This window comes from Aquila chrysaetos, chromosome 21, assembly GCF_900496995.4.
Source record: "Aquila chrysaetos chrysaetos chromosome 21, bAquChr1.4, whole genome shotgun sequence".
Classification (NCBI taxonomy): domain Eukaryota; kingdom Metazoa; phylum Chordata; class Aves; order Accipitriformes; family Accipitridae; genus Aquila; species Aquila chrysaetos.
The window spans coordinates 1,626,240-1,748,118 of NC_044024.1; the positions used below are offsets into that span (position 1 = coordinate 1,626,240).

General features: G+C 49.8%; 3 protein-coding genes across 9 annotated transcripts; all 3 read left to right on the plus strand.

Moving 5' to 3' along the window:
• Positions 1–10,445: 10,445 nt before the first annotated feature.
• EDA (ectodysplasin A) lies at positions 10,446–94,472 on the plus strand. 2 transcript variants are annotated; one of them, XM_029997279.1, is made up of 8 exons: positions 10,446–10,865; positions 61,448–61,553; positions 79,619–79,648; positions 83,375–83,554; positions 84,933–84,967; positions 85,375–85,426; positions 88,320–88,450; positions 90,484–94,472. In XM_029997279.1, the coding sequence occupies exons 1-8, from the start codon at positions 10,563–10,565 to the stop codon at positions 90,733–90,735; spliced, it is 1,089 nt and encodes a 362-aa protein (XP_029853139.1). In that variant the 5' UTR covers positions 10,446–10,562; the 3' UTR covers positions 90,736–94,472. The 2 variants fall into 2 exon arrangements, with proteins under 2 accessions (XP_029853139.1, XP_029853138.1); XM_029997278.1 differs by having other exon boundaries at positions 10,455–10,865; positions 88,320–88,444.
• A 1,610-nt stretch (positions 94,473–96,082) lies between these two features.
• On the plus strand, positions 96,083–103,388 carry LOC115333932 (transforming growth factor beta activator LRRC32-like). The gene is made up of 2 exons (XM_029997534.2): positions 96,083–97,118; positions 97,998–103,388. The coding sequence occupies exons 1-2, from the start codon at positions 96,999–97,001 to the stop codon at positions 99,984–99,986; spliced, it is 2,109 nt and encodes a 702-aa protein (XP_029853394.1). The 5' UTR covers positions 96,083–96,998; the 3' UTR covers positions 99,987–103,388.
• Positions 103,389–104,014: 626 nt separating this feature from the next.
• LOC115333836 (protein Wnt-11b-like) lies at positions 104,015–118,856 on the plus strand. Of its 6 annotated transcripts, XM_041118958.1 has the most exons (9): positions 104,015–104,053; positions 104,817–105,324; positions 105,828–108,403; positions 108,679–108,804; positions 111,950–112,185; positions 112,649–112,926; positions 113,564–113,856; positions 114,630–115,960; positions 116,064–118,856. In XM_041118958.1, exons 4-8 carry the CDS (start codon positions 108,713–108,715, stop codon positions 114,802–114,804), a joined length of 1,074 nt encoding a protein of 357 aa, XP_040974892.1. In that variant the 5' UTR covers positions 104,015–104,053; positions 104,817–105,324; positions 105,828–108,403; positions 108,679–108,712; the 3' UTR covers positions 114,805–115,960; positions 116,064–118,856. The 6 variants fall into 6 exon arrangements, with proteins under 6 accessions (XP_040974892.1, XP_040974891.1, XP_040974895.1 ...); XM_041118957.1 differs by lacking the exon at positions 104,015–104,053 and having other exon boundaries at positions 104,066–105,324; XM_041118961.1 differs by lacking the exons at positions 104,015–104,053; positions 104,817–105,324; positions 105,828–108,403 and adding an exon at positions 111,264–111,505 and having other exon boundaries at positions 108,695–108,804.
• Positions 118,857–121,879: the final 3,023 nt, after the last annotated feature.

Sequence of the window (121,879 nt, forward strand, 5' to 3'; positions counted from 1 at the left end):
AAGATCACAGACACGATAAATCCAAGGGATGTCAAATTACATCAAACTTCCTCATCTTAATGTGGAGATATTAAGACAAGTGCCTTGAACTGAGTAACAGAAATGGCTGTATGCAATGCCACATTAGAGAGAGGTTATCTTTGTATTATCCCTGGCACATCACCTCATTTACACCCTGCTTTCCTTTTCCCTACCAGTCCCTTTCATGTTTTTAGTACAAAATGTGTGTGTGATAATTAGGATTATAGCTTCTGTCTCTCTCTTGGGCTTCCTAGCTACCCTTCACATTTGATCTGTCACCTTTCCCGAGGTTTGCTCTAGCTCTTCTTCCTCCGGTCTTTCTCGGCTTCTTCCCACCACCCTCTTCTCTGTCACTCAGCCTTCTTGCCTGTGACTTGATCTTTGCTCCAAAACTAATCGGTGTTGCCCCACACCTTCTCTATGCAGGGATCATTTGGTCATTTCTACCCCAGCATTTCTCTGTTCCTTGCAAAATCAGTTAGTGCTCTGTCTTCCCCAAAGCTGTTTCTCCCATCACTCGGTGCTAAGCCCAGGTTAGCACCCAGCCTACAGTAAAGCTGCAGGTAAGCCTGAGACCAGCTCAGAGGAAAGTCTTGCCATCAGAAGATCTCCTGACATGTTTGTATTCACAAGCTTGTCAACATTTGGCTTTTTTTTTTTTTTTTTCCTCTTGGCGAAAACTGCTACTATTTCTAACATCATTTCAGATCCTCCGAGTCTAGTTGTGAACAAGTCTAGCATGACTGCTAAAACGCCAGATGCCGTGGAGACCTGTTCCGGGTGAGTCTACGCTAGAAACTGTCCCTACATTGGCATTGAGGATGGTGGAGTTAGGAAGCCAAAGAGAGAACCTCTTTTATATAAACTGTAAGTTTTTCATAAAAGCCTTTCTAATTTGTACCAAAGAGACTCTAGCACACCCTTGGGACTGGTAAAAATAATAATAGCTTAAGTGGTAGAAGACTGTGAATTTGAAACAGAAGGTTATGAGATTTAGAAGTATTACAAAAATGTCAACATTGTATATCAATAAATGTAATTTAGATATACAAAGGAGATAGCAAAGATTTCAACAAAGAACTGTCAAGTCTTACCTCTTCAGATCTCTTTGAAATAAAGCAGATGTCTTCATCCAATTGATCCAGAGAAACTGGCCTTCACATCCAAAAGTATGTTATTTCGAATCACAAATGAATTACTCCTTTCAAAAATTACATGGTTTGCTATTTTTCAATCACTTCTTTTATTCTGAGATGAAACACACATGTTTATATTGGCTGGTTTAGCCTAGAAATGCAGCGTTCCCCAAAGCTAGCAATCCAGAGCTCGTGGAGCCACGACTGCCGGACCTGTAATAAAAGAGATGAAGGCAAATGGCACTCATTAGAGCTGTATCTGTTCGGTGCTTGAAATATGCCTTTGTAATAAGCAATTTAATTTTTACTATTTAATTTTTACTATTCCATACCATAACAAATGGCTACTGCCCCTCTCCAAATCCTCTAACCAATGCTCAAATGGCAAGTTTTATCAAGCCTTGATCTGACGTGGGCTCCACGGAGGAAATTGCTGGTTTAAGGCTGTGTTACTATAGGATATTATGTCTGAGCCTTGTGATCTTTCTCCTCGCTTAAATCTGCAACGGCTGGGATGCATCTAAGAACAAACACTTGGGTTTTCCTTCCCCTGGTTATTGCTGTCATATAATATTAACAGTCTCGAGGTTGCAAATCCCTGAAATCCCAGGTCACCTGGAAACTAAGCCCCTCGTGTGGAGGTCCCGTAGCTGGAGCAGGGCCTTGGGTGTGCTGTTTCCAAAAACTTAAGAAGTGAACAGAAAAGGACGGTTCCATATGTCCTCCTTATGACCGCTCCTGCTTTGATATAAATTCCTCACATTTACCCTTTTCAAAGGCTTCAGTTCTTTACCTGGACTCGCCCTACCTTACCCGAGATGCTTAAAAGTTCAGGTTAAGCCCAAAACTATGTGGGAAGACTCTGGTCCCTGGCTCCCGACAGCTACTGACCTCCCTTCCCCACTGGCACCTTTGCAGGCAGAGCTTTGGGCGGCGGAGAGAAACACTTGCCCTTCAGGAACGCTGGAGCCGGGGGGGTGCGAGGGGGCTTCGCTCCTCCGTCTCCCACCCTGCACCTTTATTTGCTGGGTGGGCTCGGAGGGCAGACCGAGGCTGCACGATGGCTGGGGGCGAGGGCTCAGCTGGGACCCTCCGCATCTGGCACCGCGTTTTGCGCTGGCCGTCGAAACGCTGCCGGGAGGTCGCGTATTCGCGTGGACGCCTGCGTGCATCAGGCACAAGGACACGCTGGTCGTCACCGGGCTACCAAAACCTGCTGCGATCTGGCTGATTTTTCATTCTTTCTTCATTTTTCTTCATTAATGTTTCTTTTTTTTTTTTTCTTTTCTTTTTTTTTTTTTTTTTTTCTGCTTAGCCCAGAAGAGCTGCTTATGGCAGCCTAAATCGTCTGTGACCAGGGAGACGTGGCATGTTACTGTACCACAACTAAAGCCGCCTGAGGAAGGAGGGCAGTGCTGAGCCCTCCTCGAGACCCTGGCCTTTTTAATGCTAATAATGACGCACCCTTATTCTATATACATAGTGCATCAGAGGTGTGGAAGCTGCAGGCCAGATATGCCCGAGGAAGGGCAGGATGAGTGCTCCTTGCAGGGACCTGGGGTTCTGGAGGGCCAACGGGCTCGTGTGACAATCCCACCGGGTGACAAAGGAGAGACCCCCACGGCCCACAACGCTCCCCTCCAGACAAGTGATGGCACTTCACGTGCTGACCGCGTGCGAGCCATCGGTCCTGCCGGTCCCTGCTCTGTGAGAAGGGATCAGCGAGGGGGACATGGGACGTCGGGTCAGTCCCACCCCAGAGCAAAGCTCGGTAAGAGCCATGCCACAACTGCTGTCCTGGTGGACATCTAGGAATACCATGAGGAACGGCGCAGGAGAAGTCTGCGGCTTCCCTTTGAGGTGCAGAAAGCACGTAGGTTTAGTCCGGTGAGTACCAAACATTGGGGTATGCCGAGCTATAGGACGGGGCTGTCAGGCCAGGACAATGCCGTACGGCTGGGCTGGGAAGAGCTTTGCACAGACTGGGTCGTATCAGTGGAAAGAGACGTGAGCACGGGGTAGTGCTCGAGCTCACGTGCTTCACAGAAGTTGAGCTTGTATCATTTAGACTTAACTCTGCTGACACTGTACCGTATTTTGTGCATAGGCTTACCCCTGCAGAGCAGGTTGTAACCGTGGTTTCGTGACTGTCGTCTCTCCTCCAGCCACAGGGAGATCTGACAGGACGTGTCCTGGAACCCCCCCGCCCTAGGTTTGTGGCGTGTGTGTGCATTTCAGCCTCTTTGGCTTCTGCTTCTCTTGCTTTAGAGATTTAAATTCTGTGGATAATAATTTAATCAGGATTGCTTCTCCAAAGAGGTAATTTGTGCCGTGCATTAACGGAGACCAATATAAAGTGACCGAAATCATTTGCAGATGGAGCGGGGCCACAGCTTGAGCCCCGGTACGGGCAAAGCGTGCTGCAAGACCCATCTGCTTCTGCTTTGAGGGCGGTCACCGTGTTTGGTTTAGGTGGGAAGGGACGTGCTTCGGAGGTCTCCCACCCGGATAGAGGGAGCGCGGCTCTGCGGGACGGTTTTCTTCCCCCCCTCAGCCCCGAGGAGCACCAAATCCAGATCCGGGCTCCCTGGCAGACAGGTCGGGCAAATGCCTGCGCCAGAAATGCTGGAACCTGGGGAAAGCCCTGCCGTCCCCTGGCAAGGGGCAGAGGAGAGGAGCACCCTCCTCTCGGTCCTCGGGTCCAGCTAAGCGTTAGCTGCATGGTGCAGCTCCCTTCTCCTCCTCCGTGTTTTCGCACGGGCTGTTGGTGAGCGAGCGTTACTGATACAAGCAAGGGGCAAAGCAGGCTGTGGGCTTTCTGAAAGGGTGTCTTTCATATAAGACATATATTCCTTGAGGCAAAGACCATATCCTCTTTCATTGGCAGCAGCGAGTCCTGAAACCGGCACTCCGGGACAATAACTTGGAAGATTCCCCCGCTGCCCGCTCGCCCGAGTGACCTGGGATGTGGGGAGCCGAAGGGTCGGGGGTGACGAGGCAGCGAGTACCGGGGAGGTTGTATAACGTGGTGTGGAATATCATTGTTCCAGCCAGGATGAGTAAGAGCACAGCTGACGCTGGTCACCGACTGCACTTCCATGTGTCTGAGGGAGGGGGAGGCTGAGAGACGGTTGCACAGTTGAAAATAAAGACAATAAGTCTATAAAAGTTTAAGAACTGAATAGATTCCTAACATTTGTTTTTCATTATCACCAAATAACATATAAATAAACATACAACAGAACCAAGAGCAACATCCTAGTTACCCTTTCTAGAAGAAGCTGTGTTTAGGCTTAACTTCGCCTTCTTTGGCCAAACCTCCTCCTTGTATACTCTGTAATGAAATGAAATAGCAAAGCTGGCTAAGCAATTAGGCCTCCATCTTCCTGTAAAACAGAAAGCAAAGCAAGGACTTGTCTATACAGGAAAGCTAGATGTCAACGTGCTGCTAGTTCTTAGAAGTCAGTAGTACAGGGGGAAGAACGTGTGAAAATAGGCACAGTAAGAGCCCATAGACTTTTTTTTTCCCCTCTCTGTAAAAAGGACACAAGCATACATAATTTTTTTTTGCTATTATTATTGCTTGTTGATAATTATTAGTGCATCTCAGAAAATACGTCTGTCAATACACAGTGGTAGGTTTTGCTTTTCCTTTTTTCATGTTTACTGACGTAAAATGGACTCTGGAGTGATGCTGTGTGCACTGCACTCTGTAAACACTGCCTAGTGCTTATGAGAAAAAAGAGAATTCAGGCTTAAAATGCAGTGGCTGTTTAGCTGACACCGGGATATCGAGGATTTTCTAATCATCCTCTCTGTCTTGCATATCTCTTTGAAGCCTGTTACACTGACTGCCAGTCAAGTGGGGGGAATGGGATGATCCTGGTGCAGGAGAGTTTGAGGAGAGGGATGAGAAGCTCGGTAGGTGTCATTTTAAATGACAGTTATAAGAATTCATGGAGTGAGATGGGAGGGACAGATGAATGATCAGAGAAAGATAGTGATGGCCTGAGAGAGGGAAAATCTCAGAAGGGTTGTAGACGGAGCCAGGGAAGAGGCATCCCATGAATGCAATTGCTTAGTACATGTTGCTCTCATAATGTGAACATATTATTCAATCCATGTCCCTATGGAAGCAGTCCTTTACTGCACAGGCAGAGCTCATAGTTACTGAAAAGACAGTCTTAAGTAAACCAGATTGTATGAAACATCTCGTCTCTCACCGAGGAAAAATAATTGTAATTGCAGTGATGTAGGGAGGCTTTATAAAAGTCAGGATCCTTTGTCCTAAGGGCTTATAAATGTACCTGAGGACACACTGTCGGTATGCTATGACTTCAGCTTTCAGGAGACTTTATTGTACTAACGTTGTTGCTAACATCACGGAGAGAGTAAAAGAGATGGCTTTCCTGAAATTTAGCGGAGCTTTCCTCAAAGGAAAGTCATGAATTCCAAAGCTTTTAGGTCATACATGTTAAAATCTACTCTATTGCTGCTGCAAATATTACAGCTGTTGCCAAAACGTAAATGGGAAATGGGCTATAATCTTCTTTACAACATCCTTCTAAGAGATTCCCTGATCTGTTAAATATGCATAGCAACTAGCACTTGGACCTGCCATAAAGTGCCCTGTGTTATGCTGAGAGAGTGTTACCCATGCCAAAAGAAAGGGAGATCTTCTAAACTGACAAGGCTGCTATCACAGGTCCTCCTCTCACCTTTGGTTAAATCCTGCTGGGATGGGAAGGCTCCGCTGTGCTGTGATGCTGGAAAAATCAGCAAGTTTAGGAAGCAAGAGAAAAAGTCCCGTGGCATTAGAGATCTTGCCTCTGTGTGTTCTTCTCCTCTTTGGCCTCTGCCCACCCTCCAGAGGACTCTGTCGGACTACATGGGCTGGAGGGAACAATGCCTTTATTTTTGGAAAGTTTCCTTTTTTCCTAGATTTCTCTCCATTGTTCACAGGGGAAAAAAAGCAGGGGCAGCTGGACCCAATAAACTCTAGCAGATATAAAGAGGCAAAATTTGGGTGGGGGGACCTCTTCCTTGTGAAAGAAGTAATATTATTTTCTGATTAAAAAGAACTGTTCTTTATTTTCCTATTGTGGCCCCTGCCTTTGATCAGCCCATCCAAAGCATTACAAAGCTGTGTCATTTCTGCAGCCGTTAGCTTTTCTGTCCTCTGGCTCCGGCCTGTCCTGGACCAGGACTCCTTGGAGCGATGAGGCTGGGCTACAGAAGAAAACTGAAACCTTTGAGGTTCTTCATCCGTATACTGAAGTTTATCAGGGATGGCACAGTAAAAAGGGACAAAACTTGGAAAACAAAGGGCACTGGTTGCATTCAGCTGAGAAAGAGGACCCGTGGTTCAGAAAGAAAACGTCTGTGGCAGGGGAGGGCTCCCCACCACGCGCTCTCACCAAAGCCTGAAGCTGGCAGCGATGCTTTAGAGCAAGAGGAATTAAAATAAAATACTGGAGAAACAGTGCAATGCCTCCGTTTGTGGGGCTTGACCAGTGCCACGCGGTCAATGCACGAGGACCTCTCTCAGGTCTGGGATGACACGTATTAATTATATCATCAGCTGGGATTTCTTTTTAATTGGTGGGACGCTGCACGGTGATCTGCTCTAGGAGGCAGAAGTACCTCAATTTGAGGATTTGGCAAATGCCCCAAATGAGATCCGAGCAGAAACGGTGAACTCGTTTCTTACGAACAGTTAATATTAATACCTGCTTGACCCAGCTACGCAGCTTGGACTTAAGACATTTGCAATACGGACCTGTCTTTAAGACCCTATGAACATACATGGCACAAAGTATTTCAGGGAATGCTGGGCTACTTGACCTCTAAAATACATCTTAAAAGTAACATAAATTACTCTTGAAAATGGAACTAGGCTATGGCAAGTCTGAGTAGGTCAATGTATGATAGTTTTTAAATAATTTGGATCTTGATCTTGAAAAACAGTAACAACCCTAAGCATTCAAATAATTATAAACTGTCCGAAAATAATCACAGAGTTTTGTACAGAGAGTTCATTTGCTTTTATTTGCTTTTTGCTCTGGAGTTGTTAGGGTTGGCAGTGGTTAATGCTTCCAATTTTTTCTTCACAAATATTAGGGAAACATTTCTTTCTTAAATGAAAACAGAGACTCTCATATAATTTCATGAGGATTACACAGAACTTAAAGCAAAAAAAACCCTATTGCAGAAAAATAAGGCTCTAGGAAGGACTACAAAGAGGTCATCTAGTTCATCCTCCTCCCCAAAGGCAGGATAAACAGCAACTATAGTATTCTTTATAGCTGTAATCTATGAAATACTGAGCGATGAAGACCCCACAAATTCCCAGGCAATCTGTTGCAGGACTTGGAATGCTTTCTCCTGGAAAGGACAGCCTCGTGTAAAACTCGCCCTACCCAGGGGATGACGGAGCACGGGAACACAGACCTGCAAGGGACCACCCGACTCTCCGAGTCCAGCCCTGAGCGCCCTGCAGCAGAAGGTGGGCTCGCAGGTCCCGTCCCTGGGCATCAGCAGAAGGTGGGCTCGCAGGTCCCGTCCCTGGGCATCAGCAGAAGGTGGGCTCGCAGGTCCCATCCCTGGGCATCACCAGGCACGCGAGACCTCCCCGCAGCACGTCCAGCACGGGGCCAAGAGCCACAGCTCTAACGTCCCGGGGGAGCTTCGCCGGCATCGGTCACCCACAACTCCTGAGCCCAAGGGATTTCCTAGGTGATAGTCCTCGGTGTGGCTACCCTTCCTATAGATCTGATGGTCATTATAATGTTCCCCCTCAGTGCTTGCTTCCCCAGCACTGATGATGTGCTCTGCATTATCTGATCCTCTAAAACCAGCTGGAAGTGCTCCTCAGCAGTGCCACCTAGCCACTCCTGCCTCACCCTCTGCTTCTTCCTTCCATTAAGACCTTTGCACTATTTTTTCTTTTTTCCTTTTTTTTTTTCTTTTAGTCTTTCAAATCGTATCCTATTATCTTCAGGCCACCTCTCCAATTTGTTAAGATAATTTCTAATGCTGTATTCGAACTTCCTTGCAGCCTGTGGCACATAGGCATTGTACAGAATCTTACTAATCTCGTTCTCTATTTCATTATCCAGTAAAAACACTGATTGGTAGTAGAACCAGCAAAGACTTCTGCAGAGCTCCTTTTGAAACGTTGCTTCCTTGACTGTAAACTGTCGATAAACTGCTCCCTGCTGTGCAAATGCTCATTTAAGGGGTGTCCCCTGCTCGGCCAGGGGTTTCTGCCTTCCTCCTGCATCGGCTCTTGCAAGCCCCAGGGGCTGGTGAGCCTTACAGTGACCCAGGCGAGGGAACCGGTCAGCAGCAGGAATGTCAAAGCATCCTGGAAATGAAGATAAAGCAGTTGCCAGCTTTGCTCTACCTGGTCACCAGGGAGGTCAGATTGGCCTGACAAGGTCCCCCTCAACACCCGCCCCCCCGTTAGCTGCCCTCCTTTCCCTCTCACCATCCAGGTGCTAACAAACACCTTGATTATTTGCAATGTTTGGGGGATATTTAGCCAAGCCGTGTGGCCTCTATAGTAATTTCCCAATATTTTATTCATCCGCACCCTGTCTTTTAAGCTCCCCCTGACCTCACAAATTCCCAGTGATAACCCCTAATGAGTTGGCTAAACCTTCATCTTCGTTAGGCCCAGCTATTTGCAAAAATCCTCAAGGTTCCCTCCCTGCTCCACCTCCCCTTCCCTCGTCTTACCTGTTGCCGGTGTTAGCAGTTGCCTGACTGAAACTTGAATGCTTTTTTTTCAATATAATTTCTCACTAAAATAGTCCCAACCCTTCTGTTCGCTTCCATTTCAGCAGTACGTGTTCCTCCTTGCTGAGAAGAACCACCTGGTTTTTCTCTCCTTGTTTACTGACATACTTGTTGATGTTTCCTTATCTCCCACGCCACTCGCTGTCTGTCCTCGCACTCCCCCGCGATCGGAGCCTTCCTCCTTCCAGCTCTGTCCCCACGTGTTTGCGCTATTCTTCTACACTCGGTATTAGGGATTGGTCTGATTTATACTTTCTGTGCGTGTTCCTTATTGTGTTGGAGATGACCAAGCTGATCTCATGCTATTCTTTCTATCTCGCTTCTGCATCGGGATGGTCTGCAGATGTGCCATTACTCTAATTCCAATAAGGAACTGGCAACTCCCTGGACGTCTTCCCCCACCCCTTGTCTTCTGAGGGACAGATACCCAAACTCATGGTTTATTCAAGCCTGCTTTCTTGAAGTTCACAGCCTTCCCTCTCAAAACCCACACTTCCTCCCAGTTAACTTTTGCCCAAGCTGCTTTCCACCTTCGCTGCATTTCTAGCAGTCACAATCAACCTCCAAAAAGCTGGAGAAGGCGTTGATAGTTGCCCCCAAAACATTCAAAAACCTGCTGGGCTCCCAGCGCTCAGCTGCATTCGCCTTCCAAGCGGTGCCTACAGAATTAAAGTCTGCCTGCTGAGCCCTGAGCTTTGGATCTCTTTGGTATCTGCTCTCAGAAACCCTCCTCCGATTTCTCACCGCAGAGGATCCTCCGCACGTGCAACCGCCCGGCGATGAAACCCCCTTGGAGAGACTCTTTGCCTAACGTGACCCCGCTCTCGGGTGTTTTCCGTCCCGAGGGGGCTGCAGCAAACTCCCCTTCGGACCAGATGAGCTCTCGGTTTCCACCCTTGTCCAGCTCGCTCCCAACGTGAGCGACGCATGCCCCGGCGCTGAGCAACCACCCGCCCTCTTATTTTCAGCATCGGCCTGTAACTCTCCGCTCTGTTTGTAAAGAAAAGAACGAAGACGACGCTGGAAGACGTGGGCGCGTGCCGCAGGCTGGCAGCGGGTGCCCGTGGGTGGGAGCCCCGGCGTGCGGGCGTGCGATACCCCTCGGCGGACCCTGCTCCCGCGCTCGCGTGTGTGTGTGCGCGTCCCGTCCCATCCCCTCTGCGAGCTCCCACCACCCGCAACACCTTGTGCCCAAAAAAACCGCATCATCCCCCGCCAGCGGCCACAAAATAAAGGCTGCCGGGAGGAGCGGCGGCGGACGTGACATCTTTCTACCGACGTCCATCCGTCCATCCTTGAATCCATCCATCCATCCGTCCATCCATCCTTGAATCCATCCATCCATCCTTGAATCCATCCATCCATCCGCCCTGCCCCGCTCCCTCCCGCCGGCCGCGCACCGGAGCGGGGCGGGGCGTGGCGGGGCGTGGCTCCGGCGGCCTCTCGTCCCCGCCCTCCCTCCCGGCCCCGCCCCGCTCGGAGCCCCGCCCCCGTGGCGGGGCGCTGGGGCGGCCCCGGCCGCGCAGCCCCGCGGCGGCACGGCGCGCCCCGGCCGAGCATGGAGCAGTAGCGGCTCGGCGCCTCGCCGCTCCGTTACCGCCGGCCATGGGGACGGAGCGCAGGGGGGAGGCGGCGGCCGAGCCCCGCGGCGGCTGCGCCTGCGGCGGCGGCGGCGGTGGCGGCGGCGGCGGCAGCTGGCGGCTTTTCCTCGGTTTCTTCGCGCTGTCGCTGGCGCTGCACGTCCTGACGCTGGGCTGTTACCTGGAGCTGCGCTCCGAGCTCCGCCGGGACCGCGGCCCGCAGCCCGCCGCTCCTCCGCGGCGGGACGGAACGGCGGCAGCGCCACCGGGCTCCCCGGCCGCCGGCCGGCCGCAGAGACCCGCCGAGGGAGCGGAGAGGCGCCAGCAGGTGGGTGCCGGGCCGGGGGGGTGGTGGTGGGGGGGGGGGGGGGGGGGACACCGCACTTGGAAAAAGGGGGGGAGGGGTGGAAAAAGCCCCAAAGCGGCGCCGGCGGGAGTTAAATTTGGGGAGAACTTGGTTTGCTTTGCCTTGGCTGGAAAGCGTGAAGGGGCAGCCGGTGCTCCGGGGGTCTCCGAGGGGCTGCCGAGGGCCGGCCGCGCTCCACCTGCTGCTGCCCGCCGTTGTCCTATCGCTCCGTCGTGACAGCCCCGCCGTATCGGCTCCGCTCCCGACAGCCCGGCCTTTGCCGGGGGGGAAGAGCGCGGTGTTTGTGGCCGGGACAGCCCCGGGCGCTCCTCAGCCATCGGCGGAGGTCTCCTCCTCCTCCTCCTCATCCTCCTCCTCCTCTTCCTCCCCGGGCGGGCGACCCTGCGGCTGGAGAGCTCTGCACAGCTCAGCTTTAAATCTGCTCCTCCGGCCCACCGCCTTTTACGGTGCAAATCCTGTTCCCTGCGCACCACTGCTCCCCTCCTGGGGTGGTTTTGATTATTTGATTTTTTTTTTTAATTTTTTTTTTTTTAACCCCCCCCCGCCCTTGCCCTGCAACCAAGATGCATCAGCCTTTTTTTGGGGGGGGGGTCGTCCCCCCCCCCGTCCCTTGCCCCCCGAACTGTGCAGGACAGGTTGGCTTCTGCCTCCAATTTTCCTCGCTGGCGTACGGAGCCCCTGGGAGCCGTGGTGCCCGGGGGGGCTCGCCTGTCCCGAGAGCCTCTGGGAGAGCAAGAGCGGAGCTGGGGCCTCCGCTCGCAAACTTAGCTCATTTTTTCCAGGCACGAAACCTCGCTGCAAGCAGGATAAGCTGGAGGAAGGAGTTTCCTCCCCTTTGAGCCTCGCGAGCGGATGGCCCGCTCCCCAAAGGTGCTGGGTGGCTTTGCTGGGGGGGGGATCCCGGGGGTCAGGGGGGGAGCGGAGACCCAAAGCCCTGCCTCAGCACCCCGGCAGCCCTTGCCTTGCTGGTTATCAATGCATGGCGGGGAGAAGGAGTGGGGGGGGGCAGGACAAAAATAGCTTTGATAAAGCTGCGAGTTTGGAAACTCTTCCTCCTACTTGGCAGCGGGCAGCCGTTCCGCTGCGCCGGCCTCGGCTGCTCCCGGGAAAGCCGGGCTCGCGCCTTCCAGTGGGTATTTGGATTCTGCAGTTTCCCATAATAAAATCTAAGTAAGTGTTGAACCGGAGAGAACCCGCACTATCTGGTCATTGCTTCCCCCCCCCCCCCCCCTTCAGTCCTTAAGCGGTGTCAGCATAAAGTGAGTCGGAGCAGCTTGATGTCGTGTTGGAATTCTTAGGTTGTCTTGTAATAGCATGCGGCTGAAGTTCCTTTCGTGTTATCGTGCTGGATCTGTTTAGTCTTTAGAGCTCTTCTTTCCAGCGAATGTATAATGAAATACCAGGATAAATAGTTGAGGCATTCATAAATTACAGCGTTAGATAATTTGTCTCTGGATGTGTACGAAGATCCAAGCGTCGCTTGCTACAGCTGACATACTCCAGATAAGGTAATGCTAATTATTTATTTCTTTATTTTACATCTGGCCTGTCAGGCGTAAGATGAAAAATTCTTTTGGACATATTGAAGCAGTTGGTTGTGAGAGAAAGTTTCCTTGTAGTAAGGGCACGTGAAACGCGAAGTTTAATGGGCAGCGTACAGCTTGCAGCCTAACTGCTGGCACCGAAAACGCTCTGTTTGGAAACTGGTGCTGTGACAACGTGTAATTAATGTTATTTGTAGTAGTGCTGCTCTCCTGTTTCTCACTGACTTTTCTGCCTTACTGCTCGCTTGAGTCTGTGTGCAGCTAAAAAAACCCACCTTCTGTGTCTTAGGATGCTGTGAATATATCCCTTCTGCGATTAAAGCAAGGAAATGAGGTATTTGCAAACAGCCTTATTTAAGAAGTTACTGTCAACAGTGTGAAAAGCTTTGGGGTATGTATGGGGTTCCCAGCTGCTTTCCAGCCGGTAGCAGCCAAGCTGCGCTGCTGCTAAATCCAAAGTGGGGTCCCGTGCACGTGTGTCGGGAGGCAGATGCTTACATAAATTAAGCAGAAATTACTAAATAATTATTTCAAGAGATCCGATCAATGACATCTCTCTCCCAGGGACCGGTCAGGGTCGGGGTGCATTGGGGGGATCCAGTGTCCTGATAAAGACGGTGCTGTGAGCCCTCAAACGGTCCTTTCGCTGTGTTTAGTTATGCGAAGTATTTTCAGTAAAGAGGCCGAGTAATGACTGCATGCATTGCGATTGTACAAACTGATTTTAAAAAACAAAAATATTCCTCTCCATGACCATTTCCCCCCCCGCCCCGCTTCCTGACCCGAGGCGGGAGGGAGAGGAGCGGGGGGAAGGACGGGGAGCGATGGTCAGCACCGAGATTTTGGCAGAAATCTCGCCTGGCCACGTGCCAGAAATGACCTCATGACAGGAGTGAGATTTGGCAGCTCGATAACGCCCCGCTTCCCTATCTTACAGGGTAGTCAAATATGTAACTCATTTAAGATACAAGGGCAATTTTTCATGGCAGAGGTTGAGGCATTGTAGTTCACATCTTTGTCCCAGAAGCTGCGGGGCGTTGCATCACCAGTTTGGCTTCAAGATGAAAAGTCTGTTAGTGCCGCTTTAATTCATCGACTCTTCGATTGCTGTCCCTCTGAGATGCGATAGCAGATTTGGGGATCAGTGGTACATGCAGCCTTGACTGACGTTATAAAATCTAAATAATCCCTTCAGACGGACACGCTGTGGAACACAAAAGTGATTCTGTCGGCGCGTTCGTTAGCGTTCGGCAGGCACTTCGCTAATGGCTCCGCTCGCAGACGAGAGGCAGCAGGGTACTATGTACCGCTCATTAAAATACTTTATGCCTAAACTAGATCGTGTTTTGTTGTCAAAAAAATCATCCCTGTAATAGTTGAGCCTCGCGGAGCATCATTTATGTGCTGCTTCTCCGAGCAAGTCCGTGTCGTGCCACGTTTCTGCAAAAACTTGTTTTTCGCAAATGCCAAGCGAAGCGCGTGCCCTTGTGAATGTCCCGAGACGGGCTTAAAAGTTGCCAAAGTCTGCCTCTTGGAATAAGATCAAATACCCATCAGATCCGACCGATCAAACTCCTTGTGGAGGCCGGGGAGGGCTGTCTGATTGTCGTGGCCGGGGGCGGCTGCCGAGTCATCCAAAAAAATGTGCTGAGCAGGAATTGGGTTACCAGCGTTTACCTTCACCAGCACCGATGGTGTCCGTTCCCAGGTCTCCACCTCTCGCCTTTTTAATGAGGGACGTACCCGCTTTCGAGAAGCGCTTACATCAGCATTCTTGCCAATAGCATTGCTTTCCTGCCAGTATTTTTAATTCCACCAAAGCAACAGGTATAAACCCCCTAAATGTTCGTTTCCTTGGTTTTCTTCCCTCTCCCACCTGTATCCCTCCATCTCCTGAACTAGCAGTCAGGGTCCTCCTGTTCCAGTAGTTGTTAGGCAGTACACGGCCCCGTTAATTTATATCTGCCTTCTAAAAGCCTGCTTGCTCATTTGATAAGGAAATTACAGGAATAAAGCTTTAGAGGCGAAGTAGTGTTCTGCCTGTAGTCGTGGATAAAGAAATATAGTGAGGGTGAGGGTGTGCAACTTAGTCTATGCACACTGCTTTTCTTTTTTTTTAATATTTAGTAAAAATGAATAACTGGCTTTACTTGAGGGGAAGGTAGGAAAAGATTTAGGGAGTAATATATAGGTTTTTCTCTGTTTCTGGTCAGGATGCTGTGGCAGAGTAATTCTTGGTGAATTATTTGGGCGGTTTCACCTGGAGAAGGGCTGTGGCATGTTGGCCTCTAACCAGCTGTGGGAAAGGGCCGTTGGTTGTAGAGGACAGACGGACATCGCATTGTCTTTCACACTCAGTCTGTTGTTCACCCTCTGCCACCCAAGGGTCGTAACGGAAAATAGGGAATTGTGGCCAGGTACTTGCTGCTGTCTGTTCTCAGAATGGTTGTACGGTAGCTTCTCAAACTGATGTTGTCAGTCCAGTGTAAGTAGCTCTATACTGAAAATGGAGTATTGGAGGTTGGTCAGAACACCTTGGCAAGACTTACATAGTGTAAAAGCAGAAGGGTGTTAGTGCTCAGCCATGAGGGCACCTTGGTGTCTTTTGCCTCACTAATGTGAAATCGCAATTATTTTGCCCTTTCTTCTCAATTCCAGCTCCAGAATAAAAGGCAGCATTCAGGAGCGATTTGCACAACATGCTCTCAATGGGTCTAAAAGGCATTAAAGCTGCTCCAGAGACTTCTCCCTCCCCGAGCATACCTCGAGCTCATCCATGCACGTTCATCCCCGCGTCTGGTTCCTGCATCCCGAGCCGGGAGGCTGCGCCGGCGCGTGATGGATTGGGATCGAGCCGAAACCCGACAGCACGCTGAAAGCTTTGAGCAGAGGGTCTTGTTGGAAACGCTTCTCCAGCCTTAGCCCCCTCCGAAAGCAGCCTCTGCGCGGTGCCCTGCGGGGCACTAACCTTGAAAGACCTGTTCAGGGCTCCTGCTTTGGTGTTTCATGACTTCTGATCCCGGCTTAGTGGAAACCCCGGGTCTCTGCAGGCAGAGGGAAGATGGTGTTTAGGGATGCGCTTCATGGTGGGTTTTCCCTCGAATTAGACTTGGCGGTCTTGGTTGTAGCTGGAGGATGCTCTTACAGGGCAATAAAGGGAGACCGCAGCGCGCTATCTGGCTAATAACTCGTCGGGGCTCTGGTAACCTTCATTCACGTTTGAACGGTGCCCGTCCCTCGACAGAGAGGATAACATTCCTGAGGCTGCGTGAGGTTTGGGGTCTATGCCGGGAAGAGGGGCTGCAGCGGGGTTGCCTGATACCAAATAGAAAACATATTTCTGCTACTATGCCTATGAATATTCTGTGCAAAATCTGGCATGAGTATATCAACTCCTCCCTCAAAAAAGAAAACGGTACAGAATGGCAGTGGCTGCTGGGGACGCTGCATGAATTGGAAAATTTGAAGTACAGCATGAGCTTCACCCCGAGTCTTTGAGGTGCATCCCTGCGTGTGCCGTAGGTTTAACTCCCGGCGTGCGGAGGAACCGTCTCCTTCGGCTGCGTGGGGACTGCCCGGCTGGTGTGCTGCCGGGCTCCCGCCGCCTTGGGCACCTTCCTGCCCTGCCGACTTCGGGGTTTATGATGCCGCATGGGTGCGTTTCGTTCTGCCTCCCGACATCGAGCAGGCGAGACGGACGCCGTGTCGCATGCGGTGGGATGTCACCGCTCGCGAGCTGTTTGGCTGCGAAGGCTGGAGCTTAGGAATTCCCCTTTGGAAAGGGGGGAAACCGTCAGCGAGAAAATAGATAGCTGTGGATCTGGGGTCCCTGAGCGCAGGTCGGCTGCAGGCGCGTCTCGCCGGGGACACCCTCAAAGTGCTGGGGATGCTGGCGAGAATAGTGAGGAGGTGTTAAAAAAAAAAAAAAAACCAAAAACAACAACAACAAAAAAATGTCCCATCTAGGAGAGAAGAAGCAGTAGGAAAATATGAAATATATTTTGCAACTGCTGTCTCAAAGCTTGTGTCAACATCAGGCGGATTATCTACCCCGGGGAGAGCGCAGGCAGCCTCGCTCTGTGGCCAGTGGGGGACAAGTATGAAGTTAATTCAGCGATGCACAGGAAGGAGGACAGGCTTCAGCTCACGGAGGAACGCGGGGATGCCGATATCTCGTTGGAAACAGAAAAACACAGGAATAACGCATCCCGACGGGGTCGGCCCCGGCATCCCGCCCGCGCCGAGGGGAGCAGGTGCCGAGGGCAGGGCGCAGCGGTCGGCGCGCGCCCAGCGTGCGTGCGCTATAGAAATAACGGAGCGAGCGGCCAAGCGCGCAGCCGAAGCGAGCAGCCGTCGCTTGAGCCGCTGTCCCGAGGAGGCTGGCCGGTGGGACGGCGTGCGCCCGGAGCGCGGTCCTTCCTTCCTTTCCAGGCTCTTGCGAGCTCTGCCCCGTCTTCCCCTTCCGGAGCTGAGCTTGCCGGTGTATTTTCTTTATTTTTATTTTCTGCTCGTTCCGTTAAGGGTAAATGGTGCAACTTCGTGCAAGGGCTAGGAGTTTTTATCAGCGTTTATTGAATTCCTTGATGGAGAACGTTGTTGTTGCCAAAGTAAGTGTTTGACCGACACGTGACCAAAGTTGCAGGGTTTTTCCACAATTTTTAGATGAGTTAACTGGCAAACACTCAAACCTGTGTTTTTAAGAACGCTCGGTGGCATTCCAAAGTTATCTTTCACTTAACCTCAGAGTACGTAGTGCTTTATATCAAACCGATATTATTCTAACCTTTTAACGTTATTTTTCTTACCGCATAATACTATAAATCTTCTCTGCTCTTCCATACACATGTAGTATCTTGTAATGCTAATTAAACTGCACATTATCCTAATTTTGCTCTCATACTAATCCAATATATTTTTCTTGACTGGAAGCCAAACCCTGAGAGCTTCGGAGCATGCAAAGCTCCCATTCCAGTCTTATTATATGTTAATGACTTTATATTTTAATATCTTTCAACACTTTAAGAGGATGTTATTTTTAGAGGTGTCTGGCTGCGAAAGGTAACCCGCGTGCGAGAGGCTGAGGGTTTTTTGTGAATGTGAAGCACTAAGTAAGCTCTGTGCAGTGAGTAAGTGGTAAGCGTGTCTCTGAAGATGTGTAATCTGTCAGAATTCATTGTGCACAAGTACAAAATTACAGTGAGATTTGGATGCAATTTTAAAATAGTTAACTGTCTTTATAGGAGAGGAAAATAAAACCCTTGCCTAGACTTTTACATGTTGCAGTTGTAAGTGCTCTCTTGTTAAACTCTTGGGGAAACACACTGTTTTTGTATGCTAATGGTGCTGATGCCAGTTGGGCCTGAATGCTACTATAACAGAAATAATTACTCGCAGATGGGTGGATATTAAAATGAGCTCTTTCCATAAGCCCAAATAAAATTCTGTTGTAAGTGCAAAGTACTAAATATGCAAGATTGTATTGATGAAATGCCAGTGCTATAATGTTTTCCAAATGGCAAGTGCCAGCATCCTCCTGCTGAAGCTCCACCTCGGCTGCAGCTTGTCGTTCTCCAGTCTATCTGCACTTCCTCAGAAATGGCTCTCGCAGCAGGAGAAACAGAACAGCAACTTGAAATGATATGTAAATCTGCAAGCGATTTAGCTCTGCGCGCTGTGCCTCCTGTCTGCGCATGGAAAGGAGGAATACCGTGCAAAGCTGAACCCCTGCCTCCGGCGCTTTCTTCTTGGTCACATTCATTCAGGAGGCCTAAATGCATCGAGAAAAGTGGGGGATGCTGGCAGCGGGCATCGCGGTGCGTGGCTTTGCAGCGGCGGGCATTGCACAGCATGTTGTGTTGCAGGGCTTTGCAGTGATGAGTGTTAAGCAGTGTGGCATGGCATAGCATGGCTTTGCAACGGCCGGTGTTGCAGGGCATGGCATGGCGTTGCATGGCATGGCATTTGCATGGCTTTGCAACAGCTGACGTTGCGTGGCATGGCGTTGCGTGGCTTTGCAACAGCCGGCGTTGCAGGGCATGGTGTTGCATTGCATGGCATTTGCATGGCTTTGCAACAGTCGATGTTGCGTGGCATGGCATTGCATGGCTTTGCAACAGCTGCCGTTGCAGGGCATGGCGTTGCATGACTTTGCAACGGCCAGCGTTGCAGGGCATGGCATGGCGTTGCATGACTTTGCAACGGCCGGCGTTGCAGGGCATGGCATGGCGTTGCATGACTTTGCAACGGCCGGCGTTGCAGGGCATGGCATGGCGTTGCATGACTTTGCAACGGCCGGCGTTGCAGGGCATGGCATGGCGTTGCATGACTTTGCAACGGCCGGCGTTGCAGGGCATGGCATGGCGTTGCAGGGCATGGCTTTGCAACGGCCGGCGTTGCAGGGCATGGCATGGCGTTGCATGGCTTTGCAACGGCCGGCGTTGCGTGGCATGGCATGGCGTTGCATGGCTTTGCAACGGCCGGCGTTGCAGGGCATGGCATGGCGTTGCATGGCTTTGCAACGGCCGGCGTTGCAGGGCATGGCATGGCGTTGCATGGCTTTGCAACGGCCGGCGTTGCAGGGCATGGCATGGCGTTGCAGGGCATGGCTTTGCAACGGCCGGCGTTGCATGGCATGGCATGGCGTTGCATGGCTTTGCAACGGCCGGCGTTGCAGGGCATGGCATGGCGTTGCATGGCTTTGCAACGGCCGGCGTTGCAGGGCATGGCGTTGCGTGGCATGGCGTTGCATGGCTTTGCAGCGGCCAGCGTTGCGTGGCGTGGTGGTGTGTCGCTTGGCTTTTCAGCGGTGAGCGTTAATCAGCGTGGGGTTGCAGGGCTTTGCAGCAGCGGGTGCCGCATGGCACGGTGTGGCTTCGCGGCGGCACGGCGTTGCGTGGCAAGGTGTTGTGTTGCATGGGGTCGCGGTCACTGCGTGTTGTTGGATTTGCGTGGCTTTGCAGCAGGACTTTGACGCGGTGGCTGGGAGGAGGAGAGGCGTGGGGAAGGCTCACCCCCCCTGCCCCTCCTGGCAGAGCTGCCTCTAGTTCGATGGGCTAAATTTGGGCGAGCACAGAGCTGCCAGCCAGCCACGGAAAGGATGGCAAACGTGGCTTTGCAAGAGGAGGCCCTCCTTGTCTCTGCTGTTTTTACCTCCTTTACAAGAGGCCCGGTGTGCCAGGAGCAGCCCCTTGGTGACAAAGCAGGGTAAATACCCGATCCCCTGGGGCAATGGGCTGGCTGCCTTTAATCCCTCTTTGCAATTCATTTTACCTCTGTGTTTTAAATCCCTCTTGAGGCACATAACAAGGTGGAAGGGGGAAGACGGTGAGAAAGTTTCTTAAGCCAGCGCTTGCAGCAAAATCCACCTCTGAGCGTGTAACAGCTCTGTAATTGTAAATTATATAGGGGTGGAAGAGTTGGGGAGCTGCTCTGTCGGGGTCGTGGGGCCAAGGCTGAGCCACGTCCCTGGTGGCTCCGGCTCCAGGCTCGGACCAGCACCGATGCTCCTGGCCGTGCTCCGGGATGTCCTGTGGCTCTTCTGGTCGCCCCATGATAATTAAGCTGGGTGCTGCCGCTCCTGCACGCTGCTCCCTCGGATAAACCTCCTCAAACCTCCTTAACCGGCTGCTCCGTTGTCCTGTCCCGTCTCCGTTTTCCGTTTCGTATCTTAAGGAGTGCGATGGTGGCGTTGCTCCTCGGAGAGCATCTCCTCCGTCCTTCGCTCCCTGGCAGCCCCTTGCTGCCCTGCTGGGGAGCGGGAGGTGGCCGGTGCTCCCTCGGCCGGGACCCTCTGTCAAAAGTGCTGCCCCCAGGAGTCAGGCTTGCGTGTCTCAAGGGAATGCTATCCCTCCGCTTTTGGTTTTTCAGTTGTTCTATTCCACGTTCTCCATCGCCCTTACAGTCAGCGTTTCTCTATAGGTCCGCGCGTGTGGGGGTTTTGTTTTTCTGTGTGGGAAAAAACCCAACCAACGCTAAGCGCTTGCAACAGGAGAAAAGATGAGACCAGTGCTCCTGATGGTAGGTCCCGTGCTGGAGCAAGAAAATGGGTATTTAGGCTATGTTGACTGCAGATGCTCATCTGGTCCTGCTCCCTCTGGGGGCAGCCCTGGTGAGGAAGGGGCTGCTTAGGGAAGAGAAAATAATGTCATGCATCTAGATACACAGCAAACACCTCCTTTGCTTTAGTGGCGAGAAGACATAAATACAGTGTACCTTGTCCAGCAGGAAAAAAAAAAATCTTTGGCTTCTTGCTTTCATTTTCTCATCCGTGAAGCGGCAGCGGCTTTTCCCAGGTTTCCCAGGGAAGCGTGGGACTGTGGGCACTGCGTGGGGCAGGCACTAACGGCCTGAACAGACTTCACGCGATCCTTCCAGTCTTCTCCATGTGCTGGGCTCAGTGAAATGAATCCAGGAAATAACTTTGGAGCAATGATTTCCTTCGACCTTGCAAATAAGTTGCTGAGCTACTGCTAACCTTAACCAGCACTTTTTAAAAATTATCCTCTGGGATAGGAAAATAGGATAAATCATTTAAAGCTGATAGCTGGAATGGTTGCTGCCCTGCTGTGACACTGAGAGGACTAAACAGTTCAGACTGAGAAATGAGAGTTTTATTTTTCTTCTTTACTGCAGTTGTGGGGTGCTGCCATTCTGCCTGTCGGTGCATTTTACCTGGGTTCTCATCAGACGATGAGAAACCTGGGGCTGCAGGAGTTAGGAGGGGTGGCGTTTCTGCCTGGAAAGCTTTAATTCTCATGCTCTCCCATAAAACATACCCTATGGCAGAAAAATCAGATCAAAATAGGAATTGCTGGACGTGCAGCTGATGAGGTGTATGTAGAGAGCAGGATGAAAACGTGTAAAGAAAATAGTTGGTTTTTAACTGCAGCTGTTACTATCTTTTTAGTGATAATGAACTAAATTAGTACGTTGGCTGCCTTTGAGCTATGGCTAGGCTTGTTGGCGCTTGCTGGGTTTGTGGTGTTAACTCTTGCTGGGAAGCTGGGTGATCCTGGGTGAGGGGAGGCCTTGCTCACCCGCTCCCACCGGGACCTGACTTACCTCTGTGCCGTTGGAGTAAATTGTGGGAGATTTTATCTTTTGAACATCTAAAGGAGACCTTTTGGGGGGGGGGGGTAAAGCTTAAAGATGGTAATTGTCATTTTTAAAGGATTATTGTATCTTCTTTTTAGCAACACCTTTTTTGCTGGCTTGGGGTTTTCTTCTATTTCCTCTGTTGTTGAAAGGAGTTGTTTTGACTCAGAATATGGCTCGTGCACAGATTCCGGGACTGCGCAGAACTTGGTATTATCCGACAGAATGAGCTTACCTGGAAAGTGCAGCTGTGTTACTGGTGATGCTGTGCTTTAATTCCAGCTCCTCGGGCAGCACAGCAGGATTGTTGTGCTGCTCTCCTCTTCGGTGGCTGCTGACCCATCTGCATCCCTGCCCAAAGCCCCTTTTGTTTTGCAGGTCCTGGAACTTAATTTTGAAAGCCCAAATGTACGAGTAAACTGCACGTGAAAGATTTGAGCTCAGATCTAGGGATCAGTTACTTTTGCAGCATCGCTGCAGTTTTCCGGCCTCTGGTGGTGGAACAGGTAAATGGGGGAAAAAGGGGTTTTCCATGCCAAGGCTCACATGCCAGAGCTTCCAAGGCACTTCAGCAGAAAAATGTTTCTGATATGGCAGTGATGGGCTTTAAGGTGCAGGGTCCTGCTGCACCGAAACGGGCTGGATGTGCAGAATCACCCCAGTGACGTTAAATCCTTCTCCTACGATAACTGCTAGGAAAAAATTGAGACACTTCAAACTTTTTTAAAGCGAGGGGCCGGTGTCCTGGGGCATTCCTGGGCAGGGGCTGTTGGTGAACCATCTGCTTGAGGAGAACATCCCAGAGGCTCGCTGTCCTGGGGCTCGCTGCTGAGCAGCCCTTAGCCCAGGCTTTCCCAGACGTGGTTAGAAGCAGGTTCGGAGACTTACATTAACTCTATGTGAGAGCTCTTGGCTACTTAGTCCCCAGCACCATGTAGCCAGAAGCTGCGTATCTGCTGGTTGCTGCTTTAGGGGTTTTTTTGTTTTTTCTTTTTTGAAGGAGAAGTAAAACCCAGTCGGTTTGCTGCATGAGACCGAGTAACCCCAAATCGCTTTGTTCTGGTGCTGCTTCTGTTGGTGTTGCAGTATTCTTCTGGGGAAAACTTGTATTGCCTGAGCACTGTCCTAGGATCGCTTGGGGTTTTGGAAGGTTTGGTGTGGTTTTTTGTTTTGTTTTTGTTTATATCTTCTTTACTGTCAGTGTGGGAAATCCCAGGAATGCTGCTAACAAACAAGGTATTCAGGTAGCAAAGCTCATGGGAGGATGTTGAAAGAAAACACACGCAAACCTCTTTCCTACTGCATGCTTCCCTTCTGGGCTATATACGTTTTCACGAGTGAGTTTTCTCTCGTTTTTCTTAAGCAAAAGATTCAGTAAGCCACAGCTGGACTTTGCAGCAGGTCTTTGCTTTTGCTGATGCGGTGATAGGATTCGAGCTCATTCTTCAGTAGCAGCGATGCTGAGGCCTTGTTCAAAGTAGAAGGGAATGTGCGCGGGAAAAGTCCTTTGACTAAAGCCTTTAGCTGAGCCTGTGGAGGCTCAGCACTAATCTTGCTCAGCTGCACTTGGCCTCCGTGTCTGGCGAGACAGATGGATGAGAAACACCAAACCTTTTGCTCGTAGGGTGGATTTTCCTTAGGAGATGTTGGGAGCCTCCGTGCTCAGTACTCGTACGGATGCTGGTGTTTTTAATCCCTGGAGACCTCGGAGCTCCGTCCCGCGCATCGCCCGTGCGTGCTGGCGCGGTGCACGGGGGCTGTTTCTCGTTTCGGTCTCGACACCGGCGGCAGGCGATGGGCGAGAGCCTTGTACCGCCGTGCCGTGCCGTTCGGTGCCGGGAGCCGGACTGGTCTCCGCGGCTGCACGCTGCTACCTTGGCATCGTCCCTGGCTGCAAAGGTCCCGGCCGGCGGCGAAGTCACGTAGCGGGGAGCAGCAGCCGGTGCACGGCTCTGAAGAGGAAAGCAGCACGCCCCTCATAAAAGCAGGATCTGACTTCAAACAAATGTGTACGGCACAGTTGTTGTTAGCACTCTTATGTGCGGCTGCGAGGCTTGGACAATTTATAGGCGCTGCGTCGAGCGCCTTAGTCGGTTCCATATGTGCCGTCTTCGTGCGCTGGCTGGTATGAAATGGTAGGATGAGCTCTCGGAAGTTGAGGTCTTCAAGTGTTAAATACAAAGCGCTGCTCCTGCAGGCTCAGCTCTGCCGATCCAGGCGTCTGGCGCACATTTCTAACAACAGGCTGGATTTGCCAAAGAAAATTACGCTGGATACAGCAGAATAGCTGTCAACTCTTTCCTCCCTAGTCTGCCAGTCTGCTTTTCTCTTGCTTTTCAGAATAACCGGGCTGTCTGGAAGTGACAGGGAAGTTAGCGTGTCTCGGTGCCTAGTGATGCTTCCCCTTGCCCAGCAAAGCCCCGTCCCCTTCCCTCCGTCCTCGCAGCCCCCCCAAGCCAGCAGCCCCCCAGCAGCACCCCACGCGAGTGCCACGGGTCCCTCTGCAAACCCATTGCGGAGGCGAGGGCTGAGGGTCACGTCAGACTGAGAATAACTTGAGTTCTTCTCCTCTGGTAGCCAAATAGGGGAGCAAAGTATTCAAGGCGGGGGAGATTTTGGCTGAAATATTAACTAGCTCGTTTGCATTTAATGAAGACTTTTGGGCTTCTGAGCCCAGTTGCGTGCGGGTGGCTGCAGTTGGGCTCAGAAGAAACCCTCCAGAGAACCCCGGGCTGGTGTCCCCCCACCTCGTGGACCATGAGCTTCTCTGCTGTTGGTTCCTCCTGGCTCAAAACCATTTCTTCTCCCCACGTCTGAAGATGCTGGAAAACCAATCTTTAAATGATAATTCTGATAATGATAGTCGATGGGGGCGGTTGGGGCAGTTAAACTTTTGGTCAGGTCCCAGTGAAGGTCCTGTGTGGCTTCAAGCTACTTGTCTGGATCAGGTACTCAAGCAGTTAAATATTCCTGCTGCTGGTGTACAAAAGCAATGCCAGGTATCTTCCCGGGGATCCAAGTTTGCTATCTGAAATCTGGCAAATAGCAAAAATTTTTATGTCGTGAACAGAAATCACACCCCAAGGCTATGGCTGACAGGGAAGGTCTCACTGACATATTTACCTAGCTATTTTGTTATCATTAAGTACGCTTTCTGAGAAAGACCAAACCTTGAGAACAATAGCAACAAAAAACCACTGTAGGTTTTGTGAGCAGATGCAGCTTCAAGATAACAAATGATTTTTGCTCTTTGTTTGACTACTTGGCATCTAGTGGTTAATTAGTGAGGCCAAGTATAGTTAGATAGTTCATAAAACAAAGTTTTAGAAGCACTGGAATTGAAAGGTTTTGCATTGTGCTTTCTAACTTCAGTCCGTGAGGCTGTTAGAGGCAGGCAATGCAGCAGTTTAGAAACAACTAAAAGTAAACATTTGTTTTGGACAGTACAAGACTGAGTTTGGAAAGGGTGGGAGGGCGGAGGGGAATAGCTTGTGCAGCCCGTCCTGCGGGGATGTGTGTTGAGGGTGCTGTAGAAATGGCACCCGAAAAGCCGGCTTTCCACCAGCCCCGCCTGGGCTTCGGCTTTGCCTTGGGCTGGGACTGGAATCGGTCTTGAATGTTGCTGGGAGGAGGTGGGCTGCCGTGCCGCGCGTTCGTCTGCCGCCCCGTCTGTCCTGGTCCTTTTGCTTGTTTGGAGAATGAAGCAAAACTGCATTTGTAAGAAATAGGGGCAGTCTGCCGTGAAAAATCAATAATAATAGTTCAGGTTATAAAGCAGTGACTTTAGTTCTGATCCAGCTGGTTCCCTTTCTTTCAGTTTTAATTTGCACGATACAGAAAGGCCCTGACATTGAAGTTGGTCCAAACGATGTCTAGGATGCTCTGTTAACGTTGGCATGTATAATACCGAGTAATAAAACATTGTCTGTAAGCATGGACTTAGAGGGTTATTGTACAAAGAAGGGCATAAGAAACACGACACTCAAATTGTGATTCCTGGCAGAAATGCTTTGCAATGGGGAAATTTCAGTTTAGTTAGGGTTGCTTACATGCCTTTCTTCTAGCTGAAGGGCAAATGACACTGTTAGCATTAAATGTTAGTAAATGACATCTTAGCATGAAATATGCCTTACGTCTCCAAAACTGAGTTGGAGTTATTGCTGTTCCAGAAATTCTTCCCTAGTCTTTATTTTGGGTCTTGCCCCAAAATGGACCCAAATTAAATGTTCATGCTAGTAAAGAGCTTGGTAGTGAAGGAAAAACACAGATTAATTGTGCTTCGGGGAAAGGTCTGACAAAGAGCAAGCGAATACATGGGGTGAGCTGGACAGCCCTGTGGTTCGTTTCGTCGGTTCGCCTGTGGGCTCTCGTGTCCGTACGTGTCAGGCTGATGGGTGCCTGCAATGTAACAACAGTAACAAAACCCAGGGCAATTTCGTGGTTTTCTTTTTCTGGCTTTTAGTTTTTTTAAGGCCAGTACTCTGGGTTTGAGTATCTTGGACTTTTGTGGGGAAATTTTATGGTGGTTACCAGCGGTTTAGAGATTGAAGAGATTGTCTGTGTTGTAAGCAATGCCCTGTTGGTCCTGCGTCCCAGGCAGCTGCTGTTGTGGTGGCTCTTAGGTTGGTTGATATAGCTGGGCTTGGTGTACTAATGGCTTTCACACCTTAAGACGAGTGATTTAGGAAGAGCTCATGTAGGAGGCTGTAGCGATGTAGGTTGACTGAAAGCTGGTGAAGATGTGTTTGACAGCTGGAGTTGCAGGGAGGATGAAGCGTCTTGCATAGTGCTCAATTTTAGCTTTAAGTACAATGAATCGTGCTGCTCGTTTGAGATATAATGAATCGGTGGTTAGTTTGGGCTCTTCGTCTACAAAAGGTTTTTTCCAACATGATCTGCCAGGGTTGTTGTCTACAGGGAAGAGAGAGGTGTCAACCTGTTTCGGAAGTGCCAATTGCTACATCTGCAGAAGATCGGCAGAGTTGGGCTTTGTTGGTAAGGAGGCTTCAGTGACACGTTGGACATCACTGCATCTTCCAGCATCTTGTTGAAGAAAGTCAAGCAGCGATGGATTGAGTATTGGGTGGGAATGACGGTGGCGTTGCAGGTTGGGTCATCAGCTCCACGTCCAAGGCTGGAGAAAGGTCCAGCAGTGTCATCGGGGGCGGGGGGTTCACACTCTGTGGATTAGGAGCCCCTAATTCTGAGGGGGGCTACAGTAGCCCGTGCTGAGCCTTGATGCAAACTATGGTTTTGAGACCCCTAAGCTGGTGGCTCTTATCCCTTTGAGTGAACCTCTGAGCAAAACAAACACTTAAAAGAGGAAAGGAAGACAAGTTGGCTTCTTGTGGACATTGCCCACTTTTTCAAGCCTTGCCTACTTTTGTGGGTGCGTTTCTCTTTTTATCACCAGTATGGTGTTACCTGCTGCTCTTCTGGCCAGCCTGGATCTGTTTTGCAGCAAGAAACTAGTATTTCAAAAGTTTTCGAACTTTGGCACGCTTCAAAACTTTTTTTGTTCAGTTGGAGGCAGCGGAGCATGTAATCTGGCGGGGTGGATGTTTTTTCCAGGCAGCTCTATACATTTTCAGTTGATTATATCAGTGAAGTATGTTGACAGCTCTGTGTACCATTCGGCGTTCAGGGCTCGTGTCTGGACTGCGCGGGCTGTGTCGCGCTGTTGATTCCCTACACAAAATAGCTTTCAGGCCTGTAAAGCTGTCACTCAATTGGTAATGGCTACGCTGAGCGGCGGCTGGGGAGAAACGTCTCCTGCTTTAATTGTTGGATAAAAGCAAGTGAGTGCATGTGCAAATTGTATGTCTGTGGCAGAATTTCCCTTTTGCTATTCTTCTCCTGTTGCCCGTGTTCTCCGAGACCCCGATGAAATATAGTAAGTTGGTATTTACCACAGTCAGCTTTTGGTTCACCCTCAGGCTACATCCACCCCCTGAAAAATCAGACTTTTTCTGTTAGTGCCGCAGGGCTTTGTAGAAATTTTTCCTTTTTTTGGCAGAAAATCCAAACCAATTTTGCTCTGGACCAAAGGACCTGTCCCTGAGATGAGGTGCAGCCTCAGGCGATGCCATGCTGGGTCCGACCATGTCCCAGTGCCACCGAAGGAGAGCAGGCAGCCGAGGTTTGCAGGACCTTCACTTTAGCTTTTGGAGCACTTGTCTGTGTTTGTAAATAGCTGCAAGGGGAATGAAACTTTTTGTTTGCATATTTATTTAAGGGGAGGTTGGGTCATGGGTCTTTGAGGAGCACAGAGGCAAGCCTTGGTTTGATCTCACGCCTCTCAAGTATTACTTTGATAATAGCAAGCCTCAGATAGTCTTAAAAAATTGCTTTAGGTTAAAATTGGATTAAGTTTTAAATTTTCATGCTACCCAGTTGGAAACATGTCACTATGTATGTTTTCCACTTTGAAGATCCCTTTGGTGAATAAAAATATTTTGCTTTTTCCTAGTCTGATGCTAAGAATGAAGAAGATTATTCTCAGGTTTCTGCTATCATTGCACAATGCCAACGTTTTCAGATTGAAAGGACTTGGGTTATTTCTTACAGGAACCTAGTTTTCTTTTTTTCCCCCGTGATATCTCCATAACGTAACTGTTTGCACATAAATTAAGCAGAATTCTTTGGCCGACTCTTGTGCACACCTGTGCACTCACATGTTCTGCCAATAAATCGCTGCAGTTAAATGTTGCTTCTAAAATATTTGCTGACAAATGATTTTGGAAATCTAAAAATTATTCTTCTAAGACTTGGACTTCTTGTATGGTCATTTGTGAATTAAGGCTACACGAAAATAGGTTACTGTTTACGTAAATGAACTGTTATTAAAAGTAGCCCGTTGGGTCTTTTGGAGCAGCAGCCGAGTCCTGTTTCTTCAATTCAAGGGTAAATTTGGCAGTGCCCTGGTGTCCTCGGCACCCTGCCTCCCTTCTGCTTCTGCCAGGGTGGACTCCCTCCTTCTGGAGCTTCAGCCATCAGGGGGGACTCTTCGTTCCTTGACGGTGGCTTAAAACCACCCTGATGTTGGTGAGCACCTTCTCCTGAAGACTCCCCCAAAGACGCTTCCCACCAGTGCCGCCGGTAAGACATCGTGCCGCTTCTGACCCCGGGCCAGGGCGGTGGGTGCTCGGTACGGGTTTCATCCTGGGTGCTCGGTACGAGTTTTGTCCCAGGTGCTCGTTTTCAGGTGACCTGTTCCCCCATAGCATGGCCGGTGCAGGAGAAGACCTGCTAGCAGGTCTTCTCTCAGCCAGTCGTTGCTGGCATCATTACTTTCCCAAGGACCCACCAGCAGACCTGCAGGCAAGGTGTTAACCAACAGGCCTGGGGGGAAAAATATAATAAGGCAAGTGGGGAGAACCTCAACCAAGTTTGGAATGCTCAGTGAAGAAGCTTGGGGTGATGTGCTGGAGATGTGGGGCTGGTGTGATGGAGCTGGGACCGGCAAGTCTGGGGAGAGCTGCAAAGAGAATTGGCCAGTTATGAAACAATTTGGCTTTTGGTAAACGTGCTTCTTCCCATTCACAGCTAGGATGTCTCTTGGATGTCGAAGAATGAGTGCTTCTATCGCTTTCTAATTTTGTGCCATCTTTTGTTACTTTGTGCGTTCGTGTAACCCAAATGGGTGAGTTTTTCCTGTAATTATTTGAGGGTCTTGACTGTAGTGACACCTGATAGCAAAGAATTCCCTAGATTCAATTTTTAACATAAATAAAATCCCAAGATAATTAATCTCACGGTTAATGATTATCAGGATGGGCTTTTGGTGAAAGGCTGAGTGCATTGGATTTTCCTGTCATTCCCTGCTTTTATTTCAAGCTATTTCAGAATTGGCGATTGTCTGGGCTGGCCATAGAGGTTTGAGAACGCCAATTATCGTCCCAGTTACGAGGAGTTACCATAAGGGTGATTTCTGGCTGGTAAGGTGACCATACCTCTGCTGTTCTTAATATTAACCCATAAAGTTCCTTGGTGAGCTGGGTATGCAAGAAAGCTGCTTGTCATTATGTTAATGAAATATCGCAGCACCAAGCTTTTCTTTCAAGTCTCAGGGTCACAGCCCTGCACCTTGGAATAAAAAGGGGGGGGGGGGGGTGTTTATGGCTCCGTATCCATCACCTCCAGACTGAGAGGTCTCCCGTACACCGTTGTCTGACCCGCGCTGGTGTGATAAAGCAATGAAAAACCCCGGGCTCGAGGGACTCTGAATATGTATAGGATTATTTCTTTTTTTTTTTTTTTTTTTTTTTTTTTTTTAATTTAAGCTCTCTATTTGTAATCGATGGCTAAGGTTAGCCGAGGTAACGGGAGGAAGATGCTGAGGATAATGCAGCGAGCCCCTGTGTGCTGCAGAGGTAGGATTTACAGTAGGAGAATGCCCTCCGAAGAGCGTGTGTTTGTGCCCACAGCCATTAAGCTTAATAATCTTGCTGTCTGTATCAACTTACAAATGAAAGCTTGCAGTAATTTGGAGCAGCATTTGAATTGTGAGTGGTAGTGATGATGCTGAGCTTGTCTTTTAATGCTGAGTTTAGAGTCTTTGAGGTTTGGATTAAAAAAAACTTCAATGAAACCACAAAAAAGACATTGGAAGCATAACTGAACAGGTGGAACAAATTTGTTAAATCTGTTATTGGGAAAACAGCAACTTGCTTTTAAGAAATAAATCAATCTGCAGCTCAGTGTTTCATAATGAGGAGTGGGATAGGAAAATCTAAAAATATCTACAAATGAGAGCTAATGCTCTGAAGGAACAGATCCAAACTAGAATATAATATTGCCCATTGTGGTGACAATAAGTATTTTAAAGTTCATTGAGATCCTTGCTGTGATGCAGATGGGACTTTAAGAGCCAGCATATTTCACTTGGCTGAGTCCAGTTTTTATTTGCATAATAACTTATTATATGTATTGCCAGTAGCTCGCAGAGCCCCTGGTCAGGATTGGGAAACCACGATGAGTTCATACTCCTCTGCCTGGTGAGACAATATATTCGGCAAAGAACTGGGAGGGAGGCATCTCTAGCAACTAATGCAAGTGATTATGTCCTTGAAATGGCAGGAAAAAACACAGCTTTTAACCCCTGCTTTGGGATGGGGCTGACCTTTGTGTAGCTCGGCTCTTCTCACCGAGTGCCGTTTCAAGGGTCCTTGTCCTTTGGCCGTGGCCCCAGCCCGTAGCATGAGCTCTAGCAGCTTATTTTAATAAAGTAAAGGAGTTTATCCAGGTGGAAAACGTGTCCGTCAGCATCTGGGTTGTCAGGAGAACGGGTATCACCGCTGTGGTCTGCCTTCTGCTCCTTTTCTTAATTTCCCCTTCACTGTTTGGGCAGCAGAGCCAACCCTGCTTCCATTTTTCTTGGAAAGCTATTCCATAGCCTCATCCCTCTCAGCAGGGTCTTCCTAGCGTTATTCCAGAGTTTTCCTTGCTCGGCTGAGCCCAAGAGCTCGGTCACACCGGCTAGGCAAGTCTTGGGCATCGCCATCGCCTTTCGTGATCCGTCGTATCTTTCTTCGCTCTTTGATATTTGCCGAGGGCTCTGCGCAGGGGGGGTTTCTCGCGAGCGCCGTTTCGGAGTAGCTGCTCCGAAATAACTGAATCCACATGGACAGCTGTTGCTCAGAGGGGAGTAGGTAAGTGCATCCACAAAGTTTCGGTTTTCTGCCGGAGGGAGCGCGGTGCAGCTGGTGCACGGCCATCGCCCTTCGGCGGAGCCCTGTGCGCTTGTCTTACGGCACTTAAAATGAGGGCGGGGGGGAAACCCAAAACCTTCCCCAACTTCCAGATTTTGGTTGGCGGGGAGAATCGGGGAGTTTCGGAGTTGTAAACGAGCCAGGCCGTTTCGCACAGCCGGGTATCGCCGCGCGCTGGGGCAGCGACGATTGCTTCAGGGACGGAGACCCTTGCACGTGCCGCGAGCTGACTTGGGGGTACGGCAGCGTCCCGGCTTTCGCAGCGTGGCTTCTCGGTTTGGGGGTCGGAGAAGGTTTAGCTGGAACTAATTTTGGTGCAACCGGGGCAGGCGGCAGTGGCAGTGGATCATCTGGGTGGCAAATGCCACTGTTGTCTTCTGCAGCAGGTGGAGATGCCCGCGGGGTGTTGGAGCATGGGACCATCGCTGCCTGCACGCTTGGTGTGCTCCACGTTAAGTGTTTGGCCGAGTGTGCTGGTCCAGGCTGCCCAGAGAGGTGGTCGATGCCCCATCCCTGGAAACATTCAAGGTCAGGTTGGACGGGGCTCTGAGCAGCCTGATCGAGCTGAAGACGTCCCTGCTGATTGCAGGGGGGGTGGACTAGATGACCTTTAAAGGTCCCTTCCAACCCAAACCATTCTGCGATGCTACAAAACCGGCCAGGGCCACCATTGTGCTTTGCAAGAGGTGCTGAGGGCTGTCGCCGAGCCCGGGAGCGCAGGGGATGCTTTTGCATGGCTGGGATTCCCTAAGCGTATTGCAACACGGCTTTCTGCCCCAAACCTCAACCTCATCGCAAGCTTAAAGGACTCTTTTTCTCAACTAGCCGGGCTTTGGAAAGCCAGCTCGTAACCGTCATCAACCTGATTATTAATGCGCTGGGCTCTGGAAGGATCCGTGGTTTTTAGAAACTCCGCCTGTTGCTTTAATGAAGAGTGGGGCTCTGCTTTCGGGGCTCGTGTGGCAATTGTGCTGACTCCTCCTTATGCTGCTGGAAGCCCTGCTCGCCTTCTGTTTCCGTGGTTTGCGAGCGCTTTTATGTGATGCTTGGGCCATGAGAGAGCATCTCCGCTCCAGCCATGAGGAGCCGCACAATGGTGATGGGCTGTGCCTGGCAGCCTGGGGCAGGGGTTGGGGGGGGACACACGCGGGGGGGGACCCGCTGGCCGGGAGCCGCCGCCGGTTTAGAGCCGCCGGTAGCGGCCGAGAGGCAGGGAGCCGGCACCCATGGGTGCCGATGGAGGTGCGGAGGCTTTGGGGAGGTACCGGGGAGTCTCTCCGGCCACGCCGTCAGCAATTTTTCGAGGCCAAGGGGTTCATGGAGGCTTTGTGTTCCCGCTTTGAAGCTCGGGTCTGAAAGTGTTGTAATGAGATTTTATTATGTATTCTGGCAAGGTCTTGTTATTTTGTGTGTGGATTTATTGTATAATGAATTGAGTGATTTTGAAATGTTTTGTGCAACGATTTTTTGGAAAGGACATTGTATTTTGTTTATGGGATGTGTGAGTTTTTATGAAACTTTATTTAGCTTTTAGCAAGAATAATCTTTATTCAACAAATAGTGCAAATAAATCTTTAATTGAACAAATATGTGCCAACTTTCAAACACAGTAACAAACAATGACATGAAACAAGGAAACTTTGGAACAATATACAACTTTAAACATAGTATTCAAAAAAAAAAAAACCAAAAAAAAAACCAAAACCAACCCAAAAAACCCTAACAAAGCAGAATTTGGGCCGTATAGCAGGGCAGCAGCGAAGTGCACGTCTATGTGGGACCTGCCAAGCTGGAGGGAGCGGAGGAGGGAGGTTGGTGCCCATTGGCTTTCCGGGGGTCGGGGGGTACCCCCCCCCCCCCCAAACTGGGGTTCGGAGGGAGCTGCCAGCTCGCGCCGGGCTGCCAGACGTGACTGGGCTGCGTGAGCGCTCGTAGCTGTGGGGCGATGTGGAAACATGGTCTCCAGCAAAGCCGGCTGTCTCCGCAGCCGCTCCAGGAAACGTTTCATATATGTCCCTGTCCTTTCTCAGCCGCCTTCCCGGGGCGGCCGATGCTCCCCCCCCCCCACCACCACCTCCCTGCGCGGGGGCATCTCCAGCCCCCCGGCATCTCCGAGGAGGAGGGGTGGCAGGGTGCACCGCGGGGTCGAGGGCTGCCTCGGCAAGGCTTTGCGTCTTCCAGCCCGGCGGTATTTTGGGGCTCTTTGCAGGCAGCCGAGCGCCTTCGGTCTCTGTGCGTTGCTGCGTCTCACGTTCACGAGTCGTGCAGTAGCTGCAAGCTTGTGCGGGCCATTGCTCAACCTGGGAGATGATGTTAGCGTCCCCTTACTCCTCTCTATTTCATCTTTTGACGCCCGTGCTGCCACTGAAGTTCATCTTTCCCTCTTGTCCCTTCCCGGCAGCAGCGCGGGGAGGGAAGGCAGGCAGGCACGTTCCCATGCCCAGGCTTGGCTGCTGCAGCCTGGGTTGGAAATGGAGCTTTCCATCCCCATCGCCACTCGGGCTGCGTCGCGAGAGACAGCGAGAGCCCTTCCCGGGATGCCCGGTGCAGTTGCTGAGATAGTTGTATTGTGGGTGATGATAAAATGGTCCGGGTCGTGTACGTGTTTGTCTTTCCCGTGACTGTGCACTGTGCTTTGGTGGCAGCGGTCCTCGCCTCTGCCTGTCACGATGTGTCCCTGCTGCTGAGATCTCCGTCCCTTGTCCGCGAAACTACCATGACCTGAGTTTTGGTGCCGTTGGCTTCTTCGTAAGTAAAAAAGACGCCTAGACGTTGAAACGCAGGCAGCGAGTGGGATGCTGCCATCAGGATCCCGTTCCTGCCCCAGGTGGTGGCGGGACCATCCCGGTCCTCGGGGCAGGTTTCCGAAAGCTCTGCTCCTTTCGGCGTCTTGCTGAGCTCTGCAGCTGCAGACCCCTCGCCTGCAAAACCCAGGGCTGCTCCGGCCCTGCTTCAGCCCGCTGCCGATGGCTGGGGAAGGGGGTGCAGCCCCCTCGTGCCTTTCTGGGCTCCGGGGTGCCGAAGACCGAGCCGGGATGGCACGGCGGTGCTGCCGGACCGGGGCTTGCACGGCAGCTGCGTGAAAGTTTGCACCAGCTGGGCTGGAAATTACTGTAAAACTCTCATATCCACCGTGAAAGGGCTTTAAATGAGTGTAGGAAGCCAAAGGGAAGTAGTTTGTGATGCCTAGAAATAGGCAGGCTCATAGTATTTTGTGTGCGATTTTCTAGAGCTTTATTAAGCCACATCCTTCAGCTTTGCTGAATTTCACTCCTCTGTGAAATCTCCTTTTACTTGTTTAAATATCTTTATCAGGAGTAAATATTTGCAAATGATTCTGGATTTCCCAGAGTTTTGCATCAACTCTGTAGAAAGAGATTACAGTATTAAATTTCTCATCTGTAAAACATACACTAGTTTCAAAAAAAAACCCAAACCCTTCTTTTGCAACTTGGTAAGTGACTTTTATTCCTCTTTTTACCTTCAGGGCTGTCTCAGCTTTTGTTTCACTTCACTTTTTTGAATGTTAGCCTTTAGGGAAGAAGGGCAGAGCCACCTTGCTGTTTATATTAATCTGATTCTGCTGGATTTCTTTCCTTGTTCCAACACCTTAGCTGGGTGATGCTTTTCTTTTTACAGGCCAATGATTATCCTAGAGTATGGAAGGAGTTTATTAATGAAGATGCTCATATCCCTATATGGCTGCTGCTTTCCCTGGGGTTTGTCAGATTCCTATATTGAAGGCAAAATAACTCAGCTCTTTATGGCAGGAGGAGACCAAACTCTGCTTTTAAGTGGCTTCCCTACACTTTCTAACCTCAGAAATATCAGGAATACGAAGCCTGATATTGCGTATTTCTGTGGCCAGTCTGGTGTAGTGAATCCATTGTTATGGGGAGGAGCATTTTCAGCCCCTCATTGGCCTTTTCAGCCCCTAGAAATTTTAACAAAAGAGCTTTTCTTCTAATAGTGAGCAATGGAATTGGGTGTTAATGAAAACAAATTAATTCTGAATGGAAAATTCCTTCTTGTCTGTGTTGTGCCATTCTCTTTTTATAGCGTAAACCTACCAGATCTCTCTCGAGCTGCCCATACTTTTCCAGGAAGAATAAATGAGGCTTATGTTTCCAGAACTGGGAGCTAGAGGCATCTCGCCTCCCCACACACCCTTGGGTTGAACCAGGCTGACCTTCTTCAGACCTTTTGTATGGCCCCAAAAGGGCATGACGCTTTTCTGTACACCTTGCTTTTAAATATTGCTTTTTCTTTGGTTTTGGCCTTGTTTTCTTTTTCTCCCCAAGTCTCAGCTCCTCCTTCTTTCTTGCAGGTTGAGATTATTTTATATACCTAGAGAATCCGGTCAAGGCTCTTCGATTTTAGCTACAAATACAGGCTTTGCTTTCCGTTTTGAGTCTTATTTTGGATGTGGGTGGACTTCACCCTTGCAAGAGCTCTGCAGAGCAGGAGGAGGTGGTTGGGCTGGGGACAGTTTCACCCCGGTTCATAAATGGAAGATATCGGTGCGGAGGAGCCTCGTTGCCCAAAGGTTGCACCGGAGGCTTGTGGCTGAGCCAATATTTTTCAAACCAGATCTCCTGAAACGCAGCCCGGCGTGCTGAGAAACCGTGCCACCACCTCCAGCCAGACCTGTGCAACTTTCCTAAAGCTCTTGTTAGCTGTTCTTGCGTTTAAAACAGGAACAAAAGGCCAACTGTGGAGAAAAACACCTGCCTGTGTGTTTTATTTTGAAATCCGTATTAACTTATGAGATCAATGGGTTGATGTCACTTGCACCATGCAGAAGGAATCAAGGAAAGCCATTGATGTGCCAGATGTGTGGTTGTAAAATCTGCCTTCTTCGTGGCCGCGTGAGAGCAGAGCGGTTGGTGGTGGTTTGCCCAGGATTTCTCATCTTCGGTGAGGAAAGCAGGTAGGGAGATGGTGACTGAAAAGACGGCGAGCGGTGGTCTCCTCGCTGCGGTAAATCCTTCTGTCAGCCAACACTTGACCCGCAGCAGGCAGGAAGACAGAGGTCAGGCAGCAGCATTTGCTAGCAAAGCATTGGCGTTTCAGCAAAAGGTGGTACTTTAATATTGATTATCGGATTGCTCTCTGAACATCTTTTTGCTTAGGTAGGATGCAACTTGAATCCATAGGAGGGCCAGTGATGGTATTAAGGATAGACTTCCTTGATTCATGATTTTTTTTTTTTTTTTTTTAAACTAGTTAATTTCCCGTTTAGTGAGGAAGGTATAATTCCCCTTAGGACCAAACTATAAGCATCACAGCTATTTGTCCATGCTGAGCTGGTGCTCCAAACACAGAGCCTTTGTACCTCCATCCAGCAGAAAGTGAGATGGTGATCTTGCTGTCCAGCCTGTTGGGAGCCATCAGTAAAGAGAAGATCCACGTCCACGTCTTCTGGATGAACCACCCCGAGGGCTGTGCGGAGGAAAGGGATGTTCCTCGGGCTGAGGCTGCATCACCCCTGGTCCCATGAGAGGTGCTGAGAGGACCAGGGGACCGATTGCATCTGGTGTTGGGACTTGTGTCCTTCCAAAAGGCAGGAGAAAGAGGAGCATCAGCAGGATCTCGGTGCTGGTGCTTGGTCAGCCCTGGCCAGTTTGGAGTTGGGTGCAGGTTAAGGATGGTGAGGTCCAGAGAACGGGACTGGTGTCCTGCTGACCAGCAAGGTGCTTGCGTTCATACTGCTGCCTCGTTTCTTGCATGCGAGAAGGAGGTTTTCCCCTCGCTCGCTGACTATGCTTCAGTGCATGCCTTTCCAGGTCTCCCCGTGTCTCCGTCCCGGTGCATAGCTGCAGCAGCTCCTCTGCCGGTTGAGGGCTCGGATCTGCCTCTTGGGACGCGGTGGCCCCGGGTGGGAGGACATTCACGCGTCCCTGTGGGCTGTGCGGGTGTCTGAGTGTCACAGCACAGGGCTGCCGAGCGGTTTTCCCTTGGGTAGACCAGGACCCCGTGCAAGCCTTGGCTGGCAGCAGCGCTGCTGCATTTCGTATCAGCAAATCACCTGCTCCTTGTTGGAAGCGGTAAGTCTTTTCTGGCTTCGTGTCAACAGTATATCAGGCATGTAAGTGTGTTGGCAGGCAACCTTCGTCTTTCTTGGGCTTTTGGATCACAAGGGGAGGATCAACCAGATGTCCTCAAAATCCTGCATATCCTGAAGCTATCGCGCAGCCAGCCTGCAGTCCAGCAGGGAAAACTTCGCTGCTCGGCTCTGTGTCCAAATCTCTCCCAGGTCTTGTAAAGGCAGAACCGTTTCGGATCTCTGCTCCCACCCTGTGCCTGGGTCCCTCAGCCAGGGAACGCACATGCCCCTGCCCAGGCTCTGCGGGCTGGCACCGGGCACTCGGTGGGGTTTTGGCAAAGCTCTTCCCTCCTGGCAGTCGCCGGCCAGGAGCTGGAATTCAGAGCTGTCACACACAGCCTTGCACCTCTCTCCATCCCTCCTGCCTCTCCTCGGTCGGTGTTTCTCCCTTGGGCTGCAGGCTGAGAGCAGGTTAAGGTGAGACCTTATTGCATCCACGTGGAAGAGCAGAAAGGCGCTGAGCTTGTCCTGCACATACTGCAAGGAATGAACTGATTTGACGCTTCAGCTGTTTTTCCCTACAGACCTGAGAAAGTGGGTCGGGGCTGCATGGCTTGGAGGATGTCAGTTATTTGAATAAAGAAATGATTTATCTGCACCAAGCTTGGCATTTAAATGGTCACGGCTAAGAAGAAACAGTGAGTAGTGCTTCATGGTACCTGTCTACGTAGCTTAGTTGGAGTCCTAAGTCCAGACGTTGAGGTTTTTGGTTTCTGTGTCTTTGGTTTCAGACCGTCCGCTTGCTCCAGGATCTTCCTTTGGAAAGAATGTGACGTTCTGCGTCAGCGCTTGCAGCTTGTAGTTGCTGCAAAGATCCTCATCCTGGTTTAAGGATGAAGATTTTGATCTTAACCTGTGAGTCAGAGCACGCACTTCAACAGCATCTTAATGAGCTTATGGTTCAAAGCTATTTATTATCTGCTATAACAGGCTTTTTATTACACTGGAAGACTAATTTGCATTGCTTGTTGTAATTAACACTGTAAAATGTTTAAACAAAAGTACAGATAGAAATTAAATTTACAGGCATTGAATTCAATAGCATTAAAATAAACCTTTGATTTGTTTTTCTCCTTTGGCAAGAAAGTGATTAGCTCAAATTAAATTTACGGAAAGCTCTCAACTTGGAACAAGTGATTTAATGAAAAAAAGACATCCCAAACTGCCAGAGCAGCTTGAGGAAGAGCCCAGCTTTCACTTGCAGAAGGCTGTCGAAGTGAAACTTAACCATTTCGGGTGCGAGAGGTGCATGCTCTGAAAACCTGCATCGGCCGCTGCCAGCAGGACTCGTGCGGGCAGGGTGACCGCTTGGCTTTTCGGAGCCATCGGTTCCGTTTGTCCGTGCTCTAGCAACTATTTTAGAGGCTTTTAGGGGTTTGTATGGAGTGGGACAGAGATGCTTATTCCCTGTTAAGATCTGCTTGCGGTGGCAAGCGCTCCGTCACGTTTCGGAGCGGGATCTTGCCCAGCGCGGTCGCTGGATGCCAGCCCCGTGTCGTGCCTTTCCTCTGAGCCTCGGGGTCCTGCGGGGGTGGCATCGAGGAGGGCAGATCAGACGGAGCTGGCACGGAGCACCATGTCCTGCGGCGTTGCTGATGGGGTGGACGCGTTGCGGCGGCACATCGTCCGAGAGCAGCACGTCGTCTGGGGTCATGTCTCGTCTCAGCTGAACGTGGGAGTATTTTGCTCCGGTGCCTCAGGTTAACCATCGTATCCGGCTAAATGGAAGAGGGTTGTGGGTTGTTTTGGGGATTGCGGTTCGGTTTTTTGCCTGCCACTTCTCCCTCTCCACCGCTGCCCGTCCTCGGGCAGGACGGCGGGCATCTTCCTCCTGCCCTGCCGAAGTGTCAGGTATGGGCAGGCCGTTCCGTGGAGACATGAAACGTGGTTTGGAAAATTAGCCTTTTCAATTGCAACTGATCCCTGAGCAAAGGGGATGGGAATGGTACCGCGTCCCCTCTGCTCGCAGGGCGCTGGGGACGCGGTGGTGCAGGGACCCCCACGAACGCATGCCTGCGATCGGTAGATCTCCTCCTGCTTCAGAGCACTGAAGGTGATTCTGGAAAAGTCTGTTTTGCCCTAGAAGAGGCTTCGACATGTTCATCCTCAAATGAAGTCATCAAACCCAGGCCGTTTCTGCTTTGATTTATGGAGCAAGCTTTGACAAAAAAACTATATTGTGAGAAAATGGTCTCTTGGTAAGGTTGGGATTCTCTTCTATTGTTTTGAATTTTTTTATTTTGTGGCTGTGATTTGCATAGTTAGAACTAATTTGTAGCGTCTGGGACCAAGGCTCTGAGTTGTCCATGTGTTGGTATTGAGCTGCTGCAGAGATTAATGGGTGAGTACGTGTTCCCCGGGGTCAGGGCTGCCATGATTTATGGCTTATAGACCTCTCGGGGACTGCTCGGGTCTGTCTGGCAGAAAGTTATGGTAGTCAAAAAAAAATAAAAAAGGTAGGGTGTAGCATGTCTCTGTCTCTCCTCAGGTCTTCTGTGATGCTGAGTTGCTCAGGAAGGTTGGGGTTTGCAGCCACAGGGAAATGCTCTGCAAACCTGAGGGTATTTGTTCAAAACCTATTTAGTGGGTATTGCTGTAGAGGATGTTCGGCAACAGGTTTGGGTTTGAAGAAACTGTAAGTAGTTAAAAATGAGGTCTGTCCTAAAGGTTTGCAGGATGAAAATTCGGGTACTGATGAAGTGGATTGGAAGTTTCGGGTCTTTGCCTGCTCCTGGGCAGTTTGATAGCCTTAAAATGGCATTTCCTCCTGAAATCCAACCTGTATCAGGGTGAAAACCACCGGCAAGGACCTCTCTGTATAGAGGACATGAAAAACTGAGAGGAACTGAACTAAAAGCAAGTAGACAACCACAGAAATATGTTGGATCCTTTTTGATGAGCGGGTGGCCTCCGAGGCAAGGGGGCAGGGGTGGTCTCAGCGGCTCTAGTGACGGTTTGATTCACCTAACACTGTTAATTTCTGCTTTTTTGATGGCCACCGTTTTCTTTTTGCCTTTGATTCGGTGCTTCTTTTAATCCTGACGTTAATCTGGTGATGAAACGTGCTGGGAGCCCTCCCGCGGTCTCTCCCCCAGCGCTGCGAGGGGGGGACGCTGCCTTTGCCTGGCTGGGGCTGGGACTGGGGCTGGGTGCCTGGGCTGGAGCTGGCTTCGAAGGGACACTAACTTTTTTTATTTCGCACAAATATCCTACATCCCTGAAGGCATGAGATGGCAGCAACAAGGCAAACACCAGCCGCGGGGGAAAAGGAGCAGTCCCAGGTTGGTTTTTTTTGTACAGTTAACAGACGGTGTTAGAAAAGAGTAAGTTTATGTGGTCAAAGTACAAAGAATTGGCAGAATCCTCATCAAGTAGTGAATGTGGCTAACACAGCTGTACGGCACTGCGTGTATCTGAGCTACAGTAACTGCCATTACCAAGGCAGAATGGATGCAAATGCGTTTTTAAATACATACGACTAATTAGTGCTAGACACTGCCAGATCTACACGCAGTGCTGCTGCATCCCCTCTGCTCAGCTGCAGCTCTGGTACCTTTAACGCCCGGTTGCAATAACTGCAGATGTGTTCCAGTTGTGCAGGGTGCCGATGCATCACTTCGCTGGCCTCATCGCCTCCCTCCTCCGCCCTGGCCTGGCGTTTGGAGGAACTTTGCTGCTTTTTCCCCAAACCAAGGCTGGCACCCTGGGTCGGGGGCTGCGGTTTTCATTTTGAGGGAGCTCTCTTCTCGGTCGCTCCTTCATGCATGGTGGTGGGATGGGGTTGCTTCCCTTTATTGGCTCCAGTAGCTGGCGGAGGAGCCTCGCTCGCTGCTCCTGCCTGCCCTGCCTGCCCTGCCTGCCCTGCCTGCCCTGCCTGCCCTGCCTGCCCTGCCTGCGGGCAGCTGGGCAGCAGCAGTCGAGCAGCGAAGGCACCAGCCGTGGGCCCTGGCTAGCGTGCACCAATGCCTCAAGAAACGGTGATGGAAATCATATTTTTACGGGCAGGTCATGCACAAACTAGGTATTTTTAAATTTTTTTTATTTTAAGTTTCTGTGACTCTGCAGCAGGTAGTTTTCCTTATTCGTTTGTTCTCTCTTTTTAAGTATTTTTATTTTTAGATCAAGCTCATATCGCTCCTCCATCCAATGGTTGCTTCTCACTATTTGCAAAATAAATCTTTAAAAGTTCAAGTATCGGTGCGTTATCTGTGTTAATCTGGAAAGATTGTCAGCTGATATGGAATCTCTTTCAAACCCTGCCAGAGTTTTCAGTAACCTTTCTTCTTTTTTTTTTTTCAAGGCTCTTTGCTTATGTAGGCACTGTGTTTATGTGCTGTTCTTTCTCCAGATTATATTGTAAAGTCTCTTAGGCAACATATGACTTCAAGCTGGCGAAATGCATTTCAAACCCATGTGCGTATTTTCATTACAACTGTTTGAAACGATTCTTGAAATTGCATCACTCCCTCGTCTCCGCTGAAAAATGAGCGATAAGCCTGTAAATCTGCCGATGGGTGGGTGTTAGTTAAAATTGTTTGAATGCAATATGTAATTCCTTCTCACCCCCAAAACTGCTGTACTGGGTCCTGCAAATAGAGGCTCTGATAGCAAGGCACTGCAGCAGAGGAACAGGCTCCTGCGCCCTAACTGCGGATGCTGATTCCTCAACAGAACTGTCCTGTGCTTACATTTGCATGAGCTTATTTTTTTTTTCCTCCTAATACTAATTTTTTGAATTTTTATTTTTATGTCCATTACAATAAAATATCTCCCTGCCTCTCCATTGTATCTGTGTCCCCCAGTCACCCAATACACTTGAGATGAGCGTTGTCCCTCTACCAGAAGAAAGACAACGGTGACCTCAAGCTATATATAAAAGCTCATGTTTTGTGTATTGAGGGTTGTTTTGGGTTTTTTTTGGTTGATTTACAGGGAGAAAGCCAGCCCTTCAGACTTGGGGTAATGGAGCTTCTGAGCGTTTGCTCTACAGGAAATAAGAATTAATTTTGCACAAGTTCTTTGACTTAGGATAAACTGGAAAGAAGGAGCACCTTGCTGGCTGTGACAGCGTCTGCTAACAGAGCACTTTCCTGTGTTAAGAGGGATTTGTCATGCCCAAACTACCGATTGTGAAGCAGGAGTAAGCCTTTTCCCTCTCATTTTGTTTGGTTTTGCTTTTTAGTGTAATGGGCCACGCAGGGCCCTGTTCTGGGGCTTGCAGTTTAAGTCTCTAAAGTTGTGAAATTAGTTAAGACATGGGATTTAATGCCTGGAGTTTGATAATTGTGTTTTTAGAACTTAAAATTGGAGGGTTCTGGTAACATGACAAGCTGGTGGTATGCATCAGAGGCACAGGACTTTAATTCGAGATTTGTTTTTTCTGATAGTTTTGGGTTTTTTTAAGAGCAGATTTTCTCTATGTTTGGTATGAGGCACTTTGGCTTTCTCTTAGAAATAACAAGTTAGGAACAACGTTGTTAGAGTTCGGGGCAGCGGTTGGGGTTTGTTGGGGTTTTTTTGGCTCAGGCAATGGAGACCGAGTTTTCAGCTGAGGAGTCCTGGGCAGCCTCACAGCTGATATGCCCCACGCCGAATACAACCCAAGATATTCGCAGCATCCGCTGAAGTCCGTGCTCCGCAGCCTGTCGTGAGCAGCTCGTGCCTCGGTGCATGCCTGGGCAGGCGGCAGGAGTGAAATGGGGAGCAGAGCAGCTATTAAGGCTATTATCCCAACATATTACTTATACCCCAGTCTTACCTATGAATGATAGTCCTCAAATCTGATTGCTCTTCTGTTAGAGGGTTTCGCAGGTGGTGTGCCTGGCCCCGCGCTGGGATGGGTCCATGGGAGAGTGGAGCTTTGGAGGGGAGCAGGGACCATCCATCCTCAGCCCGTAGGCTGGGAGCTGCCCCTGCGCGGGCTGCAGGCGAGGTGATGTGACCGTGGAGGTCTTCTCCGCAGCACTCCTGTGGGACATCGATCTCGTGCTCTTGGCTTCTAGTGCTTGCGACCCGGGGTTTTGCTGCTACGCGTTTCTTTTCCCTGAGTCAGAGGTTTGCTGATGTGGTTATGGCGAGAGGAGTTGACTACCCTGACCGTGTCGATGGAAAGACTCCAGTACCACCTAATGATGCATCTCAAAATCTGCTTGCCAGTAAATAACTGCTCTTAAAAGATAGAGTCTGACACTGGTGTCAAGAAGGGATGCTGGAACACGGATGAACCTTTAACTGCAGCACAGCTGAGACCCTGTGAGATATGCTGGAGGCTGACTTGGAGATGCTAAACTGGAAAAAAAGTGGAAGAGCAGCTTCCACCGTTGCCTGCTCACACATTCCCCTGCCCTAAGTTGCTCGGTGCCCTGCATGCAGTAAGCGGTGATTGCTTGCCTCTTCATTTGGAGTGAAGCACTTTTGAGAGGGTCTTAATGAGAACCTCGGCATCTCCTGGCTCACTGGGTAGCACGAGAGCAACAACTGTTTGTTATGGTGCTTTAAAGTGTTGCTAACTTTTATTGGGTATTCTGCTTAATGCATGTGTAAGGGAATTATCTTGATAAATACGCAGTACAAGTACTGCTCCTGGCTAGAAGGATGATAGCAGCTAATCCACAGAAACATGCGCAGCCCAACTTTTTGTTGCTTTCCGTTTTGCATAATTCTGCAGAACAGGGTATGTCAACACTCCGGTGTCTGACAAAGAGCCACTTAAGGGGTGTGGGTGAGATGATAAAGCAGGACTGAAGGGGTAGGTGTTGGGACATGCTGCTGGATATCGTGTCTGCACAGAAACAGCTGTTTTATAAATCCCTCCTTTCTTTTGTTAATGGAGAACTGACAGCATCCCAGAAGAAAGCAAGTTCAGGAGGTGCCAGGTGCACATTCAGTCGAAGTGTAATTGGTTTCTTAGCAGAGTTAGCTGAATTTTTGGGGGGGTTACATTTTGTGCTTCTGGGGTGCTGTACTTATTTCATCCCTTTCAGATGTTCTTTCTCCTTTTCTCTTTTTTCCTCGACTCTAAAAGTTGAAAGAGGGCTTGGGTTTCTTCTCCTTTTGAATGTTGACCTTGCTGCATAAAGTTGTCTGACTTTCTGCTCTCCCTGCCGAGTGATATATGTGAGCATCTGGTAACGAGGGGGGAGGCTGATCATCAGTTTTTCTGAATTTCTGTAACTAAGATCACGCGTGTACTTCAGGATCTCTTCCCAGTGTTGCCGTACTGGTGAAGCGTTCCCACTTTGGACCCAGCCCTGCGTGCAGAGCCGCGGTGTGTAGGGCCATAGGCGAAGCAAAGCAAAGTGGTAAGTGTGGCCTTTTGGGGGGTCTAGCATATTCTGGTATTGCTAAGTGCATCTGAATTGGTCTGATGTATGCAGCTGTTATTTGAGTTCACCTCTGATCTGAAGCAATACGGTCTCATTCTGCCTTCCTGGGCACGTCCTGGGTGTTTTGGCAGGCTGCTGTATGTCATCAGTATTGGTCATGACATCAGTATTAGCGTTCGGATGTTTTTAGTTAGACATGTTTAGTTAAAGCCCCCGTCTTAACTCCTCGGTAGGTTTGTTCTTCCATAGGACACTTGTAGGTTACTCCTCCTGAGAGGTGGGATTCAAATCAAATGGGCAATCGGTTGTTGACCTACTGAGTGTCAACAAAGCTCAACCAGCTGAGTTCCTGGTAAGAAGCAGGGTTACGCTTTAAAAAGGTTAACCTCAGTCTAGCTAAATATTTACCTTGCCTCGTGCGGCTTCTGCACGTTTGGCAGATGGATTTCGGTGATCCTGGGGAGGAAGCTGAGGGTGAGGGACCAGGCAGCGCCCTCAGCCTCATCAATAAGACAGCAGTTTTAATTTTTTTAATTAAAAAAATTCAGCCACTGAGCTGTGGGTGAAGGTGCTGGCAGGGGAGTGGGAGCGACCCTCTTGAGGGGCACGAATCCCGTGGACTGCTGCTACCAAAATACCATCATCTAAATGATGGTGTAATTCCAAAATAATCCATTTTATAAGGCGGTTTTATTGGTAGTTTCTATTCTTTGCTACTTTGTTTATGGGGTTTTTCTTTTTTTTTTTAAGGACAATAAGATCTAGCACAAGAGGCTGGTTCCTCACGCTGGCTGTGTTCACCCTGCTTTCCATCTCAACCTCGCGCTTCTTCAGTCTGCTAATAAAACCCCAAATTGTTCTCTCTCTCTGTGTGAAAAGCTAAAGAGGGCCAGAACTGAGTCTGAATGTGATCCAGACCAAGCATCTCCACCTCCTTTTGGCTGTTGGGCATCAGATCTCTGGGGTAATAATAAAACCACCAAAAGTGTTTCTCACCTTGGGATCTTAAGATCCTTGTGACAATATTTCCAGCATCCTTCTCTCCATGTAAGATCCTGGATTTTACTAGTGGGCTTTTTCAGGGTAAGCGGGTAAGGCGTATAAATTGAAATTTGACTGCGTGACGTAGTTTCTGGCTGCAGTGAATTCATTCCCCGCGGGCGTGGGGACATATCCCATGTGTTGTTTTCCAGAGCAAATGATTGTTTGAAACATCCATCTGCTTTATCTGCTGTTGTGTTTACAATTGCGCTTTGAAGTTCCCCGCAGCATCTTGTCTCCTCTGCTTATTGTTTATTTAAGGTTATGGTAAAATATCCCTTTCATTTGGGGGTGCGTGGGAGCCTTTCCCAGTTTGGCTGATCCCGGGGGTCAAGGGTATAAAACATCATGACACCAAGATCGTCCCGAGAGCTCCGGTGTGACCCAGGCTGTGGTGGTTCCAGCTGGTCGCTGATGCTGTTGCTCCTCAGGAACGGGATTTTAGCCAGATCCTGCCCTTGACCTGTCTTGGGCTTTGCAGGCGCTGTGGCTGGCTGTATCGATGACCAGTTCTTAGCAGATTCAGTGTGTGCTATGGGAAAAATAAAGGCTTCAGTACACTTAATTTGTGGTGAAACCTGGCCAGTGGAATAATTTTTGTTTGGGTATTGAATCAGTGTGATGTCCCTATTTGTTTTTCTGTCTAGGATGATTTAGAAAGCCGGTTTCAGCTTTAGAAAAAAAATAATACAACAAACAAAACCAAACCAAACTGTCTGAAAAATCCAGTGAGGATATACTTGATACTTTTTCCTGGCAAAAGTTAAACAGTTTCCATCCTTCTTCAGTTTCAAGCCTTCATAAGGTTTATGGGTCCTTCTTTAGCACGTGTTGCTGCCTGTCCTTGTCCGTGCTCATGTGCTGGCAGCACTGCGGTGCTGCAGGGCTGCACGGTGCATGCGTCAGGCTGCACGGTGCATGCGTCGGGCTGCTCCATGCATGCGTGAGGCTGCACAGACTTCGGCATTTTGCTCAGGTTTGTGTCCCCATCACGGGCAAAATATGACCTGGGGTGACATTTGGAGAAGTTGCAAAATTCTGTCTGTAAACAGTATTTTATTTTTTTTTCTTATACTGAGCCCCAAGCCATGTAGCTGTTCGGCTCACCCAGAAAAGTAGGAAAATACTCTCTGGCTGCAGGAGTGGGTTGTTTTCCTAATTTTCCTCTGCTACGGCAGCATTTCCCATTAACAGCGAGCGTGCAGAGTGCCCGGATGAGACCCCCACTATGCACGCCACACCAAGGTGCGTGTGGGACGTGGTGGCAAATTCCCTGTCCTCTGCTGCTGGACGCACTGCCTGTTTCCCAGTGCCAAAAGTCAGGCAAAAAGCTGCCGGCCAGCTCCGGTAGCCCGAGGAGTTCTGCTGGCGTCGATGTGCCCGCGACGGTTTGCAGGGAAAGATAAACCTGCACCTCCACGGATGCGATACGGTGCGTTGGCATCAGCCGCGGCGGGTCCCCAGATGTGCTGGAGCAGGTTGTTGGCCCTGCGTGCTCCGATGTGGCCGGGGAGCGGAGAGCCGGCCGGGCAGCAGCTGGGATGCAGGAGGGGGTCCGGCTGTCGGAGCCTCGGGGATGCTCTCCAGCGGTCCCACGCTTTGATTCATTCCTCGGTGTGCTTGCCCACTCCTATGGGACTGGCACATTCAGAGCCCAGCCGGGGTGCTCAGGGTTCTGAGCTGGGGACGCCGGCGGTACCTATATAGATAGATACAGAGAGATACCTATATATCTATATCTACCTCTGAAGCCTCGCTGCTAGCAGGACACGGGTTGATACAGGAAGACTTACCTCTTCCATATCTGGTACCCAGCAGTTTTCTGGGTGAAAAGAAGAGGATAATGATAAAATGAATGATTGTAAAAAAAAAAAAACAAACCAAAAAAACCCCCCAAAAAAACCAAATAGTGGCAAGATTACATTTTCCTGGGGAAGAGTCGTCGGGGTCCACTTCGGAGGAGCAGGTCAGGAATACCCTCATGCGCTATGTGTTCACTTACAATTGAATGTTGAACTTTAAATGATTGGGAGTAAGCTGAGGTAAGCGGCATTTCAGAAAGACTTGAGAGCCAGCTTGCAAATCTTACAAGCCAGCTTAGTCCTCATTTTAGGAATTGGGCATTTTTATGAAACTTTTTTCCTGACTTTTTTTTTTTCTTTTTTAACCTTCAGAAAGTCACTTAATCTTTCAGTGCCTCAGTTTGCAGTGTCCATACAATGGAGAAGGCAACTACCGCAGTGGCACAAGCAGTATCCACCAGCTTAAAATAATACTTAAATACTTTAACTCGTCTTGACAAACTGGTAGGACTACAGAAAAACACTTTGTTTCTGTGTCAGAAAATAAGAACCTGTAAGCGAGCCACGAGCGAGCGCTTCCCCAGCGCTGCTCTCGCACAAGAGCTAACAAAGCCCGACTGGAGGCAGCTGTGCAGCAGCTGGCCTGGCGCACTGGATGGAAACATCTGGATGGTCTGAAAACGTATGGACCCTCGCGGCATGAGACGCTGTGCTGACTGCTGCTGTGTGCAGCATCTTGCTGTCGCTGCTCTCGCCTGTTTGAAAGACATGCTCTCCAGTTCATCACATCAAAGTCTGAAGCAGAAAGGCTTGGCTTGCACAAAACTAACACCTCTCCTTTCTTGTCTAGTGCTGCTGTGTCTCTTGCCCACAGCCGGAGACCGAGTGGCGTAATTGAGGTTCGTTTGCTGAAACGATAATGTAATTCCTTCGCTCAGCTTCGAAATGCACTTGCTAGTACTGTGCCAGCTGCACCTCCTACTCGAAGGATGGCTGCTCAGACGACGGGGTGGTTTGGTGCAGTTTTATTTCAATTAAAAGCAGTCCTTCTGCTTCCATGTAGAGAGTAAATGGAGAATGTTTTTCTGATTATGAATCCGTCTGGTCCTTACAGCAGCAAGCAGAGCTGGGTTATTTGGCAACCCCAAAGCTCAGCCTAGAATGCGGCTGGGGATGTGCGTGTTGCCGGTACTTGGGACCAACTGTGTGAGATAGCATCTTATGGAAAATTCAAATTCCTGAATTCCTCCCAGCTCTTTTCCAATAGTTTCCATTTCTACAGCATATCCTGGTGTTTCTCGCTCAGATGAGCCAGGCACCATTGGCTCCTTCAAAGCTCAGTTTTCTGCCGTTCCACTGCATGTGAAATGGTGGTCCCTGGGTAGACCCAGCAATGTTCACTCGGTCGGTCTCCGCGGCACATTACCGGGCAGTGCCGGCTGCCGGCGCAACGATCTGGCAAGCGCAGCCTCTGCCTTTGCAGAGCCATCGGAGTTGCCGAAGGAAAGGTGCTCAGCAGTAAAAGGAGTGAAATGGAATTTCCAGCAGATGGTCATATATCCCTCCTGTTGTACTCTGAATTCTCCTGGCGTTCCTACGTGCCACATCTTGCTCCCTCAGCTGCCCAAATAACGCTTCTTGAAGGAGCATACATGAAGTGCTGTGGGTGGGTTTGTTTTCTCCTCGTGCCGCTGGTTTCAGTGGGTGCCGGGGCCATGGGAATGTGCTCCGGGTGCCTCCGCTTCCAGAGGAGACAACAACTGCCGGCTGAGCTAATGGAGCCAGGGGAAGCCAAGCCAGGAGGGGACTAAACAGCTGTGTAATTTCAATTTTTGGCAAGGACTGTGTTTATCTGGCGGTAACTTGCTTCGCAGGTGCCATGTGCTGAGCAGTACCTCGGTGCTCCCTGCTTTCTGGAGCTGGGACTCGAGGGGACATTCCCTCCTTCCCCCGTTCCCGTGCTGTGTCCCATTTGTTTCCGATGAGCCCCGGTTTGCACCGCTTTCCTCGTGGGATACGGTGTTTTGCAATTCCCGCACGGAACGAGGATCGCTGGCACGCTGCGGCACCGCGCCCCGGCTCTGCCTTGCGGTGACTTGTTTGCATTGCCATGCCCTGAAACAAAACGAGCACTTTCAGAGCTTTTAATCCTGTTTGTATGAGATCATAGTCTCTTTTGACACTAATTGCAGTGGATCTGATTAATTAGGCAACAAAGCATGATTTATTTGAACAGATTGATTTTACAGAATTAAACTGGCAGCCGCCGTCTCCCACCACAATATCGTGCGTTCCTGCAGGTATGGGAATCGGCATTAAAACCTTCACCGTCTTAAGTGGATGTCTTTATAAAAGTAATTCAAGTCCAAGGTTGTGAACTGTCTGATGCGTCAGCTGTGTGCTGGCTCGGCAGGTCCGGACACACCGCGGTGCCGCTGCCTAACCCCTGTGATTAGGGGTGCTCTGCTTGCATGATGGGAATCAGCAACTGAAAAATGGGCAATTAGTTTATTCTTGGTTTTCTGGCTTTTTCATTAAGAGCTCGAGTATGGAAGCTATTTTAAATGCATGGGTAATAATTTGATTGAGATTATTTCCCAGTTGCTGTAGTGGACTTTTTATCCCTATATCGGATGCATTATTTCATGGATGTTACATTTACAGTGGACTTGTTTTTCTTTTAATGGTAATGCTATTTGATTTGGACTACTTGATTCCCTCCTCCTGTTTCCTTCCCTTCTGTTTTTCTCCTTCCAATAAAATGTCATAAAAATTAATCATAGCTGAAGGCCAATTTTAACATCCAGATTTAGAAAATAGGGTTTTAAAACCCTTGTGCTGAAAGGAAAAACACATTCTAACAGGAAGTCTTTGTTTTGTTATGGAGTGAGGAAAAACATTTTTAAAACTTCATCTATCTGAACAGTTTATAGCAAAAGGATTTCAAAATTATGAAGATTTTTGAAGACTTCCAAAAAAAGGGTAGGAGTGGATGTCTGACAGCAAGGGCAGAATTAAGTTCATCAGTTCCAATGTCTGACAGATGTTCTCCTGTAACTTTCTACTGTAGGGATCATCTCAGTGAATGAACCCAAACTCATTCTTTGCTGCAACTAGTCCAATCTCAAGCGGTGGGTTTAAGCAGAACTTCGAAAGTTAAAAGGACACATACCAGAAGACTGAAAAATGTCCTAAATTCAGGTACTACAGCCATATTCTCAATGGAAAGCTCCAGAACAGGATTTGGTTGCCTCTTTTCTGCTGGTTGGTCACTTCTTGCAAGAAGAGGTGGCTTTATCACCTTGAGTGTGTGTCTGCTTTGGAGATGGGGCTTTAAAAAGAGATGACTATCCATTCAAGAAGCTGTTCTCAGCTGTCTCAGGTGTTGGGACTTTAGTGCTCCTGTCTCATAAGAAATGTCTGAAAGTGGTGCAAGTTGAAGGCGTTGGGTAGAAAAGAAGCACGCTCAGTGGAGAGTGGCCCAACGGTGTCTTCTGGGAATGGTCTCTCCATCTTGTTATGGTTCATGTTATATTGGTTGTGGAAGCCAGATGAGATCAGTGTTTCTGTCATGGCTAACAGAACATGCCAGGTATTCTTAAAAACGTTTTCAAACACGGCGAAAGGAAACTTTCTCCTAATGAAGAGACCCTAGGGTGGTTGAAGGCAAGCCTTTGCAGGCTGGAGGGAACCCAGTTCTTTATTTCACAGGGCAACGGAGGTGCTCCAAGTAGAGCAGCAGAGCCCTCAAGCTCTTTGCTGGAGCAGCACCTGATTTCAGGAGGGTTTTTAAGAGGTATTATGGCTTCAAGGAGGATTGTGCTATTGACCTCATGCTGTCCTGGATGTACTGGAGAAGATCCAGGTCATGAGAAAGCATGAGCAAAGGCACAGATGGAGAAACAGGCAACAGGAGGAAATATGGCTAATATCGAGTCACTTAAGCTTACAGGGTTTCCCCCCAAAGCAAGCGTGCAGAGTGCTTTTTAGAAGTGCGTAAATGCTTTGATAATATAAATGCTAAAATAGGAAAAGAATTGCTGTTGGTATGCAGGAGAAGAAACCGTGACCTCCATATGGAGGGGGACGTAGCCCAGCTGGCTGAAAATGGGACTGAAAAAGACTATGAAGGCTAATTAAAATGTGAAAAACTGAGAATTCATGCTAATAGACAGCAGATCTCTGTCTGGCGCTGGTTCACAGCTAAATTTTATTTCCTTGGGAGACGAAAGGAACTGATTTAAGTTCTTTACCTTGCTCTGACATTGATACTTTTCAGCGTTTTAACCAGTGTGTTCCCAGTGAAGTGCTCGGTTCCTGCAGGTCTGCTGTGCCGGGACAGGGAAACCTGCAGCAGGAATCTCTTACTCTTGCTGCCATTAAAAAATTTACTACAGGTGTCTTCATATGTGGTGCTAAACTTGGCTTTGACCTTGTTCTACCTCACATCTGGGTTGTGTTTTTAGCTTTCCCTTTCAGTGCCAACAGGTGTAATAAATTGGAAACCTCAGCCCTTGCTCCGTGCCGTACGTAGCGTATGTGCTGCTGAGGTCGTGTCTGGCTGCAGCGCCAGCGGCATCACACCTCCGTCCAACGTCCTCGCGGGAGGCACCAGCTCACCTCCGGACCAAGGCAGCTCCGCAGAAGGGTGTCCGGAGGCAAGCGTTTGGGCAAACAACCTTGTAAACCAAATCACGGTCTTCTAGGCTTGAGATGATGCTGGTTTGGTATCAAATTTAGCTATTTAGGTGCTCCTACAAAGTCAGTTTAGGTTGTGATGTACGTGTAACCCAGGGATTTGGACTGTGTACCTGGTTCCATTTTATGCTAGAAACAAATTTTATACAGAGATTTGTGACGGAAGCTGTGTTTCTCGGGGTTGCATGGGTTATTCTGCCTGTGCTGAAAGAATGCCAGAACCCTTCCTTTTCTCCAAAGTTACACTCTTCCCTTCTCATGAAGAGCAAACCCATCTGTCTGCTGTTTCTGCCACGTTCTTACTTGTTAGAGCTTAAGTACGTTTGCTCCGGGTTCCCTGAGTTGATAGAAAGTAAAAAGCAACTGGTATGTTCAATTGGGTCAGGTTTTCTCTTCACTTATGCTTTTATATCCTATTGTTTTTTAAAGAAGTGCAGAAAACACCACTGTTCGTAGAGTTGTTCATTGAAGCCTGTTCTCCCATGGTTGACTTCTGGTTTCGACGTGCCAGAGTGAAATCCTCGGGTAGCCATCCATGTGTGCAGTGAAGACCTGCACCCGTGGCCAGCACTCCCTGCTTCCAGGTGGAAGAAGGGGAATGTTGTATGTGGACATTGGCACCTCTCATTCCCTTGACCCACAGCCCAGATGTGGCTGCTAAGGGAAATCGTGAAAATAACACCACGTGCAGTTATTCTCCAGTGCGGCTCGATGTCAGACTTGGACTCCCAAGTCAGCAGAAAGTCCTGTTGCCTGGTAGGACCACCAAAACCAGGGGCTGGAGGAGCGTACCTTGTGCCTTGCTGTCCCCCGGGCTGCGGTTGCTGGGGTTCAGCCTGGAGGATTTAAAGCACGTTGCTACAAAAACTTATTTTTGTGCATGTGTGCGGTTTGTGATTAACACAGAAATATATGGAAGGAGTAGAGCTGGTGCTGATCTGAGCCTTCTGCAAGAACAGTTAACAGTTGGAAAAGTAGAAATGAATCAGTGGTGGAAATATAAATACTTAGTATGTTGCATATGGAACTCAGCTAAATGTATGGAATGCGCAGAAGCTGGCTTGATCAGCTGTCCAAAGCTTCTAGACTTGACATGGTCAGAGAAACCACCATAAGACAGGATTGTATTCTTGGAAATACGTGGTGATATGAAGGCACTTCATCTTGGGAAGCAATGTCTTATATCGTGAGCTGGGCAGTTTCAACAGTAGTTCAATTGATGCACAGCTTTAACTTGCCTTGCTGCCTGCATTGCTGGCATTTGCTACCTGTAGTAGATGTTAAGAGAGTGACCTGCTCCTGATTTTAAGGGCCTTTGGTAGGGAAAAAAATGCTTTTGTTTTAAGGATAGGCTTGTTTCTGGAAAATGGTGTGGCATTTGGTGGGTCAGTTTGATCTAATGGTTTTACTACTGAAGTTCAAATGAAATTTAAAATATTTGATCTGTGTTCTGGTTTCCCTTCGTTCGGACAGGTTATCAATTTTGGCAGTAAAAGCTTCATAGCTGTAGCTGTGGGAGTTTGCAATATGCAGAAAGATGACCGCTGTTGTCGATCTAGGACTACTACTTAAAGCTCTGTAACACATGCAAAGGAGGAAGGGAGAGGAAAATTTCTGGGAAGAGTTTGGTTCTGAAGGAAAGTTTAAGAATTGCGTTATACCCTCCAATGGCAATTAATTCGCTGTGTTCGTTGCTTTGTAATGAGGCTTGAACTGATAACTGGCAATCAGTTTTAATGTTCTGTGCTGAAAAATACAGTGGCTTTCCTGGGTAATGAAGTTAAAATACCAATAAAAACTTAGGAAAATATGCTCCCTCCTCTTTTATTGTTCTCTAATGATTTTCTGTTACCGCAGTGCCTAGAAGACCCGGGAGCGTGACTCACTGGCCTTCTGAAAACTGGGATTGCGCAGTCCTCTTTGAAAAGGCTTTTCAACCCAAGGACAGAAATGCTCGGCAGATCGAAAGCATCTCAAATCTGCTTCTTAAAAGCCATGGTGGCATGTTAAGAGTCATAGATTTACCGAGATGGGCGTTCCTGCCCGCTGGCAGTAGCTGGTGCAGTGCCACTGGTCCATGGCATTGCCTGGTCCACCTCCATCTCTGAGACCAAGGTCATTTCTTTTTTCTGATGGCCAAATACTTGCTTGGCTCCTTGGTCGTCACTCGTTACGAAGCTCCTCGTGAGTATTGGGATGGAGGTGGCTCTGCTGTTACAGCTCTCAGCCGGAGGCATAGCTCAGTCCCTCCTTCCACCCAAAATTCCCGCCTGGCTTTGGATAAGCTCCTTAGCCTTGCTGGTGCTTTTATTCTCTAGACTATAGAATTGCTTTGCCTCATAGCTTTGGGTGGAAAAAGCTTTTAAAGATCACCGTTGGGTCTAAAAGCCTCGGCGAGGATCCTTGCGTGCAGATCAGAATGAGGGGGAATTGTGGTGGGTTTCGTATCAACTCAAAGCTGATGGTTTGTGCCCCTGGGACCTCGGGCTTCAGGGTGAATAGCTGGCGAGAGCAGGGATGTGGCTGGCGTCCGGGGGGAGGAAGGATGACGGGGAGCCATGGGAGAGATGAAGCAATAGGGACGAGAAGAGTTACGGGCAGTCTTGAAGGAGGGGACCACACTTCAGCTGTCACGCAGGAAAAAAAGCCGGTGGAGGGGTTTGCTGAGGATGGTGTGTAACCTACTCCAGACCCCTGGGAAGGATGCACGCAGCTGAGCTGGGCTGAAAACACCAGATTTGAGGAAGGAAGATGGGTTTATGAGAATCTGGTTTAGAGCAAGTATAATCTCTACTCTCTCCACCACTATCTCTGACCACGTTCTGGCTCATGGTATATATCGTGTTACAAGAGTTTTGTATTCAGGGCTGCGGCTTGTCTTGCAGACAAGACATTGTGTATAAATTTTTGTCATGTTGAAATGGGAATCGTTTACTCTTTCGCTTCTTGCATTTTCATGAAGAAAAAGTCATGATGACAAAAACAAGACTTAAAATATGTTGAATGGGGGTTTTTTTCAATAAAGCAAAGCTACTCCCCAAGCTTCTTTCTAGTCTGTTTGAAAATAAATAAGCTACTTAATTTTTTTTTTTTTTTTTTTTTTTGCACCACGTGTTACCAGAGGCGAATTTCTCATGGAGGACAATGGGGCTGATATTTAAGTAGCTGCTACTCTGAACCGCAACCTCCGATGGCTGAACTTCAGAGCACCAGAAAAACAACAGTATTGCTTGCAAAGAATGCCTCTACAGAGCTTAAGTCTTGTTATTAGTCTTCTCACACTAATGATCTCCAAAATTGCAAATGATGAGGGAATTTGATTTTAACAATACCATTAAACAATAATGCAAGAGGATGATTTCATGCTTTTTTTTCTCTGGTGCTTTAAGACATTGTGCTGTAGGAGAGCGTGGGTTTTATTGGTTAGATCTAAAGCTGCCTGGTCTAGCTTTCACATGATTAATTGGAAGCCAACTTTGTAATACTGCATGCAGAGAATTCTTTGGGGGTTTTGTTAGTGATAAATATGCTCTGAAAGTCTTTGCGAGAATGCACTTTTCCCTGAAAAGGGCTTGTGCACCTGAATGCTTGCCTGCTTTTTCCCGATTCTGCTGTTAATCAGGAAGAAGACACTAGTTCTTCTACCAACTTGGCTTTGCCTAAGGAAAAAAATGCGCCTTTTTGTGCATAATTGCATAGGTCGGGTTGTATTTTTCCACTTCTCTCATTTTCAAGCTGTTTGACCATTGGAAATACATTCCCTTGGTGTCCAGTGGATCTTCACTCTTGTAAAGTGTTTCTGAGGGGTGTGCGTTATTTAAGGCATTTGCAGAGGGATGCAATTAAATATGCAAAAGTTAACAGTTATTTCAGCATCCCAGCATTGTTTTTCTTACTGCATGTGGTTTGTATATCCAGCCATAACTCTCTGGTACATTTGGGTTTCACAGCCTGAAGCAAGCTTCCTGTTTTATGGTACCTTAAAAAAAAAAAAAAAAAATTGTCAATATAGAGAGATATATCTATGTATATACACACATGTGTCTCTATTCTTACTTCTGTAGAGTGTGGAACGTCCATCCTTACGAACCCGATGAGTTTGAGTGGCTGCAGGCTACTTCATTTTGGGGGTTCCCACTGTGCTCCCTTGACACCCCAGAGCAGCTTTGTTCCGCGTTTCCAGAGCGGGTTCTGCATGTGACTGCAGAGAAAATCAGCGCTTTTGTATGCATGCCTTTGTTTTTCTTTATTTTGCTGGGAGAAACCAAGGTAGAACTGATTCATTCTGGTGAGGCATGCCTTTACCATTGTTTCACAGGTTATTTTGAGGGATGGCTTCCCCTGGGATTTTTCCTCTCTTGGCTTTTTGACCTTTTCGCATCCTATAGTGATTTTCTTGATTAAAAGTATGGAGTCATAATGGCTTTACATGGTGTTTCTAAAACTAAGGTAATTTGAGGGCTTTAGGTTGGGGGAGGAGGAAAACGGTAATCGTTCCAACCTTTTCTGTCGCTGTTGCGTAGCTGTACAGAGAAAATACGACTTCATTTTTGGGAGCGGGTATGTGCTTGCTGGGCTCCTCAAAAATGCCCTTGCTCTACAAGCACAGAGGCCGAGAGAATCAATTCTCCGTGACTCTGAGGACTGGGAGTTTCCGTGAAGCAACGGACCAGGGCAGTAATTTCTTTCAGACCTCCCCAGGAGGGATGGGTGCCGCAGCCGGGGTGCTCCAGCGAAGCCCTGCCCTGCTCGGCCGGCGCAGATGTGTTCGCACCGCACCTCCTCATCCCCTGGGCTGGGGCCACCCACGCTCGTGGTCCTGCTCCGCCGGCTCCGGCATCTCATCTCTTTCCCAGACCCGGCAGAGGTCCAAATCACAAGCTGCGATGAGGGGGACGAGCGTGGGGCACCCGAGCTTAGCGGGCAGGTGCCCGTTCAAGCCCTGCGAGTGTGTTTGCTCCGCGTTTCCCCGAGAGGATTCAACCGATATTTGTGCAAAACGTTTCTGGGTCGTTTTAAAATGCTGGGAAGCGTTCCGCCGTGGGAACGGCCGCAGCAGGTCGACCACGACGCCTGCCCAGCCCGCTGCTTTGCTCCCCACGCAGGGAGGGAGCCCGCAGAAGCCGTCCTTGTCGCTCAGCGTGTTTTTCAGACACGTGAAGCGTTGCTTTCAGCGACCTCCGTGTCGTAGTGCTGTGCTAGAGTCCAGCCAGCAGCATTTCACTGAAGGTGATTTCTCCTTTTGCATCTGTCTGTGTGGCTGCATCGTGTTTTGCTAGATGGGTGGCAAACATCTGCTCGTTCTGCTCTGAGAATCCTCTCCCTCGTTGCGGCCACACCAAATAACAGGGAGTAGATGAGTTTAATTTAAGGCACAACAACATGCACCCCTACGTCCAGACCAAAAGCTGCAGAGTCCAAGAGCTGCGAGTGAATATATTAATCGTATCTCAGGGGGGTGGTGAATGGAAAAAGCATCGCTTGCTCTTCCAGCCAGCGCAGCTGTGCCAGCCACCGGTCCCCAGCTGACCCGGCGGCCGAGCATCCCCCGACCTCCCGCAGCTGCAGCCCCTGGAACAACGGACCCCTTGAGTCATCGGAGAGAAAATTTGCCTTCGTCAGCACGGGAGCTCACAGCCGCGTGGGGCTCAGCGATACACTGCACCCGGCAGGCAGCTTGGCCACCCTTTGCCCTGAACTCCGGAGGGTGATCCTGAGCAGCTCCCCCCATCCGGAGAGGGACCGCTCTGAACCCCTGTACGCTGGTCGCCGTAGGTTAAATGCCGTTACTTGCATAATTAAAAGTGCTATGGGAGTAGTCCCTAGGACAAACTCCTCTCTCTGCCTTTTTGCTCGCAGCAGTTGCGTCCGTTAGCAGGCTAAGCGTGGAGGAGCGGTGTGTTACTTCTTCAGGAAAGCTCGGTTTCGTGGGGTTGGTCTCAAAGCGGTGTGTGCTCCTAGCTAGTGTGGTCACAGTTGCTGTCACGAGCTATTTTTATTGGTTTTTTTTCTAAAAGGTACGTTTCAGTCATTCACCCTCACTGTCATTTCTCTTTCTGACTTGGTCTTATCAGAAAGACACAGTTGAATGGATAGATTACTTTTAGCCAATATTTAGTATTTTTCTGATTGCTCGGCGATAAGTGCAATATAAGAATAAAACCTGGGTGAGAACAGAATAGCAGAGTTGGGGTTGTTCAGGCTGGAGAAGAGGAGGCTCCGGGGAGACCCTCTTGCAGCCTTTCATTTCAATATATAAAGGGACTTATAAGAAAGATGGAGAGAGACTTTTTACCAAGGCCTGTGGTGACAGGACAAGGGGCAAGGGCTTTAAACTGGAAGAGGGTAGGGTTAGGCTGGACATAGGGAAGAAACTTTATGATGAGAGTGGTGAGATGCTGGAACAGGTTGTCCAGAGAAGTTGTGGATGCCCCATCGTTGGAAATGTTTGAGGTCAGGGTGGATGGGGCTTTGAGCAGCCTGGTCTGGTGGAGGGTGTCCCTGCCACGGCAGGGAGGGGATGGATGAGATGGACTTTAAAGCTCCCTTCCAAGCCAAACTATTCTGTGATCCTATGAAGATTTGAGCAATCGTCTGTCTTTAAAAAAAAAAAAAAAAAAAAAGAATGCTCAGCAATGTTGAATGTATGTTCTCTCAGCTGAAAACAAATAGCTTTGTACTCCACTTTCATGATCTGAAGAGCCTCCTCTGGGGACGAGAGGGGTTGCAGAAGATGCTGCAGGTGCCTGTGACAATTCCAGTGACTGCTAGTTGTGCTGTTTCTTTACAGCATGGGTGGGAGGGTGACATGCAAGGATCCAGCTTACACCTGGCAGGAAAGGAAATCAGTGTATTTATCACTAATCTGTGTGTCAATGCCCAGACATGGAGAAGGAGGTGGCATGGCGTGAGCTTACTATTACGCGGCAGCTTTTCAGAATTGTGGATGTTGTCTTAAAATTGTATATGTAATAGCAGGGAAAGGAAACCTGGGTTTTTTTGACACGATTAGGGGTTGTGCCACTACAAAATCTTCTCAAGATGAAAAATGTTGGTTTTAGCCTTAGTGCCGGGAGCAGGTCATGTGCCATGTGGCCGAAGGCAGCAGGGTGATCTGGGGTGGGAAGCGGCACATCTGAACGGGCTGGTTCCCCCCGCTTCATTTTCAGCGCTTTTATTTAGTCATGTTTTGTAAAGCTCAAGTAAGAGAGCCAAGTAATAATGGCATTCAAAAGCAGCACTGATGATTTCATTGACATTTTAACCTGAATTATAAAGCAATTTGTTCCGTCAATTAGTTCTACAATGTTTCAATTTGATTTAAATGAGCTGTTTAAAAAAAACCCTTCGCTTTTTGCTCATCCCTTGCCCTGCTTTGTTGTGCGGGGGAAGGTACCGGCAGTGTCCGCAGGAGCATCCTGCTCCGGCGCTCCGTGCCTGGGTCCGCGTGGTGGGATGCGGGCAGTTAGGGAAGATGGGCTGTGCCCCTTGCTCTCTCCATTTGCCAAGACTTGTTGTAAATGAGAGCCTCCAGTTCTCCATCCGATGCTGTGACTGGTCCTTCCCTAGGTAGGTAAGTGCCAGCTTTTACTTGCCGTTGCTTTTTATGTACGCTTAAAAGTGTAACTGTGCGTGTGGTGAGGCTGCGGGGAGCTGGTCCCAGGCCATCCCACAGCGTTTCGGGGTCTTTTCAGACACAACATCATTGCAATGACAAAAATATCAGGAATTGTGGTAAATGCAGACCTGCCTGCGCACAGGTGGAAATAAACTGCTCGGGAATTTGAGAAACGCTTTGTGGGTTTCTTTCTGGGGAAGTCCTTTGGTTTCCCAAATCCTGTTCCTGGGACTGCATCAGGGCTTGTTGGAGCAAAGCAAGATGCAAGTGTAAAATCTAGTGGCTGCTCATTAGGAAACAGGAATGGGATGCTCTTACGCTGGAAGAAGAGTGTGGGTGGGAGAAATAACTTGGGAATAGGCATTTCTGTGCGGAGCAGAGGGGTGCACCCCCCTGCACCCCAGCGGGTGGGAGAGGGGAGGCAAGAGCCCCAGGGCATGTCAAAAGCAGCGAGACCTTTAGCAATTATTACTTTTGATAGGGACTTTTATGGCCTCTAGCTTAACGAGCCGCTCTTTTAAGTAGCAATTCATGGAAGAAGTTTATTCTTCTCTGCTATCTCAAAGATGCTTTTGATGCCACAGGTTTTGTTCTCAGAACAATAACGCACTTGATAACCTTTGGTATTGCTTTTTTGAAGCCTTTTCGTTCTTTTCTTAGGCTGTGTTTGGTGCGTGTGTGTATTGATGGCTTAAATAACGGTGATCGGGTTTCTTCAGCGTAAAGAAAACCCCATCCTGGTCAGAGCAGCCCTGGTTGTTGACAGGTGCAGTAACACGCAGAACAAGGTGTTTGGCCCCTAATTAATCTTTTGTGAAATTCCTTATTTTTGGACGTGGAAATAGCTGGGGAAAATGCCGCTGGTGATAAGCCACCGCACCCTGGGGTAGCTGGGAGGACTGGTGAAGTTTCTAAACTGAAATTCCAGTTTCTGGGTTGGGATGTTGATTTAATGACTGTCAAAGAGTTTTTAATGCAGCAACTATTTTTTCATGAATAAGAGGTCGCTACATAGATTTTTTGCCTCTTGGCAAAAGTCATGTTACAGAGATGTACTTGCTCTAGGTTTAAAGTGTTAATTTATGTGGTATCCCAAATTGGATTTAAAGGTCCCTGAAGACCTTTGAATCTCAGTAGCTAATGAGGCTTGGAGAAGAGAGCTTGAGAGAGGAAAAACTTACTGGCAGTGAGTAATACTGGTGAAAGAGCTCCAGGATTGAGCAAGTTTTGCAGAGAATAATTAGAAATGATCGCATCGGCATTTGGGGCATTTGATTCTTTCCAGCTATAGATCTCCCCTGATGCTGCCTGTGTCCCTGTCCCTGCAGCCCCCGCCGTGTCCTGGGGGGGATGCTCCTCCCTGCCGAAACCCTTCAGGTTGTGTTTTCCCAAGTCTTAGACTGCTTCCAAGGGGACACAGCTCCTTGCGGTTTCCCGTGGGATGAGCTGAGCATCTGGGAGCAGCCATCTCGCATTTCCCTTGGCTCTCCCCGTCGGCTCAGCAGAGCTATCCCTAGTGGAAAGGATGTGGCGTTCAGGCTCCGAGCTCTCCGCTCGGCTAAGCCATCCTTGCCAAAGATGCTTAAACTTGTCCTTCTTCTTCCAGCTGGCCTTGCTGAACTTCTTTCACCCTGAAGAAAAGCTGCACGTTGGAGAAGAAGGTAGACGCGTCCGTCGAAATAAAAGGAGTAAAGGCAGCGAAGGGCCAGACGGTGAGTCCCGCTTTGTTCCTCGCTGCTGCGCTTCTCGTCTTCGCACAGCCAAGCAGAAGACTGACTTTTTTTTTTTTTCGGATCATGGTTGTCTTCTTGGTACAGAATTCTGTATGTGGGGGAAAAAAAAATTGGCATCTGTGGCTTTTAATAGTTTCTGTCTGATTTTGATTGACTTCCAGATGAGGAATTCCAGTAGTTCTGATTTCTGCAACTGTAGGTCTAGTGATTTTGTGCAAATTAATGCTACATAGTAATTTTGTCCTTGACTCTTCTTCTCTAATAGTAAGGCTCATCTAAGGCTATAATTTGTACTTATACACCTATATTTGTTGTTCTGTACGCTGTCTCTGCTTAAAATCATCAAGTAGCTATTTGTAGTCCAACAAACAGCTTGAACATCTGCTTTGCAAAACGGTAACTGGGTTCTAATGGTGTTTCACAGTGCAGCAGAGGGTCTCGGGTGGGTTCAAAGCCTGTGTGAAGGGAAGTCAGAGTTGTACAGAGCTTGTATTAAGAGAGCGTAGAGTTACAAAAAAATCACAAGTTATAGATCTGTGATTTGATAAATATAAAACGAGTATGTGTGATACAAACCCCAGGGGCGCTGGGCTTCCTCAGTGGCCCTGTGTGATAGCCCGAGACCTCCCTGGTGTGACGATGCTGTCTGTCCTCGTGGTCCGCAGGGCAGCAGCTGCTGCTTCCCTTTGCCGTCACCGTCCCTTGGCGAGAGCATCATCCTCCACGTGTCCTGCTCTGCTACGCTCAGATGCCAAAGCCCTTCTCGTGTATCTGGTCTCTTTTCAGACCTTCTGGCTGGTTTTGGACTTGGTGTCTGACAACGCGCCTGCCCTACGTGGACGGTCCCCTTGATGGGATGGGCCATACCGTGATGCGGTGGTACCCGTGCTTTATGTGGGTGCTAAATATTACAACGTGCTACTATCTGATAGGGGTTTTTCTTAAAGTGTTTTAAGCTTTAATCCGGGAGGCGGAGGCCGTTCCTGATGGCTGCGAAGGCGCCGAGCTGGCGCAGAGGACGCGGCGGTGGGAGCAGGAGCTGGGCTGCGTGGGTCGGTTATGGCTTCGCAGGGCGAGGGACTGCAGCGGCTGCTTGTGGGTAAAGGTCTGGGAGATAATGGGGCAGAATTAGAGAAAGGTGGCGATTCCCCGGAGCTCTCCAGGAGCTGCGCTCTGCGTGCGGAATGGCTGGCTCTTCCCGCGGCAGGTGTCCTCTAAAGCCCCTGGATGTCCAAAGGGTGCTTTAAAGTGGAAAATGAACCCTGCCAAAATTATTTCATGCTTGAAGTCATGTAACGACGCCTTTTTTTATTCTTCTAAGAACAGCGCCAGAATCCTTAGGTAGAACATAACTTAGGGTAAGTGCTGTGACATCTTTATTGCACCAAAACCACTCTCAACGCTTGTTGAGAACATAAGTAATAAATACTGAAAGAAGTAAAACTAACTTCACCTTCAGTCCCTTCCCCTAGCTTGAATCCTGCCTGATTTCAGTATGAGGAATTTTATTTCCAATGCTGTCTTTTCATGATTGTCCAACTACATTGAGACATGAGGACTGCTTCCTGGGTCGAGCTCCTGGAAGAGCTCCCACGCTTTCCTACTGCAGAAAAGCACGGGTCCATTTTTATACAGAGAGGAGAAGGGGACTGGATGCCAGGGAAAGTAGGGAAAGAATTAATGGAGGAGTAGCAGTTTGTGCGTGGCTTGATGCCTGCTAAGCCCAAGTCCTGACTGTGTTATAAATCTCTCGGCTAGCGTTAGTTTTCCTCTCCAGCTCCCTGGCTCCATGAGTTTCCCATCTCCCTTGAAGCCTTCACAGTTTCACAGTGGAAAAGCCGTTTCCCTGTGGCTCTGCTCCAAGAGCGAGCTTCGTGAAACTCCCCGGATTCCTCCTCCCCAAAACGCTGACAAGTATGATGCATTTGGTACAGACTCCCTGAGTGATTCCAGCTAAATGTGGTCCATCATCTTTAGAGCCAGTGTCGTTCTGATGCTCAGATGGCTCAGGCGGGATCCAAGTCCTTTTGCACAGACTCCTTGAAATCTATTCCAGTGTCTTCGCCAGTCGCTTGTATAAGTAGCAAGTTTCCACTGTATGCGAACGGTGTAAATGGAGTGCTGCAGGCAGATGTTCGGAGGATTTAGCCTAGTCCGTTAGGCTGCCTAAGTGCTGCCTTTCTATTGCCAGATGTGCAGAGAATCGCTGCACGGTGAGAAATAGATGCTGAAAGTCGGTGGACTAACGAGGGCTTTTCTCATCATCCTTGTGTCCGGGTGAAAATGTGTCCTACTTTTATAACTTGCACTCCTTTCCCAGATTTCATGTTCCCTGAATGCATCAGAGCTGAGTCACTCCAGAAATGTAGCACACTTCCACCGATTATATATGTCTTTTTGTCAGTTAGGGGGTTTGGCCCCATAGCGTGATGGAGGTGGGGAAAATTGCCAGAGAGACAGGTCATTTTCCAAGTGGTGTTAGCAAGGTGGGTTATGTTGGCAAGCAGTTACTTCGTGTTTGGCCATCTCAGTTTTATTAGGTAGAGCAGTATTTAACAAGTGTAAGCTGTCAGGGTAGGGATTGACCTTGTAACAACCGTAAAATCAATAAATAAACAGAATAGCTTGCTTGTGCAACTCAGGCTGTTTGGTTTAGACCTACATGAAGGAATCTTACTTTTTAGAGAAGGACAATGAATCATTGAAACAAATAAATAAGATCATGTCACGGTACTGATAACACCGTTTTCTTCATGAGTTTTGCAAAGGGAAAGTTGATCAAATCTTTGATCTCCAAAGAGCCTCCAGAAGATAAAAGTGGATGAACTATAAATTCCCAGAAGGAAGGAGATGTGCTTTCCACTTGAGGCCTCACTAATATTTGTCTGGAATTAATTTTACGAACTTTCAAGTCCTTTCACACATGCAGTGAAAGACCAAAGTGATCCAAGTGTGGAAGCCGTGGTTGGAGGGAGGCTGCTCAGTCCCCTTCCACGGCTGTTTGAGTCCTGCTCGTCTTGGTACCGACAACGGGATGGCTTTGATGATTTATAAATGTCAAAGATAACACGGTTCCTTTCCTAAAAGTTTTTGCTTTTCGGAAAATTTGCTTTCAAGTCATTTGCTGTGAAAGGGGTGGTTTTGAGACAGGTCAGAGCTGGTCCCGAGGGGCCAGGGGAGGGTGATGGCCGTGGCCGTGCCCAGAGCACGGAGCCACAGGGACAGGACACGGGAGGCCACAAGCAGCGAAGCTGCTTTAGTGCCTCTTTGTTGCTTGCCGAAAAACCCCAAGAAAAGTTGTGTGCAATAGTGCAAAGCTATCGGTTGGATCCTGTCACTTCCAAACACGACTCCCATATTTCAAGGACTCCTCCTTTGAGGACTCTGGCTTCAGTCCTCCTACCCACTTGTCATGTTTTATGATCGTGTTTGCTTAATTTTTGTTTGTGTCCCTCCACGCACGGTGCCCTGGAACCCGTTAAGCAAGCCGAGGTCGTGTCCTGGGACGCGGTGCCTGCCTGGCTCCCCTCTCCGCTCGCTCTGTCCAGCCCGGCGCGGGCGTGGGTCACCCTGCCGCGGGCAGACGGCATCAATGGGAGCTGATGCCTGTCCCGGTCCTGAGGAGCACGGATCATCTTTCAAGCCAGCTTCCTGTCCGTGCCACCAAAACCAACATTTGTGCAGCTTTAAAAATTGCCGCGATTTTTTTCTGCTTCTCAAGGACCAGGATTATCCCCTTTCCAGCTCCATTTTACGGTGTTCTTTCTACTCGGTGTTACCGACTCCACCTGTCACTTAATTTGCTTTAGTTCACTAAAACTTGACCCTCTTCAATGTCTTTTTTTTTTATTTTTCTCTTTTTCCCTCCTTCCTTTCTGTCTTGGTGTATTTATGCTGCTGTGGAACCGCTGTTGCTCCCAGATTAACAAATCATTCTGGAGCTGGTAATTAGCAACAGTTGTGCTAAAAGGAACCATCAAGAATGTTAAATTAGTCCACTTTTAAATAAACTGTGTATGAAATGTTAGATCTCTATTCCCAGAGCACCAGTAAAAATGCTGCTGGCTCTTTGCTAACAAAGCCAAAATATGGGAGTAGCATGGTTGTAACTACAGAGACAATTCCGTGCTCTTGAGGTTATAAATAATGACAGAGCATTTACAAAGCAGATGTCAATAGGACTCTTTAAAAAACATTGTTTTAAAAAAAAAAAAAAAAACAAAACTAGTTTCTTTTTCTCCTACTTTCATCTCTGTTCCCAGTTAGATCCCTGCCGTGCTGCTTTCCTGGTTTGCTTGGTTTTTGCTTTTTGGTTTGGGTTTGGTTTTTTTTTTTTCCTTCCTAGATTTTTTCATATTGAGCTTGGTGAGAAACATAAGTGATTGTTATCCATTCTTTGATTTGGAGCATGGCAGCTGGGAAGAGGCTGAGCAGATGGCTGTCCTTAAGCTGACAACAATTTGGTTCCTACTACTTTGGCAGACCTTACTGCCGAGGAAAGTCCTTCATGAGAACTCATGGGTTTCAGTGCTGCAAATGGCTTTTGTTGAAATGAAAATGAAGTTCTGGGAGAGCAGAAGCTTGTCTCGATCCCTGCTTCTACCTGAAGCTTTGGAAGTGATGCGCCGGCTACGTGGGTTCAGCCTGTTAGTACTCGCTTGGTAGTTTTAGGATGGTTTGGGGATGGTTTAGCAGGTAGCTGATGCCAGGGTCTGGCCGGGGGTGCCTGGGTCCCTCTGTCCCCCCGGGCAGCCCCTGGTCCCGCAGCCGACCCGGCAGCGCTGACGATGCAATAGGGCTTTTCTTTCTTTTTTTTTTTTTTTTTTCCTTTTCTTTTCTTTTCTTTTTTTTTTAAATATCTAGATCACAATAGCAACTTTTCCTGCCGGCTTCCTCTCCTTTGGAAAGGGCAGGTTCGTCCCTCTGCCTCCAGAACAATCGGTGCCTTTGTGTCGGCCCCGTGCAATTCCCCAAAGCCCAGGCATTCCCAGAAACGCAGATGTATGAAGGGCGATAGAGCCTTATTGTGCTCCGAAACCATGGTGATGAGCACTCGGTAAATACAGAACATTTCCTGGATACTGGAGCGCAGGAGACAGTCCCGAAAGAAAAGCTCACCACAGAGTGCTTGCACTTAGTGATTTCCCCCAGAATTTCTCTGTGATTTCCCCCAAAATGGGAGAAGGGAGGAATTAAGATGGTGTTTGAATCTTCGTGGACAGTCTCCATCCCTTTCCTGTGACGTTGCTGTCAGTACTTGTTATTACTATGGTAAAATTAAGAACTACAGCTCATTTACAGATCCTTACCTACATGTTATACCTATGCTTATGATAATAAGGCAGGTAGCTGTCTAAGTTCTTATACCTCAGGCACTTTTCAGCCATGAAGATACAGTGATAAATATATAGGTGACTTATTTTAGACTAACGTCTTGTGTCTGTGCTCATTTCTAACCAACATTTCCACTGAGACAGATCCAGAGAAGCTTAACAACTGGCTAGAAAGCCAGAATAATGTTTAGGTCCTGGTTTCAGCTCTGTTACAGCAGTGGTAGATTAATACCATGTCATTTCTGGAAATGAGTGAAAGCAAAGGTGAAGGTGATGTTAAAGGGGATCTTCTTGCTTTAGGTATAACTTTAAAGGGAATAAATTTTTAGACAGCTGAAACATTTTCAGCATGTCCTTGGTTCAAACTACTCTGAATTCATTTTTTTAATACTGAAATTACTTTGAGGTCAAATTTGCTGCCGTGTCCATTAACAATCTTTGCTGAAGCCTGTCTTGGGAAACCATAGGCAGTTGTTTGTCATCCAGGGGCATGATGTGGTAGATACCCAAACAAGGCATAATTTGAGGGAAGCTCCATGTAGCCCAAGGGCATTGGGAAAGCAGAGGTGTTAACATCTAGGCTTGAGCCAACATGCTACTTCAGCTTAAAGATTTTGGAGTCACTTTCTGTACCTAGAAAGCGTGTGATGCTGAAAGCCTGAGTGGCGACGTTCATTCCTGCAGTATACGTTGAGGGTGATATTTCATGAGGATGTGCTGCATCAGTCAGCAGGAAGGAACCAGGGTCTGAAAACTGATGGAGTCCAGAATTCTTGACTGAAGTCTGGTATGGTGCTGTCCCAATTGGCTATTAAATATTAAAAGCAATTAACTTGCTGGGAGAGGTACAAGCCTAATTGCATGGTGGCCGTGATGAGGAATTGTTCCAGGTCACAGGGTTCACAGTGTAATGGTCGATGTGTCGTGATCCATACGCAACCTCCGTTTGCCCCCTGTTTTCTTCACCAGCCCTTCCAGTTGTGATCTGGATTGTTGCAAAAGAAATCCTGCTTCATTATTCTTAATATTTGCAAAGGCGTGATTAGGTGCTGTTGATTTGTTCCATCCGTAGAGCTGCTCTGGTGTGTGTTTGTCCTTCCCTGGTACCTCCTGTCTGGTTTGGATAAGGTGGTGGGATGACCGCTGGAAGATTTTGAGATGCCGAGGATATTCAGAAGGCTTGAGAAGGAATTCTCTGGTCAGAATCTCGCCTTGGGTTGCATTTTCAGATGCTTGCGCTGATTCCACTTTTGGGTAGATTTCAGAGTTGTCCTGAAGGATCCTCAGTGCGTAGCCCACAGTGTGTGCTTCAGCAGGCTTTGCTGAAACTTGAACTAAACTTCTAAGCTTTTTTTACAGCTGCATGTTAAGCAGGGACCAGCGTTATTAGAAGTGACTGGTGATTCCGTATGAATTCCACTTCTGAAAACCGGGGCTTTTCATAATGCCTCGGGTCAAATACTGAACTTCAGGAATCTCAGATAGTTTCTTCTGTTACAAAACATGGCCAGGACTAATGAGAGGAGAACAGATGTTCCAGCCAGGCAGGAATGCGATTGCATCTGAATTATGTGTGCATCTGAACTATGGATGCCATGCACCAAACATTGTAAATGCTGAACTCAACTAGGAGCTAGTGATTTCTTTCCCACAGTATGAGAGGCTCTATTGTCTGTCTCGCTGAAGTATTTGCAGCTGAGCTTTGATTTCTGTGAATAAACTGACTCTCTGGCCACATCCACCGAGTATTTTGCAGGCAGACACAAGTTTGCTTAGCACATGCTCCAAGCCCATCTGGTCGCAGATCAGCTCTAGCACAAAAGCTGAGGAACTGGTGCTGAGCTGGATCACGTACACCTTTTGGAATGGCCAGGTATGGCAGTCCAGGCTCAGGGTCCTGCTGCAGCGACTACGGGGTATCTGCCTTCTGCAGATCTTGGGCTGAATAAGCTTATTTTTCTGTCTGTGGGGGCTGGGGTGGGACTGAATATCCAAACGCAGAGCTGCTTCGCTGGTGATGGGAATTGTGAAGTTGTCTTCAATTTGTGGCCTGTCTGGGCACTCGTTAAAAATCCACTCAGTTATAGTAGCCCAGATACATTAGCCATAAGAAAAATACTGTTGCCGAAAGCTGAACACCACCACCACCACTGGGAAACTCTTTGGGGAAAAAGTTGTGAATGAGGCATGGTAGTTGCATGTTTTTATTAGGGCTTTGTTGGCCATGATGTATAGCAACATTGTTGGATTTGTAACTCATCTTGTTAATGCGAGCAGGATTTGGTGAAGTCCGTTAATCTGTTTGAAAAGCTGTGAATGGGTAAACTCAAGAGTTGGCTGAGCCAGGCAACGCTTTGCTGTGTCATGACTGCTGCAGGGACTTGACTTTGGCTTCCCGAAGAGTTGTGGGGTCTCTCTTGGGTTTCCTTCAGACCCCTTTTCAGAGTCATACAAATGGTAGTACATGTATATGCACACAGATACATCTTTGGATATAGATCCCATGCTACTCCGTGTAATTAAACCATCAGTTTACAGACAGCTGTTCAACGCTACAGAGGTTTTCGATCCAATTAGGCAGAATTACATATGGGAGGAAGAAAAACATGTGAAGTTCTACAGGGATGAGATAGTCGAAGAGATTTCCTCCCACCTGCCCTCGATTCCTTATGGATAGCTGTGGTGGGGAAAAGTGCATTTAAAACATCCAGCAAACAATTTCAGAGAGCCTTTCGTACGCTTGGTTAAAACCTTGCTGCAGCACCACTTGGGAATCATTTCTACTGGAATTCATGACATATGTTAGTTGTTTATCTTAGTGGGATATGACTTAAAATGTCAGAATGTTTTGTGTTAAGCAACAACCGAATAAAACAAACAAAATAAAAACACAGCTGTAATACTACGCTTTAAATTGTTGAATTCAAATATGTGGTATTGATAAAGTAAGCAATAGGGTGCAGTGGTGTATAGAAAATAAGCCTTGCGAGTCCAGCCAGCAAGCCAAAAAAAGCCTTGAGATACTTGAATTAGAAATAGTAATGTTGTTTGTCAGCTCTGCTGTAAAGATCCAGCATTTGGAATCCAACCTAAGTGCCTGAAGGAAAACAAAAGGCACATCATATTCTTCTTCCATAGCCAGTGAGAGTGTGGAAAATGAAATATGATGGCCACAGGTTCTGGTGTGAACCCCAGGAACTTGGCTGGGACTGATTATGTGGGAGCGCAGTTAAGAAGGGTGGAGATTTATGTTTGATTGGGTTTTTGTGTTTTTGCGAAGGCAGTGCAATATTATTTTGCCAGCAACAGTGGCTCTGTAGTTAATTGGGAGCAGGATTTTGTCTTTGTTCATGAACACATTTGCGCTGTGGTGTGCTCGCACCTACTCAGTGGAAACTGGATATTTTTATTAAAAGCCTTCATGGTATCAGCAGGCTGTCCTGGTACCTTGCCACCAATCCCAAAGTGGACCTGAATGGGATTGAGGAGATAAATCAACTTGGTTGTTCTTTACGTTGTATAAAGTGATGGAAATTCCTGTTGCAGTGAGTCAGGATACCTCTGCCTTATTGAGAAAGCAGTGAGTAGTGGTGTTTAGCAGAGCTCTGGCTGTTGGAGAAGCAGAGCTGAGGTCGTGGAGTAATGTAGGGTGGAGGGGACCCCAGGAGGTGACTGGATCCAGCCCTCTCCCCCAAAGCAGGACCAACACCATGACAGAGGTGACAGACTTCGAAAGGACGGTTGCTTTTCTAGCCTGGTGCTTCCATGACCCTGGACCTATGTTGTTCCTCATGCCAAAAAGCCCTTAAGAGGTACACAGGGCTGGTGGGTCTCTATGTGCTCCAGTGCTGGTCCCTTCAAACAGCAGCTGATGACCTACGAGTCACACCATCCTTTTTAAGGTGGAAAAACCTGGTAAATGCATGAGAGCAATTACATTCGTCTTACTCCTTCCCTCCTTTCCAGCTGGGGCAGAGGGTGGTTGCTCAACAAGGCACCTTTACCTGGACCAGTGAAACAGGTTGTTGACTGATGGTCTCCTAGGTCTGTCTGTTTTGCTTGCACTTCAGTTCTGATCATCTTGAACTGCAGTAACTACAGATATTTTTTTTCCCTTCAATATGATTTAAAGATCAGCATAAAGTACATCACAACCTACTGTCACTGTTGGCCATTATGTCTGTATATTTGCATTTAACTGTCCTCCCATTCCTTATGAGCTTGACCAAGTTATTGCCTGATGTGAAGAGTCCTGTTTTTTAATTGTCAAACCAGGCAAAAATATCTCTTGAGTATTGCCAGGAGAAAAAAAAACTTTGGCAACAGCAAAAAAAACCTGTTACGTGATGAGATCTTACATCGTCTGAAGCTGTCTGAGGAAGAGAGGTTGTGGCTCTCTGGCATCTAGTGTCACTCCAGGGACTCAAGAGATGGGGCAGGGATGAGCTGTGACTTCTCTCTGTTTGTTTTCAGACCGATAAGCTTGAACTGGGGTCTGGTGTATGGGATCAGAGGAATAGGGAGGGAGCAGGCTACTGATCCATGGAGCTCCTGGAGCAGCATCTGATCATCTGGATGACACATGGATGTAGGCTTGTCCTTTGGCGGATTGCTCAGAGAAGAGCAGTGAGGCAGCAGAAGGCCACTCTCATACCTAACTCACCACAAGAGAAATGATTCTCAGCCTTTGGTGTTGATGCACAGGCTCTTCTCAGACCCTCTGGCCAAGCCGCAGAGTGTCCCAGAAGTGTCGGGGGATAACGCAGTGCGGGATACTTCCCCTGGAGACATACGGAGGCATGTGAAAAGTCGGTAAAAGAGATGAAGAATAGCCTCGATAAGTGGATGGAGGCAAGGGAGTGCCTCAAAAGAGTACAAGATGAGCTGCAAACTCTTCTTGATCTCTCGAGCTGGAGGAGACTGGCTTTGAGCATTAGGCAGTTTAATTCAGCACAGCGGTGGGGTATCAGAAGAAGTGTCAGCTCTAAATTGGCTCCAAGCCAGTCTTGGGGACTTAGCAGCTTATAACTCCAGAATATGATAGGGCTACCACTAAGCAAAGACTCCTGAAATGTAGGGCCTGTGTTTCTACTGTGCACAGAGTTTAAGTTCAGTGAAGGTAGAGCAGCAGGCTGGGATGTCCTCCAGGCGTGACTCTTGGTATTGCCGTGGAAGGAAGATGCTGTTAGGTGAAGGACAAGGAGAGAATGCTGTTTCATGGGATGCTGGCATAGAGCATCTCAATTTAAGATGTCACCAGAAAAAGACAATTAAGGGTGACTGTGTTCACACATGAATTTTGAAGAGTTTAAAACAAATGGAAACAAAAGCAGAGAGAGAAGCAACAATGGTGGTTAAGGAAAAACTGAATGGCCTTGGGCTCTGCCTTACATACTAATATATCAAGCAGCACTGTTTCATCCATCACCCACTTTGTACAATGAGCTCCCCATTCTGTTATGTAATATATTGACTATATTCTGATTTATTGAAATTAGTACTAGCCTTGTACCAGGGACATTGCATCCCTAACTTGGATTCAGCCATTCCGCCTGTAATTGCAGGCAGTGTCTTTCCCCAACACTTAGCAGAAGACCTCCCTTCCTCATCCCACCCCCCCAAAAAAACCACTCTGGCAAGGCATGCCGGAAGTTTTGAGTAGTGTATGATGTGTTTTACTTCTGGGATATTTTCCTAGATCTATAATTTATCATGTTTTCTAAATATTCTGGAGTAATAATGCCAAAGCTGCTCTTCAAGATCTGTTGCCTTTTTCTCTGGAATTGGTGAAGACGCACTTTCTTTTTCAGGGAAGGGAAAAAATTTATCTTGTTTCAGTATTAGTATCACTGACTGATATTTCAGTAGGGTCCAAGAAGCTTTCATCTGGATAGACCAAATTTCCTGAAAATGTTGAAAACATATTGGTTCCAAACCTCCCCCAAAACCACATGTTCTAGATTAAGCATGTGTTTGGGAGCTAACATCCTTCTTTCCCCAACTCCACCATAGTCTGGCATTAATAACACCACACTTAAAAATATTTGAAAAGCCTTACATATCTCATGCCCATGTGAATGAAGTAAATATCATTACACCAGTTCTGTAAATGAAACAACTGAGTTCCGGAGGTTTGACTAAAGTGGAGTTTTTTGATGTTATTCATTGGGACAACTTATATCAAAGAAGGTAGTAGATTCTGCATCGCTTGAAATCTCAGGTAGCACTTGAGCTTTTCTTTCCACCCCATCCACCTGTAGTATTGGTCAAATAGAGATAGAGGGATTGATGGGAGGCTTAACGGGTAGGACTTCTTTAATACTTGGTCATCATAATGGTTCCTTCTGGTCTTAAGGTTTGCGAAAGTTGACAGGACTGGTTAGTTCCCAGGCATGGGTCAGGAATGGGGTAATATTTTAGTAGCTGCTTTGCCCCTCTCTTTTTAGGAAGCCCCAAGTGGCAGAGAACATCCTTCCTGGAGAGGTGGAAACCTTCACAGCTGGAGGGCACGTGGTGGTCAGAGCTTTCTATGAGAGATGGAAACACCCCGCATTGCTGGGTTGAACGGTTAGCAGGACTTGAGTTCTGGGACACTCATCTGCTGGACTACAGAGCCTGGTTGTCATGCTCGGCTTCTGTTTTCATCTCCATTAGTAATGGTTTCCCAACTAATGTCCAGGATCTCATTTCAGATTCTGTTAGCTATCTATTCTCCAGAAGTTACTGGTGGATTTGGGCAGTATTCAGAGCTTTGTCTGAGATTTAGCAAGTAGTCTCTGTTAAACCAGATGGTTAGTTGGATTTGGAAAAATACTTTACATGAATTTCCATACCTGATCATTAAACCTAATATTCTTCTTCCAACTACAGCCAGAAGCTCATACTTCAAAGAAAAAGCTGCGATTTTTTTTTTTTTTTTTAGTGCACAAAGACAATATAGTTTTTAAAACAGGCATATTAGATAACTCACATAGAGGTCCCCGCTTCTGTTTTTAATCTTCAAAATTAGATGTTCATCTTGAAACTAGCTGTGGACTTACTCATTTCAGGTCACCTTATGCTTGTTTTATGAATGAGTGAGAAGCGATGTGGCGTTTCTGGAAGACACTAACATCTCATTAATCGCCAAGATTTTGTCTCTGATTCTGTTTGTAATCTGGGCTGAGGATAACTTGTCAGTACCATGTTCTCATCTCTCGGAGGCAGAGTGGTGATAGCAATATGGAGATAGCTCAGTTGTATTATCTGGTCTTAAATATTCCCCAAACCAGAGTCGTGCTTAGGTAACAAGATTGATGATATACCATAGTAACTTAGTGCTAGGAATATAGAAAAGGGATGCCTTAGTAATCTTTCGGTCAAGCAGTGAATGCTGAAAACAGGTTGGGTACCTTTCCGAAACTGGTTGAACACCTTGAAGACATCTGTAGATGTCTTTGTTCTGAACTGAATGTGGATGCTGCTAGGATATGGTAGTGGCACTCATCAGCTTTGTTCTGCTCTTGGCAACTGAGAATTTGAGAGAGTTCATCAGCCTTCCTAGGTACTCGTCCTTTGTTTGACTGATTTCCCTAATGGTCAACCTTTTATAGGTTTTATATAAAATAAGCATAATTACAAAGATCTGTTCCCATCAATAAAACCAGTTTGAACTGTTTTGCAGGAATTTAAACTATTTCTTGTTAATCCACACACACAACTAATAAGCGAATGCAGGGGTTTTTTAATATACTATTTATATCAGCATATGTCCTAAAGAAGTTTTTGATATTTTTGTATTTATAGTAAATCATAGCAGTGCGTAGCGTGCAGAAAGAAAAATCAGGGTGGAGGGGAGGGGAGTAAACTCTATTAATCTTTATAAAAGAAAACATGTCATATGTAATATCCTCGAGTTGCATCACCATCTGTTTTTTTCTGAAGCACTTGGAAATGATCCAGCAGATGCTAGGGCTGCAGAAGCTGGGGGCTAGACCGTGCTCCCTGAAGCACAGTTAGATGTCTTCTGCTGCTTGCTGGGCCACAGGTGCAGTTTTACCCAACAACAACTCATCTATTGCAAATATTTTCTTTAGCTTAGGTGAGAAGCTTGCATCTGAAGTGGCTCAGTGCTAAAACCCGTGGCCGTAGTGCTTCTGCTAGGAGCAGTGACTTGGCATTGCTTGGAGCCTTCCCCTTGCAGATAGATGCCCAGCTGGATGGCTCTGCAGGCAGAAGGCTTCCAGGGTGGCTTTTTTGTTTGGGTTGGGGGTTTTTGTTATCATATAGAGCTGCCTTTTCCTGCTTGAACCTTTCCCTCGAACTTTACCACTCTTGCTGGTTTTATATTCCCTCCTTTTCTGTTACCATCCCCTTTTATTTTCCCAACAGATGTGGAAAATAAGCTTTTGGAGAAGTCTAGGTCTCAAGCGCTGTTCAAAGCCAGGGTCTTCAAAAGCCCAGCGCGCAGCGTTGCTGCTCTAACACCTTTGCTGGGGAAGTCCCGTCCTGTGATGAAGAACTCAGCTGGCAGATGATAGAACTGGCCAGAGTTATTACAGCAGGAGTCGGTGGGCTTTTCCTACAGGAAATCCAATGAAAGAGATTATAAATTTTAGAAGTAGATCAGGTAGCTAGCTTAAACGTTTCAAGTCAGGCTAGCAGCCTGCTTCATAGCTTAGTAGCTGTGGCTTTAGTAGTTAGGCAAAAATAACCTCACCACTTTCCAAAGGGACCGATGAACTTTTGAGAGACTTCTAAGCAGTGACCCATGACACCGGAGGGCTTGCTCTGAGCCAGAAGACCCCCTCCAAACCTGTGCTCCTCCTTCTGCAGGTTAGAAGAAGCCTTCTCGTTCCAAGCTTAATGGTCTTGGGGAGCAGTTTGCACAGGTGAGGACATGCCAGCGCTGTTCTTTAAACCCTAATAGGTCTTCTCTCTCTGTGCCCATCACTGTAGCCTTTTGCAGTGGTGCTGTCAACCCTTTCCCAGCGTTGATGGCCAACCGGGCAAGCTCTGCTTGACCACTTCTTGACCTTCCCAGGAGCCCTTCTGTGAAATTGTTCTCATTTAAATTGATCTTTCTGTATGTAGATGATCAGGATTGACTGCGTTACTCCCAGGATTTTCACTCCTGCCTACTGAGTGGCATCAGTATTGCCCCATGTCTGCTGGAGGTATTTCCACTGATCTTTTAGGATTGTATTTCTGCCTTTCCTGGCTGTGCGACAGCAACTTGGTACGTGCAGACGTTGTCTTCCACAGCTCCATCTGAGGAGCTCCACCATCCAGCAGAAAAGTTTATTATTCCCCATGTATATATAATTTATAGGACTATGCATTTTGTATGACTGAATCTCATTCCGTGCTTATTACGCTTCAAAGCCATCCAGCCTGTCCTCTCTGATGTCCCGGTCCTCTTCTGTATTAACAGTTCTTGTCAACTTCCCCTCCTCTGCAAAGGAAAGCTAAAATGAGAGGTGGAATAGAGCTGACAGCTCCTTCAAGGAGGGAGTAGAGCATAAGCATAAATTTAATTTCAGATGAAAGACAGGAAATGTAGAAGGGGATGGACTTCCCTAGGTCTGGGGTCTGGTTTGACCTCAAACACGAGCAGACAGCCTGCGGAAAGGAGGTGGGAGATAGGTGGGATTGGTACAAAGAAGTAGTACAACAGTCGAGCACAAGCACATACGGAGGAAAACGGCTACGCTTGCGTAGCTGTCGTGATTAATACCAGCAGCCAAGACCATGGGCTTGATCTCCAGTACGTTCGTAACAGATACTTAAAGGAATTCATGAGGAACAGAGGTGATGCCAGAAAAGTGTAGAAAAGCAAACTCGAGGTTATTTTTATAAAGAAGGAAAAAGAGGTGCTGAGGAACAGCTGACCGGTCGGGTTGCTCTCAGATCCTGCCGGGACTGGAATAAATCCTCAAACGTGCTGTGGTGAAGCCCCTGAAAACAGAGGCGAGAGCGGTAGCAGTGTTGATCAGTGGAGAATTCTTCAAGTCAAACCAATTTCCTTCTACAAGGAGATGGCAGGTCTTGCGGACTCCGAAGCAGCAGTAGGTATCCTGTAACTTGTTTTTTTTATAAGGCTTTTGATACTGTAGAGGAAAGTAGTGCACATGCCTATAATCTGCATCTTGGAGCAAAAAAAAAAGTGTCTTTTCATAGACCTTCCTTGGAGTCAAGTCATCTAATGGCCTCCATGAAACTACGCTAAATAAACGTGGGTAGTGTAAAAAGGCTTTGAGACAGGGAGCCTCTCTGCAGGAGGAGTGGGATGGTGAGGTGGCATTAACGGTGGAGGAGGAGACTTTAGGAAAGACTTACGCTTGCCTAACTTGTAGGTATTTAACCTGCTCCATCAATGAACAGACAACCAGTGTGTCGTATGTGTTCAACCCCTGCAGCATTTAACAGGCTTTATTGCTTAAATATTGGGGTGTGGCCTCAGAAAAGCATGGCAGAAAGGATTTATGTTTTTTTTCTCCTCTGCACGTAAATGTTGGGACAACGTATATCAAGTAAAGTTTTCAAGCCTTGCGCCTCAGCACCTTTCGTACTGAGGGGAAGATAGATCTGGTATTTTGGTGGCACTCTGCTTCTCAAACTCCGTAAGAGACTTTGTTACCGTTTTAGACTAAATTGAGAAAGAGCCGATGAGTTTACCATTTTGAGCAAAAATGAGGAAAATTCTGTCTTCTGGTATATCGGATGAACCTTATGGCTCCCTGCTACAATTAAATTATCCACCCCCTCCTGTTGGGAGATGAACAGATGCAAACCCCAGAGACTCAGAAGCTCCCAAGGCTAATAATACTGTGTTTTTTTCATGTCAGAAGTATTTTTGTGTTTGTCGAAAGATTCACTTGCACAGCCGTAACATCTCTCTCTGCCGTGCCTGGAACAGATGCGTGTGTTGTAATATAGACTGTGAACATTGACATCGCATGTGGTTCTCATTCCTCCCATTCATCTTTGAAGCTAATTGGTTCCATCCATTTCAAATGTGTTTGGCTTGCCACAGCTATTTGTACTTTCACTCTGGTTATAGCGCTAATGGTGTGATATATATAACATGAAATAAACTCTCGTGACTCCAAGGTCTGAAGAGACACATACACAGCACTTGCGTTTTGCTTGCTGTGTTGGGTTTTGGGGTTTGGGCCTTTTTTTTAAATTATGTCCCCCAGACAAGTCTTTTCTCTTCACTGAAAATGTTATTAACTAGCTGGTCTCTAAGATGAGGGCCGGTGGAGATCGCCAGCATGATCGCGGCTCATTCTGCATCGCGGGAGCTCAGAAAATGCAAAAAGAGGAGCCTGTCGGTATTTACCAAACAAGATACTGGGACTGGCATTGTTAGAAACCTATGGCTTGTGCTATCTACATGTTTTAATACTGTGAATGTATGGATTAATAAAAAAATAGTAAATTAGCAGAAGTAATAAATTAGATAATGCCATAATTTTCCCATGACCCAAATAATTAAATTCATATTCCTGTTGAAAAGGCATCAGTAAGGTTGCTGGGTATTTCTCTGGTCCTTCTCTCATCTTTACTCTAACTAGCCATGGGAACATGGCACTTCTGTACTAATTGGTAATTTGTCTTTCTCTACCACTGCAGACTCGAAGCTACCTCCTTACCTTCCATTCATTATAAGTGTATCTCAGTTAAAGGTGATTTCAGTCTTTGATGCGTGTTTAAACCCAGATTTTAGAGGGATTTCACTGATGAACAGCAAGGGAGTATTTGGGGATTTTTACAGTTCATTCCCATCCGTGATTAATTTTTGAGGAAGCAGTAGAACATGTTTCACACTTCAGCTTCTGCTCAAAAAGTCATGTAGTTTCTCAGCTTCACTATAAATATTTTCACTTCTTGCTAGGGAGGCTTGTATTCCCATTGTTTAAATAAGCCAGTTCATACTAATTCTTTGCTATTGGGTTTTTTTGGTATTGTATTATTATTTTTAAACAACTTGGCTCGCAAGTATTTGGGTTACTGCTGAGAGCTGAGTCATGCTAACTTTCTTCTAACCTGTCCTCATCGGGAAGTAAAGTGTGTCAGCTTTAAATGTTAAGCGTGGCGATTTCAAGCTAACAGAGAAAATTCACGTATGGCCGCACAGACTACAGATGCATCTGTTGTCCACTTGAAAAATAATCTGCTGCTTAGGGATCGTATTTTTAAATGGGTTCTGTTGAGTCTCAGGATTTCTGCTGTCTGAAGGCTTGACGCGCTGTACTTCTGTCAGTGACTTCAGGGGATACATACGGCAAATCTCTGGGCAAAACTCTGCGCAGTGTTCAGCAGAGCTGGAACTAAGCTGGTATCTGGGAGTAAAGCTCTGGCTCCAGGTTGGAGAGCATCTGTCACCTGAGCTTTGCCGTTGGCCACGAGCAGATGGTTTAACTCATCTTTGCAGTAAGGGAGAGAGATGCCCACCAAAACTCACTCACTTGCGTTATACCAGCCACGGGTTGCTGGTCTCAGAGAGGGTAAAGCAGATCTGGGTCTCGGTAAAATCGTTATACCTTCACAGCTATTGTTTGTAGAAAACAGAAAACTCTACATACATCTTTGGCTTACCGGTTTTGTTGCCAGTTTTGTTCCAGCTCTGGACAGGCACCCTTTGGGTCGCTGGGCGTTGGTGGCAGTGGGGATTTTCTAAGATGAAATGATCACTGAATTTCACTAGTTTTCTTTTTTTCTTTGTAGGTCCAAGTTCAGTCAAAAACAAGAAAAAGGGTAAGTTTGAGTTTTAATTTAATTTTCCTTTCTCTGCCTCTGTTATCTGGCCAAGAATTCTCTTTAGCCAACATGGAGTGACAGGTTCCCTCTCCAGGGAGGGCAGGGATTAACGTGGTCCCACAACCCAGACCGTGAGCTGCTCTCGTGCGCCCGCGTTGCCACGGCAGGACTGTGGTGGGGGAGCATCGGCGCTCATTAAAGCCTTCCTTGAAAGCTAAAGGAAGTTAATTGTGTTATATAGAAGTAATTCTGAAGATGCTATAATTAAATAGTTGAGTCAGGTACCAGCTATCAAGAGCCACTTGCTCTTTGCTAGGTCATCTCTGCCAAAACAGCTTTAGCTTTCATCCCTGTCCTGCCCTGCATCTTGCTGCAGGTTGGGGTCTCCTTCGGACCCACCAAAGTCAAGGTAGATACGCTCTGCATCTCACTTCTGGTTGTGTATTAACCTCAAGAGTATTATTTCACTTGTCTGTTCTGAGTGTTGGTCAGCCCACGGGTATTTTGTCTGACACTCTTACGTTCCCCAAGCGGTTTGCAATGGGTAATTGGGTATTTTTTAGAATGCCTATGTGACTTGGGTTATTCGGGAGGCAGCCCTGTGTTTCCATGGGGTGTCTGATGCCGTCCTTGTTTGTGTAGGACTCCTGGGGAATGCTTATGGTCATATACTTGCTACCAGGAACTTCAGCAAATCAAAGGATCTGAGTTGCTTTATAAACTTTCCCTCAAAAACATGCTGCCGTCTTGATCTCAGGGAAACAGTCAGATTACCGATTTTTGCTCCTTGTAACCATCAAAACGCTTCCGTGCCCGTTTTAAAAACTGGGGCACATACTCGTAGGTTACGGGAAATGCAGAAAGTGTGTGCAACTCGGGGTGGTTCTGCCTCCGAAGCCCAGGGAGCTCGATGTAATCGAGGGGCTCACGCGGGCATCGACATGCAGCACGTGCTCGTGGCCAAGCCTATGCAGTAAAATACTGACAGGTGCAATGTCAACTCTCTGCTTACTACCTATTGCACCTAACGTAGATTCAATTAATGGAAGAGTTAGCTGTTTGGCACTTTGCTGTGTCCCTCAAGAGACCTTCCCGCATACGTACGTGCTCCAGCCCGCCGTCGCGACCTGCGGCGGCAAGAGCGGCCCAGCTTTGTGTGTCTGTGCTACTTTAATAGCACATCAAATCGCTTTTAATCCTTGGATACAAACTCAACATTTATGGCTGAGAGGTTGAGACAGACCATAGTTAGAAACTCAATTTATATTTACCCTCAAAAGCAGCATAAAATTTTATGTTTGAGAAGTTTGTCCTAACAAAACTCTGAAACCCTAAACCTGTGTTAAATCAGCCGAACTAATAACAAATGATGACTGTGGTATTCATAGCAATTTCGGAGTAGCAGGGGGATCTCATAGAGCTGTATTATATACAGCTGTAGCACTGTATAAAATAGTTTAATTTTATGGTTTTGTCACATTTAATTTTTTTTAGAGTTAGAGCTTATTGTTTGGTGAATGATGATTAAGGAAAACTTACTGGTTCTGCCTGCTTTGAGTTTTGGAGCCTGCCTAGTGCATGTGGGTAAAGACAGAGACTTGGCATGCTGGGACTTGGGTGCTGGAGACCCTCCCTGGAGAGCTGCTTGTGGTGGGACTGGGGTCCCCTCAGTTAGAAGATGAATCGAGAGTTTTATACTTACTGAATATCTATTTTTTGCCTTGTGACTCTAATAAGCGAGGATCCATTAATGCAGAAAAGTAGTTGAAATTACTTGAAGGAGCGGGAATGCACAGAAAATAAGTGTCCCTGTGCGGCATCAGAATTATGTGCAATTGTTTTACTGCTAAACTAGCAGCTCATTTAGTAGCAGACCAGATTTCTGAGACAGATTAGTTAAACCAGCTGTAATATGTGTCCCTCTTGGGAAGGAAAGCAAGGAGTGACAGCAGCAGGATTCCTGACTTACTACATATGATCCTTCATTCGGATGGCCTAGATCGGAGGGCATGTGAATGAGAAGAATTTAGTAAGTGTGCTTCAGGGGAAATGGGTAAGGGGTTTGATGCAAGATGATAATTTCCAAAGCACGTCATTATCCTGAGGACGAGGAGAATTGCTGGATTAGACGAAGGCTGGCTTGTTGCCAGCTCAGATTTGAAGACACAGCTACTAATCTGGGCAGAAATACTGCTGCGAACAATTTGTCCCCTTAAGCCTTTGCCCCATTTTTGTAGGATGCCAATATTACTTTAATCACCCGTGCTTACTTTAACTTAGTTTTCTGCACATTGAAACTAAACCGCACAGTTGTCCTATGCCAATTTCCCTGTGCCCTTGTTCGTGGCTAGTGACCATCTAGAGATTTCCACTTCTGGGCTAACTAAAATAGATGGGGTTTTGCTTATAGTTTTATTGCATGACAAAGATGGGTAATAGTAGAGAAACAAGTACATAAACGTGCTCCGAAACCGTTCCAGTAACCATTATTTCATATCCTAACTGCTGCTGTCATCTAAAAAAGTGTTTTAATTCTGTTCTACAGCAGACTTTGTTTCAGCAATTGAAGCAATTTTGCTAAGTTAATAAAGATCTTTGGCATAAGAGCTGTTGCAAAGTTGTTAAAAACTACATCAAAAGAACAGAATTGCTATCAGGGATCTGGAAAATCAGGAGAGCACAGGTCAGGCTTTCCCTGCAGACCTGATTTCACTCCACTGTGTGTATGCCTGTTAAGAGTCTTTGCTTACATGGCCGTGCTGTTTCTCTTCCTGGGATGGCGCGATGAGATGTGTTTGAGGATCGTGGCAATTCTTCAGCGCTTTCATCCTCCTGTTTGGGTTAGTCCTTCCCTTACCCCTCCACCCAAAGCCCAGAAATGCACATTTAGTTCTTTTGAGGCCTTGTAGCATCTTGGTCCTTCCGTGCACGTTAAGTGCGTCCTCCTCGCACCATAGAGACGTGCCACTTTGTCCCCACGGAGCAGCGGCCAGCGGCGGGGATGCCTCCCGCATCGCCCCGGGTGCTCAGCAGCTGGTGGAGAAGAGCTGAAGCTCAGCTCTGAACTGCCCTCTGGAGGCACCTCTCTCCTTCCAGCAGGAGATCAAGCCATGGGTATTACGCGCTAACGCATACGTATACAGCAGGTAGAAAAGATTGCACCTGTTTTCCATCAAAAACCAGAAAACCGAGAAGCTGCAGAGCGTTTCATCTCGGCTTTTGACACTCCAGCTTTCCCTCTGTTGCGTTGCAGCCTGCGGTTGCTCAAAGGGAGCAAACCCTAACCTTGCCCCGGGGATGCGACCGGCTCTCGGGCACGCTGCCTTTGAGGGCTGCGGGACCTCCCGGCCCCGTGCCGAAATCGGGGCTGCCGGGCCAGGGTTGCGGCCGGAGCTCTGGGGCAGAGACCGTCTGAGCCTCCCTTTCTTGGGAGGCCTCCGAGAGCCCGCGTGCCTCATTTAAATGTAATTGCATATGCTGGATGGAGCCTGCAAGGCGGCAACCTGCTTCTGCTCTGCCGGCAGCGTTGTCCTTGCGGTGCGGGGCCGTGGGACCCCCACCCCATCCCGGTCGGTTGGGTGTTTCTCCTTGTCCCTGCCCTCCAGCCAGCAAAGATCCATCCCCAATCTTCTGCTTTCCTCATTCCCAGTGCTTTCGTGCAGGTGGAAGACCATCCCACGCTCAGCGTGCGGAGAAGCTAACGTTTAACCTTCTATTTTTCAGGTAAGAAGGCTGGTCCTCCAGGACCCAACGGTCCCCAAGGGCCACCGGGTCCTCCCGGGCCCCAGGGTCCTCCTGGCATTCCCGGCATCCCGGGGATTCCCGGCACAACCGTCATGGGACCGCCCGGCCCCCCTGGCCCGCCGGGTCCTCAGGGACCACCTGGACTGCAGGGCCCCTCAGGTAACTGGTTTGTCCCCCTCCCCGCTCGGAGCCTTCGCGTGCCGGGGGGGTGGGATGCGGGAGATGCCGCGGCGGCAGCGCTGCTGCCATGCAAATACGGATTTATTCCACCTGAGGACGGCGTAGCGTCCGAACGCCACGGTGCGGCATCCTCGCGTGGGGCTCGGGTGTTCGCGGGCTCGTCCTCGCGCCCACGGCAGGGACGAGGGGAGCGGCAGGCGTTCCGCCCGCGCGGGGGGAGCCCGGCCGCCGCCGTTCCGGGCGCGATGCCGCGGGCGACGTGGCGCCCGTCGGAGGAGGATGCAGGGAAGGAGCAGCGAAGACCTGCGGAGCTTCGGTCGCTTTTAGGCGTCCCACTGAAGTCTGCTGGTGACCGGTTTCTGTGTGCGCAAGCTGGCTGCAAGGCGGCTTTTCCTGGCCTTGACTTGGCGTTTCTGCTGATTCCTCTTAGGCTGACGCAGAGCCTAGCTTTGCATCAGGACCGGGAAGGCTGACGCTTAGCACAGCTGCTGAGCCGGCCCGCGAACCGCATGAACCGAGGCGGCTTGCCTCCTGTACCAGCCAGATGAAAATATCTTTTTCTCCTGCAGTTCCCGGCTTCGTTTTTCTTTGTTTCCTTGTATCTGCACCATATTGTTTCTCCACGGAGTCATGTGCCAGTTATGTTGTTAAAATCCCTGAATTTAATAACTCTTTGAAGTGCAGATTAGTGGAAGTTCACATCGGTGTTGTTTGGGTTTTATATTTTATATATATATATATATATATAAAAATGGTCTAGTATTAAAAAATGTATCTTCAGAGAAATCGGGACTATTACCCCATAGCTTGCATGGCTCTCAAAGGAAAACTTGGTTGAATTCTCAGTTTATATCTCAGAAATTGCCAAAGCAGAGGCCAGGAGCAGCATGAGGTCCTTAGCACTCCGGAGCGCTGCCCACAAGCATCTCCTCTTTAATAGAGATTTGGCTCTTGGAGAAAAGAGATTTCAGCATGTAGCTTGAATGCAATGAATGACCTGAGTTACTGCAGAGCGAAACTTGTAATCTTTGCAGCCAAGAGGCTTTATTGCCACTACCGATCAGGAAAAGGGTTGTGCAATTTGTCCTTCTAGTGGAAACTGGTTGAATAACATTGGGGAATTTTGATGATGTTAGACAGAAACGTAGGAATAAAACAGGAAAAAGTAGGATGAATCTTTCTCTTGTTTAAATAGTACATAACATTAAGCTGCACGCTATACTGCTGCTACTCTCCTCCTTCTGTTAAAAACAGGGGTTTAATGGTTATTATGGAGTAAGAGAAGTTTTATTTATAGGAGTGTTTACTGCAGCTCTTTCAAGCTTCCTCTTCAATGATGTGAAATTGCATTTTGCAGGTGCCACAGACAAGGCCGGCTCCAGAGACATCCAGGTTGGTTGATCTTCTTTCAAGGGAAAAACCCAGCTTTGGCTGGATTTTTGTAAACGTTACTGGCATGTTTGCTAATGTTGTGTTCGATGGTATAGCTCTGAAAAAACCCCACCCCTCCTTGCATGTGCTAAATCATAGCTACACGGAGTGACTGCCTGAGCTCACCTTTTTAATCGCTCATAAGAAAGCCATGTTAATCTGGCTTGGGCTTCTCACCTCTTCTCCACTACTTAAACATGTTGTTGTCAGCTGCTCTGATCTTCTTTTTTCATTTATGAAAAGCATTAATGATTTCAGGGTACTATCATGCTTCTGTACTGGTCACCGGGGCTGGGAGGTGTGTCGAGTGACTGTAAAATGATGCAGTCTTTCCCATTAATTTGAAATCCCTGTGATCTCGTTTGCAGCCAGCTGTGGTCCACCTTCAAGGCCAAGGCTCAGCAATCCAAGTGAAGAATGGTAAGGATCTCATTATATTGGCAGTTACTGAAAAGAGCCCATCCTGCACCCGTAGCCTCGTATGTGGGTCTAAGTCCGTCCTATAACACGGGTCCCTGCTGTTAGCCTCCCCCTGAGATAGTCTGATTCCCCTGCCCAGACCCCCTTAGAGGAGTTTTCTGTTGAGTCTCCAACCCCGTCTCCCCTGTGCTCCTCTTTATCTCCCAGATTATCTCTATTCTCTACATCCCAGTAATTCTGTCCCGCTGAATCTCCCTTCTCCTTGACCTCCAGATATGTATTGTGCCTCCTCCAACCTGCTGTTGTATCATCAGTTTTCCTCAGCCCCTCGATGGCCAGCCTTCTTTCCCACTCTATTCTATTTTAAGCCCTCAGTGTATCCTTCTCCTGTCTCAGCCCCATGAGCCTGTGTTTTTCTCCAGTCTTCCCAGTAATTTATGGCAGGGGAAGGCACAGCTGTAGTGTGAGGACAGAGAGGTGCACAGCCACCGGCTCCTCCTGCGTTACGCTGCAAGCATGCACACATGCAGCCTCCGCAGTCCCTTGTGCATCTCTACCCCCACCAACAGCCTTTAAGCCTTTAAGCTCGAGTCCTGCCGAGCCATTTCACGTCCACAAGCAGATCTTTGCTCTCCTCCTTCCTCCCCGGATCCCTGTCCAATTTCTGCTCGAGTTCCTGCTCTTTTTGCCAACAGCTGGGTCTCATTCATTAGCTGCTGCCTCCCTGCTCACGATGTCTGGCTGTGCCGGAGAGGAGCTGGCTGTGTTGTCCCTGCCTAAGTCACCACGTGCGGGTCCCCGGGGAGCGCGGGCAGCAGTCCCGGGGCACGTACCCCCATCCCAGACCTGGAGGGCTGCAGCTCCCAAGGGTTGGTGCAGCAGGGACGGAGCTGCAGGACCCCTGTCCACCAACTTCTGCCCCATGCGCGGGACGATGAGGGCTGGCCGCCGCTTCTGTTGAAAGGCAATTTCGCTCTTTCAGCAGATGTGAGCTGTGGGAGCTGAAATTTCTCATGGGTAGGGAAGTATGCCTACAGCGGGGTGGGGGCAAGCTCCCCAAAACAAAAAGGAAACTGGCCGCTCCTAAGAACAATAGGAGGGAAAAGATGCTGTTTTGCTTACGTTCAAAAAGTAATTATCCCTTTATTAATGGGAAGCCTGTATGTTTACAGAGCGTACGCTACTCTCCAAGAGTGGGAATTGCCCTGTAAGTGTACTTCCCTGCTGCTCGGGAACAATCTGATGCTGTGAGCCATTAATGCTGTCCAGCTGACAGCCAGCAGAAAACACAGCCTGGCTGGCTTGCAACTGGGGGCAGGGAGCTGAAAAGCAGATGAAGACTGGGAGGAAAAGAGTTGTGTTTGATAAAACAAGGCATCTACGGAGAATGGCCCTGTTGTGGGCTCACAGTGAAGCGTGTCCTCTGGACCTGCTTGTCGGCCTGTCCAGAGAACAGAGGTCTACTCATATTGTCAGTTACTCCATCGGCTCCAATGCCAGAGCACTGGGTTCTGGATCTATAAAGCCCTGACCGTGTTGAGGAGCCCAGTCAGGGGTTAAGGTGGTGTGACGTGATACAATTTTGTACTTTGTTGTTGTTATGGCTTTTAAAAACCTAGGAAATGTAATGACGAAGCATTTGTTAAAATAATGCTAGTTACAAAGTCAAGAATGTTGAAGTCAAGGAATACCAGAATTAAAATCGATTGTGTAACCCTAATTTGGCCTCCATGCACACATGTGTCCTGAGAGACGGTGTAGTCTGATAGTTGCACATTATTTTTTCTATCATACTGTTGTCTCTTTTGCTGCAAGGACTAGTTTTCTTCTAGGGATGGTCCCAAGGCTTAAAGTGAGGGTGAAGGCTGTATCATGATGCTCCTGCTGAGAACGTCTTCCAGCCCAGCAGCACTGAGGGGGGGGGCAGACAGATTGGCCACGCGTAGTCCCATTCCCACGAGGACAGGAATCACCGTTGTCATCCTAGCCTTGCTGTGGTCCTCAAGGACGTACCCGTTGACGTGGTCTTCAGCACACCGTCTGTTGAAGTTCCACTTTGTTTAGCGTGGAAGCTGGGTAGAGGGGTGTGGGGAGGTGAATAAGTGAGATGGAAAGTAGAGGAAGAGATTTAATGGTCTCAAGGCTGGGTCATGTCAGTTGAGGATACTTCTTGGAGAATTGGATCCCGGTCCTACCTCTGCTGCAGAGTTTCTTCCGTGATACCAGGGAGGTTGCCAGTAACAAAGCTTTTACAAGGGCCATGAACAGATGCTCTTCGGCAGGTGCCTGAAAAAGTGCTGTTACAGTCACACTTGGGATCTGTGGCTGAACATACCAAAATAGTGTGAAAAATCAGCCCCTGGCCTCTCAGGTGAATGAAGAAAACTTGGCAAATACCTTACAGTACTGGCATTGATTTGCATGTGCCGGAGTGTCTTGGCTCTGGAGTGGGGTTGATACTGGAACATGTTTTCAGACCTGTAAAACACTCAAATATGGTAATAAGCTCAACTTAGCGTCAGGAGGAGGCAAGGTAGTCTGTATCCAGCACGGGGGGTGAACATAGTGTAGTACAAAAGGTCGTACGCCAGTTTTCAAGGATGGGGAGAACTACTCTTGATGAGGACAAGTAGAGATGTAAATCAGTTGTGCTGTGCACTGAACGAAATGGGTGTCCACCAGCAAGTGATGGTGTAATTAGAGCTATAGAGAGGACTCCAAACTAACACACCATAGTCTTTAATTCTGGGATTTTCTTACCGAGTTACTTGACTTTTCAACTTGAGTCTGTGCCAGCCATTGTGTATGAAACCTTGCAATGTCACTGTATTTCTGTGCTCCTGCGCTTTTCATTCTGACGGGTACTGAGTGACTGCCGTTTTCTCATACTGAGATCTTTCAGGTGGAGTCCTCAATGACTGGTCTCGCATCACTATGAACCCCAAGGTGTTTAAGCTGCATGCCCGCAGTGGGGAGCTGGAGGTACTGGTGGACGGCACATACTTCATCTATAGTCAGGTAGAAGTGAGTACGGTCCTAGGCCTAACTCCTATTCTTGTGTTCCAATGGAAGCCTTGCATGAACCACGAGAGGGCTCCAGACAACTACCAAATGCCAAGAACTTGTATGTACTTTTAACCACTTCGTGCTCTAGGAGATGTGTGTCGGAGGAAGACCTTAGAGTTTCGAAGTGCAAGGTCACACGTTTCACCGTGACACCAGCTGCGAGAGATTAGTTACCGAAACACATGCGCAGACGACCAGCCAGATCCCACATGCCACCAATGCCTTTTTTTTAAATCCTCCGTATTGTCTGTGCAGTCATTCACCAGCCCATCTAAACCTCCTTGCAGAACAAGGGTCCCAGAGGGATGCTAGGCTCTGTGCTTTAATAGAGATGTAAGACCAAAACCCTGGCAACTTGTGATCATTGCGAAGCCATGTCACTCTTTGTAAGCATAGGACTCGGCCCGGGTGACTTGGCCAAACTCCAGCCCAGGTAACTCCCATTTTGCCTCCACCTTCTTCGTGTAGCTTCAGACCCAACACGATGCACCAGCAACAGCATCGTGCAGCGGGATGGCTCAGCTGCTGCTTTAGTTGGTACCGACGATGGATATACGGACCTGCTTCTGTAAAAAGGGCTAAACGAAGTAATAATTTATTGTATTAGATTTGGTATACAGCTAAATAAGACATCGTTTCCTCTCCCCATTCAAATAAAATGCAGGAGATGGACTGTCATTTAACGCACTGCTCCCAGTGTCTTGCAAATCTGAGCAGAATTGCTGAGCTGTGTAGCGTATGAGCTACGAAGTTCTTCCAGAGCACGCAGGGTGTCCACCCACCTGCGGACTGAAAAACTGTCCAGGTTCTGGGACAGATTTTAGCAAGACAAGAGGGTTTCTGTGTGACAACCACAATGAAGCAACTTCCACTTTGCTCCAAGCTTCTAATATTACCTCCTGCTCAGGATTTCCCTTTGTTCAGTTGGCAGCCCCACTGGGACTGTACCAAGTCGGATAAAGTGGGCTGTGGATGTCAAGTTAGGTGCTGTTCTGTGGAACTGGTAACGTGTCTGGTTTGGATGGGGACAGGAAAAATAACTCTACATGGGCCAAAGTATAATTGTTTCCCAAGTGTTTAATGCTAATTGCTGGCCACAATGTTGTGCCTCTGAAGCCTTTGTCGTTTGCAGTCCATCAAGGAAAAAGGGGACTCAATCTTGTGTAGTTTCTGTGGTCGCAGGGTGTAGACTAAGAAGAATTAGCAGATGCATCCAAAATGGCTGGTTTTCTTCTATCAGGAAGAAGCAGCTCCCTGGGACTGACTTCTCTTTGGACAGGTCTTTCTCATGCATCTCACAGTTCTTCAGAATCAGTGTGTGGGAGGTGGTTAACGAGTAATGGAGTCATGGGGGCTTAGGCGCTAGATCTAAGAGTTAAATCAGCAGAAACACCATGAGGTCATTTGCTTCCAAGCTGTGGAGGTTGGGAGAGTGTCTTCCCTGTAATAGCTTACGCCTTTGAAAGCACCTCAAGTCCAATTACAAAGAAGGCAACTCCCAGTACATCTTAGGGCATTTTTGATGTCAACACTAAAGGAGGCTCATGGGACCCAGAAAGCGGGACTGGCCAGGTAAGTGAAAGAGGACTTCAGTTAAAATATTTCTGTTTGTTTGTTGGATGAAGAGCTGTTTGTAGCAGATAGGGTTGTCTACACAATTTTGTAACTAGGCCTGTGCAGGTTTGTAAGTTTTCCTGTCATAAGCAGGGTTTAAAGCGAGGGTTCACAGCTCTCAGCCTTAGATACGTGGATTCACGGATGCTTGCATGCTTGTGTTAGTATGAAGTGGAATGCAGAGTTTCCTCATGCTTGGTTGGCTTCGGGTGCCTTCTGCCTCGAACAAGTCAACCTCCCATGAGTTGAGTGTCCTGGGGCCAAGGAAGGGATCGTTAGCGGAGGGAACATATATGTACACGCTGAAAGGAATGTGGACTTGTTCTATGTGCACAAATGCACTCCCTAATACCTTTCTTCTTCCTGCTTCACATCAGGTATACTACATAAACTTCACAGATTTTGCCAGCTATGAGGTGGTGGTGGATGAAAAGCCCTTTCTGCAATGCACTCGGAGTATTGAGACCGGCAAGACCAACTTCAATACCTGCTATACAGCTGGGGTCTGCCTCCTCAAAGCCAGGCAGAAGATCGCTGTGAAAATGGTCCATGCTGACATCTCCATCAACATGAGCAAGCACACAACTTTCTTTGGGGCCATACGCCTAGGAGATGCACCAGCATCCTAGATGAACTTGGCATGTCCAAGGATACTCACAGAACTGCACAGTGCTGCTGTTCATAAGCGTATCAGTATTTCAGGGGGTTCTGTAATCCGGCCATAAAGAAAACTGATCCAGAGCTATTTATTCCTATATGTGAATGCAGGAAGCACAATTGTCTTCTGTGACTTGCATGGAGACTTGGATCAAAAAGCTAGTTGAAAAAGCGTTGTGAGGAAGAAAGGCTGTTGTGTCTGCCTTGTCTCAGTATTTCAAGTATTACTGCACTGATACTCTGCTCTGTGATCTTCACACGAGGCTTGTTGAGAGTGGTGTGGGTCTCTGCTTTTATGTTGCACTAGCAAGAGCATCCCAGGCGGTAGCGGGAGAAGACAGACTAATGTCCAAATTGTCCTATCCAGGCACTCCTGCTTCTGCACGCTAACGAAAGCAAGAAAGGGGGTTTCTGGTTTTCTGCCTTCCCAGTTCGAACTGGAACGGCCACGGGGTGCGAAGGGAGGTGAATAAGACAGGGTCAGTGGTGTTTACATTCATCCTCAGGAGTGCGAGCAAAGAAGGCGAAGTGCCTCTACCTAGAGCTTGGAAGCAGGCTGCAAAAGCAGTAAGTGCGAGAGGAAGATGAATACTTTATAGAGCAGGCTTAGCAGATAGGAAACTGCCTCCACATTCCAGAAATCACAAAGTCCCAAAGAAAATGCTGATTCCCGGTTCCAGCGCCTCTGCTACTTTCAGCTCCTGCCATTACCCCAGAGGTATACCTTGCCCTAACGGGGGCTGCCTTAAAGTACTGCTGCTGTTACAGCAATTGGTGTTTTGTTGGGGTTGGTTTTTTTTTTTTTTTGGTCTTTTTAATTAATATTTTGCAAACCAGAACACATTTCTACAGGCTTCACCGAGCCGCGTAGAGCAGACACAAGTACTTGTGAAAACACTCTGAAGAAGTTTGTCATGTTTAAGAATAAAATATTCAAACAGGAAATTTTTTTTTTCTGTTTTAATAGCAACTGTCCTGCTTTTAGATGTGGTTTTTATCCTTCCTTCCCCCATCCCTTTCCTTTTGGCACCCTTCTACCTAAAATGCTCTAATAAGTGGTGATGGAGTCTCTAGCAAAAAAAAATTGTATTTAAAAAGTCTGGTCCAGCATGAAGTCACCACTTTTTCTTTTCTCTGAGCCCTGCTGAGTCTAGTCATAACTCGATTTCTGGTGACTAATAGAAGAGCTGGGACACTATTGTTTCTTTTGGCTTCTTGAGCAACTCTCTCCCGTTACCTCCCCTCAACTGGGGAGACCTAAAGCTATAAGATGTGCTCGAGCTGAGGAAGAGGCTGAAGCGCTAATTGCTCTTTTGTGTCATGCCTTGGCTTGTGCTTGGTTGTGTTGGGTTTTTTTTTTTAACTGGATTTCTTTTCAGAGCATGTTTTGCCTTTAAAAACTAAAGAGGTTAGTGAAGTTTCAGCCTACGTAGCAAATGGGACAAGTCCCGAACCGACGTCTTGGTGATGACCTCCATCTCCAAGCAGAGGTGGCTCAGCCGTGGTCACCTGCAGGGACGTGGGAGCGGACGTGTCTCAGCACTGTGCTGGAGCGACTGATCTGACCGCAGAAGGGTCCACCCTGGCTGAAGCATTCTTGGCTCCATCACTTTTCCCCATCCGTAGCGAGTGATCTCACTTGCCAAGTATTGCAGTTATTGGGAGATAAATATTTCTTGGGGGCACCCAGCTTTGGCTACAGCCTCGCTATTCACAGGAGGCGTGCAGTTTGTGGAATAACTGCATGAAAAATTGCCTGCTATTTCTTTTTCAATATGTTCTCCTCCTTTCTAGCCTTAACATGTTGGACTAGCAAGAGCCTTAGGGGCACTTAACTAGTCTTTGTGGTTTATTTCCTTTAGAATGGATTAAGAAGGACATGTTCCTCTGACAAGAATGAATCAGGACAACTGTGTATAGTGAGAACATTAAGCAAATCATTAACAGAATTGCTTTAGAATACAGCCTGAACAGCAAGACTTAGGGGCAAGCACAAATAAGGCAATGCCTTGGGAAAGCGCGATGGATGGAGTTTGCATTCCTTGTCCCCCACTGGCAGGATCCGTGATTTGCTCCTGACTATGGCTGCGGGCAGGAGGAGGCAGAGGGAGAATCCCTTCTCTCTAAAAGCCCCATGGATCGCTGTCAAGTTCCCTCTCTGGCCTCTGCCTGGGATGCGGGAGGAGAGCAGAAGGGAGCGGTTCCTGCCTCCCTCGTCACAGGCCACGGAAGGTTGTTCACGGGCTTTTTCTGATGCTCGCGTTACACCAGAGCGTGAGCTCGGTGTAGCTGAGTTGGAGACGTGGAGTTGGAGTTGGGACGTGGAGTTGGAGAGCAAGGAACACCTGAGTGCCGGTGGCCTTGGTACGGAGAGCCGTGTTCATCCCTGGGACAAGCGGGCGGATCACCAGTCCTGTAGCAGCCGTGGAGAGTCTTTATACTTGAAACCCTTTGGCCTCTCTAGCAACAAGTTCTCATTAATGAAGTATTACAGTGCAGGTTACCTAGGCTGTAGTATAGCTTCTTCTTGGTGATGCTTCTCTAGGTGGTGTCCCACCATCTTTGGTGCCTCTTCCCCTTAACTGGAGCTGAAAAGGCCTGGAAGCAGCTCAGAGGAGCGTGGGGAGGATGCGTATGGGAGGTTTTAACAAACTCCAGCAGGAACAGGGCCTTGCTCCAGTCTTTCCCTCCAATGTCTTTGAATTTTGACGTATCTCGGTTCCTAGTGTGGTTGGGAAGGAAGTGCTTCACTTACAGACAAACGTCTGTGTATCCGAGACGGTGGATGCAAAACCAGTCACCGCTGGTTTCCCGTGAGCCAGCCTTTCTCTCCGGCGGTACTTGCTGGCTCTGCTCTTGCCCACGTGCCTTGGCTCTGCTGCCCAACTTTCGGCTGGACTCCAGCTGCAGAAATGTACCAAGCAGCTAATCGGTATATAATGCATCGCCTGAAACCCTTCTCCCTCCCAAGCTGCTCTCTACAGAGACAACTTCTAGGGAAGCCAACTCGGCTGTTGTGTTCAGGGCCCCTTTTGAAGGAAGACCTAAAGGTCATGGCTCCCTACCCAAAACTACCTGGCCCTTGCTTCCCTCCAGCACCTTTCTCACCCAGGTAAGCGGTTGTGGTCTCCCTGCCACCCACTGTCCCCATCAGGGGACTTGGCATCGTCCTTCCACTGAAGGAGCACTGCCAGGTGCTTAGAAAAGGGCACCCGAGCTGCGTTGGGAGGGAGATGAGCGAAGCGCGTTGGCTCGTCCGTGTTTCTTCCCCTCTTCTTGGTAGGAGGTGGAGCGCGGGGAGTCCTTCCCGCTCACTTGCAGGCTGGTGGCACCTGCCCTGGCTCCTGTCCTGGCGCAGGCTTTTGGGGGAAAGGGGAAGGGAAAACTGCGGCCGCGCTTCGTGGCTGCACCCGCTTACGAGCCTGACTCCCACCCACCCACCCCTACCCATGTTCATCACTCCCAGGCTGGGAGAAAGCCTCTCGGACTCCCCGGCAAACACGTAATGGGAGAGGAGTTGTGGGAAGAGAGGCACGACTCTCCCCGTTACCTGTTAGAGCTGCACGGTGATATACTGATGCTGTTTCGTGCTTCGACATCTTTATTCAAGACACTATCTGTATATAAAATATACATAATGTATATAAATTAGGATGTAAGTTTATGTAAATTGTCAATATTTTCTCTGCAAATAAAGCTTTTTTCCTGATCTTGGTGTTCTGGGTGGGACTTCCTTCCCCAGCCAAACCAGGAGTTTCTGTGGAAAGTATTTTGGCTGCACTTGAGCGATGGGACACAGCTGAAAGGTAAAGCATCTCTCCGTCCTTCGGGGAGTATTTGAGACGCAGCTGCTGTGGCCGTGGCAGCGGTCCCGTCGTCGGGCTCAGCGCTGCTCAGCATTTGCCTTCCGACTCCCCGCTGCTCTCTGCAGTCAGGGGAATGCACAGAAAACGGCACTGCTGTCCCTGCTTACTGGGAGAGAAGGACAGATGCGATGTACTTGGATAACCAGATACCCTTCTGCCTCCTTAATGCCCAGGATGGGACCGAGCGTCTGTCACCCTGCTGTACGGCTGTGACAGTGGGCAAGTGGCTTTATCCCTTTTTTTAGCAAGCCTCTGTCCCGCTGCTCGTTCCTCCCATCCTTTGGAGAGCTCTCACGTGAAAGCCTTTGGGGGAACAGGGGCGTCTCTCTCTAACAGACCATTCTGGAGACCTGGGAGCCCGCTTGGAGGCCAGGAGTGGCGAGAAGCACGGGATGCCCTGTGAGTTGCCAGAGCGAATCTCTTCCCTAGTTGGTGCTGTGCGGTTTGCTCTGCCTTCGGCTCTCGGTCCGTGAAAAGCCTCTCGGTATTTGCAGGGCACCTTGGACGGCCCTCGGTCCGCACCCTGCTCGCTCTGCCAGGCGCTCCTGCAAAGGGAGTTCACAGCCTCGGGATGCAAATGCCCAGGGGTTCTCCGCAGAAGTCCCTGATCAAAATCGGGGACTTTTCAGCTGATTTCATCGGCCGTGCCTGCTGTGCGGACCCATGCCCAGCAATTCGGGATGCAGGGAGCAGAGGGTCGGGGTTCCCCGGGCGAGGCGGCGGCGGGGCCAGGCGCGCTGGGGGCTGCACCGGGGGCCGGAGCGCTTGCATGGCGCGGTTCCTCCCCTGTGCCGCCTTCCGCTTTCAGGGCTCTACGCTCAGCTGCTGATGGCAGACGAGGGACGCTGAAGGCAAAGGTTCATCCAGAGGTCGGTGTTTCCCTGGCCGGAGCCTGCAGGATTTTACATCTGCACAGATGTGCTATCCTCACCGCGCCTCCGAAAACAACGGCGGGCTGTTTGCTCGCAGCTGCCCTGGCCGCGGCTGCTGCTGGAGCCCAGGTCCGCCGCAGCGAGCGTCTGCCTAAAACACGGGCCCTGGTGTCCGGGCTGAGCCCTGGCTGACTGGTGACGTTGGTCTAGCTCAAGGCTGAACCACATCCCGGAGGTGGCAAAGTGCTCCCCACCACGGCAGCTGTCGGCAGGGCGAGGGGCAACAGCAGCAGCAGGAGCCAGGCTGCTTCATCTTCCAGATGTGCGTATGTGTTTATATATATAATTTTTTTTTTTTTTTTTTTTTTTTTTTCCCCTGCCAGACGCATCTAAGACTAGAGCAACGGCTCTACAGCTGAAACAACAGCAGAGCACATCCTTGGGCAACCTCGCAGCAGCCTGGAGGTGCTCTTTCAGATGGGAGAGAAATGGGCTGCAGCGACCCAAAAACCCCAAAAGCGTGCGTTTTGCAGAACGCCCCACGAAGCGTGCGAGGAGCATGTCCCCCCCCCCCCGGGAGCGTGTGGGCACTAGGTGGCACGGGGACACGGAGATGTCGCCGCAGAAAAATCCCTGCGGGTGGGGTGCAGCTCCGGGTGCCCAGATACCACCTGGAGCTGCCGCAGGGAAAGTCCCTGTCTGGTTCCTGCCGTGGGTGAGGAGGTGACCCGGCAGCCGTCCTCCGGTCCTGGCAGGGACGTGGCAGCGAGGAGCCCAGCGCTCGCAGCACAGCGGACTCCTGGGGAGGAAGAGGAGGAGGGGGATGCCAGCTCGGCACATCCCGCTGGGAACGGGTGGTAAATCCCGGGGAGCCGTTGTTTCCCCGAGGAGGGACAGGTGCCGTGGGAGAGTCCCCTCGGCTGGGCTGCGATGGTGCAAGGAGGGGAATTTGCTCTGCCTCACCTGCGGCCCCGGAGGCGTCGGGAGTCCCGCGGTGATCCCCAGCAGCTGCAGCCAGGAGCTCGGTCCCCGGCTTGGGATGGCCGGGGAGCCCTCGCCGGCAGCTCCCGGTGTCCTCGGCACCAGCTGGCACGGGGCACAGCTTGCCCCGGTACGGGGCAGAGGAAGCTGGAGGAAGAGCAGGTCCACGCAGGGGAACTCCCCCCAAAAGCTCTCGGCTTTCCCGAGTACCACCTCTGCCTCCCGGCATTCGATTTCGGTGGTCGGTCCAGCCGATCACCTGAGCGCCGGTGCAGCCCTGCCTCCTCCCCGTCCTGCCCTTTCTCTTTCCCTTCCTTGTGGCTTTTTTTGCACTGTTTTTCCCCCTCTGCAATCTTATGTCTTTCTTTTCCCACTTCCGTAGCTACGAACACCCACATGTGTTATCTCCTTCCCCCATCCCATCCTGAAGCCTATTTATACAGAGCCCGGCTCCTGCCCAGCTTGCCAGAGAGCGCTGGAGGAGCGGGACGGGGCTGGCAGTGCCCATAGCCCAACATGCTCTTGTTTGAACATCGGATGGCTGAAAGAGGATGCTTGCTGCTCTGGCTGCTCCCATCTGTTCTCAGAGCCCAATCTAGTGGGGAGATGAGGCCCAGGTCCATGCCGTGCCAGCAGGTAAGGCTGCTTTCCAAGGAGCCCCTGGGTTGGGATGGCCCCGGCAGCATCGCTGGGTCCGAGCGGGGCTGCCAGCATCCCTCTGCGCAGCGCAGGGTGCATCTCCTCCCCACGGCTCTCCCCTCCTTCCAGCCTCCATCTCTTTAACCTTCCCAGCTTTGATCTCCTCTCTGCTCTCCTGTCTCCGAGCCGGTCACCCACTAGCTGGTCCCCAGCACCCAGCTGCTCCCATGTCCCTGCTGTGCCGGTGACACCTTCCAGCAGTCCCTGCCACAGGGGTGTCAGCTCGAGATGCTTGCTAAGTGGCAGGACGGCGTGGAGGGTCTCGCGGGGATTCAGACAGCTGCCACGAACGTGGCAGGGTGAGGGACAGAAACTGGCTCCTCCATGTCCAGGCTCCCGACTCCAAACTGGCAGAGGAAACCAGTTTGGAGGGAGGGGGAAGGTTGAGCCAGCAGGACAGTGCCCTTTCTCTGCCCAGACAGGACAGGGATGCTCTGGACCAGTCCCTGGGCTGTCCCAGTGCCCTCCAGAGGCTGGGTTTGCCCCACCAGCCTGCTGCATCTTCAGTGCTTATGCTACTTTTTTTGCCCACCTTGCTTGCTGGGATGCATGGGAGGACAGCCTGAGGGGCCAGAGGCTGAGCCTTCTCCTTGCACCATCGGAAAAAAACTTAGCCGTGTCTCAGAAAGCCCACCTTAACCCTGGGGACAAGCTTCTTGTCTCTGAGCTGTGGCTTTAGGTGGTCCAGCCCCTTCCCATCCCAGGCTTGGTGCTCATTTCCACATTGTTCTTGCCCATCTTGGAGAGCAGATGGCTTGGCTGGAGCTGTGGTTTGTAGCCCCTCTCATGCTGACAGCTTCTCCTGTCTCTCTGTAGAACCCCATGAAGGTGTCTTGCAAAGGAGTTGGCCTGCGCAAATTTCCAAAGGAGCTCGGCCAAGGAGTTAAGTACCTCGAGCTCTCCAACAACTTCATCCAAAACCTGTCAGGCACCTACATGCCAGGGTTTGGGCAGCTTGAGTACCTGGATGTGTGCTTCAACCAGCTGGAAGCCGTGTCAGACACGACCCTGGCTCAGCTGCCCCGGCTGCGCTTTCTCCTCCTGGGATCGAACCACCTGGACCGCAATTACCTCGCTAATGGGCGAGCTTTTCATCTGCTCAGGAATATAGAGGTCCTGGACCTGTCGGCAAATAATCTGGAGAGCCACATGGCAGGCTGGTACATCAGCAACCTCACCAGGCTGAGGACGCTGGATCTCTCCGGGAACAAGATGACCAGCCTGCTGATGGATATCTTCTGGAGCACGCCACGGCTGCGCGAGCTCGACCTCAGCAACAACTACATCATGGAAATCGAGAAGGGAGCTTTTGAGGCTCTGGAAGAGCTGGAGGTGGTGAACTTGGCTTTGAATTCCCTCCACTGTATCTCTGGCTTCAGCCTCACGCAGCTGCGAGTTTTAAATCTCAGCCACAACGCCCTGGAGCTCTTCGTCTCGGAGGAGGCAGCGGAGCCCTACCTGCTTCAAGTGCTCGACTTGAGCCATAACAGACTCCTTTATTTTCCAGAGCTCCCCAAAGCCCATTATCTCACACACTTAAACCTCTCCAACAACCTTATTGCTTCCCTGCTCCCAGGCTCACGCCATCCGGGGGAGTTTGTACTGCACTACAAGGAGATGGCGAGGTTTAATAGGACTTCGCGTACCGCGGCCGGTCTGACACATGTAGCTGACTTGGATCTCAGCAATAACCGGCTGCAGCTGTTCCCATTTACCTTCTTCCACAGCCTGGGCTCTCTGCACAGCCTCAGCCTGGCTATGAACTGTCTCCAGGACATAGCCGGGGAGTCGCTCGCCAACGGCATGGAGCCCAGCGACCGCTCGTCTTCGCCGCCGGAGCACGCCAACCTCTCCGTGCGCTCGCTGGACCTCCATGGCAATGCCATCCACGTGCTGCCACGCTGGTTTTTCGATTCTCTGCCTCAGCTGGAAACGATCGATCTGGGCTCCAACAACCTCCAGCCCTGCGAGAGCCAGGGGAGCGATCAGGGAGGGAATTTGGGAGGGGGGTCTCGTGTGCCAGCCCCGGGAGGCACCTGCACCCCCTTCTACAACGTGCCTCGCTTGAAGCATCTGAGTCTTTGCAATAACAACATCACCAGGCTGCACCCCTACGCCTTCAACCGGACCTCGCTGCTCTCCCTAGACCTGTCGGGGAACAAGGACTTGTCCGTGCCTAAGGAAGCCCTGGGGGGGCTGGAGTTCTCCCTGCAGAAACTCTCTCTGAGGGGCAACCAGATGGACAACAGCAAGACAGAGCTCCCCTGCCTGGACACACTCAAAGTCTTGGACCTCTCGGGCAATAATTTGAGCCTTTTGCCCACAGGTCTTCTCTGCTCCCCGCTGGAAAGCCTGGACGTTCGCAATAACAACCTGCTGATGTTGGAAAAGCTGGCACTCGTGAGCTGGTCCCACAGCCTGAAGGACGTGTCCGTCGCTGGAAACCCCTTCAGCTGTTGCTCGCTGGCCTGGCTGGATGTGCTGCAGGCAGCCGGCGTGGGCGTGCGGGACCTGGACGAAGCCCTCTGCACCTACTGGGACGAGAGCAGGAACTTCTCAGCCAAAATAACCAGCAGTCCTTGGTGGCTTTGTCCACATCCCATGGGCACCAGCTCGCTGGCTCTGCTCGTGGTCGTGATGAGCCTTTTCTTTCTCAGCTCCGGGGCTTGCTGCCTTCTGAAGAAAGGACAGAAGTCGCCGGAGCGTGTGGGACTCCAGAGCAACAGGGTGGGGGTCTTACCCCACCACCCCAAAAGAGAGGAGCCAGCCGAGGCGAAGCCAGCAGACAGCATCACCAAAGTGTAGCCCAGCCCTGAGGAGCAGGAACTGTAGCAATCAGTCAGAACTCTAATTATTAATAATATTAATAACATTATTGTATTTTAGGTCTCCTCCCCTTGCTGGTATCCTGTGTGTTTTGCAAACCCAATAAAGGGAGCGTGGTTGGTGCCGAGCTCTGGGCCACCTCTCCTTCTCTAGAAGGAAGGTGCCCGCATCTGCTCTGTTCCCTGCAAGAAATTAAACACTCTATAAGCAATTGCGGGTGGGTTTTCTGCCCTGCCGTCATACATTCTCATCACCCAGGACAAGAAACCTAGGCCTGGACTGCTTGTATTGATCTGCCACCCCCCTGAACCCATCGCGGGCTGTTCCTGGAAAAGGAATTGTCTCCATTGGGACCACCTGAGCGTTTCACAGCTTTTCCAGCAGTCACCACCTGCCTTTTAAGTAGGTTTAATAGGTCAGCTAACCACCTGCTCCTGCTCTCGAAAGCATCACCCAGCCTTGCGAGGAGTGGGCAGTGGCAGGGAACGGTGCCTGGTGGTGGGTCACAGTGCCGGGGTGGGGAGGGGGTTTCTGCAGGATCCTGCGTACCTCTCTCGTCTGCCTTTCCCTGCCAAGCCGTCATCTGAAGGATGCTGTGGAGTTGGCAGGGCTTAAAACAACCCCGGGCACTGCTGTGGATGCAGGGAGGAAGCCTGCCCTGTCCTCACCCATTGGGATAGTGAGAATGAGAGAAAAACCAGTCTTGTGCTGTCCCTGGCTGATGCTGGGTCGCGGGCTCTTTGGGGGGGGTGCAGGACGTTCCCACCCCCAGCGCCTGCACTCCCGAGTCAGTGGCAGCAGGGGCGGCTCAGTCTCCGTCCCAGGGGGTAAGTGCTGGCAGAGCCGCGGTTCTTGGGGCATCTGGCACCCTCTGAGCACCCAGCCCACGCTTGGGCAGTGTTTAATATTGGGGGGGGGGCTAGGACCCCAGCTAGGGAGGGCGGCAGGAGAAGGTGCTAAGTGGGACGGTGAGCTGCACCAGCAATGCGGGATGGCTGTTGTCGCGGTGTGATGGATGCTCTCGGTCCGCACACAACAGCCAGCTGTCTGTCCCGGGTGCAGTGTGTCCAGCTTCCCAGGGCAGAGCGGTGCTGCACCCCCCGCGATAGCAGCCAGGTGCCCAACGAGCACCTGAAGGGCTGGGGCCAGCTCTGGGGAAGGATAAAAATAAGGCTGCGATGAAACGTTTCATATCTCTCTGGTTCCACCTTGAAAGTCTCCAACTGGCCCGGGCTACCTGCTTGTCCACACACCTGTTGGGTTAGAGGCTGTGAGAGCAAAAGGGCTTGGAAGTCGCTTAAAATCCCAATTACTTAACTTTCTTTTTTTCTTTTCCCTTTCAAGCTTATCGTGGTTTTGCTGTGAAGCAAAAGGCATTTTTGCTGTAAAACATACGCCTTCCCCATGCTGCCTGCATTGCCACTGGGGCTGCAGCTTCCCGGACTTCGATGGGCATCCAGCTCCCGAGGGACCCCCAGCGCCTTTGATGGCCCCGCGTTTCCATCCCCGCCTCAGTTTCCCTTTGATCTGGCACTCTGCGCCTCGTCACGGCGAGCAACCGGCCATGCCGGGGTGCCCGGGGCATCGCGGGGGAGCCTGGTGCTGCGTGTCACCACCCTGCAGGGACCTTTGGGACGGGCAGGCAGCCCGTGCTGCTGGTGAAAACCCAGCCTCCTGCTCGAGGGCAGCTCTTTGCTGGATCTCCTGCTTCCACACTCACCCTTCCTCTTTTTGCTCCAGCTCTCGCGTCCCTCTCATTCACCAAAGTCCCAGTGCATGCCAGCCACCCTCCCACCACCACCACCACCACGAGCCCTCGTCCTTTCCCATCCCGGTGCTCCCCAGCTCCATCCCCTGCTCCAGCGTGGGCCCCAGCTAATGTCCCTGGGGAGACGCAGCCAGCTGGGTTCTGGGCGTGAAGCACATTGTGCCAGGACCTGCCGTGCCCGCCTTGGTCTCTTCTGCACTTCTCCTCAGCAGGGTCCCTTGTCCTCGGGTGGCACTCGAGCTCCCTGGCGCGGGGACGTGCTTTCCCGCATGCCCACGCAGCGCCGTGACAGCAGGTGGGTGAGCTCAGCCCGGCTTCAGCCCGTCCCTAAAGCCGTGCCAGCCTCCTTCCCCAGCCCAGCCGCCTGGTGACGTTACAGGGACGCTCTTGGGGGCTGCCTGGCCGGAGCCCAAAACTCTGCTCTTGCCTTTGGTGGGTGTTTCTGGTACATTTTGTGTGGCCTCTGTTCCTCATTTAAACCCCCTCCCAGGCTGTACTTTCCATGCGTGTCGCCATAAGATGTCCTGCCCTTTGTGCTGCTTCTTCGCCGGCGTCTTCCTCGCATTAAGGCTTGCAGAGGGCTGCAGCCTTGCAGCCACGCAGAGCTGTGTGACCGGCGGGGACGTCGCGTACTGCCGGGTGCTCGGTCGGTGCCAGGCGCTGCCCCGGGCTTCCCGAGTGCTCCCGAGCCGTGTTTATCCAGCGCCGTTGACACAGGCTGGGTCGTGTCCCCATGGATCATCAGCAGCAGCAGCAGCTGGTGGTTGACCTGTGTGGGGACGGCGGTGCTTGGGGACAGCGGGCTGCTGATGCCTGAAGGTTTCTCCGGGGATTAGAGCATCTGCTAAAGTGTGTACTAAAAATAGGAGAAGGGATCCTGGTACTGGTTTTACCCTGCAGGGAAGGCACCCAAAGACACGTCAAGCTTAGGGTAAGAGGGGTAGAAGAGAGATGCTGGCCCTGCTAAGGGACAGAGAAGCTCCCAGAGCCCAGGGGAGGGGGAGGTAAGCTTTAAAAAAGAAAGCAAGCCTGGAGAACTCCTGAGGCCAAAGAAAGGTTGTGAAGGTACGGAAACTGAGCCAGGGAACTGGTGTGTCGGGTTATTATCTTTATCAATGTCTGTGTGCTTTCCCGATTCGAGGAAAAACAGGATTCTAGGTTGTGGTCTCACAGGTACTGCAAGAAGAACTGAATCCACGTCAGCACTGAGGGCAATGCCCCCTTCTTCCAGCGACAGGAAAACCGACGTGCTTTCAGCTTGGCCGGGAGCAGGGCACGGGGCGAGCACCCAGGGCTAGTGCTGGCACAGGGGACGACGAGGTGTGACCGGGCTGGCCAGACCCTGCCCCTGCGAACCGCATTCATGTCAGCAGAAACCGGCACGAGTTACCCACGAGGTCAAGAGAAACCCGGCTGTGGTACTAACTGGTGCTAACAGGAGGGGTATGTCTTATGTTCTGCATTGCTCCTCAGCCTGAGCTTCCCACGGTTTATGGGAAATGGTTTGCTTATCCCAGTGATGTCTTGGCATCTCAAGCTTTTTCTTGATCCAAAATAAGGGTAAAAGATCTGTAGAATATTGAAGTTCAAACAAATAAAGTGATGATGCCAAAAATTTTGCATTTTCATGTCATGCTGTAAGGCAGTAGGAGTATAAATTTTGGTCTGAAAAAATAGCAGTGGTGGTTAAAATATTGTGACCATTTACAAATTTTCTAGAGAACTAGTTGAGAAATCCAGCAAAACTCATTCTTTCCAGTGGAAAGCCTTCACATTTCACTGGATCTGCATTTTCAAAGAAAAATAGATTTTATCAAAAATTTCCAACTAGCTGTTCTGCTAACTCATGTGGAAATTACCTTGTCTGCAACTAACTTCAATTACAGCACACTTTTTTTTTTTTTTTTTTTTTTTTTCCTTTTTCCCTTTCTCTCCATGGAGACGAGAGCCAGAGCTTCATCTGCTTCAAGAGCTGAAGAATTTCCTGGTCACTGGCTGGCAGCTATCGCTCCTCGAGCTGCCCCTGCCTGGCAGGGCAGGGAGAGCACTCCTCATCCTCTGGCTTTAGACAGAGCATAGGTTAGCCTAAATCTCCCAACTCTGTTATAAGGTAATGCAAGATAATGTGCTTTAGGCCGTTGTGAGGCACGAAACCATCGAAGCAGAGAACGCTGTTTTCCTCCCTCTGCCTGGCAGCTCCTGCCCTGGGTTTCACCTGACCAAAAAGCTCAGGTAAGTCCACTTCCATGCACAGAGAGCAGCAGAACAGCTGCTGAAGGTATTGTTTCTTTTAATTTTTGCTGATATTGCTGTAACATGCATTCCCAAATGCAGCTGATCTCATAAACCACTGCCGTCTTACCATAGCCTGGCTCCCCACGGCTGGGTGCCTTTTACGTGCTCCTAGCTAATGCGGCATTTGCTGTGCGGCTTTGGGATGGGACAGGAGGCTGGTGGCAGCGGCTCATCCCCATGTGTCACCTCCAGGACATCAGCCTGTGTGTCCCTCCCGTTCGTTCGTAGGGCTGTGCCACCACTGCTTTCCATTATCACTCACTGCCACAGCCTCTTCTGCATGACTCAACAAAACTCCCCTGACAGCTATTTCTAGCCTAGTTAGCGAGGTCGGGCGTGTTATTCATGACACTTTCTTCCTCTCTGGTGGGGCTCCAGCCAGGCTGGGACCTGCCACCAGCTCTCCAGCACGCAGACCTTCAGCCAGAGGAGACCCTGGCAGGGGACAGAAGGGAAACGCAGCTCCCAGCATCTCCCCTGCCTTGCAAAGTCCCGTACTGCCTTCTGCAGCATCGCTCGCCCGGGTTGTCCCGAGCTGCTGGGGAGGGGGTGCAGATGCCGACACATGTTCTGCAGCTGGATCCCCTCAATCCAGCTGCTCCGGGGCCCTGGGGACAGGGCGTGCTGCAAAGCCTGCTCTGGGCTGCCTTGGCGTGTGCTGCCTGCAAGAGGACATGGCTGCGGCTGCAGGCAGCCCTGGTCACGGCAGCACACGAAGTGTCACCAGGTGCTCTGTCTCCTTACAGCTTGAACCCACGAGCAGGTGTAGACCCGCGGTCCCCGGTCCCAGCTTCGGGGCACTGGAAGGCAGCATCGCGCGTAAGCGGCTCTGGAGGAGATCGGCTGGCAGGAGCGAGTCCTTGCCGGTCCCCGTCACCCCCAGCCTGCTTCTCAGTATCCGTCCTGCGGTGAGGTCACCGACTCCACCGCTACCTCGGAAAGAGGAAGGAGGACGGTTTCGCTAAAGGAAAGCAACCCTCTGCAGCAGGACAGTCACCTGGCACCCAGGGTGACCCTCACCAGCATCCCCAGCCTCCGGCGGGGACGGGATGCTCCCAGGCGCCCGCCCGCAGCAGGGATCTCGTCCACAACCTCTGGGACGGGATGGAAGCTGGCCACGGAGCGCGACCTGCCTCCTCGCCGAGACGTCAGCGCCACATGACGGCGTGCCACAGCCACCTGCGTCACCACGACCCGGCGCTGTCACGGCCTCCCAGGCAAAAGGATGTGGCTCCTCACGCGGTCGGTCAGTCGGTAGGTGAGCGTGGGGTGGGGGAGCGCCGAGGTCGGCAGGGGCTCGAGGGGACACGGGACACTCTGATGGCGGGGGAGCCCCGGGAAGGTCCTCGTACGAAGCTGCTTCTCCTGAGCCTGGAAGCCGCAAGCCGTTGCCAGCTGGGACGGTAGACGGGGAGGGGTCCCCGTGTGCTTACGCAGGTCACAAACCATTCACGGGCATTTGCTTTGGCCCCTGTCCGAGTCCCAGTAGTGGGGCACGCAAACCTTTGGCCATCCCGGACAACTATTTGATGTTCCTGCGCTAATTAGCTGAATCCCAGGAGCAAACTCTGTGTGCAGGCAAGCCCCGACCCAGCAGCAGGTCTTCTCCTTGCCCTCCTGTGAGCTCCTCCTTGAGCTTTCCCCTCCGGGCTGTGTCCCCAGGGCAGCCAACACCAGGCAGGCAGTTGGGGGATGACGTTTTCCAATGTTCCTCCCCCCTCCTCGCCTGCTCCCCTCTGGTCTTTCCCTCTGCTCAGCACCTGCAGATGAAGCCCCAGCAGCGCGGCTGCACCTTCTCCCCACGGTGGCTCTCCGGCGCGGGCAGGCTGGGGAAGGAAAGCCTTTCTCCTGAGCTGGGAATCCCCTCCTGCCCTACTCGTTCCCCAAGAGAGAGCCTGACACGGAAGAGGAAGAGGTATTTTTAGCACTTAGCCTACGATTGTTTCAAGGATTGAGCTAAGAAGAGGAATTGACATCAAATGAAGGATTGCTTTTGCTTTAAGGGGAAGCCTTTTTTTTTTTTCCTTCCTACTACTCAGTCATTGCAAAACTTTTCTGTGAAAAGGGATTGGTAAAAATCACCTTTTGTAGGAGGCAGCAGGAGATTGGCGTCAGAAACCGCTGGACGCTGTTCCCTATGCTGGCACTGGCTCCTCGTGCCCTTGCCCAGCTCCCACGGTGACCTCGCATCCCAATGGAAGGGGACAGGGTGGTACTAAGCCCCTCTGCCCCAGCGCTGGTCACAGCTCCCAGCACCTGCGAAGCTATGAGCTGCCTCCACCTGCCAGACCGTCCTCGCACACGTCCTCTCTGCATTCCTGCTCTCCAGCAGCTTTTCCTGACTGTTGTCCATGGCTTCTTCTGAAGCCCCTGGGAACCCAGGTGCTTTCGCCTGCCCAGCTGCCATCCAACCCCAGTATGTAGTGGCTATGGCAACCCATTTGAGATCCTCCAGGTCCCAGAATAAGATGCCATCCACACCTTGAGGAGTTTGCCTGAAAGCAATATGGTTAATAGGGGAAAAAAGTGCCTTGCTGCAATGTAAGACTTGTCAGCACCCACATGACAGGCAGGAGCATGGTGAGAGCAGGTTCTCCAGGGACCCGAAAGGGAGATGGTGGCCCTTAAAAGCAAAACCACTGGCCAGAAGGTGGCAATATCCCCTCTCCTTTCTGGGCCTGACACTGTGCAGAGCAGAGAAGGGATCAGCCCCTTGTGCCAGGGATGGGTCCATTTTGGTTTGGAAGCTCTAACCCCACTCGGACCCACCTTTGGATTGAACAGCTCAGGCAACGGCAGGACGATGCTCCACGTCCCACCCAGGTGGTTGGGCATCCCTGATGTCCATCTCCTGAAGTTCAGCCTGCACTGGCCATAGTGGGTGCTGGTGTTGTGAATGCCACAGAACCTATGGCCACAGGGTGTTCCACGGGGAGGGGGGGTTGCAAAGCCCTGCCCCAGGGAGGAACAGCCCCAGGCACCAGTATATGCTGGGGCCACCCAACTGGAAAGCAGCTTCGCCTAGATAGCAACCCTAGACCTTCCTCCCCCTCCACCTGCACAGAGGTGGGCTTGCACTTTGCCCACCTTGGTGTCTTGCTCAGGAGAGATTAGGGGACTGCTGACCTTCCTGACCCTCTTGTCTGAAATCTTCTGTCGTAGGGTCTATTTGTGCTGATGGTCACTTTTTAAATCATTCCAGAAGGATTAGCATCTCCAGCAGAGCCTGTGTTCCCACTGAAACCTCCTCATCCCTCAGCAGAGATGTGGCAATGGGACAATTTGGAGCAACAACCAGCAAAGCAGCTCTTCCTGGCAGGCTGGATGCAGGACACCTGCTGCAAAGGAGTCCAGGGCAGAGTGTAACTGGGAGGGACTGGAAGCCACTGGAGGCCCTGCATCCCTCTGGCTGGTGTCTGAAGAAGGAGGTGTCTCATTAGAAATGCCCAGCACACAGGATTGCCTTTGCTTGGCAATTCCTGCCTTGCACATGCTTGGTGAACCACTGCCCTCCCTCTGCCCACTGAGCACATGATGCCCAAAAAAGCACCCAGGCACCTCCCAACACTGACAAAAGCAGCTTTTCCTGGTCAAAAAATTCCTAATCCCTCCAGAAGCTGTTCAGATTTCCCCGCAATGTCCCCCTCTGGCCCAAGGCATTTCCGCATTCCCCAAGGCTGAAAAGGGAACTTACAGAGAATATGATTTCATAACATCAAAATCCTCGGAGTTAGAGTGAAAGGAGCGCTTGGGCTAGCACGAGGGAGAAGTGTGGACACCGTATCTGATTTGGGGTCAAGGTAAGAGAAGGATCTGCAAAAGCCATGATTGAGAAGGTGAGATGTCAAAGAAATATCAGGGACTTCCAGAGCACAGTGAGTACCAGCAGAACCGAACTGACTCAGGAAAGGTGAAAGCCAAACTATGTCGCTGCAGTGAGACGGGTCTGACTTCGGTCTTTTACCAAAGACGATGGATAACTTCATGACAAAGGACCCCAGCTTTACCCCAGGGCCGAAGGAGTCCCACAGCACCCAGCTGTTGGTCATACAGCAGGGCCCCAGGCACCCCAGGGTGCTGTCACCCTGTCCCGCACAGCACCAGCATCTGGCCCCAACAGCGGGTGCTGCTTCGTACCTCAACCCGCGGGGTCCTGTGATGTGTATAAGCAAAATCCATCATGCCGGGGACTTAACAGGGACTCTCTCTCCTTGCAGAGCCCTCGGTGGAAGGGGACCAGGTTTGGAGACTGGGTTCATCTCTGCCACATGCCACCCGGGACTGGAGCCAGAGAGAGTTTGATCTTACGGGGGACAGCAGTACCAGGGTTCAGGTACCACTGGGGCAAAACAAACAGCAGCTTTCTTCAATAGCAGGGATGCTAGGGGAGGCATTGGGCTTATGAGGGAGCAGCTGAGTTGAGTTGAAAATCCGAGGGCTTTCAGAAAACTGAGAAAAAAGTGAATCGCATTGTGGAAATGGCCAGGGTGCTTGAATTGTGTCTGGGACCACAAGGAAGCCTAGAGAGTGAAAGATGCTCTAGGGACTGCCCAGGCTGAAACAGCATGTCCCGATGCTCCCTCATCTCCTCCTGGCCAGTTTTCCCAGGTGAGCCCACTCCTGCAGAACATCCTTCCCACGGATGCAGAGGCCAGTGCGTTGCCAGCAGATCGCATTGCCCCTGCGGATGGATGAAGTCTGCCCAGATGCCTGTGCTCAACCTCCCTGCAGGCTGTGAGTTACCCATCCCACAGCTGGGGATCACAAACTGCTCTAGCTAGTGTCTGACTTGCCCTTACATCTTCCTCCATGGGGCAATAATCGGGGCTGGAGAGGGCAGCAGAGGGGCAGGACCTGCCCTGATGTCCCACAGGTGCTGGAGGACTCTGTGGTACCTGATGCTTGGTCTGCAGTGGTTGGAAGCAGCATGTACTACAGAAGAGGGTAAGCTCATTGCTACCTTAGCCCGTAAAAACAGGCAGACTGTTGTTGTTTTAATCAGCTTAGTCCTCATTTTAGAGACAGAAACCAAAACACAGGGCTTGGTGTTTAGGGAATATAGACCTGGGTTATCCCTTGTCCTCTCCAACAGGGACTCTGCTTTCTGCAGTCAGGAAAGCATTTCCCACCCTGAAATACTCAGGGACAATTTTCTAAGTACTGGTTGCAGTGAGAAAAGGTTCCTCTTGCCCTAAACCAGGGACTCCCACCCCAACAGTGCCAGTGTTCAGCCAGCGGGATGTCGAGAGCAGGGCAGGCTTCCTGCTCAGACCACTCCGAAGCAGAAATCCGTGGATAGCACTGGCTGGCCTCCATGTGCCCTCTGCAGAGACATCCAAGCTGTGCACCCCGACGAGCAGCTCAGCAAATTTGCTTTTGTCCTGTATCTTTCCTCCTCCTGCTGAAAAATCATTCCTCAGCTGACAAGAGCTTTGGAGCCCTTTGGTGTCAGTCCCCAGGCATCAGGGAGAGGAAGGTTAATGGGATCAGAGCCAGCCGATTCCAGGGACACTGAACACAGCATCTCTTTCTTTTCTCTCTGTCCTTTAATTAAGCCTCATGTAACTCTGCTTGGGATTTGGGAGTGACCTCAGCGCTTTCCTAGCAGGACCCTTCCTCACGGGCCACTGCTCCGGCACAATGCACCTTGGCCTTTTCATCCCTAGGGAGTAGTTTGGGAAGGTCAACAATTCAAGCTGCGTGTCCTAGTTTTGGTGCACATGGTAGCAAGTCAAAGGGAGGTCACGGGGGATACAAACCAACCACCCAGTTACGTCCTGTAAAGGGAAAGCACCTTCCAGTGACAAGGGAAGTTGCACAGCGAGGGAGAAAGTGAAAGCCCAAAGTAGAGATCTTCAACCTGTGACTGCTTCCAAAAGAAGCTGGTGTCAGCTGGACTTCTCTCTCAAATGTCACCTCCCACTGTGGGAAAATATCAGCCCACCTGGTTCCTGCAGGTCTTCATAGCAGCGAGGTTGCACTTTTGTTTTTCTACTTAAGGAAGGGAAAGATTCAGAAAAAAAACCAACCCTTGTGACAAGCATGTGCAAGCCATGGAAATGTCACACCAAACCAGCCCCTGTCCAAGCAGGCACTGTTTTCCTGGCTGCATCATTTCTGCCAGCTGTAGTCTGGTCCCTGCAATGAAATGGGCACTTCTGCAGCTGATAGCTGTGCCCAGTGCTGCCTCACAGACATGCACGCATCATTTTGCCCACAACACCGGGCAAACTCCCCTCTGGGCTGTCTGTGAGACAGCCGGTGGACTTTAAGCTCATTTTCTTGGCCTGGAGAGGCAAATTGCTGTGGAAGCCGGTTATGCTGTTTTCAGGAGCCTGGAATTAGCAGTACACATCGAAGCATTAGTCCTGATCTGGAAAGCCCAGCAACAAAGTCAAAGCAAAGTCCTTTAGCTGTCCCTCCTGCCCCCGTGCGCTTTGGGGTGCTGAAGGCAACAGAAAGCCCAATGCCAACTATGGACTGGGGTTTGCAGCGCTGACAAGCTAAAGACAGCCCCATGCTGAGTTAGATCCTGCTCTGACCACATGTTTTCTAATGGGCGCATTCAGTTTTAGGGCTGTTTCTCAAGTTTGCGTGGGCAGGGCTGTAGAGCAGAGCGCGACGGAGGGAGCCCTTGCACTGCAGCCCAGCACCTTCCTGCAGCAGGGAGAGGTTGCTTTAACCCCATCACTTTGAAATGTGCTTGTGGGCTGCATGCCAAGAGCCCTTCCTTCTGCTCCCCCCCTTTCTCTGCAGTTATGAAACCCACTAGCAGCTGCAGATGCCCTGACTGAGCATGGGTCGGTAAGATGGTTTGTCTGTAGGAAAAGGGGCTGGGGCTGAAGCTGTGAAGTCTGTGTCTAGGGGCAGGATTTCCCCACATTCAATGAGCTTCAGTCCCAGCGCAGCCTTTGGCTGGGTCCTCTCCAGGCTGGTGAGACCAGTGTCCACACCCTTGATTGACACATATACATCTGGAGTCTTGGTTATTGCAGAATCCTGGCTGTCCTCATGGGTCTCTGGAGACAGAGGAGGCAGATGGCTGAGACTTTCACTCTTTCTGGGTCAAGTAAAATGTATTTTTTAAAGCTTCTTGCAAGGAAAATAAGAAAAAAAGCCAGAAATTGCTATAAGCCTGTGCCAACCCCATCTGTCCTTTACTAACATCCTCCCTTTCTGATTCCTGCCAGCAGTTACAGGGATGAGTTTTTACATGCCCAGCAAAGACCCATATATTTGCTTTGTGATCCAATGGCTCTCCCGAAGATGCCAACAGCGGAGAACACCACGGCTGCGGCATCGGGGCCCCTTGTGCCCAGCACCTCTACGCCAGCCCTTCGCGGGGTGACATGCCAGACCCGATGCCCCCCCCCCAACTCCCCATCGCTCCGAGCCCCTCCGTCCTGCAGCGGGTCATCTCGTAATCGCTTCCCAGGTGCTGTTTCAGGGATGGTGGCTGCTAATAACAGCTGGACCCCCCCTCCACCCCCCCCCCCCCGCCCTAACCCGCTGTGAATGGCACCGAAACCGCCTTTGTTCCCCTCCCCGGGGGGGGGGGGAGGACCGTGCTGCCCGCGGCTATAAAAGGGGGCGGCCGCACCGAGCAGCCCCGGTCCCAGCTCGGGTCCCGGTCCCGGTCCCGGTCCCAGTCCCGGTCCCAGCCCCGGCCATGGGCCACCCCACCACCGCTGCCGTGCTTCTCTGCCAGCTGGGGCTCACCGCGGCCATCCACTGGCTGTGAGTAGCAGCCCCATGGGGGGGGGGGGGGATGCACCCCCTCCCCGGTGCCCCCCTTTTGGGGCTCCCCCTCTCCGGCTGGGTCCCCGGAGGGGTGCCGGTGGTCCCCCTCACCCCGTTGATACCCATCCTCTCCCCGCAGCGGGCTGACGGAGAGCGGCAGCGGGGTGGCCTGGAATGAAAGCCACCACTGCCGGCTGCTCGCCGGGTTGGTGCCGGACCAGTTCCAGATGTGCCGGAGGAACCTGGAGGTCATGCACAGCATCGTCCGGGCCGCCCGCCGGACCAAAAGCGTCTGCCAGAAGACCTTCACAGACATGAGGTGGAACTGCTCCTCCATCCAACGTGCCCCCAGCTTTGGCCCTGACCTGCTGAAAGGTAAAGGATGCTTCATCCGCTGTGTTCATGCTCCTCTTTCTGCCCCACGTAGCTTTCCAGGCAGGCAGCGCTTTAGGCAGTGCTTTAGCGTGCAGCACTGCTGTTCAGCTGATGGGTGTCAGTTTTGCCTTAGATATCTATTTCGGAGATAACTGGCTGCCATCACACTGGTGTTAATCCTGTGCAACTTAGATCTGCAGGAGATGCCAGGCAGTAACTTCCATTTCAAACAAAAACAGCTGCTAGAGGCTCCAAAAAAAAGGGGGAAGAGGTGGGGACATAGGCTGTATACTGACAGCGTAATATAATGGGTGGCACAGGTTAAAAATACAGTGCAAGAAAAACGCTGGGCCTTGGTTTTATCCTATTGCGAGAAGAAAAATCCCTCATTTGCATTGCAAGATCTTTGAGAGGAGTGTTTGGCTGGGCAGGGAGGAAGGACATCTCCCCCTCTTCTTCCCAGGGACCCGGGAATCCGCCTTTGTCTACGCCCTGGCTGCTGCCGCCGTCACGCACTCCATCGCCCAAGCCTGTACCTCGGGAGAACTCCCTCTCTGCTCCTGCGGCTCCGTCCCCTCGGAGGTCCCCGGGCCGGACTTCAGATGGGGTGGCTGCGGGGACAACCTGCGCTACGGCCTCCAGCTCGGCACCGCTTTTGCTGACAGTCCCTTAAAATCCAGCAAACTGGGGACACAAGCGCTGAAGGCCATGAATCTGCATAACAATGCCGTGGGCCGGCAGGTGGGTATGGTGCCCACCACGGACTGCTGCAGCCCAGCACACCTTACAGCAGCCTGGCGGGCAGAGGTGCCTAATGGAAGGCGGTGGCCTCTGGCCAGGCTGTTGGGATGCTGTCCTTAAGGTCAGGAGGCAACTAAATGGTTAAAACGGAGTTACATGCGTTTGCAGAGACATCCCCCACGGCTACCCACCCCCCCAAACATCCCTGCACCCTTTCCACAACCAGCACAAGGTATTTGCCACTTTACACCAGTACTTCCAGAGCTTCTTTCCACCCCTCTGATGGGAGCAGAGGCCCATCCTGCTCCGCTCCACCCAGAACTGCGGGGTTTTGTGCTTTTATGTGCTCCTGTTCCCCAGGTGAGGACGTGGCCAGCCTGCACCCCTGATGGCTAGGGAAGCCACCAGCCCCATTGCAAGCTCCAGCAGGGAGTTGCCCAAGGGTTGGGTTCTTATCACAAGGGCAACGAAGCAGGGCTGAGTCCTTGATTGCCCCATTATATTCATTTAAAGGTGGCAGTAAGCAGCTGAGCTCTTTCATCTCCTGAAACTTCCCATGGATGCTCTTGCAAATCAATTCGTAGGGTGGGTACCAGGAGAAAGCAGAAGGAAATTCATGTTTTCCTGTCCTCCGCAGGTGCTGAGTGACTCCCTGGATACCAAGTGTAAATGCCATGGTGTTTCAGGCTCCTGTTCGGTGAAGACCTGTTGGAAAGGACTGCCAAACCTGGATGAAATTGCCTCTGACCTCAAGTCCAAGTACCTGGCAGCCATCAAGGTGACCCACCGGCTTATAGGGCCCAGGAAGCAGCTGATACCCAAAGAAATGGACATCAGGCCAGTGAAAGAGACGGATCTGGTTTATCTCAACAACTCTCCTGACTACTGCACACCGAATCTCCACCTGGGGTCTCTGGGGACACAGGATAGGTAAGAAACTGCTGCAAATACGCTCTAACTCATCCTCCCATTTTATGAGTGTCTGTACCACTGGGTTTGAGAGCCTGCTCCGGGAGGCTGGTGCGGATGAGCAGTCGGTCCCCTGTCAGATGTGGACACCACAGGGACTGCTGCAAAATCTTGGCATCTTTAAGTCCCAAGGGCAGGAAGGCAGATGTCATTCTAAAAAGGCAAGGGAGAGCCCTCACTGAGAGTCCGTCAGCTCCACTCTCCAGGACAGGATCCATCCAGTGAGGAGTCAGAAAGGGCGATACCGCCTCTCCCTGCAAGCCTTTGGGTGCTGCCTGCCAGTAACCACAACGGTTCAGCAGTCCTCGGAGTCCACGGTGCTTCCCAGATGTCTCCTTTCCGGAGTAGCTGCAGGGTGGCGTGGGGGGAGTTTTTAGAGGGATGGGGAAGGCTCGTTTGAAGGCTGAGCCAGGGCTGCCTCGGGGCTGTGACTTGCAATCCCTGTTAGATTTAGCAGTAGCAAAAGTTCCTGGTCCTAACCATCCGCCCTTCTCCATGGGAAGTTCCTGCCCCCAGCGTGATACCGAGTGAGTGTGCCCAACCTCAGCTGCTCAAACGCTGCCGTAGTAACGCGAGCTGCCATCAACCCCAGTTGGCAAGCAGACCCGCGCAGCTCGTTGCCTCCTGCTATGGGCAAGTAAGCTCTGGGAGGAGGCCAGGGCAGATAGCTGTGGGTGCCACGGGTGGGCAGGTACGCTCCCTCAGCTCCCGCTTGTGCGTCCTCCTCTCGACAGGCAATGCAACAAGACCTCCGTGGGCAGCGACAGTTGCAACCTGATGTGCTGTGGCCGCGGCTACAATGCCTACACGGAGGAGGTGGTGGAGAGGTGTCACTGCAAGTATCACTGGTGCTGCTACGTGGTGTGCAAGAAGTGTCGGCGGAAGGTGGAGAGATATGTCTGTAAATAACGCCAGAGGCGTCACGGCAGGCGGGAGGACTCTTGTGTCGGTCTCCTCCAGGGCACAGCTGGAGACCGAGCGCCAACCGCAAGGGATGCTCTGAGCTACGGCAAGAAGGCGGCTATGCGGGAAGCCTGGACTCTCGCATTACCGTGGCAGACCTCAAACTGAGAGGTGCCGGGAAGCCGAAGACCAGAGGCCGACCTCTGTTCCATCTCTCCAGAGCAAGACAAAGGGCTGCCCTCCTGCAGCTGATCGGGAGTGTCCAGCCCTCTGTCTCCAGCTGGGGACAAACCATTTATCACTCCGCATGCACAGGCCCTTTTCTCCAAGGGTGAATGGGGACCCTGGGCTGCCATTGTCTCTTTGCAGGAGGCTTCTGACAGTGGCCTGAAAGCCAGGAGTGATGGATGGGAATGGGGATAGACAGTCGTCCGTTGGGAGAAGGCTGCAGGGGAAGAAAGCTGCTTTGGGTGAGGGGGTCATGGCCAGCTCCTCTGGGGACAGGTTTCCACTGTGGGATCACCCAACACCACTGAATGTTCTTCCTCAGGGACAACTACTGGTCCTGTGCCCTTCGCAGCATCTGAAATGAAGACAGGCTGGGACACAGGCAGAACCAGTTATTGCTCCAGGAGACAGAACTTGTCGATCCTCCCCATGACCTGTATGGACATTGCTGCTGCTCTCAGTGGTGACTGATGATAGCAGACAGATCTAGGGACAGGAGTGGTCCCAGAGGCTACCGAAGCAGGGCAGCATTGCAAAACTGCACCCAGCGGCCTTGTATTAACAAGGCAGCCATGGCAGCACTGTAGCTTCTGCCCTCTGGGCTTGTGTTGGAGGTGGAAGCCCACTCAACGTGTGGCATATTCACGGCTTGTCCTTCCTGCCCCTTCTTTTAGACCACTAAGGTCTTCAGCCCACTCCTTCCACCCCCTTAATACCAGGTGTGCTGGCACTCTGGCCTGGAGAGAGGACATGACTCCAGGGACCGAGGGAAATAAGAATGAACCTTTAGTCTCTGTACTTACTGTAAGTGGGATTCTGGTGTGTGTTTTTAAAATAAATGTCTTATACTGTACCTCTCTGCGACATGTTTCCTAGGTCAACCTCCTTTCTCCAACTCCTTCTCAGCTGGCCACAGAGAAAGCGAGGCTGTAAGGTGAGCATAAAGCCCCGTGTCCGTACCCTTACACGCAGCAGGGGACCAGTTCAGTTTTAACTCTTCCTGTTGCTCATTGGCCCAGGCTTGTCTTTAATTACAGATATGTGTCAGCCTCAGCTACTGTGCACATATGGAAAACCTGTGGGAAGGTTTCTGTCGCCTGTTTCCTCAGGTCTCTGACCAGCCAGCAAGGAATCCGGCTTCCTGAGATTCAGTGCTGGTGGCTGGAAACCGAGGCAGTCCGGGATCATTTTCTGATCCTTGCGAACATGGGCTGGAATAGCCAAGAGCACGTGTGTGAACAGCAAGGAGCCAGGAGCCAGGGATGGGGGCTCTGATGGCCCCCCATTTCCCTTAGCACGGAAACTAAGCGCTTCCATGGGATAAGAGCTTCCCGTTCATGCAGCCTTTGGAGAGAAAGGATGAGTCTAAGCACAGAGGTGCTGAGGAGAACCCGCAGCACAAGGAGGACAGGTAAACAGGATGGAAATCCTAGGGCAATTTCCTGCAGCTCATGCCACGACCTAGAGACTCTGGTGGCTTTGCGTGCGCCTTGGTTTATTTGTGGTTTGCATTGAATGGAGTTGGCTGCGTTCAGCCCTAAGTCCAGCTGTATGATTACTCATTTCCATATTCATTTAATCATTTTTAATAGCCTCTGCTGGGTCACGGAATCAATTCATGAGCTTTTATTGTAAACCATCCCTCCACTTAATGTGCTCCAGGTTTCTGTATTAACAGTGAACGAGAGAGAGCTGAGAGTCAAAGGTGGCTTGAGACAAGCCTGGGAGCTGGAAGTTGAAATGCTCAGGGGTGAAGCATATGCTCACATAGTTAACCAAGTGAGTTAACTATCATTATCAGTTGTTAATGTTCCATTGACTTGATCTGGCTGCTGACATCTAGCCTTCCCAGAGTGACAGTACAGCCACAGCTTGCAAGGCTTCCGTCACAGCTGCCAAAGGCCAAAAAGCTATCTCGAGTTTGTCTTTTAAAATGCAATTAGGGGTTAGCCACCAGCATTCCTCAGAAAAGGGAGTCTTCAGCAGCCAGGCTGCAAAATAGCTGCAGTTTCTGTGTCCAGAGCCAGGCTGAGCGGGGAGGTGATGCAGGTACTTAATTAGGAGGATTGCTTAAATACCTTCCCTACAGCCACCTCGCTGTGCCTAGCCAGATCAGAGGGAGGTGAAACCGGGAGGGGCTGTGAACTGGGCAGAGCATTGCAAAACGAGCTGGTGAGAAAAAAACAGGGGAAGGATCTTGTGGAGTGAGAGATTCAGCCAGGAGGGTGGGAAATGTGATTTGCATTTGGTAACTACAAACACACATAGCCTGGGGTAGAGGAGAGGAGCCACAATAGCTAGGAATGCCCCGGGGAGATGTCATGATCCCCTCCTAGAGAGGTCCCATTTGAATTTCTGCCTGGGAAAAGGCAGGGTCAAGTGCTGAATATGCAGAGTCCTCTCCTTCCCTCGCTTCTTGCATCTTGACTGCAAGCCCAACAGGGAAGAGCTGGGAAAGGACTGGAGGGGTCAATCAGCAGCGAGGACCTTGGGCTCCGTTTGCGTCCTGCAGGAAATTGGAAAGCACTGTAATTAGTCGAAGGGTGCAAAGGGTCAGGCTGGCGGGAAGGACGATGGTGGGGAGGTGACAGTCAAGTGACAATGCTGAGTGGGAGGTGGTGTAATCTGGGCCCATACCTGGATTTACCAGGCTTGTGAGATCTGCTGGACTGGAAGAGTCTCCTAGAGCAAGGCAGTCGGCATCTGACGATGGATCCAGATGGAATAAACCCTGTGCTTGGCCCCAAGGGTTGAGGAGATCCATCTGACTGGATGCATTTTCTCTCTCTAACCCTGCTTGGACAGAAAAGCCAGCAGGAAGGTGCCAGCGGAACACGGAGCTCCTTCCTACAGCCCGGGTTAGCACAAGCACCCTCTGAGGTAAAAAGATGGGAAAACTCAGACCCCGATATCACCTTCCAGTGGCTTCCAGCACCAGTCAGTGCAACACTCTGCCAGAGAAATCGGTGCAAGAAGGCCTTTCTCCAACCCTCTACACCTTTGCTTCCACCCTAAACATCTCCAGCTCTGACAGATAGCCCTTCAGGACCTGAATAAACCTGGGCAAGGACAGTAGCAGTGTCCCTGAAACCAAGAGCATCTCTGTAACAATTGTGGCTTTGCAGCCCTTCAGACACTTCCTCATGCGTTTCTTTTGCCCTGCTTTCACAATCGGTCCTCTCCAGACTGCGGTAGGCTGCTGTCATTACCCTCTGCTTCACGAACCCTCGCCGGGCTCGCTGCTAATGTGACGGCTCTACCTCTTTGACTTTCCTGTCATTAGCCATTTTTCCTGATGTTTTGTGGCTTTTTGTTTATCTGTCTCTCTGGAAATGAGACTCCCCAGAGCTGAATTCTCCATGGCCATGGCAGAAGTCTTTCACTTTCTGGTGCTATGGGAGAGATGGCTGTGAAAATGGCTTGTGTGTAGAAGAAAACTATCCCTCTTCATGAAATGTGGTGAGAACCAGGCAAAGGCTTTGCTCTGAAAAGCCTCCTCTTGGTTACTGCTTGACTTTTAATTGGGGTTTGAAAGGAGTAACACTGGTATGAATGCGATCATTCCCTGCTGGTTAGACTCGTGCAGAAAATGAAATCTGGAGAAAGGCAAGTGATTTTCATGGACTCTTTTGACTTTGCTGCTAAAGCACTGATTTTTTTTTTTTTGTCCTTTTATTTCTTTATTCATTGAGGGATGCTGCATAACTTATTCCAGGAGGATAATATGAGCAAGGGCAACAAGCTGTTGGTAATCAAGTAACCGTTTTGGAGGAAGAATGACTCTGTGTTCAAGAACATGTTGTGATATTTCTTCCCTACAGCCCTGGATTGCAGCTCAGACTGGAGTGTGGGTCAGGACCTCCACCTGCTTTTTCCTTGTGCTCTTCACAAAGAAAGCTGAGCCAGTACAAGGAGAATGTACGGGATGTGGCCGCTGTCTGGGGGCTCAGCTGTTGATCAACATCTGTACTGCTGTAAATATTTGGGGGATGTTGCTTTGACCTTTGGGATGGTTGATGCCTACACTATCACACCGCAAGACACAAACATGAGTAAACACTTGTATTTAAGGAAAAACCCTTGCATCTCTGTTCTCCTTTATTTCTGGGGTGTTCAGCAATATCTTGATGCCCTAAGGATGACAAATAATAATAGGGATTGTCCTTGTGGGGATCTTCAGCTGAGGGACAGGGACAAATCAACATAGGTGAGTAACAGCCATAAGACCAGAGGGGGAACTAGGCAGCAGACTGAGGGCCCTTGAGCATAGCTTGAATGACAGATGTGGCAGTGGCTGTGTGAGGTCCAGAGGGGAAGCAGACCTCCATCCCTCCTCCTAGGCTGGGCAGGCTGGCATCCCTTCCAGCTCTGAAACCTGTATTTCAGCAAGTTGCTCAGTCAGAGTGCAAAAAGTCCCAGATACCGCGGGTTTGTGGTATCCCCATCACGTCTGCAGGGGCCAGGAGGAGTGTGGTGGCATTTCTGAGCACCCTCGTCTCCCTTCACCAACCTGTATTTCTCCCTCTCGCTTGCTTAGAATCATCCACGTTCGGTGCGGGCAGCATCCTGGAGGCTGCTCACAGTGGACTTTTCGAATCGTCTTTCTGCCAGTGCAGAGAAGGTGCCATGGCCGCCCTGTTGAATCACTAAATAGTGGTCTCTTCCCTTTGTGCATCCCTGGGGACGCTGCCTCCATGGTCCATCAGAAAGTGAGTTAAAGCAGGGAGAGAACTGCAGAACAGTCTCCTCTCCAGAGCAGAAGCTGCCGTGGGCCTGTGAGCCACCCTGGGGCTGCCACCCAGCTGGGCTTTTCCAGGAGCATCATCCCACCAGCCCAGAACTGGGGCCATACAGATTTTGAGGACTTTCTCGGCTTGTGTATGTGTCAGCTGTGACCACTGTGTATGTGCTATGTGGTGGAATAAGGAATTTCCAGGCATGCTTCTGTCTGGCTGGAGCAGCACTCATGTCCTGTAGGACGACATGCAGAAGCTCTGATACCTTCCAGGATGACTGGATGTACACATAACATGCTGGAGCTCCTGGGAAGCACCAGACAGGCCTTCTGGATGCGCATGGCCAGATGTTCTACACATGTGTGTTAAATGCAATACACCGTGGCGGTAGGTTTTACTACCTGTATAATGGAAAGCACGTGAGCACGTTTCATGCCTGGAAGTGGAAATGTAAGAACCCTCCAGAAGCTGAGACTGATCACTAGACATTGACTTCATGCTGAAAACCTACCACAGAGAGACACCTGGCAGAACTGGGGAGTGGGAGAGACCGATCCCCAGCTTGCCAAAGCTCCGGGAACTGCCTCTTTTCACATGCAGTGGGACTAATCACAGCTACTATTCCTGTAGTCTCCAGCTTGAGGCTCATTGTGGTGTGAATAGGGACTTGCTGGGTAATTATGCCCTCCAAAGAATAATTTATTTTTTCCTTGTGTTGAGAACATTAGCTCTGTAATTAGAAGGGGCAGCTTGAAAAACCATGTCCTGCCAGGCAGACCTCAGGCAGGAGGAGAACAACATGTGGGGGTACGTGCGGTTTGCTACGCTGGAGCTGAAGAGCTTACTGAGGGTGATTCTGGTCACTAACCCTTACTCATTTCATGCTCCCACAGCATAAATGAAACCTATTCTTGACCGGTTGGGACAGCAGATTAAAAACAAGGCTGATTAACTTCTAGCAAGAAGATTCAAGAGCTTCCAGCCAGCTAACCCACTTGGCTCTTAGAGGCAAAGCCTTCTCCATCTCAAAGGAAACGGGGCCTCACACAGATTTCCTATTCTCTTGGTCTAGCTTGCCTGGTGAGCCAGGATAATGTGCTGCTCAAGGCCTGTCCTGCCTGTCCTGTGCTGCCCCTGACAATCTGGGTGAAAACTGCCTCTCCTCCCCCCTCCAGTTTTAAGGGGAGGGCAGACGGGCTGAGACCCCACACTCCATCATCAGCCTATTTACAATTACTTGGAGAGCAAGCCTATGAACCTGCCTGGCTTGCTCTGAGAGGTGAAGGCCTCCAAGGAGAATGCCCTAAGGAGTTGTTTGTTAAAGATTAAACAGATATATCCTATAGAAAGGTGATCTGTGAACTGCTCAGAGAGTCTCTCAGTAACACAAAGGATAATGCACGGGAGGAGTTCACCCTAGCAGTCTCTCTTGCTCTGATCCTTAAAAGTGCTGCTGAAATGTTGAATCTTAGGGGTTACAGAGGGTGATGATGTGATAGGTTTTAACTGTAGCTTTTAACTAATATATACGAAGCGAAGCGGGAGGATGCTATATTGAGAGTGATATTGCTCTGATGAAAGTGAACTGGTTGTAATTGTTGGAGATGCCAAAGCATCTTCTGCTAGTGAAGAACAAACAGCTGTAGATTCCTGGCCCCATTCCACTTCCAATCGTTATATTAATTAATTTTCCCACCACCGGACACAGCATTGTTCTTCACCTCCTGCCTGGCGTGCAGGAACAGCACAGAATGACACAGTCAACTCTTGACATACCTCACGCTACCGGTGCCTGCCTTTGCAGCCTGAGCAAAGTGGTCACACAGAGGGAGGGTGATGGGACAGTCACACCACAGGGCACAGTGAACGGGGACCTAAACCCCCAGCTCTTCTGGTTTTTATGAGTAACTTTTTATCGAGCTGTCTCACGTAGGTATGAAGAAGACAGAGTAAATTGTAAACTGACTCACTCTTGGCGGCTGAGTGCTTCCAGCTGGCCCTGAATTATCCTTATAGCGTATACATATTTCTCATGTCTAGATCAATTACCCACGTTTTTAAGGGACCCACATCAGTTCCTAAAAGCTTAGCTTTAACCCTTACCTGCCTTATGCCCG

Bases quoted from the DNA above. Each gene is read 5' to 3' on its own strand.
- EDA (XM_029997279.1), top strand. From the start codon at position 10,563: ATGGGGACGGAGCGCAGGGGGGAGGCGGCGGCCGAGCCCCGCGGCGGC. The intron at 83,555-84,932 runs GTAACTGGTTTG...TGCATTTTGCAG, and splicing joins TGGACTGCAGGGCCCCTCAG to GTGCCACAGACAAGGCCGGC. The intron at 85,427-88,319 runs GTAAGGATCTCA...TCTCATACTGAG, and splicing joins AGCAATCCAAGTGAAGAATG to ATCTTTCAGGTGGAGTCCTC.
- LOC115333932 (XM_029997534.2), top strand. From the start codon at position 96,999: ATGCTCTTGTTTGAACATCGGATGGCTGAAAGAGGATGCTTGCTGCTC. The intron at 97,119-97,997 runs GTAAGGCTGCTT...GTCTCTCTGTAG, and splicing joins GGTCCATGCCGTGCCAGCAG to AACCCCATGAAGGTGTCTTG.
- LOC115333836 (XM_041118958.1), top strand. From the start codon at position 108,713: ATGCAGAGGCCAGTGCGTTGCCAGCAGATCGCATTGCCCCTGCGGATG. The intron at 108,805-111,949 runs GTGAGTTACCCA...CTCTCCCCGCAG, and splicing joins GCTCAACCTCCCTGCAGGCT to CGGGCTGACGGAGAGCGGCA. The intron at 112,186-112,648 runs GTAAAGGATGCT...TCTTCTTCCCAG, and splicing joins TGGCCCTGACCTGCTGAAAG to GGACCCGGGAATCCGCCTTT.